The sequence below is a fragment of the Xylaria bambusicola genome, assembly GCF_022495145.1.
Source record: "Xylaria bambusicola strain CBS 139988 unplaced genomic scaffold F5B22scaffold_6, whole genome shotgun sequence".
NCBI lineage: Eukaryota > Fungi > Ascomycota > Sordariomycetes > Xylariales > Xylariaceae > Xylaria > Xylaria bambusicola.
The window spans coordinates 657,751-790,166 of record NW_025953559.1 but is presented as its reverse complement, the minus strand read 5'-3'; the positions used below and the strand labels follow the sequence as shown (position 1 = coordinate 790,166).

Sequence of the window (132,416 nt, the reverse complement as noted above, 5' to 3'; positions counted from 1 at the left end):
GAGTTCTTGCCTCCGAGATGGTAACCAGAGTCTGCCCGATCCAATGGTACGTTTCTCCATGTCTGCGCAGGTCTGCCGTAGCCTCGTTGCGCGAGCTAGTACATACTCACCCCGAAGCTAATATGGGTTGATCGACAAATAGAGCGGCGAGGAAAAATGGCGTTATTTCAGGATGTTGTGCGAACTTGGCTACAAGGAGATTGAGGTTTCTTTCCCCTCTGCGTCCCAGACCGACTACGACTTCACCCGCCGCTTGATCGAAACGCCGGGCGCCGTACCAGACGACGTATTCCTACAAGTTCTTTCACCCTGCCGCCCCGATCTCATTCGGAGGACTGTAGAGTCAGTACGAGGGGCCAAAAACGCCATTATTCACATTTATCTCGCTACGAGCGCGTGCTTCCGGCAAGTCGTCTTCGGCTACACGGAAGAGCAGACCCTCGAACTTGCTGTCGAATGTACCAAGCTAGTCAGATCCTTGACCAAGGACGATCCCTCTACTTCTGGAACCAGATGGCAGTTCGAGTTTTCGCCCGAGACTTTCTCCGACACAGACCCAGACTACGCCGTACGAGTATGCCAAGCGGTGAAAGCTGCCTGGGGCCCTAATGGTGAAGCCGGAGACCAGATCATCCTCAACCTCCCCGCTACAGTCGAACTGGCAACACCCAACGTATATGCGGACCTGGTAGAAAGCTTTTGCAACAACATTGGGGACAGGAATGATGTGTGCATATCTCTGGTAAGCGCTGCCCCTGGATTATTGTAGCCCACAATATCACGTGCTAACGATTGGCGGCAGCATCCTCATAATGATCGCGGGTGTGGTTAGTATTTTCCAACTTAGGGCTGTAGTGTGAAAATTAACATGGTACAGGTATTGCAGCTGCAGAATTGGCCCAAATGGCGGGTGCTGACCGTGTAGAGGGCTGTCTCTTTGGGTTCGTATCCGTCCTTATACTCAAATCCCACAGTAAATTACTAACTACAGATAGCAATGGAGAGAGAACGGGCAACGTCGATCTCGTCACTTTGGCTCTCAACCTATATACACAGGGTGTAAGCCCGAACATCGATTTCTCCAATTTGAACGCAGTTATCGACATGGTTGAGTCATGTACCAAAATTCCAGTTCACCAGCGTGCCCCCTACGGTGGTAGCCTCGTTTGTGCGGCCTTCTCTGGTAGTCATCAAGACGCAATCAAGAAAGGATTCCAGAATCGCAAGCGCCTTGGCTTAACCAGCGAAGACCCATGGAATGATCCATGGAATGGGATGCCCTACCTTCCCCTGGACCCCCAAGATATTGGTCGTAATTATGAAGCTATCATCCGTGTCAATTCTCAATCTGGAAAGGGAGGAATTGCCTTCATTTTGCAAACAAAGCTACATCTTGACCTCCCCCGCGGTCTACAGGTTGCGTTCTCCAAAGTCGTCCAACGTCGTACTGAAGAGGTCGGACGCGAGCTTCTCGCTCACGAAATCACTAATCTCTTCAAAACAACTTATTTCCTTCACGAGAACCCATATTTTAGCCTCATTGACTATAACATCACCCCTGACCGCTCAGCATCTCCTATGTTAGCCCCAGGCCAGACCCAAGACACAAAGAGTCTGATACGTATCTTTGATGGCGTCATTCTTGTCAACGGTGAAGAGGTCAAGCTGCGTGGCCGAGGCAATGGCCCCCTTTCTAGCATGGTAGCTGCGCTCAAGGAAGTTGGCGTTGATCTCGATATTAATGATTATAAGGAGCATGCCATCGGCGAGGGTGGCAATGTGAAGGCAGCCTCATATATTGAGTGCAAGCATACACACAGCAATCAGATAGTCTGGGGAGTTGGTATTCACGAAGACGTGGTACAGAGCTCTCTAGTCGCCCTTCTGAGTGCAGCGAGCAGTGTAAGTTTGAATCCACACGAGTCGCAAGCGTGACAAAAGGGGGAAGAAATTTGCTAGCTAACGATGGTCTGCTTTCGCATATAGTTCGTTACAAGTCGACCTACTAGTCCCATTCTCAAGCCCACCACGAACGCCACTGCACAAGAGAAGCCCAAATTCATCTCCATCTTGGAGGGAAAGGCAAACGGCATGTAGAAGAAGTTTGGAGATGAAAAACAAAAGCAAAATATCTTTTTTTTTTTTTTTTTGCCGGCAAAACATATTTTCCATTTGTTAATCATTGTGTTCCCGCATTTGGATGGGCATTGAAGCTGGACCTTTCTTTGTGTTGGGAAAAGTGTAAAATAAAAGTTATAACCAAACTCATGCATTTAGTGAGCTAAAAGTTACGGGTTTGAGGGAAGCCCTGTCTCAAAAAGCATTGGTCTTATAACAAAAAAGGGGCTGCTCCCTCGTCTTTTGAATTATGCAGCGACTATCCCGCATCTAGCATTTTCGTGTCTCCCAATGCATTTACTAGTCCCACGTGCTCTTTACAGACGAAAAAGACTTAACGAGCGAGCTGTTCCTTGCCCTTCGTGATTTCGTTCTCTTACGCTATGCTGGCATCTCCTCGATTATATTGTTAGTGACCCATTTGGCAGGAGTAAGTCAATGTCATTAAAGCCAGTGTTGCAAAGAGGGAGTATTTAGTCCTCATGTTCCAGGGACACCCTCTTATTGACAGCAGGTGGACTGAAGCGTACCGGTGATTCGTGCTGAGATGGACTTAATACGTAAACATCTTCAGCTAGAGAATGATGTTGACCTCGCTCAGTCAGGGTCAGATTCATATCCTCCTAGCTTCTTGGTATTGGTTGGGACATGGTATTATCTAGATTGCAAGCAAGGGGGCCCTGGTGCCGGCCGAAGACCGTCATGAGGATACTGTGCTCAGGCTCTGATTGAGAGAATGGTGAGAGGATGACGCGGATGAGGTCTGGTTGGATTTTGCTGGGCCTTTGATTAGCTTCACTAGGTAGGTACGTAGGTGATAAAAGTGTATTTACGACGAAGAGCATTTGCCTGTAGTACTCGAGATGTAATTTTATGTCTGTATCTAACTTACTCGACTGCAACTTTGTGACGGTTGAGTATGGGGTTGAGCCTGCCTGTCCACGTGATCTTGTTTGAGATGGTCAAAGATATTATGTTTGACAGGACTGGTAATTGGCGACTAATCAATCACGTCTCGTACGAAACACAAAGCCACGGTCCGCGAGTTACTCAGGGGTACCTTATTGCGCGCCCATCAATAGCAATATTCGGTTTTACCAATTTAATACAGCCCCTTTCCGTTACTGTCGATAGGACTCCGTCTCTGTCAAGTAAACAAAGCTTTTGTGGTAAAAGGAGAACGTGGACACGTCCTATTCGCGTAATCAATCCGAAAATCCGTTCAGTGTGGTAATATTATAAGCAACTTGCATCTCGAGAGGTATCAAATTAATAGCGAATCGCACTCCATTCAGCGATATTGTACTGGGGTATACGGTGTGTTCCCATGGGCACGCCAACGGAATAGTAAAATGGGTGTTTCGTGCGGTGCAAGTGACTCAGCTCAACAGAGAACGATATAGATCCTTGAGGCATGTCTGAGGTAACTTGGAGGTGGTTCCCTCAATGTTGTAGGAAAGATCAATATCCTGAGGGTGGTATCGTGTGTAAAGGGTTAACGAAGTAATGAGCCATTTTGAAGAACACTATTCCGGAGACAACTAGTTGCCTTCATGTTGATCTTAATTGTTCCGAGTTATTAATCGTTGTCGCTAATTAGCAACTTGTGTTATAGACATTATAGCAGCGTGGTTTGGCAGTATCAAGCCGACTAGAGCTGCTACAAAGAACCAATGACAATGCGTGATGATTTCATGTCCTACAGTCCACGTAAAATACGGAGGAGCAATCTCGATTCATTTTTGATCGATTAAGAACAGGGCAGATATAAGCGATACTCGACATAACAGTGTCCAGACAGCACATGACAGTAGATATAGTTAGTACAAAATACCATCAGTGGCACTCCGGCGCAGTGGAAGAGAGAGAAGCATTTAGACTATTCGAGTATGCTAACTACTCGAACCTTTCGAGCACATCCGAACTCCGGCATTTTTAATGTGACAGGGTGTGGAGAGCAACGTCCTGTGACGCGAGTTGACTGCAGAGCAGGAAAAGAGGGCGCTTCCCTCAATGAATCTTGCAATGCACTGCTGAAGGTGCAATGGGGCGGCGGAACGGATTGGGTGTAAAGGCACCTACACCATCCTACCTAGTGTGGTCGTCTTTCGCTTTTCAGCAGCTTGGCACTCACCAGGCAGGTTCTGGTGTGTGGGAGAGCCGCCTCCAAGATGGGAAAGCCTCGGTTGTTTGGGCTTACATGACATGGTGCAGTAGCAGTGCCCTCTCGCACCTATTGAAAAAGGCCGTTGGGTTGGATGCAGGCAGCGTACGTCATGTCATGGACATTCGGATATTGATCGAGATGCGTCGGGATGAGAGGGTGTTACCAATTGTTGGCCGAGGAGTTTCGGTCCGTTGAGTGCCTGCAAAGGCTTTGCATCTACTTCGATTCATAACCTACAACAGTACAGTTTACCACGTTCTCTATCATCTGAAGGGGAAATCGATTCAATCGACAACAAAAGATTGGGTGAGGTTTGGTCTAACTAAAACTGGTTCCCTTTTAGGAAAGCTGAAGGACGGTCGCAAGACGAGTCAGAAAATTCGAGAGATCATGTGGTGTGTGGTGCATCGTTACTATTCACGGAAGCCCTCTGGCCACATTCCCTGGTAACTGCGGTGGCATGAGCCGTATTACTGGCTCTCGAGGGTCGAGGTGCGTGTTTGGCCTGCATGCGGACGCTGGGACAGCTGCAGTCTGCATGCATACCGTTGCCTGCAGCTCTTAAATAGCCCGGCCCTGTGGCTCGGTTGATTCTAGCAGGCGGTTTCTCTCCTAGAATCTGCCCAGAGGTTGCACGGGGTGAGTTGGCAGGTTGACGCCAAGAGGGCAGATGACCTCGACATATCCTGCACGGGAGGGGATATCGCGGCTCTTATTAAGGGTTTTAGAACGCCGAAGAAGACTGAGTAAGTAAGCGAAGTCGATTTGTGTTCCCCTCTTCATCCCCTCGCCACCCCCAGCATCCTGTAAGCGCTATAAGATCTGATCATTCTAGGCCGTGAACCCTTGGCGAGTGAAGTCGTACCCAGCTGCTGGTGACTGGACCGTCCTGACAGGATAGATGAGTTTGTAAACGTCATCCATCCCCATGGGAATCGACCAGCAATGTTGCAACGTATCGGCTGTTGATGCGAGAGCTGGTGGTGGTGACGAAGATGGAACCAAGCAGAAAAGACTAAAGCAGTGTAGCCTTGATTACTTGGCGAATCTTGCAATGGAACAGAGCGTTTCGAAGTCTAGTGGAGTTATTCCTGATCTGATGAGTAGCCGACTATTGATGAGTATATCTCAGTTAGATATATCCAGGGAATTAATACTGCCATCTTCCGGTGTCTCTCAGACGGTCTAAGGCGGATAGGCCGGAATGGGCTATGAATCACATCCATACATACTACCATCTGGCCAGCATAGGCGGAATACAGAAACATTATGCTTGGCTTCAGTTTGTAGAACTTGATTCGAAGACGAGGGAGCCAGTAAAACGGGTTCTGGAGAATGTTTCGAACCTATGAAGAAGCGGTACATCTGGTGATTCGTGCTAGGACTACATGTTGCCCTGGGACTGTTGCGGTGCAGCCTAGCTTGGCATAGGATATATCGTGAGTGAGCACACAGGCCAGATGTTACTCTGCTGTGCTTAAGACAGGCCGTTGCCGCCAGCTGCAGCTAAAACAGGATCCCATCCGAACAGCACGCGCAAGACGCTCCTCGCTTTTCTCTTCGGTTAGATTGCTTCCCGTGGTGCACAAACAAAGCGTAATCTCTTAAAGGATTGGAAAGGGCAGCTTTCCTGTCTTAATGGAGTAGTAGCCGTCGTGTTAAGGCAGTTGAAACGAGAGCAATGGTTGGTCTAGCTATGGCAAACAGACCAGTAGGATGCTGTGGAGAGCAAGCACACTCGTTCACTACATACTTGAGAGCTACTGCAATGATGGTTTGGGCCACGCGAGTGCCCGTGCCCAGGTAAGTTGATATACCCAGGGCCTTGGGACCGGGCGAATAAAGAATGACTGGGCCGGACCATGCAGAACATTGGTGGGCGTGTCAGACTCTCACGGAGTCATCTACGGTACACCATGCGCATGAAAGATGCTCAAAACATTCGATAGGGCATCTCTCTACTCTACAGCGCTCTACCTACTTGCTTCGAGGCCCATGGGTTTCAGCGGATTCGAAATGTGCATCAGACATCAGACGTTTGTCCCGTGGGGAGCAAGGTACTATCACTCGCGGGGACTAGGGGTTGCGGCGGGAGCCCGGTTCCCGCAACGATCCATCGGAGTCTCAGGGTGACCTGGCGAGGATCCTGAAATGTACCAGCGGAGATTATGACGCATACTGGCGTGAGCTCTTTGGAAAGGACCAATGCTGCCATAGCCGAGAAGTGAATGATGTTATTTGGAAACAACGGTGACCACCATGTCGGCTCGAGAGGCTAAATAGTACGTGGCCCTACACAACCGCCAGTCAATGTGAAAATGCGACCTCGATACCAGGAACATAATATCATAGGGGGGAGGGGAAACTCGCAGAAGCTTGCTTCAGAGCACCTGACCCCCACGATGCTAGCACTGGGTTAGGTCCGATTAGAGATGCATGGAGTTGGAGAAGACGGCCCGGTGGCTCGCCTCCAACAGCAGGTCTAATGGCATCTACTCGGCATGCCATTATTGTCGGCAGCTCTTTAAGGCCGGCAAGACCCCAGGAAAGCTCGGATTTGCTTGGTAAGCCTTGTAACCTTGGGCGTTTTAGGGCTGAATGGATCACCAGACGTGTCAACTCGCCACAAGAGGTGAACACCCAAGCCTCAAACTGCTAAATTCGGATGAGGATGAATAAAACATACAAAGCAGAGCAAAGTAACCCATTCAGGCCACAGCCATAGCGAGTCGTGACGATTTCTTTCAGATGCCCTTGCCGTCTCGTGCACTTGTAGCCGTGGTAGTATTGATTTGTGTAACATAGTATGATTGGAGGTGAGTACGAAGCATACTTCGTACCCTAAGAACAGACGATGAGTGCATCCAAGCAGCAGCATGTTAGTGGGCACCGCGATGCTGATTCTCAAGCCTAAGGCACCACCTTCGCCCTACTGTATATACGCTTACATGTAAACTTGGTAAATGGCTTTTCCGGTGTGGCATGAGCTGCAACTCGTCGACCGATATCGGATCGTGTGAGACAAGCTTGGTGCGCATTGTCACCAGCATAGATAGACTAGTTTACACGGAAGTACGGATCAAGCAACATGAGTTACGAAATAGCTAATGAGGCGAGCTGTTTGGAATAGGGCACTCGTTTTTTTTTTCATAGCTTACGAGGCCTATAATGATGACCACGGAAGAAACACCACGTTTTTTGTTAGTTGACTGGGTTGCCGTTGGGGAAAAGAACCCTACCTACCTACATACTTAGTAAGTTCCACTATAACTCTTACAGTACTATACATACTATGTCAAGGTCATCCTCGCCTACCTACCTTGTGCGGGTAGGTATGTAGATACCTTCGTGATAACGAGTGCAAAGTATCATGATATTGGAATTTCGTGAGAACATTATCTTGAGCGGCACGCTCGTGCCGGTAAATTGCCCTGCTAGCACTCGATTTAACTATATAGGCGAGAGTACCTACCAAGTAAGGTATCTTCATCACGTCAATTGAAAGGCCATTCATCAACTTCCTAGAGGTATCCAGTGACCTATCATGGTTTCTCGAAGCGACTCACAATGTTAGACCTTGGTCTCGAGTCGCACAGCGTACTTACACAGTACTATTTGCCTCGTCGAAATGTTTGTTGGGTTGGGCTACCTCTAAATAGCAGACTCGGCAGACTCTACTTAGATTACTCTGTGAATATGATGCCAGGAACTCTTCCTTGTCGCTGGCTCAGATGCACAGTGACGAAAGCTCTTACCACCCAACCCGCTTTTAGGTCCTTGAACGGCTCAACGTCCGACGCCCTAGCATATTGGAATGCCTGATGCGGAAAGGGGTCAAATATATCACCGCATTCTCGGGTAGAGCAGGGTCAAAGCGAGGGAGAAAAGAGAGCGCGAAACAGAAACAGTTTGATGGAAAGTATCGAAGTAGCTAGTTCGTGCTAGGTGGTAGTGTAGAAATCGATATTGTACGTCGAAGGGGGTACTGAGATCGTGCAAATAACATCAAGAGAGTTGTATTACCCTGGAGCACATATCGGATTGTACTGCGACGATTGGAAAAGATGCTTATTCAATGCAAACAGGTAACACTTAACTAGGGTAGGGGGTTTACCCACCAAGCTTCTCTTGTATCTTGCATCTGTGAGAATACGTGCTCCGGTACACTTGTGTACCGTGTTATCACACACACACACACACACACATCTTTGGCGCCTCCATAAAACCATCTAACATAATAGGCCGGAATCAGCGGGACCAGCGCTGTCTTTATACCGTAGCGGGTACGATATTTAAGTGTCCAAGCGTGCGCGACAGGGACGGGTGCTCGTAACATTGTTACCCAGGATGAAATAAATGCCTTCGGGAGTCGGCGACACCGTCATATGGTGATGTTGACTCAATAGCTGTGCTTTGATAGGAGGAATCAAGATTAAGACGCTTGTTGGACAAACACATTTGGGAAAGGCCGCGGGCTAACATGCTTAGTTGGTAATGGATCTCTGAGCCCAGAGTCTGCCCTTACCATTGGAGAGGCAGAAGAGAGCTCGATTCAGGCCGTGATCTGACCGTCCACAGTGTTTGGGTACACAGGGACGTAGATTTAGAAATGAATTCTTTACGCTATTGGTTATTGGCTGCATACCTAGGTGCCCAAGGTGAGGTCTATTTACGATACACGAGAGAAGAGCATAAAACAGGTGGCGTAAACGGTATGGCTTCCGTCAATTCGAGATCCCTGCTCTGAGCCCTACTGCAGTAATACCTATACTTACAGTAGGCATTTAGTCAATCGTCAACGATTTCCACTTGTACGCAATGCCTACTGCAATGCATGTACGAGAGAACATGTGGTAAGAAATTGAATAATCACAACCATCTAACGTACCGGTACTGGTTGTAACATTTCTACAGCGAATGGAACAGCGGTAAGGGCCGTTGATCTACCTAGCGGCGCATTTCAGTCTGGATTTGAATATTAACCCAACAACAATGAAGATAATCAAACCGAGTGGGGACCAGGCCGGTGCAGAAACGCTGCACAGCCAATCCAGGTAGGCAGGTAAGCTTAAAAAGAAAGCTACCAGTCAACCGAGCAAACGACAGTAAATACCTACAACTTTGGAACTGGTCTATTTGAGATATTTCCTCCTCTGATGTTTCGATACTGTGCTTTTCTTTTACATCTTAACCATGTGGTGGTGAGGAGATAGAGGAACCACCAACTACTTCGACCTTACCTACTTTTTGTAAGTAAGCACTTACGTGAGCAGGTAAAGTATTTAACCTACCTACGTGTAACTGTACCTACACATCCCCATAAGAATGAGATTGCACCGGGACCACACCGACAGACACTGACTAAAGAAAAGGCACCACTTGCTGTCATATAATATTAACCAGAAATAGTTTATATTACTTACATACTACTTATATATTAGGTAGTACTATTTGTTCCTACTTATTCAAACTTACTAGTAGTAGGTAGATAGTCTTAATTACTTACTGATTCAAGCTCACGGTACCTTTAAGTAGGTACCTAGTTTCCATCTTTACCTATGTGTACTTACTTAATAGGGTATTTTACCGACGGTCTTCCTTTATATCCAGCACGTTTTCGTCTCTACCATTGCCATGTCCAGCCTAGTGTACCTATTCTTCATCACACTGATGTATTTTGATACGGTTACTTAAGTAGGTAGTATATAAGCAGATGTAGGTTTGTGCGTAGTGGCTATCTACCCTTACAGTCGGTTCAAGAAAAGAGATTAGAGAGCCCCTATTCAGTTACTAATGTAGGTACTTACCTAGGGTTCATGATACAGTGCTATGCACACAGCAAAGAGCGCCGGTGCCGTCCCAGAGCGCAATCTGGAGGTATACAATACCTTCATCGAGAGGATATTCTTGCACAGAAATAACAGGCTACAGACTACAGACTACATACCTACTTATATATATAGGAGTAGGTAGGTAGGTATCTCGCATGGCATGTACTTGGGAGATACTTGTCTATATAGGTACTCTAGCTCCCTACCTAAGGGACTCAGTAATCTGCATACCGCACTTAGCAAGTACCTAACGTAGCTTGCACTGCACTACCCAACCCTCTAACCCTAGCAGTTCAGGGCCCATTCCACGTCGGGCCTGGCCTTGGCTTGGGCGCCCCCGGTTTTCTCCCTTTTATCTCCTCCCATTTTCTTCATTAGGCCCTTGGGCCCGTCGCTAGCCTCAGGCAGGGCCCGCCAATCTTGCCATCAACACCTCCTCCTACTACATACCTAAGTAAGTATTAGTACTTAGTATGAACTTAGTTAGGTATGTACTACATATGTAAGTATGGGAGAGTGCGCGTTGTACCCATGTAGAAGTACCTACAGTAGCACTGAGTAAGGTACCCGCCGTCGCCCGCCGTAGGTACACCAGGCCAGGTCGGTACCTCGGCATCCCAGGCAGACGTCGTGTGCCGGCATGTACCTCCCCGGCTTGCAGTACCTCTCTGCTCCCCTTCGATGTTCTTTTCTGCCCTTCGTCCCGGTCCCCCATCCCATCTCCCCATCATCCCATCCCCATCCGCATCCATCCAACCCTCCACCCATCCTCAAGCGCGGCGGCTGCTGTCTCCGATAATTTCTCTTGATTTCCCAAAAACCACCTGCTATTACTACTGTGACCTCTCGTGTACCTACGGAAAAGTAATAATAACTGCACCTACCGTAGGATTTTCCCCATCTCCCGTGTCGCCTCCCCTTTTTCCTCCTCCTCCCTCCTGTCCCTCCTGTCCTCTCACCCGCACTCACACCCCGGGCCCTGTCTGCTAAGAAGTGCGAGTCTGCATGCGCGTGTGCGTGGTGCTGTCCCTTCTTTTTTTCCATTCATTTTTTTCTGCTCCCTCTCAACCTTCTCCGAGAGCATCTGGAACGCCCTGTGTCTCATCTCGAATCTGGATTAAAGGACGAAAGGACTTCGGTAAGTCGCTTTGCGAAAGACATGTCGCTTTTCTTCTCTCGTGTGTCCGGCCTCCCTTCCCCTATTTTATTTAGCGCAGGGCCGTGTTTGTCGACCCGGCGCGATTCAGAGTCATGGGAGCGGTCAGCGAGCGATAAGCCGAGGTGAAACCACAACGCCCGTTCCTGTCCCTTGGCTGGTCCATGACAGCAATCATCAGTACCTTTAGGCTGTCAACCAAGCTTAACCTAAAGGTCGATCGCCTGTTCTACCAGACAACCTTAGGCGACACCTCCAACAAAACATAAACGGCACGGCCGGAGTCGGCAGCGAGAATCGCTCATCCTAACGATACTGGCCTTCGCGCAAAAAAAAACTGCCGACGACTGGTTCCACAGCCATCATCATTGTTTACTCTCTTTTTCGCCGAACTGCATCGCTGCTTATCGATGAAGATATCCTTGATCATTCCACTGACTGAGAGCGCCGTCCAGACCGCTCTACCATTCAATTCCTAGAACTGCTACGTTCCCACCGTCGCGAGTACCCTGCCACCTTGTCGTACCCCAGGTGACATAAAAATTAAATATGGCCCAATACTATGGAGAGTCTCAATGGCCTGGCGCCGGTCAAGCTGTTCCTCCTCCGCAAAGCACGTGGGATCACCAGACGCCACCACCTCCACGATCATCAGGTACGCCATCACCGACCTAGAGTGCTATTCATGTGCACGGCTTCTGGTAGCTAACAAGCGATAGGGGCTAACTCTGTGGTTCCGCGCGAAGACTCGGCAGCATTCTCTCACCAAATAGAGGGTATGTCCCAACATATAATGCCATTGCAACTATTTCATAGATACTCGGTCCCAGCTGCACTGCACGATCACAATCCCCTACCACTAAAGAACACTGGGTACAGCACAGCGAATTGTTCCAGTTGCAAATACTTGGGTCATGAACAATTGGGCAGGACGAATAAGCAGCTAACTTGCGATTTCAGAGGTGGAGCGAGCCATAGACAATCTGGTTAAGAGCGGGAAGATGTTCCTTCCACCTGGCCGGCGTGAGTTCCCTAATATCGGAATAGCTAACGGAGCGCTCATAATCGGCGCACCTAAGTTCATCCACCATAATTAGAGACCATGGCTAATTAAAGATTTAGATGGTCGGGTTGCCTCAGGACATCACGGCCCACGTCACTCGATGGAGTTCGCTGAGCCCCGATCTGGCGGTCACTCTGGGCCAAACCTGCAGAATTTCTACGCCGCTCAGCGACACCAGTCTTCGCGAGGATCCAACGAGGCGGAGCAGATGATGCAGGTCAAGCGGAGGATGGCGGCTCAACGGGAGCGAGACCTTCGCAACTATCATCAGGAGCAGCAATACAACCGAAGTAGGCCACCCAGCTCTGTATAGCACAAATTTTGCATCAAAATCAAAACAAAGAAATTCTTTCTGCGGAGTTCAGGTGTTGCTTCGCTAGCAGCATCACTTCCGTCTTCTAAAATCGTGTAAAGCCCATTGTCGACTTGCCATATGTCCTCACAAACCGTCTACCCTATCGTGTTCTCATGGATATTGGCTAACATGATATCGGTTTAGATACCGTCGTTGACATGTCCTACAATGGCAAATCTGATCGTGCTCTTAGCCCCGGTAGCTTGTCAGAAGACGAACGTCGTGATTTGATCCAGCGTCAGCGTAACGCTCTGTATGGTGATGGTCAATATGACGACGCAACTGCTAGTCGAGGTGGTGCTCCTGGTTTATCCACCACTTCCTCTCAGCGTGGCCCATCGCCGCTTGCTTTCGATTACGGACGTCCAGCCCCTACCGGCGCCGAAGGTGTATCCCAACCTGGCGACTCTCAAGCTCTATCACGGGCCAATAGTAACGCCAGCCCTCAGTCCAACCCACCGAATAATATTGGGGCTATCCGTACAAGCAGTTCGTCACCAACTGGTGGGTCTCCGCCTCGAGCTGGTTCGACATCCAGGCCAGGCCAAACGGGCAGCGTGGTAGCCCCTATTGGAACTAGACCTTCCGTCAGTTCGCAGGCAACTAACCCTGCCCTGACCAAATCATCTACTACCCCTCTTCCCTCGCCTCTAAGCCATGGTGTATCTGCGTCGGGGAATGGCGATGAAAACAATCACACTCCGACATCAGGCGCCTCCGCAAATCCAGCTAGCGCTTCAGCAGATGGCTACAATGGATGGGGTAACCGCTCTGGGGTATGGGGAAATAAATCCAGTCTTGGTGTCCAAGCGAGCGTTTGGGGATAAGGATCAGAACTTCGCATTGAGTATGATGACGAGTAGGAAAGGGTCATTCTTTGAGATGGCGGAAGCCGTCGGAAATCTAAACGGTGTTCAGGTCGGAAAGTTTTATGGGAGAAAGGAATAAGATATCCTGCATCAGCATGGTGTTCAGGCCTTTGACGACATATACGGAACTCGCAGGTCTTTTGGGGAAGAATTAGGGTGGATTTTGTTTTCCGGAGTTTTGATTTCGGTTCCCTTCATTTTTCGGGTCCAACGCAAAGGAATGGCCCTCTTCACGATATTCAAGCGCGCCTCTTCGTCGAGCAAGTTGGCCACGTTATCTCGAGGCGATGGTGGATTGAGGAGATCGAATGATTTGGGACCAAACAAAAGTGCATCGAGAACCTCTCACGGCATCTGGACGGTTCAGGTAAAGGGCATCGCGGCGATCTGCTTTCTGCTATTTGGGTACCATCACCTGCGACAAGGACAGCGAAGCTTTTTTTCTTTCGGTTTTATTATTGTTAAACAACTGGAGTTCTCGTGCATATCTCATCTCATCGGGTAACTTTTTAAGTACAGAGGAAGGTCTAACGCGGAGTTGTGTTTTCGAGTTGTCACTCTTAACGAATACTTGGCCGTCGGTAATATGCAAGCACAAGGACTAGGAAGAGCGGGGATAATTTTTTTTGGAGAGATTGAGGCAAGAGAAAAGGGAATGGGAAGGACAGGTTTCGGTTGCGTTCACGGGGTTTAGCGAATTTCAAATACATGTAAAAGAGCATTAGGGAAGAGCACTAGGCTAGGTGTTTGTTTTGATTTTCCTACCTGGGGAGGTGATTGGGATGATTTATTGGTGGCAATTGGCGGAGTTCCTCCTTTTATTTCAAGCTTATTTTTTTTTGTCCGCTCCTATGTTTCACCTGCACCCGTCTTCTCTGCTCTCTATCCTTTACTCTTACCCTCACTTGCATAAGGAGTTGAGTCTTATCTTTCTGGGTAGGTAACCATTCAAGCTCGAATCGAAACTAGGTTCTTGATGCTCGTTGCCCTTGCCAGCTCGTATCTAACTACATAGATGATGAGTGAGGTAAAGAGAGACGTTGAGACGGGCTTACAAGGTCTAAAATAAAAATGAACAAAATAGAAACACGAAAGAAGATTCCTAGGGCGAGATTTGCTGGATTTACTTGCATGTGTCATGGCAGGTGATCTGTAGGAAATATGCAGTATAACTTGATTTGTAGTTATGATCAGCTGAGTAACAAAAAATTACTTGGATGTTTGCTGGTGAAGGAAACTCAACTGGCCTACCATTCTCGACCGTCTGATTATCTGAACTCGTTGATTTGGCTGAAGATTACATGTAAATGTCGCGCGCTTAATCTCCTCTCCTTGTTCTTCCATAATCGCAGTGACACGCCACGCACAACTCTGAGTCCTTGACTAGCTTTGTGGGCTATGAGCTATGGGGGGCCACGTATATCGGCGAGTGTTTGTTTATGCGCGTTCCCTCTTTTTATTATCGTGAGTCCTGCCTCTGTTATTCCTGTTAAAATGCCCCTCTGTCTCGATCTTCCAAGGAGGGTTGATTTGTTTTCTAGTTAGTACATCTCCTCGGGGGCGTTCAATGTTAGCTTAGGATAGTCCCCTTTGCTACTACTATTGGGAACTTAATGTAATTATTCCATTGCTGGAAGCAGTATTATCCCGAACTATAATTCGATTATGCCCTTATCATCGTCTGGCTATTGCTGATTACACTCGGGCTATGACACTGGTCACAACGGCATTCCTACTGAAATCGTTGCTTTTGGTATTTAAGCTAGCATTGAAGACCCCCTGACAACATCTTCTTGGTATTGCGCGGTCCTTAGAAGTTGTGAATATGAAGCTCTATCTTTTCCCAAATACTCAGTGTAAGGAAGTTACCGTCTGAAACCGGTTCTTCCGCAGTTCCAACCGGTTCTTTTCCATGTCCGAAGCGCAGATGAATTACGTTTATGTTTAGGTTTTATTTAACCTTCCTTAAACTCTACCCCATGCCTCCTGCAACCATCCTTGATGACAGGAAACTTGTGCGTTCCTCTTCTCCCTAATCTTCCTCGTCTCCCTCGGCATCTTCAGCCTCGTACATGGCCCAGTGAAGACTCACTCTGGAGATAATATAAATCACGGGCCAACGCTTGATTGCGCGAAGCACGGAATTTCGCGCGTCTATGCCCATAATTAAGTGCCAAACTACCTCCGCCAGGAAGCCGCAAAGAAAAAAGAGCAATAGTGCTTCTTGAGCTCTCGTGGAGTGGATGCGCTCGGTCACGCGGCTGGCGGGCTGGGGCTGCTGATGGACATTATGAATAAAATTGTTGTCTTCCTCGTTTGGTGGTGTTGGAGGAGCGTAAGGGGGAGGCGCTCGAGGTTCTGCTTGAAGTTCTGCTTGAAGTTTTGCTCGAAGTTTTGCTCGAAGTTCTGCTTGAAACTTTGCTCGAAGTTCTGCTTGAGGTTCTGCTTGAGGTTCTGCTTGAGGTTCTGCTTGAGGTTTCGCAGCGACGTGGCCCATGATATTGAATGGTAACATGGTGAAGATACTGTGAACAGAGCGAAATGAGATAGCTTATCGGATCTAATTCGGTGGTATTATGTGCTCTTTCACTGTATATTGAAAAGTAGTGTTGTGATCTACCGTCTAGCAAAATCGGTCTGGCATAGATTGGAGTGTTCAAATCAATCGACAGCCGGATGGGACAAACTTCTTGAACCTGGGAGCTACGAGAGGGTTTATATACCCATTTCTTCAGCTAGCAAGCTTTGCATTCTAGGTTTTTCGTGCTCTAGCCAAAGCCTATTACATGTCAAGCAGACAATGACTCCCAATTGCCTAACACAGAAGCGCTAGTCTAGAAATTAGGTGTATATACTCATGCGTCCTAGAACTAAGAAAACATGATTCTCGTTCAGAAGATGGTATTAGGTTGGGTGGTTAGGAGTTGGGGGATTTAACCTTTCATCTCACTCAGAGGAAGATTGAGGACACAGTTACCGAATAACTTAGCAACGCGAAGAGCTTCAAAGCTCTTGCGATATCAGCCGCCCCTGGATATGTATGTCAAGAATGATACTACATCTACATGTCGAAATACAATGTTGCGATGTCTACATACAGCCGTGATACGAAGCTTGTGTATAGTTCATGGGAGAGAAGGGCCTTAGATTTTGCCCATATACACAGCTTTAGTGCCCGGTTGTGTGACTTTGTCAACTCAACCTTCCCATGTAACGTGACTTGAGAATTTGGCAGTCAAGATCAGCATGTTGTCGCTCGAACATTTTAAGTGCGACTAGCATGTCATCACTACACGCACGTCTAGTAATAACAGTGACACCCAATGGGGGCCAGCCATTGCAAAGCCTCGTACGAACAGTGAAGATATACGTATGCCTTGGTATTACAGGCAACCCGACGTACCTCTCTTGCAAGGGGGGAGATGGCACAGTGATGGTAGCACCACGTAACCAAGTGACAGCTTCTTGTACTCCGTGCTACGACAGCGCCGGTCGTACAGAAACAGCCTGATAGATGATACGGCATAACCGCCACCCGGCTGCGGAGACACAACATGTACCGTGGTAATACGGATCGCCACCAGCCCAGAAGGATATAGGTATGCTGTGTGCTCTTGATCATAGCGCTAACGAATTTTGGCATTCTTGTCTCACATTTGGTATAGTAGTACAATGCTGGAAAAGGAGACGATAAAAGACTGATCTTGCCGAACAACACCAAACGCCAGGCCTTGTGATCATAAAGAGGGAACAGAAATCGAACTGTTAATCGTGAGAGCTGGCCATAACAACTCAGAACCCGAGACTTGCAGCTGCTGCATCGAGATCCATGACATCGTCTGCTCTCGACGCCTTCGCTGCCCAGATCACGGTACCTCGTCCATCAACAGCAAATAGACCTGCTTGTTGCCACTTATTGCCCATGACTGTCGACGGGCCCTCGATGTCAGCCTCACCTTTTGTCTCAACTTCTCCTGTGCCACTTTTACCCTGACTCCTGGTGCTCATACCAGTGCCCGTTCTCTTAACGGCTGTGCCACTCTTTCCTGTCGTCAAACGGTCTGCGGCCCCGGTTCGCTGGATCGCATCAGCAACCTTAATACCAAGCCATCCCTTCTCTTTCCAGCCCTGGACTTGAGTTGTGGGATTGAACATGTACCATATATTCCCCAATCCTAGCCCCCAGGCTGCATAGATGGCGCGGTCTTGGTCAATGACGACCTCGACGTTCCACGAACCCCCTAGTATATCAACCCACTTGCGTGTCGCCGCCGCCGAGGAATGCGACACTGCAATACATCTCAAGCTACCCTGTTTCTTGCTCGCGAGAGTACGCAGAGCGAGAAAAGACTTCTGCGCGACTGGGCAGATAATGAGTCAGACCGGCGAGAGAGGAGACCACGTGCATGCATAGTCACGTGGAGGCTAAGGAGACTTACATGCGCATCCAACACATCGCAAAAAGAGCACAATCACAGGTCGACCACCACCGAATTCGAGCTGACGGTCACGATCTAGCGGAGCCAGATCGCCGGGCTTAGGGCACTCCGTCGCAATGGGCACTGGAGGTGGGGTAGGTGAGAGCCACGCCTGCGCAGTAAGGGGCAGCTTTTTCGTGCTCATCCACGCAGGCCAATTCGAATTGCTCGAGTCATCCTCGTCATCGTACTTGGCATTAGAGTCGCTCTTTGAAGGGTTGCTGGGTGTGGAAGAGAAATCCAAGGCGTCGCTTGACAACCCCACCTTCTTCATCGCCAGCTTTGCTGTGAAGCTAGAGAGCATTTTGGATATGGGTCGTGTAACGAGTACTTGTAGAGCAGCAGAAGACAATTGATACCAGAGAACAAATAACGTTTCACGAGTTTATGATCGAAGATCAAATCAGGTCAAATAATCGACAAATTTCGAATATGCCGTTGAACTAAGGAGAGTGAAGGGGGGAAAAGGAAATTCATATTGGCTCCTAACCCTAGCAGACAATTAAAACGGGCAATATCTGAAACAAATCACACGAACACCCTATCATGACCTGGTAAAACGAAATGACGAGGCTGAGAGTGAAAAGTTTCTAAACTCCCTAAACTTGGCTGACACAGGGGTTGTCTCAAGAGGTTGCCCGTTCGAGCTTCGCTGGGTCGCCGTGTCTCACAGCGCGAGGCTTGTGGCTGTGATTGGGGGGCCAGAAACACTGGGGGTAGAAAGGGCCCATCGGAATCGAACCTCGGATGAAGGCCAGACACGAGGCTGACTGCCAAGCTATGGGGTGGGTGGTCTTGTCGCCATCGTTGCCGTCGTCGCCTACGTTGGGAGACTCGCGCCGTTATGTACCAAACTGCAGGAGACGGCAGCTAACCTGTGTCACCTCCTACATACATAGTAAGTGGTTTTACATAGTATGTACTATGTAAGGTCCTGTTCGGACCCTGTTGTCTGTTGTGGTTGTAGACAGAGATGTGGACAAAAGATGTGGACATTGTGAAGGGCGGGATTCAAGGTGCTGTAGGTAAGTACATAGCGTGCTGCAGCACTTACACTACCGGGACCTACCGGTAGTACATGTACAGTGCAGTAGTGTAGACAGGCGGATAGGTACCTAGCATATAGCCTACCTGGGTACTTACCTTATGTACCTACCCACCTACCCTGAGCCCCCCATCTTCCCATCTTCCCATCTTCTCATCTTCTCATCTTCTCATCTTACCGTACCGATTGAGCCCCATCCCATCCCGGACCCCGGCTAATCTGCGGGGTCTGCAGCTTGTAACTTCGCTGGCCACTCGCTTCTGTTCTTGGCCACGCCATCGGACGAACCGTCGTCTGCTTGGATATATAACGGCGTACATAGTATATCATCATGTAGATATCATGTAGGCGGCGTGGCCTGCAGTGGTCGACGAGAACCGACAATGCATCTCATGTTCACCAGTTTCAGGCCACTTGGCTGTGGATCGAGGTGGATGAGCCGTTCTGGGATCGATCTGTCTCTGTCGCTTGCTGCGCAGTCGTGTCTGCTGCTGGTTTGTTCTGACAGCCCACCTCGCTGCAGTTGGTCCTGACCATGTCCCTCGCTATCCCTCACCATCCCTCACCATGTCAAGGAGTTGCGTCTACATAGGTAGGTAGTATGTAGGATATCTGCATACCCGCCGCACGGGCTCCTGCTTAACGCATAGCATGGAGAACCTATGAGCTGAACACACCCAAAAGTAAATAAACAAATAAGTTTGCTGTCCTAAGAAACACCACGATGCCATAGGTACGCGTGCGTTGTGGCGCTCTACCCAAGGGGCCCAAGGGGTTGTTGACCCTCAGTCCTCGGAGCCAACATGTCCGTGCAAGCTCCCTTCCGCAACTCTTTCCCGCGACGCCAATGCTGCGTTATTAACAGCCGCCCGCCCGATGTCTACGCAATGTGTAATAAATGAAATCGGGGAAGATTGCTAGGGTTTTTGCTAGAACCGTCTGGGCAACGGCACGGCCAACTGTACGCATCCCTGATGCCGCCATGAACCAACAGCATTAGCAATGGTTGGACTTGGTTGCGCCTAGGGTTGAGACTGCATGAAGAACGGCTGATCTTGTGAATGACTATACCCTTTTTTTTTTCTGCGTGCGCTCTCGACGGGCTGATCTCCGATGAACATGTCGGGCATTAAATCACTCGACCGAATTCCGGGGTGCCGGCAGCACGGTGGATGGAAGAAGCTGTTCACGAGAAGAAATGAAGCACGGCTAGCATTACCACAACCAGACGTAAAGGCCTTGGGGCGAATTTTCTGGAAAACACTAGTCGCCATGATTCATACCTCTAAAGGAAGCTACACACCGAACCCATGGTACCGGCGTCCTCGGGGCGTAATTGTTGGCGGAGCCGATTCCCGGGGCGGAGCTGTACGTAGTAAGAGGTATTTGCGAATAAGCATCTTGCCCTATGTAAGAAAGACGAGGCCAGATGGGGCGGAGGGTTCAATGACCGACTCCCCAGATACGAACTTAGCTAATCCGAAACTGCTCGAAATAGGTATTTCGAAGTGGGCTCATGTGAGAGTTCCCCTATTCAAAAACAGTTAGCCCTAGAACAGGAAACCCCGGCTCACTATAGTTGGCATACAGTAATGCTCATGGTCTATCCATGCGTCAGCTGCAGTGCGTAGGTATTTGCTGGCGACTAAGTATGTGGTCGACGCTTAGATATCAAAAATTTAGTCGATGTTGGAGGCTCAATAGGTTAGTGGCGAAATTGTTGTAACAAAAGACTGTTAATCAGTGACGCTGTAAGCCTAGCTTTTGGTTGTACCAACAACCGCCAAAAGTGTCATTAGGCTGATAGGTAGTTGTAATGAAGTGTAATAAATGTGTAACCTTTCTTCTAGCGCCTTCGATTAGAGTTGGTAAGGTAACGATCTTTGAAGACAAAGTCGTCTTTGGCCTCATGGGTCACCGTTCAGAGGATGGGTATTGAAAACAAGTGGATTTGTGCAAAGGTCTAGAGACGGCCGCATTAGAGACAGGGACCGGGTCGAGGCTATTGTGCCACACACGTGTGCTTCTAGCCAGCGATGAAAGACTGGTGACAATGGCGAACATGGGAGGGATCTATCCGCTGCATACATAAGTGGGCTTATCCATCGAAGAACCTGAGGACTTTGACCTCGAATTGTGGAGGAAATCTTGATCGAGTATCCTGAAAGGGATGTTGTATCGGTATACACACGTACGCAGGAGCTGAACAAAGTCAGACAAACTGGGGACAAAAGCCAAGCACGTCGCGGCTACTACTAAGAAGGAGCGCTGTCTGACTACCAATACCTATTACCGGTCCATCAGATACGTAATATGTATGACTGAAAGACACATGACGAAATACATGACGAATCCTGGCATTGTGGTGCCAAAAAGCTTGGATATCTCCACGGGTAACCAAGCACAGGGCAGGCGAAGAAAAGAAAAGAGCAGAGAGGAAGAAGCAAAAAAAAGCGTGAGGTGGCTCGTGTTGTACCATCGGCCAGCTCTGCGTAGTATGGAAATACTGGTTTTACAAGTTACGTCTCGCAGGTAATGAAGCGGAGGTAAGTAGGTACAGAGTGATGTATACTTCTTCTTCGGGAGATTATCATGTATAATAAAAGTGGCGGTGCCCCGTGTTACTGCCAGTCCGTCGCATATGATATAAGGTAGGTAGTAGACTAATGGCAATGCAAACCTCGAGGGAAATGCATGCACCCCTTTGTGCCGTAGCCAGGTCTGCCAGGTGTAGACTTCCATTACTCTCTGTGTGTGGTCTCTGTGCGGTCTCTGTGTGGTGCTTGCTGTATACAACCAAGGAAGAGCAAAGGAACACTCGGTTACTACGTTATAATTCATCCAATCGATGTGCTGTCGGGGAACATGCCTTGGCTCCATTTCCATTTCCAGATAACCACGCACACATACTGGGCATACTGGGCATACTGAGTAAGTAATACCCGAAGGAGGGATGTGTTCTAGTGTCGTGAGGGTGTTCTGTGTGTAAATTGACAGCCCACCAAGTCAAGCCCGTGTGGCACGCTTATGTTGTTACCGCCTTGTGCATGTGGTCGTAGGCAAGAGGCATGAGGCATGTACGAAGGAAGAAACGAAATTGATTGACAATGCTTCCTCTTGTTCGTTAAATGCAATGAAAGAGGTAGTTGTACGCGCTGTCTTTGGCTTTGGAGTTCTAATGTTCGAGATTTTGGTACTTACCTTCTTACCCTGGCTAGTCTGTCTACTGCTGGTCCCTCCTCCTCCCTTCCTCTTTCTCTCTCTCTCTATCTAGTGTACGGAGTAGTACCAAGTAAGTACCAGGTAAGTATTGACTTAGGCATTATGTAGACTAAATTATCCAAGCACGCTACACTGGGCACGCTACACAATCGAATTCTCTATACGACAAGGCCAAAATTGCATATTACCATACTACAGTATGACTGAGGCAATGCTGGAAAGGGTAAAATTGGTAACTAGACAAGCTCTGGCTTACTGTTTTCCCCTGTCGATACGACCACAACACCCACAGAGACAATGTATCTAGGTAGGAGGTAGTACCTGTAGGTGGCATTTCAAGTGTAATGCATGGACCTACCTAGGTCCATACCTATGTATCTACAAGGTAGGTATGTACCTACATGCTTCATCTACTGAATCTGCTTAACCTACCAACTGTAAAAACTTATCCTGGACCTACCTTAGATAGGCTACCTACGCTGGCATTAGGCAAGACTGTCTATGTAAGTACAAATGCGCAAGTGTGCATCGTCGACATTGCTATGGGTTACGCTCTCCACTTACAATGCCTCGCAAAGGTCCTGTAAGTGGTAGGCATGGTAGGGGTAGGGGAGGTAGGCACTACTAATACTGATAGGTAGGTACCTACACATAGGTACTTCGTATGTACGAAGTTCTTACGCATACCTACTCTAAGTAGGCAGTGAATGGGATTTATCAAATGACCCTTTCTGGTGTCGATTCGACCTTATCCCTAGTACTGCTTCTACGCTTGCTTCCGTTGTCTACTTACGGGTAGTACTAGGAAATGGATAGTTTAGGGGCACAACCAACCGGGAGGTACCTACCTATGTAATGTGAAAACATAAGGTTAGGTACGAGGTAGGTACTTCGAAGTAGTAGGGTATGTCACGGCCCACGGGTATGTACACCACCACCCTTTGATTGATTGATGTCAAGCCCTCGGGCTCAGGTTTGTCCAGGCGCCACCCCCGGTCCTGGTCTTCTAACCCAGGGCCACCCTCGAGCGCAACGCACCGCACCGCACCGCAGCATTAGGTACCTAGCACAGCACAGCACAGCACAGCGCAGCACAGCGCAGCACAGCGCAGCACCTCCCTACCAGGTATTATGTAGGCAGGTAGGTACCTGTCCCTCAGTCTGTCAGTTACTCAGTCACTGGGCCGCCTACCTGAGCGGCTGGCTCAGTCACTGCCTACGGTGAGTAAGTATGCCCTACATATGTAGGTAGGAGGTAGGTACCAAAGCCTAGGTAGGTACCTACTTACAGTACATACCTGCCTAAGTACTGCGCGAGCGAACCCAGCCAATCGCCTTCACCTCCACTCCATCATCCATCGACACAGTCTAAACCAACTACACTACCTGCCTACCTACCCTATCCTCCTCCGTCCTGTCCACCACCTACCTCTCTTCACATCCATCACGACAATCACGGCTCATCGCGGCTTCTCGTCTCTCCTCCGGCCTCTTGTATTCCTTGGAAACGCCTTCAGCGACCGCTAGACTACAGCATTCGTCCTGGAACGTTGCCCTTTTCTTGCGATACCCGCCCCTTATATACCCATCCGTCGTTGTCGTCCGCCGGTCGACCCGCCGCTGTGCTTATTTCCCATCAGTCGTTTCTGCCGTCCCGTCTATTCGGTCCATTCGTTCCAGCCTGAGCCGGCCTTGTTAACCGATCCCTACGCGCGCGCCGTGATGCACTGATATTTGCTTGAGATCTCTCTCGCGTCCCCCGTTTCTTTCTGCTTCATTGGTTCTTGCGCTGCGTCGGGCGTCCTACTAGCATTTGCATACTTTGTACCTCGTATATCGATAGACTGCCTTTCTTCACAGGCGCTGAGAGGCTGGAACCAATACCTCGCCCTTCCCGACTGTTGCTCTACCGTGTTCTCAGCTTCCAATTGTTCCAGATTCCATCAGTTGTCCGCTCGTCCAACCCCGTCCAACCCCGTCCGTCACAACTGTTAGGTCCGGCTGGTCGGCTGAAAGAGCTTCCGTCCAAACATACAGAGATAGGCTGTGCCACTCCCTGCACCGACTCGCCTAGCGACAGACACTCTCCTGTCCTATCCGCAACGACCCTCGACCAGCCCTTTAGTTTTCTAGCGGTTACGTCACGAGACACACGTTGTTGCACCCACAAAATTAACGACCATCGCCCGGTTGTTCGTGTGGGGCCCGATCTTTTAATGGACGGCCAGCCTGTAGCGGCAGACTCTAAACATCTTTACCCAACGCATATCTGGACCCGATCTATATCTAGTCCAAGTGTTCCCCGACTCAGTACGTTATCGGTAGCCAATCCCCCCGAGCTCGCCGCTGCCCAGTGCGCTGCCACGCACCTAGATCTGGTTCCGATCTTATTCCCGCAGCAATCTTCTCTCTACCAAGCCAAACTCCTACAGTACAACAAGCTTATTGCGCCGGGTCGAGGGGGTGGTCTTCAGACGCCTCCCTTACCTCCCATCCTCTCCTCGCAACCTGTTCACGCCGGTGCCAGGTCTCGATCGTTGTCCAAAGTGTCGAATAAGGAGTCTCGCGCCAGGCAGAGCTCCCAGAATTGCCATGGGAATAGGAGCACCCAGAACACCCCCAAGCCCGACCGCGTGCTTATGACAGGCAAGGTCACTCATTCCAAGATGCACAACAAGAAACCTGACATAGTCCATGGTCTCCCTCCAAAGCCAAAAACGTCGGTATCTTCTGCACACTTGCCTCACTCAAACTCGGTTCCATCTACCCCCCAACAACACGCCCGAAAATTCTCTTTCGAATCACGAGAACAGTCGCCCAATGCGGCCCAGAGCCATTCACCTCGCTCTGCTTATTCAGAGACGAATAGCGTACTCCCATCACTGCGTCCCTTGCCACCACGGGGTGGTGGCTGTAAATATGAAACTGGACTCAAGTTTTCGAGGCGGAGAATACCATACAACATTGGTACTGACCCATTAGATAAGCTGGACTTGAATAGCGTGCAGAGCAAATTGTCTGAAGATGACGAACGCAAACTCACCACAGATATGCGCGAATTATATGATCGGTTACAGCCGACGGCGGCCGTGGAAACGAAGAGGCAGAAACTCGTTCAGAAGTTGGAGAAACTTCTGAACGATACATGGCCTGGGCATGATATTCGCGTACATCTCTTCGGCTCATCGGGAAACCTGTTGTGCTCAGATGATTCGGACGGTATGTTGTCTTGGGCTGCTCAGACCAACAGTCCCTGAGCACGCTGACAATTCTCTAGTGGATATATGCATTGTAACCCCTTGGAAAGAGCTTGAGGGTATCTGCATGCTTGCAGACTTACTGGCAAAGCGTAAGTTGCGTTTCGGTTGCTCCTCTTTCATTATCATCAAAATGCTCACCCGTGTGATAGATGGAATGGAAAAAGTTGTGTGTGTTGCGTCAGCTAAAGTTCCTATCGTCAAAATATGGGATCCGGAGTTGGAGCTCAGCTGCGACATGAATGTCAACAACACCTTGGCACTAGAGAATACCCGCATGATCAAGACCTATGTCCATATTGACGAGCGAGTACGGCCTCTTGCGATGATCATAAAGTATTGGACAAGGCGAAGGATACTCAATGATGCCGGTACGTCTGTAATCACACGCAACTAGATCACGACTAATAATCATCTTTCCAGCCTTTGGTGGGACTCTCAGTTCATACACTTGGATATGTATGATTATTGCATTCTTGCAACTCCGACAGCCGCCTGTGCTCCCTGCTCTGCACCAACGGCCTCATCAGAAGTTACCTCGGCAAGATGGCGAGATCGCAGCATTTGCTGACGACGTAGATAAACTACGAGGATTTGGTGAAAAGAACGAGTCTACATTAGGCGAATTGTTGTTCGAGTTTTTTCGATTCTTCGCCCACGAGTTTGACTACTCGACCAGCGCTCTCTCGGTGAGGTTAGGGAAATTGGTCACAAAGACTGAAAAGAAATGGCATTTTGCTTTGAATAACCAATTATGCGTTGAAGAGCCTTTCAACACGAACCGCAACCTGGGTAACACTGCTGATGATACCGCTTTTCGTGGTATACATCTTGAATTACGTCGTGCTTTCGATCTCATTGCACAGGGGAACTTGGAAGAATGCTGCGAGCAATATGTATACCCCAAAGAAGAGGAAAAGATATTTCAGAAACCACCTCCAGTCTCGCGACCAGTGCTCCTGAGAAGTGCATCTCAACAGCAATCATCCCGTCTTGGCCGTGGGGGCTATCGAAATGGATCTCGGCATCAAACTCGAAATAATGGGAACCATAACAATACGAACAATAGTCGGCGAGCATCATCTGGCTTGAACTACGAGAACAATGCGAATCCGATGTATGTTCCAGCGGCATACGCTATGGCCCTTGGTACCCAAGATGCCAGTTCTTTATACATGCAGTCGCCGGAGCTTGTTGCGCAAATCTCAGCATTACAGCTCCAGGAAAATAATTTGAGATTCCTACAGTATACGCAATCCCAAGCCTTTGCCCAGCAGCAAGCCTTACAACATGCCCAGAGGATGCAGGGGGCCACGCCACAAGCGCAATCTTCCACCGAGCGGTCCAGGACGAATTCCTTTGATACTCCACCACTAAGCGCCCCCATCCGACCCGAGATGCGCCCAGAATTGTACTACTATCAAATGCCTATACAACAAGCACAAGCATTTTACAGTTATGCACCCTACCCTTCTACACCTTCGAACATTACTAGTGCAGATTATAGACGATCTTCTCATCGATCTACAGCTGCAAATGAGGCTGGACATGGGTCATCAGGCAGTACGATAAGGTCTCACTCCCAGCCAGCGTCAAGACCCATAGCAGTCGTACCACCGGGGCAAAATTTCACACTTGCCGCTCAAATGTCGAACGGATTCGCTAGTGTTCCAGCACGGCATATCAATGGCATTCCCATTCCTAGCTTCATTCCTGATGAAGGCAACGACAACGAGCTGGACAGCTCAACTGTTGATTCTCCTGACGACGGCAAAAGTAGTAGTTATTACACGAATCCTTCTAGCCCACGAAGAGCAAGCGGTACAGCTAACGGAATGCCCGCTTTTGGAGATATAGGGACTCAGTCGAGTAGCCCAGGTCACTCGGCTGAAGAGTTTGCACAGCCTGTACCCGATAGCACATCTGCGACGTCGCGATCACCATCGCCCCTTAGCAAAGAAATAGCTTATCCGGAAGGTAGTAGTTCGGCATCCTTAACTGCAACTACTTCGCCGAAACAATTGCACCGCGAAACCGCACAAACTGCACCTCTAGTTGTTAATGGATCTCAGTCGAGGCATCTAACTAACAATTCACCGAAGCAAGCCTGGCACGGCGAATCCAATGTTACACCTGATTTGGGTGGATATGAAAATCCGCTGCACATTCACAATGATCCTACTGTCATCTCTTCACAGCCCGTTCCTGGTTCGGACGCAATTACCACGTCTCGGCAGGTTGCTTCACCAGTATCTGATCGACCGGTTGTTGTCAACGGGTCCAGGCCACCGTCCGGTATGGCAACTCCGCCCATTTCTGGCCCTTACTTCACAAATGAGGCGGTGACTCTAAGTCCAGAGGGTGCTCTTCAAGTTACCACTTGGCAAGCGGGAACGCTCCCCCCCGGCCATGCGGCTCCACCAGGAAGCTTACCGCCCAATCTACAACGGTTTCCACGGCCAGTGCCCAGTCCCCTTATTGCTCAGCTAGATTTAGCCACGGAGACTAGCATACATGCAAACGATTTGCATCACTTATCGCCAGTCTATGAGACAAAGAGTCCTTCACCTAGCTTTACTCGAAAGCTAGAGCTACCTTTAGGGGAGAATTCTAGCCGCACGGTGCTTCCAAATCATAGACAAGAAGCTATGTCCGAAACCCCTAAAATCCAATCCAAACCTTTCGCTGAGGGTCCAACGCCGGAGACTGACGGGTTTCTGCATTCGAACCCTAGAATCAATGGTTTGGTAAGAGAGAATGGGCTTGTACGAGGCATGAAGAGTGAAAGTGATAACGCTGGAACAAATGGTCCATGGCAGAAGTCTCGGGGAAGGAAGCGAGTTAATGACGTGAAAGGCCGGAGCGAGGCGCCGTCCCAGGGCGAACTACCACCAAAAAACGAGGCGGACAGGAAGGGTGGCTAGATAATTCCTGTGTCATTGAGTCTTCCATTTCTGGCGATCTACATCCATCTCTTGGATATAGCCACCAACGATGGGTTTGGGCATTCACATTATATACAGCCCAATTCATGTTCGGATGACGGTGCCATATTGACACCATCTGAGCCCAGGTAGCGTGTGCTCTTACACGTGGGTTACCTCACTGGACAGGAAGTCCGGTCGACTGAAGGTGCTGACGCGTAGCGGAGAAAATGTGCAGTTTTGTGTTAGCGGAACATCATGCCATGCTAATAAGACCCTACAGCACTCAATATTCACAACAAGGCACCAAATCGGGGTCTCACCAAGAAGAGGCTTTGGATATGGTCAATGCAATCCTGAAAAAAAAGAGAAGAGCAATCTGCCGAGAAGCAGCTCCTGGATTCATTGCCCTTATCTACTAGCCTAACCAAGCACCGCTTGAGTCTGCGCCGATGGGCATGGATTGTTTAGCTTCTAAGCCAGAGCTCTGTGTCTGGAGCTATCTTTAGTGTTGTACAGGCCCGGTCGAACGAACGTTAGGGAAGAGTAACTACGAGGTGCTTAGGGGTTATATATTATATACCATTGTATGTTTGCAGGCATGTTAATATTTCAAAAGGATCAAGGCATTTTCATGGATAGGGAAATCAGTCAAGTGATATCGGCGCTGTGGATTTACAGATCTTTAAGGATTGAGGGGGCCGATTCAGTCGGCTCAAGCTTCATGGCAACGAACATAGACGGTCAATAGACACAACAATGCATAGGAACGAAAGAAAAAAAAAATAAAGTAAACGCAAAATACATCAAACTCTTTATCTCAGTCTTGTGCAGAGCGAGTAGATGGCAGCAGCAAGCAACGACGACAAGAGGTTCGATACAGAAGTCTCCGCTCCAGCATCGGCCAGTGCAGCACTCGCTCACCACAGCTCGAAACGCCACATTGCCCTACCATCAGCATTGGAGCTTGGGGGGAAATGAGACATTACAAACTGTTAGCGAGGACGAACCCCGCCATCTTGGCTAGGAGTTGCCATTTGCCTGCGCAATTACCTAAAGGGGCCAGTGTCACGAGGTGTTCTAGAGGCGTCTTCAAGAGGCACATAGAGCTGAAATGAAGTCGCACACTGGATGGTAAGGCAGCCTTCTACCTCGAAAATAGCTTAGGTTAGGATGACATCAAGACGGACAGCCGCCCATGGGCTGAACTCCCCATCTTGGCGCAGACACGACTGTTTTCTACCACCAAGACTCGCACTCGGATCAGCCTCGCTAGCCAGTACGTACCCAATGCCAGGGTAGTAGAGAAGCATCCGGCTAGGCTTTGATCATTGATGGTGAGGCATGTATTGTTGTCGCACGAGTTCCCCCGCTTTGTCTGAAAGAAGGCATCGTACCTATCAATTTTGGTTCGGAACTTAGCTGGCCAGCACAGCATATCTGTCGATGATGCCATCTTCGCCTCACCAACCTGGCCATGACAGTGGGTTGGCCTCTGGTAGATGGAACCGCCACAGTGCGTCTGATATATCTTCCGTGGTCAAAGAAGGGAAGAGATGGTCTTTCACGACGCCTTTTGCCGTGAGTTCAAGCCGTTGGAGCCGCATACCATCTTACATAAACGAGACATTAACATATATGCTTAACCATAGAACAGCAAAAAGCCACCAACCTCGGATGCGAATGCCTTTCCTGGTAGCTTGCCGTCGTTTGTCGACCCCATCATTGCCAACAATCTCCGCCAATTGCACAAATACTCATCCAAAATTCAGAGCGCGGCGAGAAACGTCAATCATGTCGATTCAGCTTGGGACGAATATGTCAAGTATAGAGAAAGGTGCCTCGAATGTTGCAAGTCATTGACAACCCCGCCGTTTCCCAGGAGAGAGTCATCAGTGGTCAGCCCTACTACGGTGCCCCCAAAGCCAGAATACCAAAGGAATTCCTCCTATGACACTTTGAACTTGGTCACAATTGATACTGGCTCGTCGTCGCAGAGCTCTGGCAGTCGGGTCGATCCGTCTCTACATCTTGGCTCCCAGGATGACCGATGCCAGAAGGCAACTCATGAATGGCAGAGCACTATTGAGCTCTTGGCCAACACGCTACGGACGTCTTTGCAAGAAACATATAATGTGCATGATAAGGGTGCGACCCGGGAGGGCTTTGAGAGGATATGTGCTGACAAAGCCGCCCGTCTTAACACCATCTACCACATGCGCAACGCGAGTATATCCAGAATGATGTCTGCGGATCTCGACTTCTTTCCGAAATACGACGTCCGTTTCCGCAACTACGATGAGATCAAAAAAGATCTGATAAAGGTGCAGTCGATTCTTGGTACCTCGGGCATACCGCAGAATAGAACCATTATCGAGCGTCGTATATCCCCCACAGGGGATGTAATGTTGGAGTTTGCCAACGCCGAGAACGAGGAGCATGCTGTATTCCGATTTCGCGTAGCATCTCATTGTCTACGGGAGACATCATCGCCCATCTTTGGGCACATGTTCAACGCCCACTTCCGTGCCGAATTAGACGATGACATCCGACGTAGTCTGCCTCTGCCTCCGTCAAGACATGTCTGTGCTGACGGTAACGAGGTCATGCTATACCGCATGCCGCAGACCGAACTGAATAGTCAGCGCTCTCTCGAAATTTTGCTACACGCGGCTCATAATCATCACGACAGAGTGCCGAGAGAAGTCCCTTTTCGCCAGTTCGTTGCAATTGCGGAAGCTTGCTTGCGATACCGATGTACATCACCTCTGGAGTTAGCCGTGGAACACCTATGGTTGCCGTACTGGCGGGATAACGCGACAGATGATATGCTCGCAGACGTCTTGGTTGTATCTTACGTATTTGGACTTTCTGAGAACTTCACTCGTTTGTCAAGGATGGCTATTCTGGGTATGACAGGCTCGGGTTCATCATGGCCACTCAAAGTTGAAGAGAAGATCGCGGCAGTACGCCGTGCAAAGGTACAGCCGCCATTTCTGCATCGCAAAATATAAGATACACTCGCACGCTGACCTTCATGTTCTAGATCGAGCAAATCTATGAGCTGTGTAGGAGTACATTGAACGAATTTCTCTGCCCTACACCGTGCCTCAACTCAACACTCGACACCGGCAGCGGTCAAACAACAAATTCGGGCTGTCTGCGCTGTCCCAGAGGTGACCGCATATGTGACGCACAAAACTTAGGATGGTACATGAAGACCCTCGCCGATCTAGGGATTCTCCCCGCCGTCCTGCAGTCCCCGGCCTTCTTTCACGCGCAAGCGCCACCACAAACACGGAGTCTACAACAGATCATCGAATCTCTCAGCCTCATGACAAGTCCGCCGCAATCCCACGGCGGGGTCTGCGACTTTGCGCCGGGCTTCCGGGCCGCGCTGAAGGACATATACGAGAGCGTCGCAGGGCTGACGCTCTACGACGTAGCAGGGAAGCGCGGCTGGGCGTTATCGAAGAACAGAAGCCCGCGACAGAGCACGCAAAGTCAGAGCAACAGCTCCTTCGGCGAGCAGCTGTTCAAGATTGCTGCGCAGCAGAGGTATGCACCTGCAGATCACAAGAGTAATAGTAGTAATGATTGGCGTCAGGAGAACGACGGGGCTTGCTATTTGAGGATACTGAGCCTTCTAGATGACCCGCGAGACCTGTGCGCCGCGGCGATGGTCAATAAACGCTTCTATCAGTGTTACTCGCGCAATAAGACGTGGCTTTGGGAGAGGATCCGGATGCAGAATATTGCGGAGGTTGAGGGGAGTTCGGTTACGGTCAATCATGCCGCCACTTTCTCGCACGAGAAGTTCAGAAATGGACAGCTGCTGGTCATGGAGGGGAAGTCCTTGGCTGAGGGCGATACTAATAAATACCCTCGAGATATCCGCGACCGACTTGTTGGCTTCAGGTTCAAAGGGGGTGAAGGAATTGGACAGAGTTCTAGGTCAGTTAGATGATAAGGGGGAAAGGTCGGTGTGTTAGAAAAGGTTCCCAGGGCGCTTGAATATGGATGGGTGCGTATGGTATCAAAATATTCGGATCATTGATAATCTGGTGTTTGGTTTGATATCCCTAGCTGGCAACTTGGCGGCGGCGATTTTTGGGATTTCGGTACGTCAATTTAGCCTGGTGAGCATACCCGTGTAACGTTGTTATTTACAGTCCTTACTATTGTTATTATCACTTTAAGTCCTTGACACCACTTAGATCCTCTTCTTGGTTTCCTTTTTTAATATACGGGATTGAAGTATCTTAGCGAGGTTTTCTGCCGCTGTTGTACATATAGGTATCAAGAGACTATCTTGTGAAGTTGTTTTTCTTACTACCTTGGTTCACACATTGTAGCACAGCCTCTGACAGGTCCCGAACCTGTTCAACCTCAACATCAAGTGTCATTGAGTGCAGCGCTAATTCTCTGGAATTTAGTGATAATTTCGAGCATAGCCGGTAATCCGATATCAGGAACAGGAGTGCCAGTTCTTCATATCCTGTTATTTATCGTTTTCTAACGGCGCTATGACACCATATGTCAGAACTTGTATGCCAGCAGTTCCAATTCAGAGTCAAGAGGTCTAATGAATCAACTTGAAGTGAACCATTGCTACGGTATCGATATTTTCTCAGCTTATGCGATGATTATCCTGGATATAATGGTTGATATTGGTAGCGTACGGATAAGCTTGAATATCTTAGATCTTATTGATACAAGTCTAGTTTGACTTGCCGCCAGTATTGCGGTCGCATTACGCATGCAAATCCCCGACATCATTTCGGGCAGCACTCGTTTATCTCGGGATTGCATACTAGCTGTGTTATTCACACAGCTTAGCATTATGATCAACTATGCCGGCGGCAATAACCGGACCGACGATAGATCCCATCCTCAGGGGGATTTCAAGCTAGAGCTTCTCCGAGACCCGTAGATATTCAGCTTCATAAGCAAGCTAGAACAATCCTAAGCCTAGTCGTAACGCACGTATTAATAGCATATAAACACATCACCTGCTACTCTACGTGACGATAATTCCGCTCACTGGGCATTGTTAGCCCTAGGTTTACTTGTCAGAATAGGAAACTGTTACTGAAAAAGGGGGCCTCTCATTGGTCGAATTTTCAATGCTTATGGCTTGTTTGGCTTCATGCTTACATTACTCAAAGCAGTTCAAAGTTTTCATAGCAACGTGTTTCATAGAACCTTCTGGTTACGGCTAAACTTACTGAACTTGTGATCTTGGCCCATCGGTCTGACTATGAAGGACCATGCACACGGTACCTTCCGTTTAGAGACCGTGACGATGTCTTCGCGTTTCCCCCGTTCAGACCCGTTGTAGTGTAGTTGTGCCAAGCTAGAGAAGCAGCTAGAGTTCATCTTGGCTAGGCTGAAAACAACGCCATCTAACGCATGTTGCTTCCACACGAGGTCCAGACCACCAAAGTCTGACTTGGCGGCAACGGTCGATTCTACAACCACTGCCAAGGTTGGGGGAATTCAACATCTAGTGTTTAATGTGGATAAAACTACAGCTACAACTAGTCCTCGGTTTGAATGTAACCAGTATCTTTTGGTTGCCCTGTTATACTTGGCTATAGGATATCGCCTCAGAGATAGCTAGAGCTCCAGAGAGTTGATCAGCAATGTAGGGATTCTACTCACCGAACTGTTGTGATAAGTTGATAACTAGCATAGTAAGGCCGACGTTACTTGGCCATTTTGCATAGCACAGAAAGTGGAATGCTGGTCAGGCGTGCTTATACACCTTGCGCGCTCTCAGCTCCGTTAGGACATGTAGTTAGCTGAACCATGTTTGATGAGATCTTGAGAATGGTATCAAAGTGTTACACGACCGTGTCCGCTTACTTAGTAGATGACCATCGTCACACGTATTAGTAGTGAGATACTAACCCTACAAAATATTACTAATTTTAGCGCGTTATCATCCATAGCGGGCGGCGTGTTTCGCGGGGTACAAAACTAGTGGAGGTAAAATGTGAAATTATGCAAAGGATGGGTTAATAGTCCTGTCAAGCTACTGTAAACTAATAGATACGTACACTAGAACACATAGAGGAGCAGAGCGCCAAAGACTACTAAAAAGTGCCTGCCTACTGCAGACAGAGTTGTTGATCGGAACATGGGTTTTGTCTCGATGTTCAGATGACCACGTGCACTCGGCGTAAGATAATCGTCCTGGCCTGCGAAATGCAAAGATGGGTGAGGGGAGCCACGCCATCGGAACGAACAACACACGCTACTATTCTTAAATTAAGAGAACCGGAGAGAAACGGAACCGGAATATAAGAGGGAGAAGACTCTTATGAAACATGCTTTACATAGGTACTGAGTCTATACTCCGCCTGTGTAGTAGAGATGGATGGTGGCACATAGGTAGCTTCTTACAGGCGTACATGAAAACAACGTTTTTACACTAAAGCGCATTGGCCTCTATGTTTTGACTTTTGTTTTTCTTCCCTAGATCATGATTGCGGAGGGGGGGCTAGCTGAACCTCTCATACTGATCATGTAGCAAAATATCTTGTTGCGAAGAGATCCGACCCCAAGTACGCGGTACGGTAGAGCCAAGGACCCCTTCAGACGACTTTTTTTAACGGGTGGTTGCGGTAAGCGGCGTGGCCGTCTTTAAGGGGAGGCTTGGCTCGGGTGTATACTATGTAGTTGGAAGCTTGGCCGTTACAAATTCGCCAAGCCTCTCTTAATTCTTACCAGTTGTTACTGGAATAAGAAGAAATCGAACGATATATCACAACTGACCTATCATAATCCCCGTCACATTACATGGGCATGGGAAGATCATAACTGTACTTACACTACATAGTACACGCTGTAAGAAGAGCACCAGCTACATACCTACTTTCCGGTCAATAATAAGTGGTGATGGTCTCTGGAGAGCCACGCTGTTGCACAGAAGAAGATACTACTGGCGTGCAGACCCGACCAAGCTTAGTTAAACGCTTTTCAACATCATAAGCTTCCTTGGGAAGCTCCCGGCATTTAGCATGCACGCGACGCAGCCGTCAAGGGTGCATAATGGCAGCCAAGACAACTGCGCTCTTAAAGCAGCAGCTCGCGCCTTTCTTGGCTGTTGTGAATTCTCATCCCTTGTGGGAGCCAAGGAGCGTCAGATTCGTGTGAGAAACCGCCAAGCAGTGGCCCGGGTATGGTAATCACGAGGCTTGGTTGGGCGTCTATCATCATTTGTGTTTCCCAGGTAGAATGATATAATCCTACTGTAGTTCCAGCCTACAAACGCCAGTGTAATGTTTATGGTTTGTTCTATTTGTGTCTACTCCGCCCTTTTCTTTTCTTACACATCTGTATATACATCATCTTACTGCTGGGCAGTCATAGAACCACTTTCCTTGTAAACAACAGAAAAAGATAGATTTTCCATTCATTTTTACCTCTTTACTCTCTTAATCATTTCAGTTGCTTTCAGCCTCTTACCACCTTCACAATGACTACATCACCGAAAGCGCTTCTGCTCCTTGCGTCGGCGATACCGCAAGTCCTAGGATTCTGTGGTGCACGTACCCATCTAGACCGACGAGAGGAGGGAGAAACTGTGCCGACGGCCACTTTTGGTTATATCGGCACTGGAGGACCTTTGCTATGGCATCATCTTAGTCCTGCTAATGCTCTGTGTTCAACTGGTACGAACCAGTCGCCCATTAACATGGTTGAAGGGTCCTTCACGCTTGTGCCGGGCACAGACCTTACCGTAACTCTTCCCGAGGAAGTCGAAGAAGCGGAGTTCGAAAACCTCGGCAGCACAATAGAGGTAGTGATGGAGGGCAAGGGAGGAGCACTCACGCTTGAGGAAGTGGAATATGAGCTCCTACAGTTCCACTTCCACCATCCCAGCGAGCACGTCGACAATGGCGTCAGCATGCCCAGTACGTTCGCTTCGAGAACCTAACATTACTTAACTGTGTGACTGACAATCGGTTTAGTGGAAATGCACATGGTTTTCCAAAGCGCGGAACAACAGCTGGCCGTGATTGGGGTTTACGTCGACCTTGTCGACTCCACGTCAGCGAACGCAACTCGAACGCTCCGACGACGCGCCACCGCCTCCGCCATGCTCGAGACTATCTTTGCCTCCATCGACGCCATTGCCACACCGGGTACAGTTACTAAGACGGGGGCTTTCAGCATGACCGAGCTGAATGAGATGCTCGCAACCACGGAGTTCCAGCGCTACGCCGGTTCCCTAACCACGCCGCCTTGCTCTGAAGGCGTTCAGGTAAGCATTTTGAATCATATCTTACGTAACACGGCGTGCTTTGTTCAACCCCACTTGAAAACCTTTCCTTGTCAAAGCGCAGTATTCTCGAGATAGTAGCTAACTCGCAATGTTTGTAGTGGTCGGTCCCTACAAGCAAGCTCACTCTTTCTCGCGCTACATTTGCCAAGGTGAGAGATGTAGTCGGCTTCAACTCACGTTTCCCCCAGAATACCCCCGGCATGGCCAATTTGATTGCTATGTCAGCTCTGGCTTAAGAAATCTGAGTGCCGCCTTGGGCTTTGTGATCAGACAAGATGGACATACATATAGACGCATACTTATCACTATCACTGGGACAATGTTGGTAAAGAGTTAAATTTCGTATAGCTAATAATCTGAGCTAGTGCTCGCATCTTTTTCTGAACGTCAGGTTCTACTATAGTGTGATATAAGTGATAAAGTTCATATCTAGATAATAAATGACTAGCTCGTGAATTCCTACTGTCTCTTGAGCTTAAGTTATCAGGAGGATGGCAAATATTTTAATGAGTAAGAATAGGTGGTAAGCTGTCGTCGAAATTCTTGGACACGAATAACCCTTTCAGATCCCAGGAGCGTGCTCAATGCTGTACTCTGTCATTTAAGATAAGGCGTACGACTGGAAATTAGGTATGGGTGTTCAAAGTGCCCTAGATTATGTTTTTGAGTCTGCTAACTGAATATTGAATTTGGAAGCATATGGAAGCGTACTTAGTATCTTAAACCAAGCCTATCTAGTTGGAACACCAAGTATCAGACGCCTCACAACTATCAATAGAAGAGTTTCTAGGTACTCTGAAATTGCACGTATGTATACAACAAGGAAATGATCAGCAAACAAGTTCCAACATTTCTATTCCGCCCCTTTTACCTGCCGCCATAATCCCCCTAGGAGCGCAGCATTCACTGCTGGACACTCCTTATCAAGCCCTAGCGCTGACTCCCCAGGCAACGTGGCTCGCTTGTTCCTGTCCAGCGAAAACGTGACGTGGCCACGCGGAAAATACTCCTTCGAAACAATAAGATGGATAATACCTCCTTCATGTTCACCCTTCTCTATCTCAGCCAGCCAGTCGTCAAGGGACACTAACAAATTCTTCGACATCCGGCCAGATCTCTTTGATCAGATCAGGCATGTCTTTTAGAGACAGCAGCGCCACATTACCGATGTGGTACACCTCGTGTTCTTTGATGGGGGAGTCTTCTTGTTGTAGAGTGTTTAACGCCACGAGAGCCGAGGCCAGGTATGTAACAGGCACAAAGTCTATAGAGAATGGCGGTTGAGAGGAAAAGCCCAGCGGCGGCACGACAGCTTTCTCGATCATGCTTATCACCATTCCTAGCGTAAACTCATCAATATGGAGACCCTGCGAAGAGTTCTGGATTGAGGGAGAGGTGACGGTCTGGCGCGCGAGCTATAGTCACGGGGAATACACATGAGGTGCCTGCGTAAGGAGATTCTCAGCTACCTAGCGAGTCTTGGAATAACCGAGGTTATCTGTTGCTGGGGGCTGGGAGTGCGTCATTGTCTCTTCGGCAGAGAAAAGGTCCTCCTTAATTCGACTTAAGCCGATTTATGTTTGTAGATGCGGCAGTGGAAAAGAGATAGAAGAATACCCGACGACGTAGGAGTATACAAATCAAGAACAATATCAACGCATTAATAACAACAGGACGTTTTCAAAGTACGATGCTAGCATTTGATGATATAAATCACATTCCCTCTGTTGAAAAAAACTTTAAACTTCTTGATTCTCAATTCCTTTGAATCTTGAGACAAAAAATATATATCATAATCTCGTGGCTCTCGCCACTTCCGCTTGAATCTAGTCCCTAGCGACCTTGATCAGAAAGGATCCAGTACCAAGGCCACTACCCCATTCTCGATGAGCAGCCTGGATATCCTCCATGTCCCAGACATTCTTTATAGGGACAGTTATCTCTGCCGTCTTGACCATATTCAAAAGGCTTCTTATATTTTCGACGTAGTGAGCATTGCCTCGTGACAATCCGAAGAAGGTCGTTGACTTGCTAGATAGGGGGTTGAGGCCCCGCGCCAGCATCTTCACTACAGAGCCGACGGGATTTCCTTCCCCTCCATTGAGCGATGCCTTGTTGGTCCCGAAACCCACGAGAATGCCGTCTTTGGCGAGAATTGAATAACTCTCATCAAAACTATCATAGCCTAGCGGATCAAAAACAGCGTGGGCGCCACCGAGATCCTTCATAGCCTGGATCCAGTCCTTGTTCGTGTAGACGAATGGATGAGCGCTGCGGCTCCTTAGTTCCTCGTGGTTCCGCTCGCTCGCAGTGCCATAGATCTCGGCGCCTTGTAGCAAGCATATGGACATAAGGGAGTAGCCGACGGCGCCGCTGAGACCGTGAATAAAGACCCGCTGACCCTTGGAGACCTTGGCTGTATGCACCGCCATGCTGTAGCCTGTGTTCCAATCGCAGAGGAGCGCTGTAGCTTGTTTGTGGTCGACTCCATCGGGAACTTTGATGCAGTACTTCTCCGGCTGAATGACGAGCGTTGCCTCGGCGTCGTACTTAGTCAGCACAGCGACGACCTCTCCTAGTTGGAATTCATTTGCGCCTTCTCCAGTCGCCGTGATCTTACCGACAAGGCAGTACCCTGGAGTCAGTGGGGCCTTCTTCATGAAGGGGTAGACGCCTTTGCGCATACTATATAGCCGCTGAAGTCAGTAATTACTCTTCCAGGTAAAAGTTCTGTGAGTACTGCATACTCCCGAGGCACACTATTGCTCCTAATAGGAAACTAACGCCTCCAGTAGTATTTAGAACAGGAAGAAAATGAATCCCAGCGATTACATACTTGATGTCGGCGCCTGAGAAGCCAGAGTATTCCGTTGCGATTTGCACATGTCCAGGGGGAGGAAGCTCGCATACATCGTCAACCACTTTAAGGACATCAACACCGCCAAATTCAGTGATAACAACTTTACGAATCGCAGACATATTGTGAATTAGGGTGAGATGTTTTGTTCTTGTCTCGAGAGTATGAAAGCGAGATTTTGCTTGGGATGTATTCAGATCGTGGTTGTATGGATTTTAGACGAGACTCAGGCATCGTGAAGTTAAGAGGATGCGCCTTTAATAGAAAATATGTGAGTTCAGTGTTTGTAAAGCAGCTTTACGACGTAATCCGGCTACCTCGTCGGTTTGTGATTGTATCCGCGTTCTTTGACGACGATCACCTAACATCCGTTTAATGACTGACGTCAGGCACGTCATAGCTGCTGTCCCCGCCCAATGCGTGCATACCAACAGGTTAGGATCATTCCCTGTGAGGTTTGTGATCGTTCATATATCAGAGCCAACCTCACGCTTTGCGGGGAATATTCTAAAAATATTACCTATATGATCGGTCTCAAGGTACTCTACACCGACTACTCCCATGATGGAGAGGCCAATACGGAATAGTAGATGAAAGTATCTTGTCGAACTACTTTGAAGCCTCAGGCGTAATATTAGAAGCCTACAATTCTCTCGGTGTACTGCAGCATTCATGGCGGCCGCCTGATACATATTTGTCACGCTACCGAGCGTCCCGAAGCGCACGAATGTGGCACAAAGCAAGCTCTTCTATACACATTACATGTCACACAAGCCCTACGGACACACTCTTTCATCCAACCCTCCATCAACGGCGCCTGATAATTGAGTCACACCAACTGTCTTAGAGCCTGGACTGGTACGAAATGGCCGGCAAGAAAGAGCCCGGCTGTGTGTAACAGCAGCTTCGTCGCCAATGAAACTGTAGGCATCGACTAACATTACACGAAGCTCGTGGATAATTAGAGTCTTGGAGATGAGGAATGACAGAGGGTGGTTAGAGAACCAGACGTCGATGGTCTGGGCTAACTTGCTGCTACTATGATCAGCTAAGATATCTGTGTTGGACTGTTCGGCATCTAAGTTGTTGGGATCGAACATTGACGCTGCATCATTCTTTTTGAGACCGTTGGGTTACATTAAATCGCCTGCTATGTGCGAGCAGCTTACTTTTACTTGACTGCTTATTTAAGTACTGGTTCACTGCTTGATAGTACGTAAGGTACAAGTACAAGCATTTCTGACATTCTCAAAACCTCTCAGATAGTGGATTGAAGATTAGGTGATATAAATCCACCTCTATACGAACTACCCTAATGGCAAGACCGTACATTACGAGTTGTTGTCCGAGTTTCTGACCTTTGAAAGAGAGTAGGCTTTACAACCATGACGCGTTGATATATTCAATTATAGTATACGAAGCCCAACTAAATGCATTTCGCCCGTTGTTTACTTAGTTATCAGTTGTATTCTATAGCCCCTAACCATAAAGTTTCTTATAAACATGAAAGAAAACTGAGGAGGTCAATGGTCTCGTTTGTGCAGCTTGGTTCAAACATCTCCTTTCAACCACGAAGAACCAATCCGCGCAAAATTCAAGTTGGTAATATCCTCGGCAGGCATGCCTGCTGCAAGCTCAATATTCTCGAGAATTTCAAGCTCCTAATGCTACGCCTGAGGTTTCGAAGTAGTTCGACAGGATACTTTCATCTATCGTTTAGTATTGGCCTCTCCACCATGTCAGTAGTCAGTATTTTTTGTATCTCAGCAAAAGCCTTATCAATCTCGCTGATTCTTACAGACGCAGCGAAATCCCACACGCCTTGTTAATGCATCCCAGCCCCTTTACACAATGTCCAGCGGGTTGTAGCAGCTGGTAGAATGCACGTTCTGCCCAAGAATAATTATATCTAATAAAAGTATACATGCCAAGTTCTTCTGAGCCATGGTGCATAATTTGATAGATTATTGTGCGAGCATTCATCAAGAGCCGTTCGCTAGGACTCATTACGTATATGACAAAGTTCTGTTCTGTCCCTAATGCTCGGAAAGGAGTATTCTCGAAGCACATAAACCGTGACAAGGATATCTACACCTGAGCTGCATAAATTATAACTTAATCATAACCTTTAATCGGCATCTTTTCACAAGAACGGTAAAGATCTTAGTCTCCACCCCTTAGATACGGGCAATAGTTTGGCTATTAAGCCAATGTGTTACATTTGAGGCGATGTATCCCATTCCTCTTTACATGAGACTGCTCCAAGACTTTGCCCACGCTGGAGCTGAAAAGGAAGTCTCTCCCTACGTAGCCCCGTGCTTCTTAAGACAAGCTTCGTTTCAGTCATTTGGCTTCAGGTGATCGAGGAATTCTTTGCTGTTAGTTCACCACTCACATATGTTTTGTCTTTTCAATCTAATTGTACATTTCACCATGTCTCATACTGAAGTGGGCTTTTGCAAAAGCTAAAAACGAAGTTCTGCTGACAAATCTATCTGGCTATGTGCTCTGTTCGAATATGTCTCCAAGGTCCAAATTGTGGGATGGTATCTGGGCGGCGCTGCAACCCAGCTGCGAGACTTAGTGAAGAGTTCCGAGCTCCTTGATATCAGCAACCCTTAGGTTATCATAAGCGAGGGCTGTAACACTGAAAATGCGAGAGTCTTTGGCACCTCTGTCAACCAATGCTTACCCGACGACTAAGCGAAGCAGCATGCTTCCGCACTGAACCCTCTGCAATAAGCCTTCGCCTCATTTGGCAACGCCACGCAGTTCAAATATCAAGAGTCAACCCAAAACGCGGATACTTCCAAGGCCGACCCATGGCCGCGATTTCGTCACAAGATCAGGACTTTCTTCATACAAAGACAAGCCTCTAGACGACGGCACTATCCGTGAGGTTATCACACGAATCGAGCAGCTAGATGATGTGTCGCAGATCTGGGCCGAATGGTACTCATAGAACATCTCGTCGGAAACAACGAGCTCCTCGTTTCCCTGGGCAGCGGAAGCTCAAGCGCACCTTGGGTTTCAGATCGACGGTTCAGAAGATCCTATCGTCCAACAAGGCTACGGTAAGTGGTTTGTCGACCTCGAGCAATTGCTGTGCCCAGCTGTCAGGTGAGTACCTAGAGTCCAATGCAGGTGTAGATGTGCGACCCGAAATAGCCCAGCGTCCTATACCGGCTGTGCGGATGATACGCTCTCGACCAACCCCATGATATCGTACTACGGAGATAATATCTGCAGGCTAATCTCCATTACAAGGCAATGGGGCCCGAAGGACTTCTTTTCAAATCCACTTTCAGTCCCACCGACTGTGCCTGAGGGGATCGACTGTACATACGTACAGCAAGTAGGTATGTAGGTTGCTTGATTCCGTGGGCAGCCGTTTCGTGTATATTTACAGTTAATCTCATGAAGTTATATATCCCATACATAACTCTTTAGATTGCTCGCATAGTATTGTCATATCGCAGCTGAGCCAGCTTAAGGCGATACCTATGTACCTAGGTAAGTAGTTATTTTACCCCTGGTGCTATATTAAAATATAGATAATTGGTTGAGATTAATCTAGCGGTTCTTGTCACCAACATCTTGGAAATTCATAATCTCCTTTTTCAATCCCAATAGTTATATTAATATATGTATGACTCCTTTGTGTACCACGATTTCTTCAGAATTATAGAGTATGTACATGTATTTGACGCTTGTCTCGTAGTTTACAGTATGTAATCAAAAAGGCACTGTATATACACACTGTAAGTTACCCCTCGATCTGGTACCTAGGTACCTCTCGCTACCTACATGGGTACCTACCCGCTACTTTACTACCTAGCCCGCAGTTAAGTAGAGAGCCCTTGCACCGAGACGTGACGCAAAGGGTCCAATTGGGGACCCCCTAGACTAGTGCTCCGTAACCCGAATTTTATCAAGGCATAATGGACAAGCCCGCCAATCTTTACACCGCCAAATCCCCATACTGACCCGGTACTTTACCGCATCGTAACAAGTCATAAGCCCTTTTGCATTTTACCCTTGATCAAGTTCGCATGGGTACAGTTCAATACGGTTATCAGAGTTATCAGAGTTATCAAAGCTACCAGAGCTACCAGACCTGTCAGAGCTATCGGAGACGGTATCAACGCGGCACACGGGGCTCGTAGAGTCCGTCATAGCACAATATGGCCTCTCTCTTAGAGCGAGGAGCGAACCTCAACCCACGAGTCCAGCTTGCAGCCACAGCCATTGCCTCTGGCGCTGTCGTTGCCACCACGATTCTAGGCTTCCAAAAACTGCAGAAAGTACGGCGCATCAGTCAGCTGAAGCGCTCTATAAACTCGTTGGCCGAGGACGGCGAAGGAAACGTGGGTTCATCCTCCGAATCCAATACCTACCTACCTACCTGCCTTCCTACCTGCCTGCCCTACCTACATCTCGAGTGCCCATGCAACGTAGCCACTAACTCGTGCAAGGTAGCTTGACAGCTTTGGCGGTGCATCCAGTGCCGATAAAGAAGATATTCGAGACGCCATACTCGCCCGTCGCGCCCAGGCCGGTGACTACGACGAAGAGCTCATCCTTGAACAACTTGCCCGAAACGCCGTCTTCCTCACCAACGAAGGCCTCGACAAACTACGTGATGCATTCGTGATAGTAGTTGGCTGTGGAGGTGTCGGATCCCATTGCACGGCTGCCCTCGCACGATCGGGTGTTTCACGTATCCGATTGATAGACTTCGACCAAGTGAGCTTGAGCTCTCTCAACAGACACGCCGTCGCTACGCTCGCCGATGTCGGCATTCCTAAGGTTCAATGCTTGCGGCGGCGCTTGCTAGCTATCGCGCCATGGGTACACTTTGATCTACGGCAAGAGAAATTTTGGGATGAGGCTGCAGAACGGCTGCTCGCCCCATGGGAGGAGACAGGCCAAAGGCCTGATTTCATAGTCGATGCCATCGACAATATCGACACCAAGGTCTCACTACTGAAATTTTGCCATGACAATAAGCTACCGGTCATCTCTGCTATGGGTGCTGGGTGCAAGAGCGATCCGACGCGCATCGTTGTCGGCGACATTGGGACAAGTACCGAGGATGGACTGTCGAGATCCACACGTAGGAGGTTGAAACTTATGGGTGTCACTAAGGGCATACCCACGGTCTACTCAACGGAGAAGACTGCCGAAGGAAAGGCAGAGTTGCTGCCTCTACCCGAAGAGGAATTTAAAAAGGGACAGGTCGGTGACCTGGGTGTTTTGCCTGATTTTAGAGTTAGGATATTACCTGTTCTAGGTACAATGCCTGCTGTCTTTGGATATACCGTTGCAAATCACGTTATACTCGCTATCACAGGTACCCATTACCCACTTCTATTTGTTGTCAGTCATTGAATACTAATATGAACAGGATATCCACACGACTATTTACCGGCCAAGGGCCGTGAAAAAATGTACGACGGCTTGCTCGCCTCAGTGCAGGGAGGTGAAGAAAAAATGTTGCGGCATCAAACTGGAGGCGATGCTAGCATATCAGTAGGGTTAAAGACGCCCATCACAACAGGAGACATAGCCTTCCTAGCAGAGGAAATCTACAAGGGTCGTAGTGTGATCACTGGACTCACAACTCGACTCGTCTTGACTCGGTGGCGAAAGCCCACTGAACCCATTTTGATCAAGATCGGGAAGGGCCACAACAAGCAAAAATCGTCGAATTTGAAGCTATATGACCTCGTTCTGATGACAAAGGAAGAGGGCTCGCGACATGACAAATTGATCCTTCGCGGCGATAAGCAGCCAGAGGATGTGTATGATCCCGAGGTAGTGGCAAAGGTCGAGGCAACACTCAAAGAGATAGCTCTCTATGAAAAATATAGGTAGGTAGATATACATGGACTACCTTTTCAAGTCGTTACAGTATGCGCGCGGGCGGGCCTTGACTTAACCCATTATTTATAAGCTCGTGATGGCTAAGCTATGATAAATGATCTGATGCATGTAACTCATATCACAATTTACTCTGTAACTTTCCCTCGCGTCTCAGTCCTTCCCACAGCGCCAGCGCCGTAAGGGCCTTGGCGTCTCGCAGACCTTCACGCCACAGATCGTGCATGGGCACGAGCTTCAAGGTGATCTTTTCGCCGTGATCTCTGAGCCCCGTCAACTTACCCGTCCACTCCTTCAGCGTGTCCCGCGGCACCCGTCTCTCATGCATGTAAATGCGGATGTATTCATCGCAGCCGCCCGCCGAGGGGTACATGGCAGACGGAAGCCCCTCTTCTTCCCCGTCCGCTGTCGATTTTCTATCGTTGTCCGCCGCCGCCGCTAGATCGCTGAGACAAACCAATTCCGACGCCGGGATCTCGATCCCTAGCTCCTCGTAGATCTCGCGCGCCGCTGTTCCTGCGAATTTGCCCTCGTCGCTGTCGTCTACCATGCCTGCCGGTAGCTCTGCGAACGCTAGACTGCCTGCTGGGATGCGCGGTTGGATCGTGAGGATCACGTAGCGCTCTTCTTCTGCGTTTTGGGCATCCTCCGGGATTAAGATTACGAGCATCCCCACGCTGGGTCCTCGGAGGAACACTGCGCCGGGAAGCGATTCGCCGGCGGAGTTGGTCACGTGGGCTTGTATCTTGAGAAACCCCACGTGTTTCCCGCCGAACAGGTCGTAGCTTTGCACGGCTATGGACCGCAGTGCGTAGGGGTCCTTGTGAAAGGGGTGTTTGGGATTGCTGTGTTGCAGAGAGAGTGAGTTTGATAAGGTCTTGAGCCAGGACTGTGGTGCTGGTCAGCTTACTGGCGGGGTACGAGGGCAACGGAGAACTTGACTTACATTGAAGGGCGAGAATGAGAGGAGCTGCTCTTCTGTGAAGCCCTCTGGGAGTGAGACGCTTATTGCCGGTGATTTGAGTGTGACGCTCGTCATTGTTCTTGTGGCTGGTCTAACGTTGATGAGGTGAGGTATCCAGCGTGGGATGAAGGGGACTAGGAGGGTACCGGACCGAGTTTGGCTGCTGACAAGACTGCGACTACTCTGAGATACAGTTGATGTACACAGTTTATGTTTCGCAAATATGAGCGGGCGCATAGCTTCTCGTGCACTCAAACTTTTGCCAAATCGACATGCTCACTTACAAGTTGATGCTCGTTTGCTATGACGTATCGTTTAGAGTATACGTATGATTGAGGCGGCTAATCTCCGGTAAACCATATGCGACTTGATCGAGTTGTATTCTCACTATTCTCGTCTTGCTCTTGTTACGTCTCGCTCGTTCGCGGCCGAATGACGACCGCTGAGTGATGTTTCATAAGTTCAGTACGCGGTTTCCTCCGTCTCCGAACCGGTAAACAAAATTTATACAAGAAATATCGGTGCATCGTTCCACTGATTGGCGCCCCTCGCATCTCCTCTCATCATACCGTGGACATAAGCATCTCCCACAACACGGTGACAGTGTCGATGCGTGACGTAGCATTGGAATCTTTCCACACCTTCCGCCTTGGCCCCTTTCCCAGCTTTATATGAGGCCCGTTCACTGAACAGAACATCTATATCGTGACCGGAACACCGCCTCGGGCGGCCATCCTCGCGAAGAATGAAAGGCACCTGACTGCCCAGCAGCACTGCCACCGAATCCCCTACTTTCATATCAGGTGGGCCTGTCCCTATGTAGCCGCTTCGCGTTCTGAAGAACCGCCTCCCTCCGGAGGCGCATTCCAGCAAATACTGAAATGCGTTCTTGCTTTGTGTCTCCATCTCACTGTTCGTTGGCTCAACCCATATGCCCCCGATCAAAGATGTCCGCCTGCGGGAACTTTCGTCGACCGTAAGCCAATGTTCGAAAGCTTCGTTTCTGACCATCTGCCCCGGAAGCCTGCGGAATTCTCGCACGTACTCTGACCTGTCAGCATACTGTACGAATTCCAGATCCGAGCAAAGTGTACGCCAAAACGCAGCATATAAGGATCCGCCCGCGATATAACCGCCCGATACAATCCCCGTTAACGTCGGCAGAGCTTTCTGCCATTCAAGGACAGTAAGCCGGGTTCTGTTTCTCCCTTGGTTGTTCTGAAGTACCCGTCCAACGTGATCAACTTTATCTAGTAGATATCCCTGAACTTCTAGGATCGATTGTCCATGGAGCGCAACACTGCCGCAAAGGTAATCGGCTGCGCTGTACAGCTGAATGTTACCAAGTCTGATATGTTCGTTAATAGAGGGGGAGCAGTTCCAGTCTGTAACCCATGAAGGCATCTCGGATCGGCCATCACTCCCTAGAGTACCTGCTAGGGGTGCCAGCGATCGCGTGTTCTTTATTAGTAGCCACGTAGTCCTGAAAAATATCTGGTAGTCTCGAAGGGCGTAATCCGGAGTGATTCCCACCGTCGCTTGACCAGACTTCTCAAGACCCCATCGCCTGATCAGCCCCAAGACTGCGAAGACCTTATCTCTAGGGTCGGTAGCCAATCGAGAACGGAATTTTCTAAGCACCGTAAGTGGAACCAAAGGCTCAAACTTCTGCCAAGTGCGACGCGTCGATTCAATTTCCATGATGACGCGGGTAAATTGCATTAGGCTTTGTCCACTTTTAAGTAGCGAGAAGAGGCCATCTACGTTATCCTTGACCCGGCTTGTGTCGTATTCGACGGCCGCCAGGGCAAACATTCGCCATGGCGCACACATCTGCCACGTCAACATGTGTTAGTCCAATTCCTTACTAAGTCCTTTCTAGAGATACACAGATTATGGCAGTTACGTTTCTAGACCAAAGGCATACATACTGCGGCAACAGTTAGCTCCGGAAGACAATAGATCTTTCTATCAACACCAGGTTTCAGAATTGGCACAGAGGCTTTTGATGCTTACCATTGCCATAGTAAACCATCGGGCTCTTAGCCACGACCGTTTCCTGTACCACCCATATCCTCCGCCACTGGAGGTACGTATTCAGTTAACTAAAGACCACAATGGCTGCGGGGGTTAAACTTACCCATGCCTTCTTCATGATCGCATTGAGCCCATTTATGATGCTCGTCGAATAGCTCACGTGTCGCAAATGCCAGATTTTGTCGACTGGGACCCCGCTCGCGAGAAGCTGGAAGACACAGAATGTGCCAAAGATATCGCACCTATTGTCATCGAACCTCAATGCCCTATCTTCCGAAGTCGCAGAAAAGTATGCCTTCAATTTTGGAATATCATCTTTATTGCCGAACCACTGCACGACATTTGGATTGTCGTGCGTGCCGCGCACATCATCACCCACGGTGCCAACATTCTCCCAGATCCAGTCACCCATGTCATCGTCGGGCCCGCTTTCACCAAGCCAGATCAGAACCTCACTGCTAAATTGGTATATGTCCCGCATCATGCCCACTTGATAGGCGCGTTCAGCATCATCTTGCTGGTTGATGCATACAGCATCGACCCAGAGGCTGACCACCTCGTCGGGCTGCCTGAATCGCCGCAGAGCAGCATGAAGGTTTGCACTTATGTAGATAGGCTTCGAGTTGCAGTATATAGCCTCATCTGGAGCGACGTCTTCGTTCTTCCATGCGTAAGACAGTGCTTTGTAGGACAGGGAAGGAGAGAGCTTTCTCTCGACAAGCTGACAGTGTATGGGCAGCACGGAGAAGTCCGCTGGCAAGAGCTCGAGGAGACGGACCGTCTTGACTCCAGGGTCTAGCTGTGGGTAAAGATAACAACTCAATTGTGAACTTAATCGAGGCGGCATCGCGAGAAGAACGCGATGAGTAGAACTCGAAGTTCACGATCAATTGAACGTGGCGTCGACAGTGAGACGCTCTCAAGGGTATATATACATACAAGCATCAACTGTCCGAGAGTAGATATTGAAGCTCAACCTAATGTAGTTTAGCTTGAATCCTTGGCTGGCTACCTTACCACAATACAATGCTACATCATATCATCAGACTGTTTCATTAGTGTTAGCATTCGCAGGACCATAGCTATAACCCCAGAATAACGATTAGCTACCATACTACACCTAAATATAAGTGGTTTGAATGGGTCAAGCAGTCTCTATATTTGTACGGACGGTGAGGGACGACTTTGGGGGCCAAATTTCTGACAACCAAGGCTGGCCCAGAGCTTCGCGAAGGCCATCACCACCTTCGATTCAGCTATTAATGCCACCACCAAGTTATCCTCACTTTCAAAATCTTTGACTCTTCCATCTTCTTAGGCAGGATATATGACGTAAGTGTATTGTTTGGCAGGTGCGAGGACAGTACCCCTCACGGCGCTACAATGACAGTCGTCTCCGATAGTTCCTATTGTCTTGTTACACTATTACAATGTCTATCTTCCGACTTTTATCTCAACCGGAATCCTCATAGTGTATCATTCCTCACCATCATTTGAGTCATCCCCACTATATCAGCGGCGACTTACCCCATCATAACGACACTTCCGTTGTATATCAACGCCATATCAAGGCAGTTGAGATGGCGGAAAGAAAAGGAGCTTTCATGTTCGTCGGGCACTTCATAAGCGACCTCAACGTGATGGTTGGAATGTTGGTAATCGGGATGGTCCTAGGGGGTTTTGTTACCTGGAGCGTCCTCACTAGCTTCCCCGAATTCAAACGCCCTGTGCAATTCTTGTTTTGCAATACCGGAGCTCAAGGTGTTCAAAGAGGCTAGGCTTGTCAGTCTACACGCAAAATCTGGCTGGGTCCAAGCTGTTGAAACGATCTTCGAGATCTACATGAGAAAAAATATATATTTCTGCAGCAATACGACTTGTCGATCCACACTCTGCTTCCCTTAAAGTCAACCCTTTTCTATCTCGGATTTCGACTTGTCGGTCTAATAATCAACCAGGAGCACTTAGCCCTCAGCTATCAGCCATTCCGCCAGCATGGAGGCATCACTTAGCCTCTATAAAGTATTGCTATTGCCGCAACCGGTCTTGAAAGGGGGCCAGCTAGTGTTTGGCGAGGTTGTCATACGTTGTATTATAGCAGATGTCGAGTTAGCGCCGTCAATACCTATATTTTCACCCCCAGATTGAAAAATAACTTTATTTAAACGACAAGTATTAGGACTATATACAAAAGAAGTGAGAATCATGAGACGTAAATGCAAAAACGTTGTTGTACCCTCCGATTCCTCCACGGGGCTGCAATGAATTACATCCAATACCATCGCGGAGAATCAATATTATAGCTATTATGAATTAATCAATACTCACGAATTGATCCACTATCTTAATTAAATATTCCAAGAAAATACCCATAGAATCATGCCAATATCTCAGTTTCGTGTTTTTGGTGGCACGACAGTCTCGCCAAGCGGCAGCCCTATTTCATTGGTATGACAGGGAGAGTCACGTAATTCATTGTTGTAGGTCCAAAGCATATGTGGTTTACACCTTGGAATATTTCAGGAGCCCTAAGTATTATTGAACCGTCAGCTCATTGTTTTCAGGTGTTTGTTACCCTGGATACCGAAACGCACCTATCCACGGGATCGTCATGTCTGAAAATTCCTGATCCCTGCGTATCACCAGATGCAACTTCAAACACCAGTCTTCCTCCCTTTTCAATTATGACGTTCGTTGGCCAGATCTCGATGTCTATGGGATATATCTCCCCTTGTATCACAGACAGCACATCACGACTTGTGTAATTGCGGTGTGGAAGCCACTCGCGATGCTTAGGGCTCTCTTTGTCGACCTTGCGGAACGAGGCCCTGAGCCAGCCCTTAGTTAAAGGCACGGGGTCTCCAGCGGTGCCAGTGTAGAATATTTCTGTCCCGTCTGGTCCGATGTGCCGCAGGGTCACGAAAAGGTCGATATCAGTCGGGCACGGTCCATCGCGATCTAATGATAAGCCTCGAGTAAGTAGCTGTGATCCGGAAGAACCCGCGAGAACGCTCAGAGATGCCGAAGGAGGCATATTAAGGACTTCTTTTGGGCAACCTGAGCTCTCGTAACGCGTCAGATGAAGGATATGGGGCTCTAGTATACTCACCTGGGCTTACAGAGACATTAATATGGGCAGTGATGTAGCCCGTAATCTCTGTCTCTTCAGAAAAGGGCTCAGTGATAAATTGGACAAACTCGGGCTTCTCTAATGTACCCAGAGCGCGGTACGATATCTTGGTCTTTGCGTATGCCGTGGGCGGTTCCTCGAGGGTTAGGCCCAGGGATGGCGTAAGGAAGAATCTCTTATACACCGTCCGTGCGATTGGCCATTCATTTTCCTCCCGCCTCGGATAATTCTTTTCTTTTTCGGCATCATTGAATCCGACATTACCTTTTCGCAAGACTAGACTTACGGGCGCGACCTTGCCTTCTTGAGACCAACCAACTCTATCCTCTCCTTTTAGGAAAGCGTCTAGGAAACTCCGCTGAACCTCGACCTCTTCTTCATAATAAAACGGAAGATCATGTCTGCCGGTAATCATGCGGAGATATTTAAACTTGGAGCCCGCATGTACGTAGCCCTCTAAATTACCTCTCAGATGTAGCAAAATACCTCCCCAGTTTCCCACAGAGAGCAGGGGCACCTGGATATCACCCATATCATACTCCTTCGAGGCATAATACGGCTCATCGCGGTAGTGATTCTTCTGATTGTCAATGGTCTGGTCTCGCCGAGAAGCCTGGAGCTCATCGTCTGTTAGGTCACCCTCGATTGTATCAGGTCCCCAGTTACTCGCTTTTCTGTCAGGTTTTCCATATTGATTAGTGATGACCTGCCGATCCCACCAAAACTTTATGAACGCATTCGAGAGTATACCGCCATGGCGGCACCTATCTCGGAAGTAGTCGGACATGCCCTCCCAAGGGATAATGGCAGACAAGCCCTTAGGTCTCCGCGCGGCCACGCGCCATTGGCTCCCGGCATAGTAACTGATTCCTAGCAAGCCTACTTTTCCATTCGACCAGGGCTGGTTCGAAGCCCACTCGATGACATCGCAGAAGGCCTCGCTTGTTCCCCGCGACATCGTGTCGAGAACACCTGGGGATTGCCCTGATCCCCGCTCATCTGCGCGAACGACGGCATAGCCATGACTAGTCCAGAAAGCCGGGTCTGGCGTTTCCCAAGCTGAATGTGGAGATTTATGCTGGGGGTTAACCTCAGAAAACGACTTAGGATGAAAACTGTGATCGGTCAGATTGAATTAAGGAGAGGCACTCGCCCATACTTACTCTTGATAGTGGATGTCTTTACCGTAAGGTCCATATGTGACTAGGGCTGGGACAGATCCGGAGCTTTTCGGGCGATAAACGTTACAGCGGATCAAACCATTATCAAGTTTGAGCGTCACGGTCACGTTCTGTTCGAAGATATAAGGGTATGATGTATCATCGACAACAAGGAGGTCTCGAATAGCGTTAGGCATTTCTTATCGATATACGCCTAGAGCGAGATAGTCGACGACTAGTACTTGAAATATAAATGTATTTCTATGTCGTCGTTTATTAGTATTTAGTCTAATTTAGAGATGTACGAAGTAGATAGTATTGATGGGTTTGGGGGCGAAGACCGGACAACCCCAACTCACAGGGCCGAGAGGTCGCGGGGCCGGAATAGCTCATGCGCTTGTATGCAGCCTTTTATGCAACCCGAATTTCCAACATGCAGCTGACTGCATGGCGCATTGATCCTAGTCGTGAATTGATTCGGATCTGAACGGGTCACGATCCTAGGGCTAAGACTTGTTATGTACAGTCCTCGCCCTTCAGGCAAAGCCTAAAATAATATATAAGTCTCTTAGATATAATGCAATATCTCTCAAGGTGCTTCATCAACTACTTCAATAACCAATACTCAAATCCGATTAATAAATATTAGTTAATATATAAAGGTCTTAGGTACATAATTGCGTAATATATCTGCATATGCAGCAATACCTTTTCCTTTGATAATATTAGCTACTTCTATCACACGAATATGCTGTATAAATAGTCGATAGATAGTATATAAATGTAACAATTGAAACAATATAGTAAGCCAATTGAAATAAATCTATAACACAGAATCTCGGACCCCTTATTTCCACCCTCATATTCGAAACGCACTCACCAATTTCTTCTGAGAAGCCCCTTTCTAGTCGCCAGTTGCTTTGAATTCATAGACTCTACACCAGCCTGGATAGATCCCCTGGCGCCTCCCTTGTTGCATTGGCGCCAACTATCCGTAAACGGCTTTTTACAATATGCGTCTCGAGTGTTTCCTTCGAGTTGCCTCCCCAACGGAAGACCCGCATCGACCTTAGATAGTCAAGTACGCCGTTGTCTTTCCAGTAAATGCCCAACTGTACCGGCTGCCCGTTGACGTCGTTACGAATAGCAATATTGGTCGATGGGTCACCACGCTTGATCTTAGCGTCGTCTAGCCCGGTGCAGACGCCAATTGTAATCTGGTCTAGTTGGTATCCGTGGATGTCACCGTGCGACCCGAATTCATCGGCATCGTAGCACTGCCGCTCCTGTAATTCGAGCAGAGTGGTTTCGACAATACTGTAATCGAAAATGCTACACCCAACATCAAGGGAGCCATGGCTCTGCATGAGCTTGTCCTTGGCTGTTGGTTGATTTTAATTAGCTGAACTTCGATCCGCGCTCTGAGGTGTGATTGATACTTACCTTCAGCGGAAATCACAACCTTGGAGGCTGCACCCACCTGAGTGATTGGGCAACAACCTCTGTGCAAACTCCTCATCTGCATGCTTGAGTTGCCACGTAGTCGTGAGGACGGAAGCTATATACCCCAAGAAGAGCTGCATGAGTCCTTGGCCAACCAACTCCTTCTCGGCTGTTTGGTGGTCTGACAGCCCAGACCGCCTGGGTCTCTGGGGTCTGTTTCAAGAAGCGAAGTATGTACAACCTCACTTTCCAATATTGCCTGCATGTCTCTAAAATATCATGAACAGCCTGCAATGGCCTTTCGTATGGCCGAAGTGCAAGGCGAACTACATATTCAGCTAGTACAGCCTGTGCAGCTTGTACGCGTGTAACAGTGATAGAGCGAAAGGCATACTGAAGAAAACTAGCTATATATGAATGCATTGGAGTAGGAAACGATGAGAAAATGATGAAAGTATTCACAAATTATGGCCCTCCAGTTCGTGATTATCAAGTAGAACCGTATGCCTCACTGTGAAGAATGGTAGGGCTTAGGAGGATTATATACTAATCAACATTGTGTCCACCCACCGTAGAGAATCCGAATTTAACGAGCATTCGCGCTTTCATGCAGACAAATTTAGACTCTGAGAACTACATGTTTGACAGACTAACTAACAAGCAATGACCAGAAAAAAAGGTTAAGAATAATAGTCAAGAAAAGTGTTGGTTCGGTATTGGAAGAACAAAAATATCGAGGCTGAGTTGTGGCACGAAGTCAGTCATGTAAGAAAGTATAGTTGCGTTTGTAGTACAATGGCGAGACGACTTACCCGGCTTTTCTTGTTCCAGAGCCCCTGACAATTAACCATTCAAGTCTGTTGGCATATATAGCAATACTACTAGGTATTTGAGTACCCGGTGCATCGATTTTTACTCACAAAGTCCATTCTAGCAAGAGGTAGTGATGTTGGTTCTGACGTAGTGTGGCTGGGGCGGCGTGGACGTCTCGGCAGAACCTCGACGTTCATCTTCTTATGTATATACACATAAAACTTCCTCCCCGGCTACGAAAGGGACGTTCCAGTAACCAATATGCACCCGCAAAGAGAGAGCAGGCTGCTATCCGCGCCTGTGGAGATTCGACGCGCTATTTATGCCATGATCATACCCCGTGAAATACACGCTTTTCTCTCGCGGGGTAGACTTCGCTTATCAGTGTGCCTCGAACCCAATTTAGGAGATGACAGCCACGATGGCCGTGAGCGGCGATCAGGAACCGACCACGAAGGCATCAGTAAGTGGGCTAGGCGCTTGCGATCATCATGGGGACCGCATTGGGAATGCGAAGAAACCTCCCACGCGCGTTATCAATCTAATATCCACGGTTTTCTTTTTCTGTGCAAACAAGTGTAAGTCCTCCATCGCTCCCATACTCGTTCGTTGGCTATAATTTCTCACGCTCGAAGGTTCTTCGAGGTCTCCGACATAATGACGGAAATAGCGGCCATCAACGTCACTGATCTCGAGACCTTAAGCATCTTATTAGGGCGTGATCAGTCAAAGGATGTATTCAATTATTCATGGATATTATGGGAACATATATGTTTTACTAATATTCGCAAGCTCAATCTTACTTTTCGACTTCCAGTGGCTTCCTACAGAGAGTTGGAAGACGAGGATACGGTGCCAAGACAAATGAGCACTGAGTCGACAGTGAGAGCCCTATGGGCATCGTCTTGGCCAGATCTTTTAATATCTCGAGAACTTCGCAGTCTACACATCTGGTTGGATCATGATAATTCTTCGTCATGGTCGACTGTGAAAGAGCGCATGGTATTACGGACTCTCTCCGCTGCGCTCACAGCTCATAAACAGGCGCCATCTCAAACAGAAACCCCACAAGCGCCAGATGTTGTGGTCAGCCTCCCCAAGTTGCACCCGGGTATGGCTGCACCGGGTTCTCATTTTACCCAGGATAGTCTGTCCTTACCATTCACCATACAGCGACGATACCGTCAACGATGGCATTGTAAAGAGACAAGCAATGGTGATCTGGACATACAATATCGACCTGATTTTCCTATAATGGAAGAGCTCCGTCACCTTGAGCCAGACCGCGAGTGGACGTTGCAGGGCATCGAGGAGCTTGAAATAACGTTATTGGAGAGTGGCGAGGATGTTGAGGCAGTGTTTGGTGAGCTACTCAACAGTCCCAGTATTTGCTATTGAGATTCGCGTATGCTTGGTAAGATTCATATCGAAGACAGCACAGGACGAGCTGACCCAATGAAGCGCGTGTGAGGCCGCGAAATGACATCTGGCTTCGCCACCAATTGGCTCGGATGTACCGTAGTTTGGCACGCATGAAGACACACTACAACCCACTGGTAATATGAGATTATCAACCAAGATCCCCATCGCAAAGTTATGTCTCGTGGAAGCTCTCAGTGGTCGAAGTGGTAAATAATCTAACCTACGCAGCGAGTGACGAATACCAGTATCCCATCAGTACGGTTGATTATTTGGCAAGTCTGCGTGTCTCAGGTGACCGTGTGATGCACTAAGGTGGCGGGTGTGCTGGGATTTCATTGATGGCTGATGGTTCATACCTAGCATGTTCCTTGCACGGGATATTGATGAGATCATGCTGGTAAATACATCGTTTGGGCGACGTAAGGTAACGTTTCGATAGCAAGGACCGTCAGTCCCCAAATAGTCGCAGTGGATCATCGCCTGTCCAGAAAAGAATACAGGAAGTTCATTGCACAGGGCTTGAACTGGGTAGGGGAATATTCACAATATGACGGCATGCTCACACTTATATGATTTATATAATCGCGTGTAGGGAAGATTCTGCTCTTCCTAGATTTATACATCTGCCAAGCACTCGGTAAACTTGCATGCAGAATTTTGTGGATAAGCTGCCCTGGTGGGCGGAGAGTTCGCGTAGGAAAACTTGTCATGGAATACATTCCTACCTGCACCTGGCTCCCAACAGAGGCAGGAAAGTTCCTTTGCGATTTTGCGGAATCAGGTCCCTCTAACTCATTCACTCTTGGAAATGAGTCGCCACTCCACCATCCCGGTCAAGCATGCGACTCCCCTGTGAAAAACTCACGTGATGAGTGAAATGGGTGTGAGATAACTTTCACACCAGATATTCGTGTTCCGCTACCATGTTGATAGGATCTGAAGTCAATGTGGGATCTCAACGAGAGCCCTGTGTAAAAGCCAAGCGATCATAACTCGTGCATGATCTCGGAAATACAGTACCATATGACCCAAAATCGGGACTATTTTGTGATACAGTGCGCAACGGGAAGTAAAAGGAAAGAAACGGCTGTGAAGACTACCTAGATATCGTCCGTCGCCAATAAGTTCAGTGTGTATGCAAGGCCTTACTTGTGACGAACTCGTGAGATAGATAATAGTATTTAGCGCTCCCAACTATTCTACTATGCATGTAACCTGCACGCTTTGACGCTCGATTCTCATCCTTGTCAAACCCCCGGATCCTACATGAACAGAGTGGAAAAACAGCAGAACGACCTACCTACTTACACTACAAATGTGTTGCCGTTGGTGGTAATATAGGCCAGGAAACGTGGTATAGTTCTCAACAAACACCGTAAAAGTTTCTTGCGAAATGTCATATCGAAGAAATACTACAGAGAGGAGAGAGGTCAACAAGTTTTGATACACTAGGTCTCGTCCTTGAATAAAAGTGCAAGGAACAGTATCAGTATTATTTATGATTTAGTATAGTAACACAGACTACATGTTTATGTTGAGCGTTTTCAGCTCGTTAATATTATGTGGCATGTTTACCCGAGGGCGAGTCCTTTAATATGACGAATAGAGTCGGAATGAAGAGAAGCCCGCGTTCTTGATTGGTGAGCTCTTCAGGTATATAATTAGGTTGTACCATCTATATATTCGGACGACTGCATGAAGGGGCTTGAGGTAATTTAGATGAAGCTTCGAATTCTTTCTTCTTGGCAACGGTACCTCACAACCAGTGCTCAATATGATGTTACAGAAATAGTAATAGTGTTTTGACGTTCACATAGCTGGTAAATTAGATGACAACAGCCTCCTCCCAACGACACGACGGGCGTGGGATACACGTGTAGCTAACACGCGAAGGGGCTAGGCCGTGGATGGTGTCTTACCTAGTGTCGCAGTAGTAGCGTACAGCACCAGCGAGGCGAGAAGGCGGGGGGCCACGCTAAGATTACATGAACGCACCTAGACGTCGGAGGCAAGATGGCGCTTTGGCGGTCTAACATTACTTGCGCAAGTCTGTCCGCCTCGGAGGTTCTGGAGCGCACTAGCTGGGAACGAGCACGGCGGTCTCGAATCGATGATGGGATTTTGCGGCGTGGTGTCGCAAGACCGCGTCGCGCGGAAGCGAAAAGAGAGCGAGGCACAGAGAGGCACAGCAAAACGGAGATGGGAAGAAAAAGAGGCCGAGCATGCGACAGTGTAGGTCATGATGCCTATACTTGGGTAAGAAAGTTACTTCGAGTCGTGCTTTACTTACAGTAGTTATGGCCCAATATCTGTGTACATGTAATGTGATTGTCTTACAATGCCTACTTACCTACCTACTACTATACCTATGTATACGGAGTATACCTATTTACATAGTAAGTACTGCTTGTCTTGCCAGAGCTACGTATTCTGAGATATTCTGAGAACTTGTCTTGCGGGCCAATAGAGAAACGTTCAGTTATCCGTCCACATGGCACGCTAGATGGACGGCAGCTGAAAATTTTAGCCTTCTTTCTATGGTGAGTAGTTAGGTAAGTAGCTACCTAGTGCGCGCAGGTTTTACATGTAGGTACATAGTAAGTATGTGGACTAGATTTAGTCTACACTTGTCCGGCGAGACGGGCGAAGAGAGGATCAAGAGAGTCTTTCAAAGGGAGAGACAGCAGAGATGTCGGAGAGAAGGGCCGCACAGTAGAGGAGCTCTGCTGTGCTCTGGTTGAGGTGAGAAGAAGAGAGAAGAAGAAAAGAGATGAAGAGAAGGAGAGAGCAAGGGTCTTTTCGGGGTCGAAGGCGCTAGTGTTTGAGATGACAGGCACGGGCCGTTGATTGGATTAAAATTCCCATCACACTCGAGTCACAACCCCTGCTGAGATCATCTGGATAAGCCCCTGGCCGTTTACCAGGATACAACAGACTACCTACACCATCTACTATGTACAGACTATGTACAGGCTATGTACAGACTATGTACAGACTATGTACACTACAACTGGTGGACTTTTGTGGCTTGGCCCGCCTCTGCCCGTTGGTACCTAACCTATCTGCGGTCTGCTGTGGGTATCTTCCACTTAAGTACAGGGCAGATACACCTGCAGTACTCTGGGTAGGTAGTAAATGTACAGCAGTGTAGGCGCCTGTACGTGATGAGTAGCGTACCTGCCATAGCAGAGATATGGTACCCTACTGTAGGGGCCTAACGGTATTACGGGCAGAAAAGGTGTAGGTAAGTCAGCACCAATTTTGCCCAGCAACAGCTTCTTTACGTCTTTTTTTTGGTCTTCTCTGCAGGTGAATTCATCATACCACGTGAACACCTACCTACCTACCACCACCACCATACCACCTACCGGTACTACACGTACTGGACGATACCTACCTACATATGTACCTATACCAACCTCTCTACAAGTGTATAGCGAATAGGTACTATGAGTTTGTAGGTACCTATCTACTTACGAAGTACATAGGTACTGTAGGTATGGAGGCATTCTAGCCACGTTTTGATGGTATGGAGGCAGTAGCAAGTGGTATCCGTGCTACATGTCCAACTTTGATTCGGGTCGTACATCTCAATCTTAAAAGAGCTTCGTCTACCTATGTGCAAATGCAAACGCTGAATTGTACTCCATTAGGTAGCTATTCTCAACCCGGTAGGTCATGGCCGGTCATGTCTACCTGTTGTATATTGACGGGTGCATCCTGTTTCCAGGTTCATGCCCCCCAGGCTAGTGTACAGTAATTCATTAACCGTGACCGACCTTGAGCGAATAATTGGACGGCTGGATATGTCAGGGGTGGACGACTTGGGTCCCTCCCGACCCTCACAATCAAACTGACCAACGAACGCCAAGCATGGGTATACAATGTACGACAAATCATGGACACTTCAGCAAACATCGTCTCATCTATTACCTACCTAGGTATTCTTCTCCCTCTCTGTCTCTCTGTCTCTCGCTCTCTCTTTAAGTACGTGTAAGTAGGTATATGCTGGTGCGTATAGCCAGTAGTGCTAAGTAGTTAGATGGGAGAGATCTATTCCTGCTCTTGGCCTGCGGTTAGCTGCGAATAAGTGCTCCTTCCAACGAGACTCGGCTTCGATAGACCCCGCCTCGCCGGGTTTACTGCTGGATCCTACGATCGAATCTCGCCCCCTGTCTCGAGCTGGTCCACTGTCTGGTGTTGGCCTGACTGATTTACCCAACTCTGGTTCTCAGTCAGAGATCTTGTTGCTGTTCTTCTTCGACTTGGTCATCCGCTGCTGCGTTTGTTGCACTTGCGACCATACCTACCTACCTACCGACCCTTCACTACTCGTTCTATTTCACTTCCATTTAACCCTTGTTGTTTCCCATTTGCTAGTCCGACTTGTCTCGACGACATTTATCCGCGATTGCCTGCTTTCGCCCTGGCTCTCTCTTTCTCCATCTTCGTCGCCTTTGTTTTCTGAGAAAGCAGTAAGCCCTCGCTCCGGAGACCTCTCACTTGACAACGACGACAAAAAAAGCAGCAGTATCTTTGGCAGCATTGAGCCCTACGATAGGGTGGCTCGCTCGGCTGTCAACGTGATCATCGGCTCGAATTCGATTCCATTTGACAGTCACATATTGCCTGAAGTACTCTGTGACGTCCCCGTTCAGTGGTCCGGCTTTTATCCTAGCCCCGTCCACACTTGAAACGTGAGAGGTGCCCAAGTAACACTGCCGCCCCTCTCCGTCTCTTCCATTTGGATATTGGTGAATTGTACGACCATTGAAAGTCTGACGTTGCCTGTTGACTACGGACGCTCAGTTCGTCCATTTGTTTCTCAGCCTTTTTATTCATCAAGGTGCTAGGGACACCTCAACAAATCGTTGATTTTCTTATGCGACAACAGGCACATCATAACAACTACTAGCTGACGCTGTCTTTCAACATTATCCACTGCCGGATTGGGTTTGCGCGAAACAACCGACTGCCGCTGACTCCTAGGAGAGGATACTGTGTCGGACGTGTCAGAGCATTTCCAGCTAGTGTAAGTACCTCGTTGTCTTTTTCTCCTCACATCCTAGTCCCCTTTCGCGATTATCCTGTTTCGGCCCGCTTCGTCATCACCATGGTGTGGTCAAGAAACCTACCTTACACTACCCGAGAATAAGGGGTATCTTGTACATGAGCCGGGGTGCTCGTCTGTAGTTGGGTGTCAGAGTCGTATTCTGTCTGTATCTGCATCTGTATCCTGCAGTTCAAGGTGCACCTTGTATCGTACCATCATTCATGTCTTGGGATCGCCCATTAGACTGAGTTCCCTCTTCGACTTCAATTCTACCCGCACGTGTGTGTTCGTTCATGCCATCGCACCTTCAACCGAAATTCTATTCCTTTCTTGCACTGTTTGAAATCAACTAATAGTCCCTAGTCTGCTGTGCTGCTCGGGACAAAATTATTTTGTTCATATACTATACACCAATTTCTATGTTTTCCATTCAAACTCAGTCGTCACACTTTTGATAATCAGACTCGCCGATGAAATTGTTCGTGGGATTGCAACATTGTGTTTAGGATATAGGTTCAAGGCGACACATTCCACGGCTGAAGTCCGACTGTACAACATTTTCCCGACGATTTTTCTGTTTCGTTTGTTTCGTCGTCAGCGCGAACCCTGCCTTGTGTCCCTGCCCTCGGATCTTGCTTTGGACGACCTTGAGCGACCTACCCGTATGGTCGTCTATTTGGCCGCCGGTATCTCCAGAGCTTAGATTTGGATGTGAGTTAGAATAGACGTATGCACCTGACAAGTGCACTCGACATTTGAGGAGAGCGGGATAAGTCTGGTATTACGGGGGATGTTAAAAATTCGACCTGGACAACAGAGGTTCCTGAGACGCGGCTTCAATGAGTGGACCTGAAAATGCGAGAGGCATGGATGAATATCCGAGAGTGGGAGGCTCGGTCAAGCGAGCGAGAGAACAACTACAAGATGGCTTGCCTAGGACGGAACCTTCGACGATGCAAGACTCCTCGAGCGGGACCAGAAGGTTGCAGGCTCCCGCCGGGCGACAGGTGAAGGATGGGACGATCGGTATGGCAATTTCGAGACCGATACCTGTTCCTCAGTGGCCACTGGCAGGCCCTGTAGCTCCTCCTGCCTCTAAGGACTCTAAACCTTATAGGCCTCCTCCCGGACGATCACAGCCGCCCCAACGACCTCCTCGACCGAGTAGAGTACCTTCGATTCTGGACGCTTCCCGCGTCCAAGATCCAACGCCTACTTTCCAATATATGCCTCAGAGTTCAGGGAACGTAGAACCCTTAAGTCCGGTAACACCAGTTACTCAGTCATCGAGACCCTCAACCTTTTCATCTGTTGGATCGATACCCGACTTTCCTTTGCCTGTGGCAGTGCCTAATGCCGTTCCAAGGCGCAGCGTAAACCTTGGTCCTCCACCATCTTCACGAAGGGGCGCTTCATCGTTCTATTCGACTGCATCATTTGTTTCTCCTATTCCGGAAGAGAGTCCCCGGATAAAGTCGCATACCTCGTACGCGTCTAGTACCGCCATTCCAGAGAGTTTCGGGAGCCTATCACCAAATAGTCAAAATGATGCATACTTTGACGAGGCAATAGCAGAAGAGTCAATCACAAGTGAGGAAGCGGATGTGGATGCGGATGACAGCCGCCTAGTTAGAAGTGCAAGCATCGGCAAAAGGGGAAAGCCATCCCTCGTGAATACGAAGACTAATAATGGGTTGCCCCCGCGATCGCTACGACCCGCGCCGCGACCTATACAAGGCAGTCCATTCGCTGGGGGTACAGGCTATGTTGATGGCTCATCCAGCTCTTCAGCCCTAAATACATCAAAAAACTCCGGTGATTCAGAATTGACGACTAACAACATGTTGAATGCCTTTGAAAGCGCAAGCGCAACAGACCCATCTACGGTACTTCGATCGGATCCATCACAAAAGCCTTCAAGGCTACCGGGTCTGCGACGACCACCACGTCTCGATATTGATGCGGTCCGAGCGGCCGAGGCGCGAGGCAGCCTTACTAGTTTGCCAGATTTAATCCGACGAGCAACTAGACTAGCTTCGATGATGGATAGGGGCAAGAGACCTGCTAGTCGCGTTGATGATCTAGATTTTCCACCAGAGATATATGGCACAGATACGGAGAAGAACGACTATTGTTCGTACAAGAAAACGATGCCTAATAAGATATGCTTGCTAACACATTTTTACAGATGAGTTAGACAAACACCAGTCAGGGTTGTCAGACATGCTTGCTGCATTCCCCCCTCCTGCGAGCCGGCGTAGCTTACGCCAGAGTATGTCTTCATGGCCATTGCCACTACCACTACCTAGACCTGCTTCACGTGTGCCAGCAAGGCTTGGGGAAGCTGCAAGCGTGGACGAATCTGAAAAATCAAAACCCCGACGGCGGTGCTGCGGTCTTCCCCTTTGGAGGTTTCTGCTCATACTCTTCGTTATCATTGCCATTATCGTTGCTGCTGTCGTGGTTCCCGTTGAGCTCCTTGTGATCAACAAGAGTGACGCACAGCCAGTTCAAAACTGCATGGAGGAGCTCCGGTGTGCTAATGGCGGGACAAGCGTGGTTACTCAAGGCGTGTGCTCCTGCATCTGCTCTAATGGATTCATTGGTAGAGATTGCACAACTCCCGCGGCGCAAGGCTGCACGACGACAACACTCGAGACCGAAGACGCTACCAGAATTAACAATGTGACAATTGGGCAGGCAATCCCAAGACTTGTGCTTGAAGCGCAAACAAATTTTTCCATTCCTCTCAGCGCGACCTCCATCATCTCGAAATTTAGTTCAGCCGAGCTCTCCTGCAACGCCGAGAATGCATTGGTTACATTCGATGGGGTATCGCTTCGCATGCTCGATAGCCAAGGGGAAAGCGTGGATCTTAGTGGCGATGGTTCTCTTGTGCTGGCTGCAGCAGCCGGTAACCCGGCCGATACTGAGATCACCCTTACACTTCTCCCTGGGATTGATGCTACCATCACCCTGGATGCGCCAATAGGAACTGGTCACATATTCGTGACCACGCTCACCATCGGTGGATCGGTGACCACTTCACAAGTTGGATACCCAACCGCCGACCCTCCAACATACACTACCTCACCAGTGACTTCTTCCACGACAACTCGGCCAAGCAGTACATCGAGCAAAACGCCGAGTACGATGACAAGCAATACCCCTACGAAGTCGAGCTCAACAACCCCTATCGCGCAGCCTACGGGTGCCTTCACGGTTACTGACACAGTGGTCGACTTCGCGCGCGTAGCTGTCCTCTATGTTTTGCAAGAGAAATCCGTTGAACAAGCATCAGATGCGCAGAACCTCATTCAAGAATTCTTCAACGATGTTGATTCCGATACAACAGTGGACCAGGCGCGTAACATCACTATAGGCGGCAACAACTCGGTCGACCTAGTTAGTCTATTCGTCGATGTGGGCGCTGGCAGGTTGGGTGGAAGCAAGAAATGAAAAAAAAAAGTGTTTGGATGCGATAAAACAGGACGGCAGCGCAATAACGACAATATCAACTGCTCACTCGATATAGAGGTATTAGACTACGTGTACGCATACCGAGCGCGGCCGGGTTACATTTGGCGTAAGTGGGATGGAGTATTAGCGCTTGAATTTTTTTGGGGCATTTGAAAAGCGAAGAAGCGTAAATTTTATATCACCATTGGGATGTGGCTAATTGCGCGAGATGGGGTCTCGTTTATTCACATTTCCAGGACCTCAATGTACAAAACACCATCCACTCCGAGAGCCCAGATACATTATGTTATCTAGCAACCATAGGAGTTCTTACCTGTATATATCATATCATATTTAGCCAGACAAGAGCGATAATACCCAGAATCAAAAAGGCCTGTTCGATTCTATATAAGAGGAGTCCAAACCGAACTGTGTCAAGGAACATTAACAATACAGTATATGCCCAAGCTCAAGTGCTTGGCAGGTAGTCGAGTCGCAACATCCAGCATGCCAAGGGATTTCTGAAGCACGCGTCAGGAGAGGGACAGGAGGAACCGTAAAAATGTGGTCAGTCATTGTACTCTGACCACTCCAGCACCGTTTCACGTGGGTTTTGTCAGAGTCGCATCACGTACTCATTGTGTGTATCTCTGCAGGAAACACGATAAGATAAGCTATAGCGATATAAATCGGACTTTATTGTAGGTATTGCGACCCTGGCCGGAAACATTGGGGATCCGGGAGTTAAGCCTCATTGGTAGAGAGAGAAGTCGTTCATCGGAGTTGCGGGAAAGATAAGTCGGGAGGAGGATAATGATAAGGCAGTTAGTTCTGTTATATGATGGAAAGAGATAAGGACCTATTACTTAGGATAAGATGCGGTATAGGATTTCAAAAGTCTTTATTATATCTGTATTATTGAGGATGCGAAGGGGGCTTGAAGAGGGATCCAGATCATAAGATTGGTTAAATTACATATACGGCGTAGCGACTACTACGCACAGCATTTAGGTCTAGGTATACCTATCGGGTCCAAGGCTTGTAAATAGGACAATATAAATCCCTAAACTACCTAGGTAGGTATCCCAGCCAAAGCTTATTGCAAGTAAGAACTTAGGTAGGTAAGTAATTAAGAGCAAACGATCTGCACCGCCACGGAGTCAGCACCTTGGCGTCCATCGGGAAAAGTATAGTAAGGATTTGGGTTGATGCTGGTAGGCAGCCACGATCTTCAGCCGTATCGATATGCCGATACGGCAGTTCAACGCTATTCTGTGTTTATTGTTGTACCGAATGTAAGTAAGAAGTCTAGGATGCGATTCCTTGGACGCCCGCGGCACTTTCTTACATGTAGGTAGGTAGGTATTGACTCGCTCCTCTTTCTCGGTCGCGAAAAGCTGAGACATGTCTTGGGCTTTTTTTATACGGGGCGTGAGTATTGCTAAGTATAGATTCTCTACATTGTATCTGCGTATGTAGGTCCCGGCTGACGTTACTTGCCCTACCTAGTTGTTACTAGGAAAAAGAATACATATATTACACTTTGATCGTGGATTCTTTAATCGTCGGCTTAAGCTCTCATTTCTGTTGGCCAACTTTGGGGGGTTTAGATGTAGCATTGGGTTCGCATGAGGGAGTATAGTAGGTATAGTAATAAGCATATGAAAGCACGAGTGCATGTGTACCTCATTGGCTATGATGAGTAAGGTAGGGAGCAATATATGTGGTGTATGTGGTGTAACAGGCGTACGATATTGGAGCTGAAAGTAAAGAGTGGTGTGTCAGCATGGCGCAGGCCACCCAGAGATTGGAATGATCTTCTTGCTCTTCCCCATCTTCTTCTTCTTTTTTCTACTGTTAACCAACTCCAACTTTTGCTTGGTACCCAACTAATCACAAATTCACCAGAGCTAGATTCTTATCAGTATAGCTGCGCGTAATTGCCGAGCTTCGAATGTACGAGTTGTGTATTTTTACGTGCAAGTCAACTGTTAGACGGGCTGAGCCACGGGCTGGGGAGCAGTGAGCAGTGGTGATGACCTCGGACTTGCCCGCTGGAGTTTAGTGCTGGACTTGAATGCTTGGGCAGGCTTGGGGGTCCCTTGGAGCTTGCAGGTGCGGCATTCGGGCTTACTGGCGAGACTGGCAGTCAGTCTATTTAAGATTTAAGCAGTATATCGGTCTGATCGGTCTCGCTAACCTGATCAGAATACCTGATGACATACGGAAATGCTGTGCCAAGGGGCCGCCAGCTTGGGCAGGCCTGGGCGGGCCTGCGAGCGGTGGTCCCCCATCCCCACAGTTGGTCTAAATATAACCGCTATAGGATTTTAATAGACGATCGCGATGTCACCATAATCCGTAATCCCAATCCAACCATGTGCTCTTCCTTGCGCTCTTCCTTGTGCACACGGCAGGTGGGAAGGCCGATCAGTCAGCTCCGATGGCTTGCCCACAGTAGAAAAGAATGACGGTTCCCCAGCCTGGGGCTGCCTGGAGGAACGACGGAGATGGCTGTGTACAACACCATGTTTTCCATCGAAGCCGGGAATGCGACGGGAGTCTTCTTGCTAAGCTGATGAGAAGAGAGAAAGAACTAAACGCAAGCTGAAGGATTAATAAATCAGGACGACGCCCAAGTATAGGACAATGGCTACCAATAATGCGATGAATAACGCATATATTAATATTAATCGGGTACGTGACTTTCAGCTCGAGCGGTGCTATCCTTGTAGAGACCCTACATACATACTTCGTCCTCCTCCCCTCGTGCACGGATTGGTTTCGTCGCCATGTTAACATCAACTCACCGTAGGACACGAGCGAGATGACGGAGTCGCCTGTCATACCCTTACCCCTGACGCAGAACTTCCCGCGTTCTCAATCCATGATCGTGTCAAAGGGACCAGAACTAGAGAAATGGAAATCAAGAGTGCCTGTAGCCGGGGACTCTCCCATGGTTCCTAAGCCACTTTTCTCGTCTTCCAAATGTGTTGTCGAGGCAGAGACAGCGCCGCCATCAGTAGACCCGGCGACCTTTCCAGTGTCGCCAGTGAGCACTTTCGTAGCCACCGCGGGTCCAACGCCAATATCGCCGTCGCCGTCGCTGTTTCCTTTGCCCCCGGGCGCAGATGGCATTGTTGCAAGTCCTGTAGGAATAACGGCGCCGGGTTCCTTGCATCCATCAAATTCGATAAACTCGGTAATTACAAGCAGTTCGATTTATTCTCAAAGCACTACTGGCAATGCGAGGCCATCAATAAGGCCGCGCCCAGCAAGCTCGGTTTACTCGCAGAATACTCTTCCGACAGTGGGAGTAACGGCAATGGCAACATCGTCACCACGGACGCCTACCATGACGAATTGGTCGTCAGCCCTGCCTGGTTTACCTCTCGCAGAGGTGCAAGCACACCAGCAACCCCAAATTATGGCGCCTATGGAGCGTGTCGTCGAGGAGCCGCAACCATCGCCTCAACAATTCCAGCCTCAAATACAAGTCCCCAGACTGCGAAGTCCGAGCCTACCGCAAGATCGGGGTAATAGGAGAAGGACATACTCCGGTCCACTGGGAGGAAGTGCAAATATGCATGGGTTAGAAACGACTAGCATTGGTAGCCGGCCGTTTGTGGAAAGCCCTGAGCCAGTATCATATCCCGAACCGAGGGCAGCGGTCGTTGAATATGAAGGAAGAGAGTGGCAGCTACAGAAGCCATCCGACATACATAATATCCCACCTAAAAACACCGTATACCGGTCGCACGAGCCGGACATCTCGAGGTCTGTATCGTACGCTTATCACAAGGCCAACAAAGAGTCGACGTCTTCATCATATTCACAAACAATGCGCATACATCGCGATCCTGATCCCACCTCGCCGCGTGCGAGCATGGCGGATTCGCACACACCGATCCGCGGACCTGGGCAGCGGTCTGGGTGGTGGAGCGACGAAGACGAGGACATCGAGCAGGGACGGAGGAATAGCTTCAGTTATGCCGCGATAGGCATGAAAGAGAAGCCCGTCACTGAGGCAGGCCGCCAGCGAGCGAGGAAGATCAAGATCATTGTGGGCGTTTCTATACTTCTTGTTCTTGTTATTGTGGGAGTCGTCGTGGGGGTTACTGTGAGCATGCGGTAGCACGGGAGGAAAAGACACGCACAAACGTACGAATTTACAGAAAGAACACAGAGATTATACACCTTGGTATCTATTTAGCGAGAGGTGCTGGAGTCAGCTTCAAAAGATGTTGGCGTTAATGGGTTTGGGATAGATGGGGCTGAGCGATTGTGTTCCATCGGAGTTGGGGAACTGGCCAAATGTATGGCTCACTTTGGAACCTAATACAGAGCTGCACGATACCTGACAATTCAAAATGATACAAGTCCCGATACCATATAAAACTCTTCTTCAATTACTTCATTTACAATGTTGGTAACTGTAATATGATATTGATTAATATACCTACTCACCTATGTAACAAGAGGTGGATAAGGTACATACCTCCGGGCTTCCACGGCGATGTGGAGCCCACTAAGTCCAATCCTATCCCCTCAATCCAAATGCCGATCATGCCCGGAGCTTTGAGGTGCGACTAGGTACGCTGACTCCGGCAGGTTGCATGTGAGGTGCGATCTCAGTCAGAAATTTCATCACATCTTCACAACATCAAACTCAAATATCTCGGCTATAGCGCTTCTTATCTCAAGAGGGAACAGCTGATAGATCGTCGTGAAGCCAACATCATCACGCCTTCATCGTCTCAAGTAACTGCCTGCCGTTCATTCTAAGACGATGGCAACCGTGGAGCAGAAATCACCATCCAACCCACGGCAGAAAATGAATTATGCCTGCGAAGCATGTCGCGCAGCCAAGACAAGATGTCAGTCGGGTCCTCAGCCCGATATCTGCAAGAGGTATAGCGTTCGGATATATAAGTCTCATTGCGTTCCCCCGAATGAGCCTGGAGAATTGCACAGTTTCTGATTTACTGGGGGCTGGCTAATAGAAGCGTGTGATTGCAGATGCTCCGAGTTCAAGCGGGAGTGCATTTTTCGCACAGGCCCGCGTACTCGCCGGCCTAGGACTTCTTCGCGTATGTAGGTATACTCATTCTGGTTCTATCTCCTTACATCCTGTGTGTTGTTCAATCTCCCAAGTTATTCTTTCTCGCCTCACACCTTCAAATAACTCGTTCCCACGCATGTTCATTCCTTCCCCTTTCCCTCCTTTCCTTTCTCACTGCTTCTAAACTTGGCGAGTAGCTCACCACAGCAGAGACTCCGAGGCAGCCAGTCTCCCCCCACCGCCTGGCCCAAGCAAGACGTTCAGTATAGACTTTGAAATGCCAGCAGAAGCTGAAACCAACGACGACTTTGAGAAGCTGCGGCAACATCACGAGCGCGTCCTAGAAGACCTGGTGCTCCAAGACGACGACCAAAACGAGAGCAAGCCTGAGGCCAGCGAGAGTGTCATGAACATACTGACTGGCCGTGTTCCCGAGCCCAAAACATTCAGCTTTAACGACATGTCTTCAGCACCTTCCGTCTCACTTTCAGGGACAAGCTCTTCTTGGACAGAGTCCTCTGCAAGAAACCTGGCAGCGCAGAAATCTAAGCCTTTAATGAATCTTGGCATCAAGCCGCAATTCAACCTTGATAGCGCCGCAAAGCTGCTGGCCTCGTTCCGCGAAATGCTGCCTCACATGCCGTGTCTTGTACTTCCCGAGAATTTGGACGTACGGTCTCTTGCGAGGCACTCGCCCTTCGTCTTACTAGCTATTCTCGCCGTTACGAGTTGCTCAACGAGCCTCCAGGGCCATAGTTTATACGACGAGGAGTTCCGCAAAGTTCTGGGCCTCAAATTTGTTGCCGGCGGTGAGCGATCACTGGAATTATTACAAGGGATATTGATATACTGCGCTTGGTGAGTTCAAGTAATGCCGAACATCTGCTCTATTGAAAGTTATATATATCAAGTGTGTATTCACGAGGCGCAAGTTGCCAGAAGAAGCGAGAGAGGGGGCTTATAGAAAGTAACTCATGTTGCTCAACATGAGATTTTTCGTTGACAGATGTGTATTCGCAGGTACCCATTCCACCTACGGCCCAGAAACAAGCAATCATTCCAGTATCTCCGGATGGCGGTAGACATAGTTCACGACCTCGAAATGGACCAAGAGCCTGACGTCGATCTCCCCTCACTAGTGCCAAACCAACGTGCCCGCAAACTAGACGACATTCGCGCTCTATTGTGCTGTTTCTACAGCATGTCTGCGTAAGTCGGCATGCACATCTTTTCTCTAACCTATCCTTCATAGTAAGTCTCTTCTCTAGACTAACAGGCGCAACAGGTTCTCGGCGACTTGGAACAGGCCGTCTACACTCCGATATAGTCCGCAGCTCTCACGGTGTGCCGAGGTCCTTGACCGTAACAGCGAGCTGGAGCAAGATCACCATCTCGCCTGGCTTGTGCGCTTCCAGTATATCTTCGAGGAGCTCATCGACGTGCAGCGCAACTTTGAGCGCGGGCCCCGAGACCACCAGAGCGAGATGCAGCGGAATCTTATCCGTGCTGGTCTCGAGGCGCAGTTCCGGGACTTCAAGCAGAAGATGCCAGAGCAGTACGCTTCCACGAGTAAGTCCAAATTAGCTCTACATTTCCTCTATCTTCCACCCCTTTCGTAATCGGGTGTACATGGTGCTGTATCACTTGCTGCGCCTCTAGGTGCGTATTTTGAAAAGATAGGTACCCATACGACTAACTCGTCGTGGCAGCAAGCATCTTCCTCGCATCCCAGGTAACAGAAGCCATCATGCTCGCTCCGGCGCTCATGCGCATACCTCGGAAATTCGGCGCCCAGGATGCCGAGCAAGCAAGCTCCAGGAGCCTACTCCACGCAGCGCAGGTCATCCGCTCAGTATTCGACCATATATTATCGCTCATGCCCCGCCCGTTCGCGGGCTTCTGCGGCGCCGACTACGGGCGCTTCATCGTCACCATGGTCTTCTCGTATCGGCTCTCGTTCCCATTGCTAGCGTCGTGCCGCGACTACGACGTCGCGCAGGGGCGACGGATTCTCGACCTCGGGGCCGTTCTACAGCAACTCGTGGACTCGGCCGAGGATGATATCCAGGAAAACGGAGAAGCTGCAAAGGGCAAGAAAGCAGGGGCTCCTGCTGGTGTTGGTAAGAAGTCGAAGAAAACGGACGCTGCTTCTGCGCTTAAGGTCGTCCTCCGCTCGGTCAAGGTCAAGTTCGACGAGAAGAGCGCCGCGTTCGAGGCCATGTCTGCTGCGGCCACGGGCGAGGAATGGGCTGTCAGGGACTCGGGGTCGAGCTGTCCCATGATTAACGGGAGTCTGGATTCGTATATCTCGCTGTGGGCGGGACAGCAGCAGCCGCAGACGCAGGGTACCGGATCGTACGCGACGAGCCTCACGAGTAGCTCCGGTCTCGCGACGACGGAGGCTGCGTCGAGTATTCCGGGGTTGGATTCTGGGGCGTCATTCGTCGGACCCATGGCGCAGATGGAATTAAGCGGGGAGGATAAACCGTTGATGTATCACGATCTCTGGACGAGTATGACTTTGGGGTGGGCGGGAGATATGGGAGATGTGAACATGGAAGACATTGTGAACATGGGCTACGGGGAATTTCTTGAGCAAAGTTGATCATTTATTTGGCATGTTCGATGCGATGTTTCTCACATCTGGGATACCACCTTGTGATTTAGCTATTGTCACACGTAAAGGATTCTGTTTTCATTTTCATATACACCAAAAAGTTGTATTGTATCGCTTACTATACTTAATAAGGCTTTTGGGCATATATATGAACGCTGTGACGCGCATTAGAACCATCGACATGTCATAAAATCTCATACGAAATAACGGGGAAAGGAATGGGGACATATCTCAACTCACCCTTCTGAATACGCGTGAATCTTAGTATTCTGCACATCCTTCTTCACCAGCTCCAGGCAGTCCAAAACCCTCTTGGCATCCCACCCCAGTACGCGGGTAAAAAGCGCCATACTCATGGGCTCAAGCATGTTCAAGATGTCGTGCTGTAGCAATAGGCTTAGCTGCTTGTTGTGACTGCCCTTGACCCAGGGGCTCAGGGCGATAGTCTCACGGCGCTCTGTGACGTTTACGAAGCCGATATCGCTCAACATCTGCGAGTACCGCGTCGCGATGCCCCAGTCACGCCCCGACAGCCGAGCTGCCTCCATCAGTTTCTCGCCCCATTCCTGCAGCGCGCAACCCTCCGGTGGCGGTGTTAGGAAGGCGAAGGGTAGAATCGGGTCGCGCAGCTCGATGAAGCCCCCTGGGGTGAGGGAGCGGTACGCTTCTTCGAATATGGCGCGAAAATTTTTGAAGCAAGTTATCATTGCACGCACTTTACAATATGGAGCATTAGTACTTTTTCTGAATTCGCTTTACTGAGAAGACTCAATGGATATCTTCTACTGTTTTGAAATGGCAGTGGCCCGGAATGGGATATGAGATTTACTGCCGATAGCTAATTGAGATAGGGGCAAGAACAACGCTCGATTTCACTCACTATGGATGAGATCGAAGGGCTGCCGGAAGCTCCATTCGTCCTCGGCATCGCAAATCTCAAAGGAAACATTAGGCGGTGCGCTGTGGGCAACTCTGTTAGACGTGAAAGCCGGGAAATGCAGAGAATCGTCTGCTTCATTACGTGTGAAAACCTACTAGCTGGGTTGAATGGGGCTTAAATCCGTGCCGGTAATATGAGCGCCAGGATGCTCAAGACCTTTGTATGAGACTTATATTAGCTCTGTCTTACAGCAGCTTCACTGCGTCGCTGAAGAATAGCAATAGGACCTCAGTTACCATCACCTACCGACTTCAATGGCCCATATCCCCGTTCCCGTGCCGACGTCAAGGACATTTCTGAGACGGTCCCCTACCGGGGCTATGAATAGTTTCCCATTCAGTACCGCAGTGTATAACTGGTGTTGGTAATCTTGATAACACCATCAGCTTGATGAGTGGTTACGTGCCAGTGAGGCGTGGTACGTTTAGGAGAACTTTACCTAATCTCCTTTGCTCTCCCTAAGGACAGTTAGCATGGCGACTCAAACCTTCCCAATCCAAAATCCATGGAATCGCGATACCTCATCATTTGGTAAAAGGTATTTACCCGCCTTGAACCGGTGATACGTGCGTCCGTTCTCTATTACGTGGTCATATATACTGCTGTTAACACTCTGCGTGGACGAACTATATCCACTACACGTTAACACGTTGTCCGTATCTAATCTTGGAAAGCTGGACACTGTATTCAATATGTTGGGGTAAGTCCTATCACTTACAAAACGCTCATGCCGCCGAGGGCCGAATCACCATCCCAATTATCCTGCGTATAATGAAAGACAAATAGTTAACTTTAAGCCCCGCACTTAGATCACGTCCTAGAGAATCACGCAAGAAACTCTATTCTTGCTGCAGAGGGGAAAAGAGGGGAAGAACCCCGGATTCGGGATGTCACGATGACGATGCCGTCAATCCTGATACGGAAGCGCCCTTATCAAGGTAGCGAGGAACCAAGCAAAGATTAGGTAATACGAGGGCCTTGAAAGGAAAGGGGAAAAACGCATTGCATCGAACACCAAGAGAGTTCAAACAAACTAACATCGAAGTCATCGATCTCCAAATGATCCAGCTGCTGGCCTATTTCCGCCGGCTCCTCGTGACCCTGTAGATTCCCCGAGGTTATACCAACGGTATCATTATCCGAGTTTGTCTCCGCGGCCATTGTACCAGGTCTTGTAGTGTAGCAGGAAAGCTAAACATACAAAACTTGGCATAGAGAGAAAAGAAACAAGGAGTTCAGTCTTATTCTCGCAAATCGCAATACCGAGTCTGGATATAAATTATTTTGGCAAAGAGCGAGCGAATAGGTGCAATGCAGATAATTAAAAGTAAGGCAAGCACGCGAGATCTCAGCTAGAAAAAACCCACGTGGCGTGGGGGGTGAGAAGTAGGCAACTCCATCCGAGCGAGCGACAAGCCGGCCGCGATGAAGGGCAGGCGCAAGCGAAAATAATAAATAATACACATTGGTGAAAAAAAAACGAGGCGGGGTTGGGGTGTAAGCAGTGGAGCTGAGCTGAGCAGACTGATGGGATTCTTCGTTCGTGATTGATGGGCTAACTGGCCTACACCAACAGCTAGTATCAATCGAATCTACGGATCGACATCGCACTATCTCATGCTAATGAATAGCGTATCTGATATCGTGTCGTAGTGCGTGGGTGTAGCATAGTGCTATATCTATTATCTATTAACTACTATGTAAGTAGAATACGCACCGCCCACACTAGCAAGGCAATCTAGAGTAACGGAGATCGTCCAGCTAATCGCTATCCGGGGCTCCTCGTGAAATTGGCCCCGAGCGACTGGGACTGGGTCACCGAAAGTAAGTAATGTACTATGTAAGTAAGCGGTGCGCCAACAACTTAGGCGAAGGAGCCCCGGACACCGGCCGACTTGCGCGACAGGGAAGAAGGGGAAGGGAGGGGTAAGAAGCCCACGTGTGTAGACTACATTGTACACAGTAAGTATTGGGTCGCATGGTAAACACACCTACATAAATATTGTACCGCATACACTCAAAAAACTCGAACAACACTAATAGCGCTACCATGTATACAAGTAGAGCAACTGCCATATTGGGCCTATCTGAATCTAACCGAACCAAAGTTATCTTAACCCCCTTTTAAGTGCAATAATTACTTTTTTTAACTTAATATAAATAGAACTTCGATTTAACCTAATTTTTTCTATATTAACTTTACTCCTACTACTATAATACCTATATTATCTACTTTTATTTACCCTTACTACTATTTAAATGCTTTAAATTTATTGTTAAAAATGCCTACCTTTAAAGTATTAATAAAAATAACCTATAAGTTATTTCTAATCTTACTTTATTATTAAAGTTAATTAGGTAACTTTAGTTAATTTATCCTTTAACCCCTTAAGGTTAATTTTTATATTTAATAAAACTTATATCCTTAAATTCCGTTAGCCCTATTATAGCCCTTACTAATTATACTATAATTAATATTATAATAGTTATTTTTAATATATAATAGTAAACTATTATAATAATTATAAAGGTATTATTAATATAAAGTATAACTTTAATTAATAATAAATTATATAATTAAAGCTTAAAATTATATTAATAATATTTATTTTAATTAATTTTTAATTTTATATAGGTAAATTACGCTTTATAGCTTAAAGCTTACCTTATTAGTCTTTTTATAAGTTATAAAACCCCTTAAATATTATAATTAATAATAATATAAATAGTTTTAAAGTTATCTTAATAGTAAACTTTATAAAAAGCTTAAATATATAATTAAAATAAAAGATTAAAGCTAAGGTTAATAAAAAAATAAAAGAATAAAAAATAAAGGTTTATAATAATTATAAAAAGGGTTATTTTTAACATTTTAAAATAAAATAGGTTAATTAATATATATTTTTTATATTTAAATTAAATAATTAAAGTAAAAATAATAATACCTTTATTTTAATAATAATCCTTATATAAAATATAATATATATATTTAAATAAGTTAAAAAAATCTAAAAGGTAAAAATTTATATAATAATTAATCTTTTTAAAAGCTTAATATTAATAACCTTTATATTATAATATTAAAATATAAATAGCTACTATATAAAAAAATATAATCTAATATATTTTTTAATATATTTATTATAAAATAAATATTATATAAATATTAAATAGCTTTTACTATTATTTTATATTATATAACTATTAAAAATAACGCTTTTATATTTATCTTTATAAAATTAGTTTTAATTTTTTTTATATTTATATAATAAAATAAAAATAAAGTTTATTTTTAAAAATATTATTTTAATATATTTTATATACGATTTATATCTTTTAACTATTTAATTAGCTTTACTTTTATTTTACTATTAAATAAGCTTTAAAAATAGCATTTTTCCTTTAATTCTACTACTTTAAATTACTTATAGCTATTTTTTAACCAAATTATCTTTTCTTTTTTAATACTTATATATTTATAATTTAAACTATTAACCGCTTTATTAATCTTTTTAAGCTTTATTTTAACCTTTTAATTTAAATATTAATAATAATTATTAAAAGTTAATTAATTAAAATTAATACCTTTAATATTAATTTTAAAGTTATTATAGCTATTTAAATAAATTAAAATATTAATATTTATAAAGAATCCTACTACTATTTTATAATTAAGCAAAATAAAGGCTTATTTCTATATATTTATAATAATATAAATAATTATTATCCATCTTTTATTAATTATCCATTTTTTAAATAACTTTCCTTTTTTTTCTAATTTATTTATATATAAATCTATTTCCTTTTAAAGCTAGATCTTAAAGGGACCATTAAAACTAACATCTAAAAGTTATAAATAGGTTATAAAACTTAATAGGATTATTACAACAATAACGTTAGCCCTATAAAGGGCTACCTTAACCTTATCCATTTTATAAAAGGCAATTATATTAATAATTAATAAATTAAGCTTCCCTTTAATATAAGTAGTTAAATTATTACTAATTTAATTTTTAAATAAATTGCTATTATTATATACCTTTTTATTAAATAATATATTAATGCTTTTATAATATAATAGCTTTTCCTTATTTATTTTAAAGCCCTTATTATAAAAGATAATAATTAGTTTTAACTCTTTAACATATTTTCCATTTATAATAATTATTAATATTAGCATTACCTGCTATTTTCCCTAACTATTTCTATCTAACTTTCTATTAATGGATATATTACCCTTATAATTATATATATAACCTATTAAAAATTCAAATAGCATTGGAGTTTTATTTAGGTTAATAATCTAATAGTAGGGAAATTTATTAAAAGAAAGCCCTTTAATAGGATTACTTATTAACGTTACACTTTTTTAAGTTTAATTATTTTATAAAACCCTTTTAATAAACTATAAAAAGTTATTTATATATTTAACTATTTTTATAGGTATTTAAATTAAAATATAAATTACTTATTAATAGCTAATTTAATAGTATTAAAGGAAGCTATAAAACTATTTATTTAAAAAGGTAAAAACTATTAAATAAGTTAGGTAATAATTATTAAAAATTATAATAGCCTTCCATTTAAACCAATAAATATTAATTAACTTCTTTATTTTTTTAACTATATAAAATACTTTTTATAATTTTAACTTTAATATTAATTAATAAGGTTAAAAGTGCTATTTTTTCCCATTTAAAATTAACTTTTATTACTTCTACCATTTTAAAATAAATAATTTACTACTTAACTTAAAATAATAGATTATTTCTTTAAGTATAAATTTCCGGAAGCCTTCTTTAACCTTATTATTACTTAAAAGGCTACAATAACGCCATTTTTGCTTATTAACTTTATTAATTTTTAATAAAATTTAATAGTTTTTTAAAAATAGCAATACATTAACCTTCCTTTACCGGAAGTAATGCCTTTAAAACTATATTAATAGCTTTAGTAGGTAATAGTTAGCCCGTACCAAACCCTTCCGCCTAAGGCTAAACCATTTAGGTAAAGGGACTAATAGGGTTATACTAACTAGATTAAAGACTAAATAAGCTGATTAAAGATTAATTATTATAAAAGCAATTAAAAATAGCATTTTTAGCATTTTTTTAACATTGTTGAAGAATTGGCTATAATACAGCAAAAATAGCGTTTTCTTAACGCTGTTGAAGAATTAGCTATAATACAGAGAAAACAAAAAAAACAAAGAAAACAGCGGAAACAGCGAAAACAGCGTTATTTCTACAATTCTACCACTTATCAGCTTTTCTATAACTTGTAAGAGGGTGTAAAGCCTAACTAACATCTAATAGGAGCAACTTTTAGTGGCGTTCACTAACAAAGTTGCTTGCCTAATATGGATAACCTAGCGAGAGCATCCCTGCAGTGGCGTTACTAGTGTTGTTCGAGTTTTTCGAGTGTATGCGGTATGTATTTGTGCTGTTGACCAGCCTGACGGGGATACTGGAAGCGACCGCCCCTGCGGCCGGCCGGGAATACACATACCTACCTCTCTGTCTAGCGGAAAGCGGAAGAGGATCAGCTCGAATCCTTCAAATAGGTACGGTAGGGGAGGTCATCTGGCCCGGTTCAACATATCATGCAGTAATGTACCTACTCCACGTCGTATCCATCTGCAAACTGCGCGTGGTTTGCAAGGTTGGTTTGGCCATGTTTACCTAATTATAGCCTAGGCCACAGACCAACATACTTACCGACATGTACTGATATTCATGCGAGGCGAGGCGAGGAGACAGGGCATTGTGTGCAATTGCGAGGAGATCTCCCTGCTTATCCTATGTACTAAGTATTTAAGAGCTCGTTTACATTATCGTCTCAGTAGATTCATATGCTCTCACTCGAATGTAAGTAATGGAGTCTAAGGCTTCGTGGTGGCAAAACGTTGAGCCTAAGCTAGTCTGGTCCTATTCTACCTATGTAAACAAAAAAAACAGGCGGGCGTCTTGTTAAAAGGAACACACCCTTACGCTAGACATTTAATATGATGATTTGTATTTGCCGATGGGAAGGGCGAAAGCATTCGACAACTGTTGGGAATTATTGGTGTAGTTCAGGCGCTGCGATATGAATACTTGCTTAGTTACCTCGGCTTAATCAAGTCGGAGCAATATGTTGGTTTGAACAATCCTAAGACTTGGTGTCAAGTTCAATCAGCCGTTACTCTGTTATGATTGGTTCTCGGCGGATCTTTGCCACGTCCTCCTCTTTCGCCAGTAAGTGTAGCCAATTCACCACCATCATGGCCTTGAGTAGGTTGCCTTTCATATCCATATGTACACCATCGTACAAATTCGCTTGGATCGACATATTCCAAGTCCCGAGGTGGTCGATCTTTTGCTTTGCGGCTTCCTGTGCCATTGCGTGCTCGAAGCGGACCAGGGCCTTATTGCCCTGAGTAACGATATACTCGTCTGGCTTCTTCTCACCCGCCGCATTCGGTGTCATCAGGAGGATCGGCATGTTTCGGTAATATCTCCTGCGGAGCTGCAGTCTCGAGTCGATGATTTTCACTACTGTGTCCAACCAAGCTTTCGATTTGTCCAATTCGAGATTGTTCCATAGCCCGTGGCCGAGGATAAACGCCTTCCTTGAGTTCGACTTCGACTTGGTGTCTATGGCCTTTTCCAAGCGCTCGAGCTCCACGTCTTCAATGGGATGGCGCACCATTTGCTCCACTAGGCATTCATTAGTATTGCCAATGACCAGCTAATAAAGGAATGCTATGTGATTGACCGTACTCCTCAGATCCGTTGACCAACCCGGCACTAGGCGAGGGCAAGCCAAACTCCCAGGATCATGCTTGATAACATCTTCAGTCTTGTAGATACCCTGGACAGAACAATCGGTAACGTCAAATTGGTCGTTACAAAAACACCGCTCCCTGTTGATATGTGTTAGTGCAGGGCCGCTAGAGTCCATACAGGTATATATGGTTCGGTCTAGTGCTGTACATCTCTCGAGAATCAAAGTTCCAATCCGTGACACCACCATAGCCCAGGTCTTCTCGCACGATGATGTTCAGTGCCCCAATAACGTGTCGCAGCATGGAGTCGCCCACAAGAATGACCTGTGAAAACCGACCCAAAATTTTACAGACCTCTTCCGTCGTGTACCACCGCATATCACAGCCACGTGGGATGTAGATCGCATCTCGACCAATTCGGCCACCCGATGACATAGCTGCTAGCATGGAGGGTCTGTCAGGACAGACGGGTTCGTACGGGCCGTGGAGTTCCAGGGATGAGATAGGGCATTTCGGGCCAAATTGCTTGTATGTAGCGAATGTATTCTGGTACTCGTGTGGTCGCACGTTTGGGTCTGCTGCCTTCAGGGGAAAGCTACATTGTGGTGAACCCTTGTGCCACTGCAAAGCGGCGCCCACTAGGATAAGACCAAAGACAGATGCCAACAGCCACAACATAAACCGGGACCATCTTCGAGGGAGGCCCGGTCGTCGATTATGCCGTCGATTGGGCCTCGTATTGATGAATCTGTACATGCCGTCTTCACGGTGAGCCGGGAAGCAAAGCATACGCACGATACGGAAGAAACTAGCGAAACAGTCCTACAATCCGCAAAAGAAGCCAGCGAAACAGTTCTACGAGTCGCGGAAGAAGGCCATGGCACTCGGGTAGCTGGTCCGTGTCACGGTAGAAAATAGTACAAATTAATTGATGGGATTAGTCCGAACTGGGGTCAGGAGCGAAATTTTGAGACTGGGATGCCGGTATGTTGTCCTAGAGTGTGTGGTACCCGTGAATGTGAGGTGTCTGGATTGATAGTTCCTTGGGCCGGATCCGAAGGCTTGGATGGATTGATCTCACATCCTTCCTCTGCAGAGTTCGAGGTTGCTGATGGAATGTACGTGAGGAAATCTTTCCCTGAGGGGCCACGCCTGCCTACAAATCATGCGTGCTTGAAAGGAGAGATAGGCATCTTTCACCAAGGAAAGGGCCGGTGGCACATCATGGCTCTAGCGCAACCGCCAGCTTTGCATCTCTATCGAGATCTAGTACCAGGAGTGTGGTATATGAGCTGCTTGCAAGCAAAGAGGCAAAATGTTTGGCAGATGGTATCACTTGTAAGGTATAGCCAGAGAAGTTGGCGTGTATCAGCCACCTTCTTTGCCAAATTGCCCATACCACTGTTGCAACACACCTTCTCAGGCGGCCATGTGGTGGCGAACATGGGTTGCTGGTTCTTCATCGAGATCACGCAAATTCGCTCGTCACAATGCAAGATCCAAGCCACCGACAGATTGACACGATTAGCCGCATCGTCGAATGAGACATGCATGATTCCAACCAGCAATTCATCCCAGCGAGGCGGCGCCTAGAAAGCTGTGGCATATGATAAGTTACAATCGAGAAAACAAGCTTAACTCATGAGTCGGGCGCCAACCTCGCACATTTCGAGACACGGCGATCACACCGAATTTCTCGACAGATATTTTGGTTGCGCGTAGTCGCAGCTTCCGCGTGCTTGCAGTCAAGTAGCGTACATAATTGCGTAACCCCCAACCGCTGATCAGACTGAGAATTGTTCCGAAACATGTGCACAGGCGCGTACTGGCGGTAGTCAATGTCAGCACGCGGAAACAAATGCGATTTCACACTGCCGCTTAACTATACCTGTTTAGCAAAGCTGTATTTCTCGAGTGAAGTGTTTAAGATGCGTATCATCAAAGATCACGTCATGCCATTTACATCATATCTACACAGTTCGCCGCAAGGCCAGCACAGTCTTATGTTACCTGTCTAGTGCTCGTCTCTTCATGGGATGCGCCACATGGAACGGGCTGATCCTATTGCCGCCTGCTTTTGTCCAATGAGATAATAGCTGGCAAGTTGTTGTCAGTCATTTGGCTAATGGCAGTTGATGAGAACGATAAGCACCAAGCAAAACGTGGCGTTTCATCTTCTCGTTAACGCCGTCTGATTGGCTAGTCGTGTGTCGCTATCCAAGTAAGAAGGATTCTAGACACCCTGGGCCTCGGTACAATTCAGCAAAAATGCAAATTGCATATTGGTGTTATGCCGTGGGGGTTCCATCACCCGTCAAGCTGTGTTGAATCTCAAGTATTGATGGGGCACGTCCAAGGATGACGAGAAGCCGTCACATCACCCCGGACGCAATTTGGCACTCGCTTAGTAGACACCGAACGCTTGGGTAGGCATGTCGGTAAACTAACCTAGTGAGATTCCCAATGGTCAGACGAGAATGATTGACGACTAACAAGGATGCCACCTTGAGCACGAGTCCTACATGGGTGAACTTATCTAGGTAATATAAGACCCTTGCTACAGAAAGTGCTCGTCACCCCGCTTCTAGTCAACGGATATCGTGAATGTAGCATACTTTTACATGAGAAGCATACATAGATGGGGAAACCATTCCCTCTGGCACTTATTGTGTGTAGGGAACCAGACGATAAAAGTTTACACAGTGTTCATGGCCGTCCCGGAGGCATAGTTGATTATGTTAGCATAATAATGAGGATTTCAGAGATTACCTGCCTGCTTGCCTTCTACCAACGAGCGCAAAGTACCTTCTGGAAGAACTTGCCCGACAACCGCGCGACGGCATCAGCAGCCCGGACGAGCTAGTCCGGGCTTGCTATTCACCTTGATACCTATGAGGAGGATCGATCATATCGAAGCCCTACCTAGTTGCCTGTGCCGTCCTGTCAGGTGCACTCATGGGGTTGAGACAAGGATTACTTCACCAATGGCGAGCGAGAGTGTCCCAGGTGGGAGAGCGAGGCGTGGGCCAACTATGACCTTGTGCCAATAGTAAATTTCCCCGGGCCACCCTTTGGTGATTATTATGTGGGTGAGGCATGGAAGCTGGCGAGAGTCACCAACGCAGCTGGGCAAAGACCGACAGATAAATCCTGCACGCTCGAGAGGGCTCGTTTGGCTTGCAGTTGCGTACAAGCGGACGACGTGACACTCATATGCTGATGTGCATGATTTCTTGCAGCCTTGTCCATCCAGAACGACACCATGGCCGGGTAGGGCTTGGGGGTGTTGGCTTCGTTGGTAAATTAATATATCTTCCGCTACACTGCATTTCAGGCGTCCAAGAGTAAAGAGCCACCAATGGTTCCGATCCAGAACTAGGGTCGTACTGTGAGGAAGAGTTGTACACCCTTTTCGGTCAGACTCACTACCTCGAAGTCGGAAATTCCCCCAGCCCTAGGATCAAGCTTTGGCTGGGATATGGTAGTGCTTATGAATGCTTAACAACCGCGAGTCGGGTATTCCTCCCCGTCCCATGTCTCACCGCAAACGGTCATCAAACGAAGAGCATTGACTTCCGGGTATTACAGCCAGGTTAAGGTCAGGCCGAAACATTCAGATAGTTCTTTAGTAGGCAATACCACGCCGTGCCACCAACCAGCTCAGGAAGTGAACGAGCAGCCAGCTGTTGTTGCTCATTGGTGGAGAAAGATGGTTTCTCTTTTCGAGTTCTGACACTGGAATGTCCATTGGCTATCCATTAACAGCGACTGAAGTACACTATCACACATGATCACCTTGATACCTTGAGTTGATCATCGAGGCCCACGAGGGCCGATAGAATATAACCTTGAAATGTCTGGCTTCCACGACTTAGCGCACTCGTACTTCAAGCTAGTAGTCCACAACTGTACTCAACGTAAATGTCTAGAGGTGATTCAACAAATCGCAGCGTGCATGAGGGACTTTAGAAGGGGGTATGGTCAAGATGACACTGTGACGATCAGTGAGGGCCACAAGAATCGCATTAGTAAAGTAGATACCAAGTTGGCAAGATGTGTTCTTTGATATAACAAGAGCATACATGACTGTCAGTAACGTTGTTGATAAGGCCGGCCAACTGAACGAGACTTTACGTAGTAGTAGCCCTTTGAATATCGTAGCAATGCCTGCGAAGACTCGTCGATGCTGATAGAGGTCGACAGCAGTAACACTATGACCACTCAAGGTTTCGGGGCTGCGAAAAGTTAGTTGTGATGGTGAGAAACGTCACAACACCGGTCAGAATATGTGCGTACCACTCCTGCTATACACAAACTCGAAGGAACAGCGCGGACAGGAGTTATAGGCCATGTTGAGATTTGGTTCCCATGGAGTGCTATTGGAGTAGATGCCTATATATATGTATGTACATCTTAACCAGCACATATCTAGTACCGGTACATCATACCAAGGCCCACAGAGTTGAGAGGGGCCTCCGGTAGGGATTAGCGTAGCGCAGTGTGTACACTACTTACATGTAAGTATCTAGTGTAGGTAGCAGTAAGCAGGGGAGCAGGGGAGCAGCATGGGTGATTTTGGAGATCAGGAGTCTTTCGAATGAATAGCATGGACATTGGCATCGCACAACGTACCACATCTACCCACCTAACCCGACGAGAGGTAGCATACACTACCCACACGACAGGTACTCGCCTGAGGAGATTCAATACGGAGATGCAGGTATTGAAAGGTACCGGCTGCACCGTCTGAACCGCATCTGCCATAATACATCCATGTGCTGTACCTACGCGGTACAATTTGAGCTTTAGCGGTATGTATCTGTCCAGGTAGTTTCAGTGTCCACATGTGCCGTGCGTGCTAACTGGTCTGATGCTTTGGTCTGGACCAAAATGGGTCTTGCCGACCGCTGAGGTACTGCCTATCAGAGTGTAGATGCAGTTACGGGCAGTACGAATCAGGCTTCCAGTGCCCCCAGCCTTACGTAGTACATACATGTAGGTATTCAGCACATCAGCAAGTAACACTAATCAGCACGGGCACCTTGGGCATCTCTCTTACAGTACACCAGGCCCTGCAATCGTGGAGATTCTTGAAAACACCTGGGGCGGCTCCAACGGCCATACAACAGCTTTGCTATGATCTTCCTTCAAGATATACCGGTACTTAGGTAGAATGGGTAGAACGAAGCGCGTAGGATCTTGACATCATATCAGTGGGAAGGGGTAGATATTACTTACTATACTTCGTAGGTTATCGAACAAACACCTGGATGTCAAAATGTTCTCAAGCGTCTTCTGGTCGAATGAGAGACTTGACATGGTCCGACTGCAGGGCTTGGCCTCCTACTTACAATTGGGTTTCCCTCTTGATGTTGCCCGTACCCCTGACATCGCTTGACCGGTCGGTCAACGTGCGTTGCATCCATAAGGGCGAATTTTGAAATGGCTGTAGCGTAGCACCTCCTGTTGGATTGGCCGAGGTTGTATGGACTGAGGATGATGAGATTTGCAATACGGCCGGGGCTGAGTGAGGTAAGTACGCTCTCACTCCGTCGCACAGCAGTCTCCGGTACTCTCTCTTCCTCAGCATCGGTCCACGCAGTGGAAATCTGTATGTACAGGAATCGTGTACCGAAACGCATGCCCATGGGTAGCACATGGCTTTTGTAGCTGCCGAGCGACCCAGACAATCACAAGATCATCAAGCATGCTTGCAGTAGCTCAACGAGACGTTTCGAAAGAGCCAAAACCTGTGGTACCGTATAATTCGTACGCAATGTGTGAGAGCAGGAACAGCTTTCGGGATAGCTTGTCGTTTGTGCGCGTTCGGCCTGAATCGAGCACGAGTATTGTCCCATGCTCTAGGCATCCATCGGCGCCGCTCATAAGCTCATGCACACGGCAAGCTTGTGCCATCCACGAGACGTGAATTAGAGCTTCGACAGAAACCCCACTTCATGTACCCCATGGGCTTGCCCAAGGCCAACACACTGCCCGCCCGCCGTTCCTCGACATGCATTCGTTAGAGTCGGAGGGGTGGGTCGTCACAGATGGCCAGAGTAACGAATGGGAGCAGGACCCGGACACCACCCTAAACACCTTCTCGCTCCCTTGCCCAGGCACGTTTCCTTCTCTCCCACCCACCGAGTCAACGGACCGCCTTCGCAGCCGTTACGCGAATCGAGGTACCGTGAGAGCTTACTTACATACTTCGTAGTAGATTAGCTACAACGCTGCTGCGAGCTCGTGAGGTAGGCAGTGTGTATGTGTAGTGCAGTCTAGCATTTGTAGGAACCTTGGCAACATCACCTCGTACAGACTTACTTACATACTATGTAGGTCTTATATTACTTATGTTGAATGGTTGTCTATCGACGCAGATACTTAGTCGGCCCCGATCGACCATGAACGTGTGTATGGCGGAATAGGAAAAGGGCGTAGCTCTCAGTCGGTCAAGTTACTAGCTAGGAACTTGAATGATATATTCCAGGCACTGAGGGGCACTGATGCTGGTATAGAAACACTTCATCACAGCGATAATCAATATGATCACAGCCCGTCGCTCGAGTATAGCAAGGAACTCATCCAGTCAAGAGGATCTCGATGTGACTGATGGAGAGCGAGGTTGCTAGCCCCCACACCAAGCTGCAGCCCTCCTTCGTGCAATCTGTATAGCATGGTGTATAGTAGGTAGGTAGGTAGATGCTTGAAGCAGGGAGGGCTTACTTACATGCGCATTATCCCCAGTCGAGGTACACGAGAATGGAGGCGAGAGGCTCTGCCTCCACTACGAGCTCTCCCATACCTGCCACAGAAGCTGAGTAGGTACTTACCATCTGACAGCTAATACTCCTATATAACAGACACATAATCCGCATACTACATACATACAGTAGTATGTAGGTAGTGACTCTGGGTCGCTGCCCATTATCTGAGGATGTGCGCGGCGCAAGTGTGTAGAGTGAATAGATGAGTTAATAGATTAGTGAATAGATTGGAATGATACAGCAAGAGCGTTTTGCTATCTGCTGAGTATCTAATCTTTCATTTATCATTTATCTAGTGTGAACCTGGTAGGTATGTCGAGCTCCATACCGCCTGATAAATCCCGACGAATAAGGACAGCCGGGCATCTACGGTACACTGCCCTACATAGTACTGTTGTATAGACCTGCCACCCACCTCTACGCCTTGCTGAGGGAATCTATGTACGTAGTAAGGTGAATGAATGAATGAAAGAGGCGAGCGAGGATCGTGTTTAACAGCCCACCAATCGAGACGAGACTTAGAGGCAGCGCACCTAAAGCAGAGCACCTGACCTCCCTATGCTGCCCGACCACGCAGCGCATCTCGCATTTCGCCATTTTATAAGCTTTCGAAGGGAAGAGTCGGGTTGGAGCGCTGGGGCTCTCCCGTACGTACCTAAGTAGGTTAAACGATTGAGAAGCCATGGTCAGTGGTCAGTGGTCAGTGGTCACGCATCACACAGCCTCATGATGGTTGAGAATTTTCAAGGCACTGGAAACTCAAAACACCCCGGCAGTTGCAGTTGGGCCCCGCAGCGATAAATTGCTCCAGAGAGCGAGTGGGGCTGCCCATCCACCATTCTGCACTACCCACTGCTTCTTCCTGCCACTTACAGCACTTAATTAAGCACTAGTAGGTACCTGAGACCACACGCCTAGATAGGTACCGAGCTACTGCATGTGTGCCTCAGGATGTACCTACATGTATGTAAGCACCTTGAAGGTTACCAGTACCTAGGTAGGTGTTTCTTGCACCATTTCCGTACAAGAGAACACGTAATTCATCGTAAGTATGTAGCGTCCTAAGATTCCTTGGTTAATGTAAGCAAGCACGTAGACAATGGCTTGTCTTCTCTCTACCTATAAGCAAGTACCTAGATAGAGATAGCCTTGGAACGCTTGGGAGACCTACATCGAGACTGGTGGTGCGTACCAATACACACGTGCAGTAAGTAAGTACATACTTAGGTAGGTACGAGGCAGTGTACCTTGACAGGATTGACCCCACGGCGAGAGCTACACTACCATCCTCGCCATCCTAGCGTGTGCCTGTCCCGAGCTGCAAGCTTAGTGGACTTGGCGGCTTGGCTCTTTCCTGTGCTGCCACCACTTCCAGCTCTCAGAGCTCTCTCTCTTGGATGAGCGGTTCTCGCTCTTTTGATACAGGAACCCTACGCATGGTGGCAGATAGGTAACTAGAGTAGCTGCTCCTAGTATCCCCGCGAAAACGCAATCGGCCAGTTTGGGTAGGTATATTGCCAGTGCTTTTGCGTAAGAGAGTAGTTAAATAGATACTTAAAAGCTCTTGCTTGGGTGTGTCCGAGGTAGAGACTCACTTGCCTACTATGTATGGGGCGATACATGGAGTTCACCTTTCCGAAGATATCAGCCATGAGTGGTCGCAATATCTTACGCAGTGTATAGCATCTCGCTGTTAGTTACAAACTCAAGTCTTAACTACTCACACAGCTTCCCCAATTTACTTCTTCGCCCCACGACAACCTCAAGCTGTAAACCTTGCCTAGGTAATTACTTACATAGGTACCTACCTACCTTATACTAGGTACTGTCACGACGCCCATACTTTTTCCTGCGATACATATCAGGTGTTTAGCTATGCTTGCCCAGGGCCTATTGTCTTCTTAATTAGGTATGTATGCCGGCAAGTGTTCATGTCGGAAACCTGGTAGTGTTTGCTCGTTGCTATGTATATCATCTACACCTAATTACGCATAGAGAGGGTAGGGAGAGAACTCTAAGATCACGTCAGCCGCTCACCTTGAATGCCCAGATAGAGGCTATCAACAACAAGCATCGAAGGCACAATATCGACCAAGTGGTGGGCGGATTCGGCAACTTTATCAGAGGCGTATATAGCAAGGAAACAGGCACATACTTACCTGTGTATGTAGGTATTGACCTACACTCTGAACTTACCTACACACCCACTGCAGTCCGTAGTGAAGTCTATCCAGGCTGGTTGGTACCTGCACCGGGCCTACCCCATCCTCACCCACATATATAGGTAGGTACTCGAACTGATCACCATCCATCAGACATGGATCGACTCTTCGACATCTCCAAGCCCGCAACCATCCATTCGCATCTCGAGCCGATTCATTCGATTACATATCCATACTAACTAAACCATACTACACACACCATCATACTAAACCATCATCTCAGGTACGCATCCTCACTCTCGCTAGCCCTCTATCTCTCTCTTCCTTCCTCTTTTCTATCTCTCTCGATCTCTTTATCTCTCCCCCCTCCCTCTCTCTATCTCTGCCTCTGTCTGTCTGTCTGTGTGATTGTGTGATTGTGTATGACTACATCTGTCTCTGCGCCTCGTGTTTTTCTCTATTTCTATGTCTTTCTATCACTCTGTCCTCCGTCCTCCCGCCTCTCTTAATCTCCATCCAACCCATGGCATCGCATCTGGGCTTGGCCCAGCCCGACTACATTGGCCCGGAACGGGAATCGAAATTTCATCCGTCATCGCCCACCGTTATCCATTTTCGTAGTAGCATCCCCTGTCCTCAACCCTCCGTCACACCAAAAGAATCCTACTATAGTAGGAGCTGCTTTTTGGTTTGGTGACCTGGCTGCCACCCACCACCCCGACTCCTCTATATCCGACCGGCCCCGCGCTGGGAAACGGAAACTGATCGGGACTCGATAACTGCCAGAAGAAGACTGGTTATTATCTCAACGGGAGCAAGAATCACGAACCAGGAACCTAAAAGAAGCCGACGAACAGGAAAAAGCAACAGGCTTGCGGACAGCCTACCAATCGTGCAGAAGAGGTTGCAGGAGGAGTGGGGGGAGCATGCGCTGCCGCACAGAGTCCACACCTCGAGCGAAACATCCACCACCCACCCCATCCATCACCCATCTCGCCCATCTCGCCCTTGTGCTGCTTGGCTTGGCTTGGTGCGGTGCGGTGCTGCTGATACTGCGCCGGTACATCGACGCTGGTACCTAAACCTACTCGCTACTAGTGTAGTGTTGTATGTACGGTATTATTATAGTCTCCCCTCTGACAACCCTGCCACCCAACCCTTTGACCCCGTACCAAAGTAGTGTACAAACACTGGCCCGTCCTCCAATCAACCATCCTTTCCACTCATCCTCTTCTGTCCCACGCCCTCCAGACAGACGGACGAGCAAGTGCAGACAGACAGACAGACAGACAGACAGACAGACAGACAGACAGAGAGACAGAGAGAGAGACGCAGACACAGCCAGACGAGCTCAGGCTTTCTCTTGCCTATCCCCCCTCTTCCCCAAACTCGTTCCCCCAAATTACCTCCTTATTAATTCTAATTCCTCCAAAGCGCTCTAATTTCCCGTTTTCTCGTAGGTCTAAAGCCTTCGACCACCGTCGTCATTGTCGTTGTCGTCCTCGGCATTCAAGTCCGCAGCAGTGATCTACCCCATTAGGCGTCCTGGACTCGCATTCCTCCACTCGCCGCCCGCTGTTGTCTTGTCTTATCTCACCCGCGCACCAACGAGCATCACGCGCGCCCACACCTACCTACCGCTTCCGAATCGTCGCTGCGATATCTCCATTTTTCCCCCGGTCGCGCGCGTTGTCGTCAGGAACCAAGCAGCCGATCTCGTTTGTCAACTTATTAGCTGCCCGCTGCGCTGCACCATCTACTGCGCTTCCTACCAGCGCGCGGCGCATTACTACCAGTCAAAGCCCTACGTGATTGCGCATTCATAATTCATTTAAGAAGCGCCTGCATCATCTCAACCCGAATCATCGGCTACCTAGCGTTTTCGACACCATCGACCCAATCGAGCGATCAATCAATCGCGTCGTCGCAAACCCGCCATTCCACCGCCCGGCTTCGTACAAATCGGCAGGAACCCCTACCAATCCGTAACGCTCACATTCGAGCTGTTTTGATCAGCGCGATCATCATCGCGCCCTACACCTGACTACACTCGACTACTGCTGCGTACAGCAGTCCTCTGTATCTCGCCTCCGCAAGATAATCGAGTATATGCATCTCGAAGTATGAGTGCAGACCTCGTTACCCAAAGCTCAATTCCAAGACCGACCAAGTCTTTGTTTCCTTTGTTAGATACTCGGGCAACCGCCTTCTCTTCTTCAGCTTCTATCATCCCTGATCCTCTATCAAGTATGTCATTGCATGGTTATGTTGGCCAGCAGCCGTTTAGGGCCACACCAAAAAACACGGCGCTTCCATTTGACCATGAGGTATCTACCAAGCCAACCGGGGCATCTTTTGGCACCTCGGGTCAAGTCTTAATTCACTGTCTGCCTGCTGATACCACCGAAGAGAAACTACGGTTGATGCTTCTATTCTCGCAGGAACTCCTCAGTATTGAAATCCTGCCTCTAGATGTGTCTCCAGACGTCGGTCTTCGTTCAGCTATCGTCAAGTTCCATACCCCTGCAGGCGCGCAACAAGCGAAGGATATGTTACATGGCAAATCCACTCGACCAAATGAACACGAGTTGGTCGTCGAAATCTTATCTGGAAGCCCGACTGATTCTAGAAGATATCCACTTGAAGACAGCGTCCCAACTCAGACGAATGGCTCTACTTCCATCGCTGCTCCAGGCGCTCCTTCGCGCCAGCCTCCTCGATTCAGCGACTCGTTCTCTTCACATGAAAAGATCGTACCAGCCTCGAATAGTCTGTATTCAATTAACGACGTGACTAGCCCCGAATTCTATCATAATATTTTCAGTCCGCAGTCACCTATTGGCAACCACCTCACCAATCAAACACACAGCTTAGGAAAGACTCTTATCCACGATACGGCCGAGGACGATGAAACTCGAGAACTGCTAAAAGATCCTGTCGCCTACGCCGAGAATGGGGCTACACAGCAAAGACGCGCTACGGCGCCACAGATCCCCATTGCGCGTTTGTCTAATCTATCGCTCAATACCACTACCAATGGAAACGGTTCCATGCCACCATATGGGCACTCGAGCATGACACCTATGTCCGCTCACGGGAATAATATGTCGCCTACTATTATGAACGGGGTAAACCACCCGGGAAGCTATGGGATGGCCAATTATAATAATAATCGACAGCATTTTCCGCCTGTTAACCCTGCGGATCAGAATCCCCCATGCAACACTCTCTACGTTGGCAATTTGCCAGTCGATACCTCTGAGGAAGAACTCAAAGCTATGTTTCAAAAACAACGTGGATATAAACGACTATGTTTCCGTACCAAGCAAAACGGCCCCATGTGCTTCGTGGAATTTGAGGATGTTACTCTAGCAACCAGAGCCCTTCACGAGTGTTACGGTAAACTTCTACACAACAGTGTTAAGGGGGGTATTCGACTTAGCTTCTCGAAAAACCCACTCGGTGTTCGCTCCAATCCAACCGGTGGCCCCTCCGCGAACGGCTCGATAAGCAATATGAACCATTTAATGGCAGCAGCACCCAATGGCTACGCCATTACCAATGGGCCACCTCCCGGTCTGGGGACTCCTCCAGGCCTAGGCCGTGTCGATTACAATAATACAAACGGCAGCAACAGTAATCATCAACCAACAAGCGGTACCACTACACCTTCCGCTTACTCGATGGGAAATCGCTGGAATTCACTAAGCTACTCCCATCATCCAACTGCTCGCTCCTCACCGCCTCCTAATGGGGCCAACGGGATCAATGGAACCAATGGGACTAATGGGACTAATGGGACTCACGAAACCGACGAGTCCAATCGGCCCATGCCGACATACATGAACTACTTGGGGAGGCGTTAAACTTGAGTGATGAAGGAACATTATTACCCACAAATCCTAATTAAGGGCTCTATTTTCGAAAACGTTCAAAACCTGTCATATGATTATACCCAGATTCTCGACAATGTCAGCTTAACCTGGAAACATTAATCCAAACTGGTACTGTTTCCGGGATCGTGAGTGGGTAGCCGTTTTGGCTAGTGCTGCATATTTCTGGCGTTTGCAGTTGGTGCTCTTCTAAATGCGTCGTTCTTAGCGTTGGCGCTGTGATCTCCGTGGTTCTCAGATATGCCGAGCGTTATTGCGATAGCCTGGGAACTCAGTGTTGTTTTGTTTCTTTCTTTTTGCTTTTATTCAAGACCGGTTACGTGGGCATTGTTCGGGATTCGTTTTCTTTGCAGCATGTGGGCATCAGCGTCAGGGATCTTCATTCTACACCATTACGATTTTACAGCAGTCATTCATTAGTACTCGACATTAGTACTCAAACGCACAAATTGGAATTTGATTCGCGGGTAAAAGGATTACAACGCATGTATTGCGACCAATCACTCTCGGTCGAAATATGCAATTGGGATTATCTACAACCTTGCATGGCGCCACAAGGCGAATTTTGTCACTGGGCGTCGGGCAGCTCTCATACAACGGACATTGATCGAGAAAGAAACTCGTTCGAGACCACCTGCCATCCATTCAATTGGCAGGAAGGAAGGTGACACCACTTTTTATACGGCGAAAAGGGGATAGGTATAGGTTGGCATCCAGCAATCGGCGCTATATATCACAACTGGGATCTTGCCTTCATTGGTAGCTCACCTACAGCTGCATAACAGCACAGGGGGTGGTCATTTCATCGCATCGCATTGCATTGGAGAGGAAAGCGGCTGCATGGGCTTGGTGACTCCGCATCGTTGGCCGGTGTTTGCAATTCTGTTATTCTCACAGGGAAAACATGCATTGGGCACACTGGAGCAGGATTAACGACATTTCATCGCGAAATTGGGATCAGAGCAAGAAGCACGACTCGGAGATGACTGGAGCAGACAAAGTGGAATTCCGATACTTGTTGGGGCTGGGCGTGCTTTTGAACACACTATTCCAATCGTTCCAGTGGAGGCTCATTTTCTTCGGGGTCTGCAACCTATATTGTCTCAGATTTGTCTTGAATGTCTAAACATTAGACTCATTGTTGGCGTACCCGGGAACATGGAAAGAAATGGGCATTTCCTGACGTGACTTTTTTTTCCCCCTCTTTTATGTCTCACTTTTCACACCTCCATTTCAAACATAATTCTTTAGTCGACTAGCGTGGGTTTAGATGGTCACCTTGATTCGCATCCAGGAAAGAACAGCATATTTCAATTCCAAAAGCTATATTCATGTGCAAAGTCATGCTATGACCTTAGGTGTCAACTGTCTCTCCAGAATTCTACTATTCATTCTTATGCAGTCCAGTAATTCAAATTTGGTTCTTTGAACAGTCACTCTGTTTCTTAGTATGATGATGATTTGGCCCTTTCCCATCATTTATCTCCTCAAACTCCTTGATATTCAAGAGTGCGGTAAGGAGCTTCAGGAAAATATGCTCATCTACTTCCAGGATATTGTAGGAAGTGCACGTCGAATTGCTTATCGTTTCTGTTGCCCTAATGCGTGTAGTTGGCGTAATCCAAGAAACCAAACCCCTTTGGATACCGGATTTCTAGTCATAAAGAGATATCGGGTTTGAATATGTGTCATTAAAAAGGTGAATTCTATTAGCAGGCTGTTGTTCGAATGTTTAATGTTTCTAATATAATAAGAAGTAACTAAGGAAGGCTACGAGTATCCAGGATGAGATGAATTGATTCCGTAGTCCCCTTTACGCTATAGAGTTGGGCGGGGACTGAAGCTATGTTTAAACTGCAGGAACTCGGGGCCAGTACTGAGAAGAAATATACTCGAGGATTGTAGAGAGTTATTTTCTCAATTCAGGATTTAGCAAAGGTTAAGTATTCTGTACTTATGGAAGTCAGAATACCAACTTTAGCTTTTCTGATGCTATGGGCCTGTATTTCCCCCAATGAAACAAGCAAGGCTTTTAACTACATCCAAGATTTTGGCATGGCAGTCCACGTGAACCATCGTAACGCTGTAAATCTTGTTGTAGGGTTGTTCACTTGCTTACAAGGACCGCTACTCCGGCGTACGCGCGAAGTATTGCTTAGCTTGAAGTTTAGGGCATGTGGTTTCCGTCACCGCAGGAGGTGAATTGCACGACAGGAAAAACTGCTGTGCTTAGAAGCTTACTTTTGTATTGTGATTCAGACTTTTTCTACTGAAACCATACTTCTTGATCTAGCTTGTTAGTACAGGAAACGTAATGTTACTGAATACGGTAAGTGTAAGATATGATCGTGCGAGGTTCTGTATCAACTAGCTTTTATCTCGAAGTATCTCTCAACTGCGTAGTGTGTTGAAATTACATGCAGTGTAAAGTAATGCACGAGGAGATAATGTTTCGCCTGCACAGCCTTGTTCTAACAAGGTTGACTTAATTTACTGATACTAGAAAGAAGATAAATTACTTGATTAATTGCAAGCTATATTCCGGCGGTTTTTTTTTTTTTTGTTTCCTTCCCCTTTACATCAATGATGAGTTAGCTCCCGAGTGCGATGCAAGAGGTCTGTAGTGAAAACTATCTGCTCCCTTAAGCATGCATACAGGAAAGAGCATGTCAGGATAAATTCATCCTAGTCAGTAAATCATGTCCGCTTAATAGTCATTTTCTCTTGTGTCACTGTGAGGGTTGAGATGGTTGTTGGTGGCTAGTAGACACATCTACAGAATGGGGAAATGAGACCAACGCGTGGCAGTATTATTTCCTCACATGTGTATTTTAAGAAAATAAAAATAAAATAGAGCTTTAGCTTACTTTGTTTCACAACAAGGAGATGTAGCTCGTCTTCATTTGGTGATATGAGGCAGGACTCATAGCCTTTACCGGATTAGAAACATACTGTAAATTCGGTATACACGTGTTACTTGTTCCGCTTCAGTTCTCCAACTTAACAGTAGCTCCAAGAGAGTATGCATACTAAATACCTAACAGTTAGTATATCGTTGGGGGACAAGCAAACAGCGTTCTCTATGTCTAAATGCACATACTCGATGAGTCACATACTACAAGCGACGTTCTAGTCTATTACATCAATATCAAATACCTCAAGCTAGCGTGAATTGTATGGATGGTAGGTAGATTAGCTATACATATACAGGTAAGAACGTGGCTCCCATAGATGAGTGCTTGCTAGGCAAGGTTCAAAGTGGATATTCAGCTTAATGGTTCGATGATTAATGGGTCTTTCCTAATTTGACGTTGACAATTAACTCGCCTCGCGAATGGCAATAAAAGAAAGAAAGAAAGAGGCCGAAGACCTTTAAACATAACCATCATAACCTTTCAATATATTCCGCATCTTATGGAGGGCGTGGAAAAGATAGAGGACGTGTAAGCATGGAAGTAATACACCAATCACTTGAGACCATCTCATCCTAGGCGTAGACTAGAAACCTTCCAATATGGGGCAACGGTTGCATGAAATCGCTTCTTGTTGCTCAATCCAGCCAGTAGCGGCTTAGCTAGGTTATCTCTGGAGATGATCTACTTTCGCGCCTACGCGAATGAACTAAACACCTGCCTAGTTGCGAATTAGAGCCCAGTTTAGACAATTCTAGATGCTCGGAACTAGCCCCGCGAAGCCGGGACGCACTAGATCAACCTAGTCGGCGGGCGTCATCCCACGTGTTTGAATCTCGAATTCGCAAGTGATCGTCGCTGAGACCAGAAACTCGGACTCAGAAGACCGGGGGCTTCGGAAGGGCTTCCTGTTCTAGGCAATCCCGTAAAATGTGATATGAGAGCCTCTTGCCTAGCTCTTACAGCATTGACCAATTGTGAATTCACATCCTACCGGGGCTGGAAGAGCTGGGGATGGTGTGTGTCTGCTAGTCGGTAATAGGAGGATCCTTGCAGACTGGCCCAATGACGCTCTTGAATCTGTTGCCATACGCTAGATAGTTCATGTAATCCATGCAGGTAGATGACAGTTTCTCATTCTTTTGTCACGCGTTATTGGTTAGAAAAGCCATTTTAGGTTCGCTAGTTATGTTGTACACTAATCTACAATACCCCGGGCATGCATTTTACTCGATCTGAATCGACGATTCACATACACGGAATATTGTAGAGAGCCGTTCTTGCCGACGACAACCGTATTACGGCATGAGAGATGAAAAGCTGATGGGCAGGCAAGTTTACCACTACTGTAGCCGATGACCACTCATGTTTAGTTGGTTTGCCGCTTTCTGTGAGGCTAGGGGCTCTGGAGTGCGAACTGTTGTGATGAAAAGAGGAAACGATTAGGAGAAATCTAACCGATTTGTTCCAAATAAGGTCAACTGAAAGGGATCGTTTGAGTAGAGGTTAGTTATAACTACAATACTCACTGTGCGTGTTAGGGTATGTATATAACACTCCTAGTTGAACAAAAAGCTCATTACTACATTTTTCTGCGTGTTATTTTTGCTCATGGCTTGCTTCAGATATCTCCTAAGTAAGCCCAACGCTCAGTTCCAAAACGAGAACCTGAGAGCGACGGCTCTATGCTGAACGAGCTCAAATCGGAATCAGATCCTGGTCTCCGTGGTTAAACGCATTTCGTCTGCCATTTAGTGCTGTTGGCAATATTTCGATTTCATCAACAGTTAGGCAGTTTCCGTTGCCGTGGACATGCTTTGAGGAATACTTGTCCTTAAAGCAGAGCCTAACATTGGATCATATCGTCCTCGGCAGGAAGTACGAATTTGGCCAGCATAAAAAGACCAAGTGTGAAAATACCAGTCCTGATCAACAACGCCTATATGACATAGTCCAGGAGGTCTCGGATTTTTCACTGGAGCGAAGATGAACGAGTCTATTATTAATGCCAAGGGGGGCCCTTGATAACTGACAAATCGCTATGTGGGCTGTAGTGATTTCTAAGAGATATGAGGCTATATTCTCGCCGCGGAATATACATCCCATGAGCGATACGATAAATTAACGGCAAGATCTAAGTCCCGTTGTACGCAAAAGCCATGGTGATGATTCTTTGCTGAAGTGGACATGCGCGTGATACGACGTCGATACACGAAAAACACTCGGCTAAGCAACCCGCGCAAGGTGATGGTGTAAGAATTTCTAATGCTTGGGCCGGAAGCGTCAACTTTATACAGCCTGTTCACTGATTTTCTAGTTCATCTGAGCACAAAAGCAGGCCAGCCAACTTTATCGCCGACGGGCGTGTTTTGGGACGTATCCTGGGGATCGCGACATGGAACCACCGCTAGGTTACAGGATATCATGCTATACCCGTGACGACGCTGAAACATACAAGCTCGACAAATGTGACTGCCATACATACAAGTATCATACTCTACTCTAAACTAGTTGCGCATTCGGTCTTCCGTATAAGTAGACCGATTATTCAAAGAGACTCCCTAATATGGCATTGCTCTTCTAGGGGAAGCAACACAAAATCTGAGAAGGGAATCCAAGACAACACACGATGTTGCATGAGCATGAGCATAGCAGTAGGCGGATGAATGAGACGAATCAACTAGTTAACCCCGACCAACGTGCATTGGAGCGGTTTGCTATGCGTCGAGCTCGCCTTGACTTGGGTCGTGGTCGCCACTCGGTTCCAGACTGTCGGGACGCGCATTGAGTGCAGTGTACATAATGTGAGACCTCAAAACCAGGAACCCCTGACATCAGCTTCCTATTCCAGGGACTTCCTAGTTAGATACCTTGCGGAGGCACTTATCTGCGTTCCGAGTGCAGCATTGATTGGACGGGCAGTCTGCCAAGATCAGAGGCCCCCCCTGCAACCAGTTGTGCTCGTTATTTAAGCATAAGAGACAGAAGAGGGCTGGTAAAACTGACGATGTTTGTCTGGACTATGAAGGATGTGGTCATCGGCTGATAGTGGCGTAGGTAGATGGATAGATCATAGCTCGTTAGGAGTCGAATCCAAGGTTCACAATGAATCTTTGATCCCATCGCGTCACTCGACATTACGAAATGTGTTGATTGATTACTTATAAGTGCCAACATTGCAGCAGTCATTATTTCGACTTCAGCCGTTACCTAGGCAGCGTCTACAACAGCCAACGATGAGTCAAGATCGGCAAATGTATCATGAAAAAGATTAAGAGAGTGCAGCTTTACGAGTAGTTACTCGAAGTAAGATAATAAATCTAGAGCCGTGATCTAGGCTAAGCGACAGTATGGCCTTCATGCTAAGCAAGAATGTAAGGAACAAGCATGTATATATAGATAGACAATTAGCTAATTGACCTAGATGAGGATCTAATTGTCGAATGACTAGTTTGGTGAGAGGTGATAGTAGCAAATTCCAGGATACTAACTACCAAGGGCTCTCGGCAGGCATATTCCTTGTTACCTTTTGTACGGCGTAATGCATGGCACGCGTGAGCTCTTTATCTACAGTAGCAACCCGATGTCTCGATGGTCAGCGCGTCTCTCATGGGAGTGTCACAAGGATATATTGCTTGGGAAGCACGGAGTATTATATTCTCCCGTAGAGCAGGTTGGGCGAGACCGCGTCTTTGTTCTTTTTGAGGTATCGTTACTATGGCACTAATACGTAAAAAGAAAGGTTAGGAAGGGCTCAGCTTGTCTTCTGCACAATGTGGATTTGCATCGCTACTTTTTTTAGCCCGTGCAAGGGTAAGCTTTCATCGGTCGGGTTATTCTTTTACGTTCTAGGTATCCCGAGTTTCCGGGAAGCACTCCAGGGTCCAGGTATACTACTTATGTATGTACAGTAGCTCGAAATGGCTTCCGGGATGAACTGATCGGAAGATATTCGAAGCTCTCCCCAGGATGTGGGATGATAGATACCTGTTAGTCAACTCTATTTATAGAATCTGCGCCCAAGGGGCGAGCAACTCTATAAAATCAACTGTTAGTGCTTAACTTCTCATCCAGCTCAGCCTCAATGCTGTGCAAATTTACTACGCAATATCGTCTGATCCGCGAAGTAGGGAATGAAATTACGATAGATCCCGGATATTGTTCCAGGGAGTGCAATCCTTTATCTTCGGGATTACCATTGTTTAGTTAGCATTCGATTATTGCCATATAACGTTAACATTTGTTTTTACTATAGTACTTAGGTCCCCTTTAGACGTTTATGGGCTTATGATAATTAGATCCGTTCCTAGCTGTTGAGTTCGACATATCGTAACTCATAACATGGGAGACAAAAGTACCTTGAACCGTTATCTGATCTGACTTATTTGATGAGTGGCATGGGAGCATTTCCTCGGATTAGATAATCAGAAGCACAATAGATGTTACATGGTCCGCAGATGGTTTGGGGATAAAACGGTTATCTGCTGAATAGTCGTTACGGTAGATTTGCGGGCTAATTAGGATGTCTTGTGTGCATATGCAGGCTTTCCTTCAGACCAACAATTGTTGAAGATACGGACGATAAAGTGATTACGGCACAAGGTATTGCATGCCAAGAATGAAAAATTGAAAGCGTACTGAGCACTGAACATGTACTTACGTACATTGGTTCCCAGATGAAGCTCATTTCATTTCCAGCATGCCGCTACATGTATACATTAGGACCTGATCTACCTAGAATCTGATCTAGATCGGCGTCCTGGGATGGATCGGAATGTGTTACCGGAATAGTGAGAGAGAGGTCAGGTTCCCCTGTGTAACAAGGGCCATGGCGCGGCTAATCTAGCCGCGATTATCAATCAGCGTCGTCGGCGGTCGAGGCTCAATCATTTTCCCGGCCGGGATGGCGTGTATGATGCACGTAAGTTCTGGACGGATTTCTTATATTTACACGCCCGGCAAAGACACGCTCGCAGATGACGACCATCGACGCCAGGCTCGCGCTGTCTGCCCTTGTCGGTGGGTAGGTACATAGGTAGGCAGGCAGGCTGTACACTACCTACTTACTCATAACTCATACCTACGAAGTATGTTTACACGACATTTTGTGTGTGGGGGTTACTGCCGAGCCTGCTTTCGCTTGGCTTCTCGCTTGAATTGCATCCGACCATGGTCGCGAGTGAAGGACCGAGGCGAACACACAATCCAAGGTCTGCATGCTGGACCAATGCAAGTATACTCGGTAGATCACCTGCAATTAATTTAATATCATGTATTATACCATTCATTGTATACATGTCGTAAAAGACAGAAGCAGTACCTACGAAGTAAGTAGCAAAAGAGCCAGGAACTCCAAGACCCTTACATACCTGCCCACATTCCATTTCGGTAAATTTGACCAAGAATGACAATACCTACCTTGAGTAGAGGCTCGCTCATCAGGCCGCCTTGCCCGACCTTGTACATACTATCGAGACTATGTATGACCGTTTGGTCGTGTAGTAAGATTTCCAGCTACCTCGCAGCTCTCAATGTACAGTAAGAAACATGAGGTATACTTAGTAGATAGACCTAGGTAATACTAAATCGGAATGATCTAGCGGAGCGATAGGTACAGGCACAGCACTGTAGGTACCTACCTAGTAGGTGTGTGGTCCCTTGTAAACGGCGCTGCAAGGACCTATCTGTGGCCCACAGCTCCTACGACGCTACTGGCGAGGGAGTCGCTGCAATGCACCCTCAGCCGATGCACGCTGCAGAGAACTCTGAGTTTTACATGGCTTGGCGAGGGTGAACAAGAGAGCAGAGTGGCCAAAATGCATTTTTCCACCTGGAGTGAGGAGAATGAGGAAACAAGGACAACGATGACGGCCAGGGTAGATCGGTGTTCTCTATCCTCTGTTCGGCGTTTGGTCGTCGGTCTGCATGCAACGAGTCACAGACACCGGTCAGGTCCATCGTCAAACGGAGAAGCCTGCCTGGGAAAACGCGGAATACTGGCCGTCAGGATAGAGCCAGACAGCAAGGAACCCCGGCGAGGAGGCTCTCTTCATCTGATATCTCTATCTACCTACCTACCTATGTACCTAGGTAGTAAGGTCCTTGTATGCAGTGCTTGTTTCCGTTTTATCCTATTGATCAAACCGAACCGAACCGAGCCGAACCGTATTGTACTGGGTTGTCCATCAGGCATCGGGCCAAGTCTGTGCCTCCAGGCTACCTACATACATCCCAAGATGACCCAGGTGACAGGGCCTAGTATGCAAGTAATACACAGCCCGTAGTCTGTGTAGAGAGTAGGGGAATGGGGAATAGGGAGTAGAGAGAAGGGAGGGTGGTAGGTAGTAGTAGTGTCTTACCAATAGGCAAGTATTGTTGGATGACTTGTGCAGACTAAGATAGAATAAGTAGAATAGGTAGAGGTAAAGAGGTAAAGAGGCAGAGAGGCGACAGGTAGGGAGATAGGGAGGTACCAAGGACAAGGACCAAGGACCCAGGATAACAAGCTCGCGGCGTCCGCGATGATTGATTGACCTAACCGCGCGCGCATTCGTTACCTCTACTCGGGTACTGCGCGCACTCTGCCTATCCCGTCATCTGCCCGTCCGTCCTTCACTCGCGCCGCGCACACATACACACACACACACGCTCACTCGCTCACACACGCACGCACGCATATCTTCTTTAATGCCTGATACCTCCCCAGATTCCCCTACACGCCAAGTTCCAAATCTCCTCCCACACACTCTCTCTGGCTGCTTTCACTCCCTGCTGTCACTCCCTGCTGCTTTGGCTTGGAGATTTGCCTCTGTGCTATATACTACATACCTAGGTTACCTGGTAGGGAGTCGGGGTTTGTTTGTGGCTCGCTTCGTTGCGTTGCTGCTCTTCTTATTATCCCTTGTCCCTTGGCCGTCTTCGCCCTTTACCACCTACCTTACCGCTACTACGGTACTGCATGCTCCGTGTTGCGAATTGCAGCCATTGCCCCTGTCCTACAACGACAACAACATCCATCGACTTGCTGTTCTGACCATCCGTGTGCACGGACGACGGGGTTACCTGCTCTGAGCCGACGTCCGACGTCATTCCCGGTCTCGCATGAGTACTTAGAGTAAGAGAGCCTCGCCTGGCTTAACGGGAACACTTCGCGCCCAAACATTTCCCGACGTCATACTTCGACAACCTCTCTCTGGATTTTTTTTAAAAGTCAAATATCCAGTCCGTGTCACAAGCTTGCATCAATTGATCCTCTCGCGGCTCATTCATCATCCGGCCAGTTCCATTAAATACACCAATTCGTAATAGTCAACAAGCCCAATCCAGTGTAGGTATACTGCGCTTTTGGACTCTTGGAGCCTTTGATTTGCTCCTAGTGACAACGGACCCCGCTGCTAATGTCAATTTGCTATCCAAACCAGCATAGCATTTTCTCGACCGACCGTAACAATAACGACCATTATCCTTCTTAAATTTTGCAATTGCCTCATACCTTGATCGTGTACTACGCAAGCAGCCGAGACCCAAGTGAGAAAGAAGCAGACGTGCGCTGGCGACGCGCTGGCGTCCCGCCTTCCTTGTGCCGGGCACCACTGACATCAACCAAAGAGGTTCATGAGAATTTGGGTTGTCGTGTTCAGCCCCGATTAAGCCACAGCTCTGAACAAAAGGCTCAAGTCCAAGTCATGGCGCCTAGACACGCCCGTCATCACCAACCCACGTTCGTGTCCCCATCACTCCTTAGACGCGCATTTCCCTCGGGAGCTGTGTTTCGTGACTGGCAGCTATGGATCTTGCATGACTAACGCCTGGTTTTCTACGGATAGCCGCGAGTACCATATCGTGGTGATGGGCGCAGGTGAGCCCTCTTCTTCGGCCTGCGAAGTTTACCTACTTTCGAAGCCCATCCACTAATTTTAACGGAAGGTGGTGTTGGGAAAAGCTGTCTCACAGGTACGACATGCAACTTGACCTAAAGCATGGTGGCATCCATGCCAAGTCCCAGCACCCATCGGCTAATTTCAGTCCTTGTGATAGCTCAGTTCGTCCATAACGAGTGGATTGAGAGTTACGATCCGACCATCGAGGATTCCTACAGGACACAAGTAACGGTTGATGTGAGTGCCCCGCAGTCTGATCCGATTGGCTTGGTCTTAATATGCTGATTCGTCTCGTGCAGCAACGCCAGGTGGTTTTAGAGATGTAAGACATCACTAGCCATGTCTTTCAGCTCCTCGTTATACTGACCGGAGATAGTATGGATACTGCGGGAACAGACCAATTTGGTTGGTTTTGCCCTACATTTGTCTCTTGGTTCACGACGTATTAATGCAGTCCTAGTTGCTATGCGAGATCTGTACATGAAAACGGGGCAAGGGTTTCTGCTGGTTTTCAGCATCACCTCCGAGTCTTCCCTAAGCGAGATTGCTGGGCTTCGTGATGAAATAATCCGCATCAAGGACGATGACAATGTCCCCATGGTCATATGTGGCAACAAGGCCGACCTCGAGGAACACCGAAGCGTTTCTAAGCCTCGAGTGTTCGAGATTTCTCGGAGATGGGGCGCGCCCTACTATGAGACAAGCGCACGGACTAAAAGTATGTCTTCCACCCACTTATTGTATCAACGTGATTGTCAGGCTAAAGTAGAGTAATCAGGCAATGTTGAAGAGGTTTTCCTCGATCTATGTCGACAAATGTTGCGGAAATATGAATCTGGTGGCGATATGGGCGGCTACCGGAATGATGATTACGAACCAAGTTCACACCATAGAAGGCGTAGAAGACGCCGAGAACACCACCATCGGCCAAAGTGCGTGATATTGTAGTTGGCAACTTGGTAACATTTACCACGACTTGCCGAGATACACAAGATCAAACTAGGCGTGGAGAGTACGAACTCAAAGCGCGTTTCTACAGTGGACGCCCTGATTTAAAGAGACGCTAGTAGTTGAATCGCTTAGATTCGAACCTAGAAAACCCGAAACTGCATTGGGTTGCACGGAACCAAGTTCATAACTTGGTACACTTTGCCGTCAAAGAAGAGGACGCAGACATACATGTGGCCGCACAAAGTTACGATTAGAGAACTACGACACGCCATAATTCCACCATGTCCTCATTTTATATTCGCACAGATAGGAGCGAAGGAAAACAAAAAGTCAAGCATTTAGTAGCGATGAATTAGCAATATATATACCCCTCCGAATACGAAATCAAATCAAATAATTCTATATAGCGCCATGTTTTTAGGTGGCTTATATGTCAAGGCGTTTATATCTTCGAGGCTGGGAGCTCTATTACACGAACGCATGTAGAAGACAAGGTATTAATCACGGGGTAGCAGAAGATAACATACCCGTCCCATCCGTAAGGCTACCACAGCGCTTCTGCCTACCTACTTACCCTGTTGTAGCACCACGCACATCAAAACTCGTGAGTTACCGAGACCTGCATCACGACACACAGCCTTGTTGGAACGTAACGATCACCGATGGCAGGTATTTCCTGAATCGCCCGGCGTCCAATGCGACTTGAACCTGGACTCGAGGAAACATACATGTACATGTACAAGTACAAGTAATGACATGCATGCATGCATGTATGCACATGGATAGACAGACAGATAGATGTAGGACAGACGAAGCGGGCTCCGTCGGCTGATTGATACCCGACGAGGAGATTCGCAAGGCTTTGTTCCGCATCAGTTCGTTACACGTATATCTACCTATTCACGAGAGATTCCATCGCCCTAGTTTATCATGTCCTTTAGTAGGTAGGTACATTACATAGCCGTTTTGCAGCTCTCTTTTACGATGGACAAGATCACAGTGGTTATGAAGTCAAGGGGATCGCATATATAGTTGAGTAAATTGCCTACATAGCTGACGGACTCATATGGGAATAAAAAATAAAAATAAAGCTTTTGGCAATGCGAACGAACGAACGAACTACTAGCACGAGAATAGGGCTGAAAGAGCGAGGGGATAAGAAATCCAGACCGGCCGACAGAACGCCCTGCAGGTAGGTAGGTTACTGATCGGACGTAACTTACTTAAAGTACAATCTACGAAAGCCGAGTACCAATAAGCGCTGTGAGCCGGTGGTAGTGAGATACAGACAAGTGGGTGTGCGTCAAGGACGCGCATATTCCCCGAGCGGCAATGTCATGTTCCGGAGTGGTAGTGCCCGCAAGGCTCTGACTTCACCCTCTCGTATTTAGATAATTTTTTAGTAACACCAGACACAATCACATTAAGAAATAACTGATGGAAAGAAGCAAGTAGGTGAGTAGGGCGAATTGGACAAGTGGAATAGATAGGTCTATGTCCCCAATATTGAAATTTCTATGTGCCACCGTCGCACACCATAACGCACAAATAATGGGGTGCGGGTTAAAGCCCAAATTTTTCCCTCCTAATTTTTTTTTTCTTTTTCTTTCGTTCTTTCTGTCGCTAGTGAGCTGTGGTTGGTTGGATGATGGTTGGATGCTTGCTTGCTTCCTGCATGTCGGTTGAGGTCCGGCTCCCGAGGACGACGGCGATTGGCCGAGTCTCACCGTCTAAACGTCCATATATTCCGCGCCGGCACCAGCCCAAAGAGGCGGGAAAGGGAAACAAACGCCCAGAATTACACGCCCTTCGCCCCTTCTTCTTCGTCCTCGATTTTTTTTTTGTTCTCCAGTGAGATGAGGTCCCAATGGGATATCTGCCGAACGCGGCGCAAAGCAAGCCAAAGCAAGCACGATCACAATCACAATCACATCACACACTTATTGGTGATGGCGCTTATGTTTCGGGATGCGCTTGTCTTCTTTCCAACGGCCCTTTCTCCTCAATCCCGCTATTTTACGCGTGATTCCCCGAAAAAGCTCGAGCACCGTCACCCGTGGCCTGCTGAAGCCCTTCATCCGAACAAGTGCACTTTCTGGTAGCCCGGTCCAATGCACCACGTACAGTCATATATCAGGTTAGTTGGTTTGGTGGTCGAAGTAGAGAGACGGAGCCTATGAACTAGAAGAGGATTGGAGGTTCGGCCCAAACTAGGAATCGAGCGATGCAACCCAACGCCAGCGAAAGTGGAGTAACGTTGCTAGTATACGGTTGCTGCTGCGTAACAGCCCATTGTCTCCTACTATGCCGTTTGCGACGTAGGCGAACGTTTTTCCAAATCGTGGGAATTCGATATCGAAATCTCTGTAATTGGCAAGTGTCCGTTTTAGGCGCAACCCTACAGTCGCCCCAAACGTCAGACTTACATAGCAGTTGACTTCAACGGTTGACAGTCTGCGCATTGGGATTCGATAAGAGTGTAATCTCATGCTTTCGTAGTTGTAGCAGCAACGTATCGCTCTAGTGTCTTTTTCTGTAATGCGCGTTGCTCATTAATGATCTCCCACAGCTCTTCGTTCTCCTTCTGAAGTTCGGCATCCCCGGCAGCATTAGCAGCAGGTTCCTGAAATGCGATAATAGCCTGCTCTAGCATATCCTGAGGCAGGCCGCTTGAAGTCATCATATTAGAGAACCGCGTCTCATTCACTATGTCGGAGGCAATTTGAGAGGTGAAGTTGTAGCTCCGACTTCCAAGGAAGGGCTTGACTATGGCGGTAGGTCGAGTTGGTTTGGGAGAAGACAGGGGTGAGACGAAGTTAATATTGCTGATGTTGGTGTTCAAGCTTGCGAGCTCTGTAGAGTCTGTCCGGCTGCTAAGATCCCATCGTCGAACCTGGCCTTGAGGGTGTCCCGATAGTAGAATTGTCCCGTCGTAGCTCAATCCCAGACATGTAGCTGGGCCGGCTTCCTGAGGCGCCGCACCGAAGGCGGCTGGGGCTTGCATAGCAGCGGAACCTTCTCCACCACTTTGAGGACCAAATAGCGCATTATCGCCAAACATTTCGATAGCATAGAGCGATCGATCCTCAGTAGAAGCGTAGAAAGCACGAGCACATGGGTCTAGAGCTAGTGAAATAGGGGCACTTGGAAACAGCACGGTACGGAGCGGCGTGCCTAGTTGGTAGTTCCATATAACACAAGACCTGTCTTTGCTCGCAGAGATGCAGATGTTGGTATCACGATTTACGCTCTGAGACACAACAATTGCAGTGATGGCTGCTCGGTGATTTGATAGCGTCTCCTGAGGCTCGTGCTCGATGGTCGGGTCAAGCTCTAGCAAGCGAGCGAGAGACCAGACATGAACATTGGAGTCATCGGAGCCTGTGAGTAAGTGATAAGGTGTAACGGCTATGCAGTTCACGGCCTGGACATGACACGGGGGTGTGGTGACCTGCCGTCCGGTGCAAACCTATCATTTGTTCTATTAGTGCCGTCACTCAACAACAAGAGAGCAGGCACGAGGAGTACTCACCTCCCAGACGATGACTCGTCCCTCTTGTGTTCCTAAGAAGAGCACATCGCCGCTAAGTGCGATGCTACGGATGCGCTCAGGGAAGTTGACAACTGCTTCTTGATTCCCCTTTGGTCTTGCATAGACGTGAACAGTGGACTTGTCCTGCTGAGCAGCGAAAACATGAGTGTCGCTCAGAGCCAGCCCGGCGGTCGGGACCGAGCTCTTCTTCAGGATTGCTGAAGTAGCATGGGTCGGGTGGAGAGTATGTTCATATACGCCTGCGTCTTTTGGGATGGACGTGTTGTTGGCCAGAGGTGGCCCCGACACCGACACGAAGTAAGATTCGGTCAGCATGATATGGCAAAAGGTCCTCGACGAGACAGGACAGCCCTCACGCGGATAATTTGGCTCGCAGTACGGACTACGACGGGTCCGCGTAGCGGTTGTGTCAGCTTCACCGGTGCGCAGCCGTCGTCAGCCTGTCTCAACAGGACTAGGGGGTATTCTGACTCTTTTTTTTTTTTTTGCTTTGCTGCTCTCTTGCCGTTGTCCGATCACCAGAACGAACCACCGAAAAGAATTCAACAGCTGCCCCACCCACTCAGGACCCTTGAACACGGTGTGGAACGCACTGTACCTCACCACAACGGTCGTCATCCCGCATACTACCTACGCTATGTAGGTAGTTGGTGATGGCTCTCAAGCTTTGATCATATTTGACAGCCATGTCTAGAAGTGATTGAGAGACTACGCAATGGGCTAGTGTTCGTGAGCGATGAACAAGAGCTGGGCATAGCTATCATGATGCCTAGGTACACATGTACTTAGTTGAGCAGGAGGTATACCTACAACTTGAAATCACATGTGTTGGTAATGTGTGTGATGTACAGTGCTAGAAGCGATGTTAGATCCAGTCCCATACCTCCAGCACTCTTGGTAGTAGGTATACGATATTCGGTATATTAGTAGGCATTTTCATACTTAGCAAAATATACTCACGCGTATATAAAACTAATGATCGATTTGTTCTGTGGGTACCTGTCCAAGTATGTAACTACCTGCTATGTACTATGTATGTAAGGTACCACAAATGGGCGTTGTGTGCCTGCCTAGGTACTTACTTAAGTGTAACCCCCAGATTATCGTCTTCGTTACCTATAAATCTTGGTCCGTTTTTTGAGATTCCTAACGGCCGAGGAAGCTCCCTTCTGCCTACCTACTTACACTACACACACTAGACAGATTGCTAGTACTTACTACATAGGTAGTTTACTGTAAGTACTATGTAGATAGCTTCTGTACATAGCTCCTCCCTTACAGTAGGTATGTAAAACCGGCTTGTCTGCTCAGTGGGCCCGCGGGGTCCCGGGTGGTCTTAACTTAAGTAGGTACAGTAGGTAACTTGGAAGGTAGTAAGCACACTATTCATAGTCGTGCAGAGTCGTGCTAGGTACAGATACGTACTTCCGGATGAGAATGGCGGTGATTCCTAGCCAGGGCAGGAGCAGGGAGGGGTGCCCACCCCTTTCGCTCCTTCGCTATCCTTACTTCCAGAAGTACCCAGTACTACAATAGTAGGTGAGTAGGTACAAGCAAAGAGCCTGCTAATGTAAGTGGCTAACGTAAGTAGCAACCCCGAATCGGGTCCAACGTCTGTTGGCTCACATCTCATGATGGCCTCGTTCCCTCTGGCTACAAAGTAAGCAATTGCCAATTGGTGCCTGAGGACTGCACTGCGCAATGATGCATCATCGTATGTTTTATGGTCCGTCTGTTCCTTGCTTACAGTACCTCGCCGAGACTGCATACACTACACTGCATGGCTCAGATGTTATGCTATGTAAGTTGCTCCTCTGCGTGACACCTAAGAGCTGCATTGCAACATCAGTCCCGTCAGCCAACGGCGTCGCGTGCAACGCGCTTGCACTAGTATGCGGCTCCCACAGCGGTGGATACAGCACCTTCTGACCATTTAGTTTCATGCCTTTTGAGAGAGAGAAAAACAACTAAAACTTGGAGAGGGCAGCACAGGGACGGCCAGCCGCAACGCAGTGAGACATATCATAATCTCTCGATCCCATGAGGACACGAAATCTTGGTCACTGATACACATTCCCGCTCAACGGGACGAGATATGTCGTTGGCCGACATTTTATGCAGAACAAAGCCGTCGTCCGAGCCTGATATCTCGTATTAGGTCCTGGCTCGTACAGTATAGGCGAACCACGGCTTTGGTGCCAACAGAGCTGCTACTTACCCTACTTACTTAGTAAGGAAGGCGATGATTACTTATACACACTCACGCACACACGGTTCACCCGTCAATTCAAGCCAGCCAGCACAGCTTATCAGCCACCAACGACTAGCACAATGACGAGTTTTGAAGTTTCTTGCATCGCGTGCCCACCTCTGCCCACCTCATGCTGCCTCCTCCACTGTGGCTTCCTTGCTCTACGGCACCGGCGCCGCCAAATTCCAGCTGACAAAGCGGCAATAGACGCACACAACAACTGTGAAATCCCGCGCGGATCTAAAAGTAGAAGGCGAATAATTTCCAGAAAATGGTAGCGTAGCAATACAATTAAACTGACCCGGTGCAATGTCGATCCTGGAACAGGCACCTTGGCATCCAAGGGTGGGGAATGGCAGGCAGCTTGCTTACTTACACTACACTAGGTACGGTAGTGCAGACGCCATCGAGAATGTTGCTATCGCTATGCCATACCCCAGTGGCTTGCAAGTCGAATGAAAGACACATTATCGGCATTTTGTCTGAGACAACAATCCTGTCATCCCCTCCTGGGGCAGTACTGCGGATCGCCTTAGCGAGCGATCTGTTCAGGTACCAGCAAGTACACTACACTTGTAATTGAAAGGAAGACTTGGTAATTTGGATAAGGTTCCACACTTTTGACATCTTTATCCTCCCCACCACCCCTGAGTTCAAGATGATCGTCGAGCATGGATTAGGTAGCTACATGTAGCAAGACAAGGCACAGCTTGGACCCTTGCTCCCCCATACTTGGTCCGCTGACCGTCTCTTAACCAACAGCTTTTGCTCTTGAGTCTTGATATGATAGGTCGTTCTTATACCGCCATTCCGTCTCGATTAGGCCGCCGCCCCTAGGTTTTATACACAATCCCATTATATTTCTCGAGGGACTATTGTCATGTATATGTGCTGGCAGTCTGTGGGTTCGAGTTAGAATTACCTACTTAGACTTGCTGCCGAAGAACGGTTCTGACGCACTTCAAAAGAGATAGTAAACATCTCTGCGTGGTTCATGGGCGCCGAGCTGCTCAGAGCTCTTTATCCGAATCTCACGATTATTGACGGTCCGACGGCATCACGAATCTAAGCGAATAGCATAGGCGAAGATGGAACAGAACACTCAAGGCGCCGAACTCCTGATCGATTTCTCCTCAAATCTACCCGAGATGCTTGCTGTGGATTTGGAACAGTCAAGCGAGATATTTCAGTCCAGACAGCTCACTGCTGGTGCTCCCGCGCCCTGGCTAGCCGATGATGGGGCGAGGAGGCAGTATTCGCCCGAGAATGACGCGAGCTATGTCAGCTCTGAGTCTCCATCTCAATCCGGAGATACCTTGCCAAACTCCAAACAACAGCAACCAGCCCACCAGAAGTACTTTGATATCTTTGCGCCGTTAGATTTCAATGCTCCTAAGCATGATAGCATTTCCAGTAGTCACTCCTCACAAAAGTCAGAACCTCCTCCACTCAGTACGCGAGAAGAATCAGTGCTTACTGTCGACACCTTATTCGAACCCGAGAAGAACCCGTCACCTACCTTTCTCCATCTTTCGCCAACATCAGATTGCAATGCCCAAATGAGCTGGATAGATCTTGATATCGAAGATACTTCCCCAATTACACAACGAAGAAGAAGCAGCATGTCAGATTTCCCGAAATATTTGCACCAGCTGAGGGGTTCAATGGAGGCCAGCGTAAAGACGATAAGGCCCCGAAGAAGCATTGATGCTACTGAGATATCGGTACATCCAGTTAATGGTAATCCGCTCAACTACCCAATACAGATCCCAAGACGACGCTCGTCCCTACAATATCAGGAGACACAAGCAGTCGCACCGCAGTCCAGCCAGCATCTTGGTCGGGGGAGATATAATCGTGATGCGTCTTACTTTGCCTCACATGGGCTCTTCAATAACGAATCGCCCTTCGCCCATGGAAAGGAAGCGAACACCACATCCCGCCAGTACGAAGATGATTGCGATCCGGTATCCCCAACATTCAAAAAAGACATGCCTGATATACCAAGTACGGATGAAAATGATAGAGACAGAATCATTGCATCTGCCGCAGTTGGTTTCAATGAATGGCTCGACTCTGATATAGCTCACTTCGCCAGCGAAGATCAATTTCTACCACGCCCACTACCACATAATGTGCAAGAGACAATCAAATTCTTTGTAACAAAATTTCCAGAACCAGTGCTTCTTTGCGATAGTTTGCTGATTGAAAACATCCGCACTCTTACTCAACAAGTACGATATAACACCAATGAACCAAAAATTGAGCATACTATGAACTCAGGACAGCAATCCAACAATCAGCAACCATCCAAGAGGTGGAAATGGTTGCACTCTTCGGCGAACGCGACGGAACAACAAGATCGGCCAAGTACATTTGTCGATGTAAACAAACGTGGATGGGACGTGATGAAGAAGATTTTCCCCAGTGGAAGCGATGGTTTATGCGAGGCTCTATATGCTTACGTGCTGGTGTATAATTATATCACATTACTTTGCTCGCGCTCCCCGTTGCATGCAGTGGATTCATCCCGACCAACAACACCCTGGACAGGAGCAAGGCCCGAAACAGCAAAATCTAGTACTTCTTGCGAATTTAAGATGTACATGTCGACTCCACCCCAGCCCTCGGTGACCGAGAACGGAATTCCACGGAAAGCGGCTTGTATACTAGGCATGAAGGGAGAAGACGTCTTTGGACCCTCAATAAGTCCTACGCAACGGCCGCCATCCGGGGGTAGCGAAAGTCGTACATCTACTTTTACTAGCCTAAGGGGCATACCATCCCTATTGTTCAACGGAACAGGTCCGGCGCACCAACGACAGAGTGAAAGCAGAGGCGCCACTCCCACAGGTCAACGAAGTAACTTCAGTAGACCTGCGACACCTTCAGTAGGGCTAATGGGTATGCGATCCACAACATCAATGGGGTCACATACGACAGACCAAGGCAAGCAGCTGGCCGAGCTTCGGCACGGGGTTGCCATGTGCTGTGCTAGGCTCACTATTACACTCCATCGTGCAGATCTAACTATCACAAATCGTAAGACCGACAAGGACTGTAAAGTAGACCCATCATTTATGCGATCGTTGTGTGAAAACGTGCGAATTACCGAGGAAGCGATGGCACGCTCACGCTCAGGATGATTGGGTCTTTCTTGTCTTAGCTGCGATACACGCTGACGAGCAAGGATTATTATGAAGACACCAACGCACGAGACATGGAATTGTATTGCACCCAGTAAAGACCAAGATGGACAAGTATCAACAGCTCAAAGACCGCCGCGACGTTCAGATAGTGACAGTTCTCGACGGCGTCATGACAGTCAACGATCTGTTTATTACTTGCCACTTCACTTCGATGAGCCAGAGTTCTTTCATATCTATTTAATGATGTCTACATACTGGTCTTCGGTATCCTCACATTCCCTCCTGGCTTTTCGGAGTTCTACTTCTCATTCATCGCATTCATTCCAACGGCTCGGGAAAGGAGATCAAGAACCACGCAGCGCGATGGTTTATCAAGTTTCCCTATCTCACCTCGCCTTTTTCTCTCATCGTATTACTTACCGACCTTTTAATACAGGGTTCACGATGAGAAAGGGGGGCGTTACAAAAATAGAGGATAGTAACACGCTTGCTTTCGCATTGGAGTCAAGGGAAAAGGGGGAAGGGGATAAGAGCATCAGCGAGGAAGCAAGGCGTCCACTCTCTTTCATACGCATACTCTTCTCATTAATACCTTCTCGATCGCTCGTTCAATTACAAAGGGTCTGGAAGAGAAAAAAGCAAGCATAAATGTCTTTCGAGTGGGTCGAATAGACATCTGGTGTTTCGGGGGTTATGATATTATATATATACTTAAATAGATTGCACAGGATGTAGCGAGCGTATAATACCCCCTCCTTTCGTATAAGGCTTCTCATTTATTTATTTATTCATTTATTTATCTGTTTATTTTATTAATACCTGGTCCGTCTTCCTTCGCTGCAAACGTGATTAATCTATTTCCTTATACGTTGCATTATTTCATTTTCTCGGAGAAGAGAAACAAGGCAAACCTGATGCTGCTCATATTAGATTATAGATGAATGTGTGAGTTGAGAACGAAATGATATCGCTGCATGGCCTGATCTATCCTTTGCCTCGGTGGTTTGATAGCATAGGTATGTTCCTGGGCAACTAATAACCTCGAGTTACCGCACATATACATGACGAACGAAGAGTACTCACAAGTCCGGAGATGAAATGCACAATAACGAGCTTCAACATGGCGTATTGATGTTTGGACGAAAGTTGGAAGGGAAGTGTAAGTAAGTATTGAACAATTGGCGTGCTTCTACGCCGTTTGCTTTCAAATTCTCTTGCTACCTAATGTAACACATATAGATAACATGATCTTAGGTAACAATGTGGAGTAAACAGCTATTTGTTATGCTTGTATGGGTATCCTATATAGTAACCTGCTCAATAAACTTGAAATTTTGCTACCACAACCAGTTCAGTGTCTTTCTGTGAAATCGTCTATGGTGGATAGCCCGCCTGACGCCATGCCGTCACTTGGCATGCGCCACGTCGAGCTGCCCAGGCGGCTATCTGGGTACGGGGGGGAGTCCGGGCGCGGTAGATTCTCTATGGTGGGGGCCGCGAGCCGTCCGTGCATGCTCAAGGCCTTCGCGTGAGCGTTGCTCAGACCTAGAAGGCCCGCCGTGACGAGGAGAAGTCCGAGGAAGATGATGGAGCCGATCTGCGACAGGTTGCCGCTGAATGCGGCGACGAGGTATACAGTTAGCTTCGCCGCGGCCTCGAGATAGCCCTCGACGTGTGTTTGGTCTCTTAACCATGACGTCGTTGTAATGGCTTGCAGGTCTGAAGTCAGACCGCGCAGCGCAACGACCCGGCCGCGACCGAGGTCGACAACGTACTCTGTTAGCGCATCCTGGTTGTCTGGATCCGATCCGGGTGCACCTGGGATGGGCTGGGGCTTTTTGGGCCAGTTCGTCCGTTGTTTAATGATCCAAATATTCAGAACGCGGGATAGCATAAGCCCAAGTAAAGCAGCAACACCCCACCCTAGATTCCCTTTATTAGTGAAAAGACAGGTAGTAGTATCAAGATGCGGGATAGACTTGGGAAATCGCCGAAGAAGAATAGAGAAAAGGAAAGAAAATGAAGGAGGATAAAAGAGATTGGCTAAAACACACATTCACGCAGCAGAACCATGAACACGAAGGCAATGATTGTAAGTACTGGGCTTGCTAGGTATAGCACCTGCGAGATCCAGCCGATACTAGCTTCCTGGTCACGCCAAATGGCACTGCGCTGTCCGAAACTGCGCCTCTTGGCTCGATCGTTGCCGTAGGGGAAATACCTGCGTTGCGGTATCCTGCCAACGTCGACGATGATGCGTTGGCCAGCCCTACCGACGCGCTCCAGATACTGTAGCGTGGCGGTGTTGGCGATGGCGTACCTAGACGTCTTCCCATCCACCGACTCCACGGCGCTGAAGGGGGACGGGATCTCGTTGAGCACGGCATCGGCTGCTTGCTGGTAGTGCAGGCCCGGGGCTAGCAGGAGAACGTCAACCCAAGAGGCGCCCGAGATCCTTGTCCGTTGTGCAATGGTGCTGAGGTCGGCCAGCGCAAGAAGGCCGGCCGCCGAGATGTCTACATTGGGGATCGGTGTCTGCGACCAGTTTGGAAAACCTTGAGCCCGCTTGAACAGGTGCTGGTTGGGTGTGTGAGTTTATATTATTCTCAAGGTGATTTGGCTCGGATATAACGCCATTTTTACTTGCCTCCATGGTTTGTCCGGAGGAGTAGTTGATTTGTAGACTGCTCGCCTATGTCGTGATTGGATGGAGGCAAGGGATCTTGGTTGGAGAGTTCAACAGAGACAGGTCACGGTGCACAGAGGCGTCTACCTAGTTGGGGTGAATCTGCAATACAGAACCCCTAGTTCGTACGCATGTTGGAGTAGGGGTAGGGAGTGATGGTGTGACTAAGGGATAGTCATATCATAGCAGAGAATCCAGGATATTTTCAAGTCCAGCAACGAAAAGATGAGTCGAAACGGGGAAAGATGCGGGTGATGTGAAGGTATTTTACCTACCACTCACAGGCCTGGCAGCTTGAGTTGGGGAAATACCTTGTGATAAAGTCCATTTGGTTGCCTAGAGCAAGGTAAAGACTCTCCCCGCAGGGATAGACATACTTACATACAGTATTTACTCATAGTACATCCCTAGGTAATCTGTCTACTACCAAGGCTTAACCTTGCTCGTATCATCCGGGGAAGATCCTCCCTTACCGATGGCGTTCTCGTCTTGATATCTCGTCTTGACAGTAACAGACAAGCCGAGAGGATGGGCAAGACAAGACAGCCACGGGCCAATGACAGACAGCGCTGCTAAAGTTGAACATGACATTGGCGGGGAGGTAGGGTAGGACGACATTCCCTGGTGAGTATTACTAGTCGACCCCGTAATATAGTACTGTGTAGTTGGTTGTTCTCGGTACGACGCTGGCTTGAGCTGACACAAAGGGTTTCGGAGGGACAGAGGGGATCGGGAGACTTGATGGCATATCCCATGAACAAGTCCAGTGACTTATGAAGTATTTTACCAATTTGCTCCATCAACTTCCGCCGACTTGCAACACACATACACATCATACACATTGTACATACTTACATGTAAGGTGTGCACGTGCACCGACGTGGGGCCGCTTTTGGGGAGTGTGGGTGGGAGGTGGGCTGCATGATGCTTTGTATCTACCTAGGTACCGTTACATACCGGTAGTAGGTACCTACCTACCCATAACTGGAGGCCGGGGTCCACTAGAAGCCGCTACAGCGCCGGTAGGTATTGGTACCTAGATTACCTATCGCCTACCTAGGTACCTTCTTTAGACTTGTAGGTACTGTTGAGCGAAGGGATTGGCAATGGATTGTACGATGTTGTAGAGTAGATAGAAGTTCTAGGTTAGGTACTGAAGGAATCCACTATGAGGGGTAATATAACCACGCCCACCATACCTGCCAACAGTACCGGATGAGTCTGGATGGATAGAGGCGTCATTCAGTCATGTTGTTCTTCAGCCTACCTACTACGTATCTGTACGTACATAGGTACCATGCGAGTATGTAGCTAGGGAGCGCAAGCGGGGGGTAGGAAAGTTGACTAGAGCTTGCATAATCGATAAGAGCTTCTGTATATCCTTGGTACAGCACCAGCAGCACCAGCACCGTAGGCAGATCGACGTAGACGCTACCTACCTACCCTACCGGTACGGACGGTACCTACAACTACGCTTCTTTCGTCTGAACTTCACTGTTGGCGAAGTCTGGATGATACCAGCAACGTCGCACATCAGATACGCCATGAACCCCATGTTGTTGATGTTGATATGGCTTCACTAGTACCCGAACCAACGTATACCGTCTTCATCCGTCTCCCCTTTCCTCGGGGTGACTTCGTGGACCCTCCTCCTGTACGTAGCGTAACCTCCCTCCCATTGTGTCGTCCCATCACAACACTCATCATATTGTAGGTGAATTGGGAACCCTCGAAAGATGAAGCGCTATGGAGTATTGTGTCAAAGCTCTCTAAGACAGAGATAGACTGTAGGTCTAGGCCCCTCGTTCGAATCGTCGTGTTCACACCGAGTCATCACACGCTAATCTAATGACGCCCAAGGGAACGAAATGCAAGCCCCTCTTTTGCTTACCATTTAACGGCATACTAACCTCCCGCAGTGCCGCCAAGTTCGAAGTCACCGTTGACTTTCTCCTCCAACAAGTTGCCTGGCTCACCGAGCGTCATGCCTCCCAGGTGCGAGCCCAGATGCGCAAGGCTGCCGCCGCTGCCAAAGTCTCGCCGGCACCATCCCCCCAGCCACAATCCCTCGAGGGCGGCTTTTCGGCCGATCCTCCACGATATGTCGGTTCTACCGGGCAACCTCGCGCGCCTTCTTCCACCTCCATCCGCAGGGACTCGCCCCTACCGCGGAACGAACAGAACACCCCGAGCTCATCCATGAGAAGCACTCCGCGGCCTGTCCCGACAAGAAATTCATCAACAAATACCGCCTCATACACAACAAGAAACCTCGGCGGCGGTACGAAGGGGTCTAGCAAGTCTGGCACTGATCTCCAACGGCGGCTGACGTCTCTACCCATTACCACCAACGTAGACGACCAGGATGACAAAGAGTACCAAGAGACTGATCCGAATTCGCCCGGTCCGGCCGAGTCGAGCTCTGCAACTTCATCTTCATCGTCAAGCCCCGCACAGTCAAGGATCATCCGTCGTCCGCCACGATGCCAAGGTAATGAGGGCCCGTCGTTCGCCGGCGACGATGATGACGAAGACGAAGACCCGGCCTTTCTTCCTTATCGGCCTCAAAATAGTGGCGCAACGAGTGGTCAATCCGACTTAGGCGCGACATTGCGCGGCGATACCAGGGACTCGGGTAAAAGAACCGTTAAAGGGTCAGGCCGAGATCACATTCATCACTCACAGACTTCGGATTCTTCCGCTAGTTCTGCTCCAGTGTCGAGGAGCACCCATGGGAGGCGAATTAACGGTCCCCTGTCACCGCGCCGGACACTAGAATTGGCAGGTCGTAGCCCAGGTGGTAAAGCGAAAACATATTCTCGAGATAGCGACGGAACTCCCAGCATGGGAAGCAGCTTTAGCGACCTAGACGGTATGTTTGAGTTTGACCTTACTCCTATGCTTAGGCTAAACATATAATGCTAGATGCGTCCGTGACCCAGTCAGCTTTGGAAGAAGCGCTTGCAAGTAGGATGCAAGACGGTGGCACAATCAGCAGCCTTCGGGGAACACTTAGCAATGCATTCCGGAGCAGGTACCAGGGTAAACCAAGTAACAATCCTTGATTGTCAAGTGAGCCATGGTTGTGTCGCTCTAGTACTGGGTAAATGTTTGGCGTTTAGCGATTATCAAGACGTTATTCAGGGTATGGGTTTGGGTTTGGTAATCTGGCGTTTAGGATGGATGGTATTATGAAATTATCAATGCAACGAGTCTGGAGAATTCTACTGCAGTTATCATAAGCCATTAGTGGCTAACAATCAATGTATTCTCTTTGATCAATCCTTATCTCTGCCGGGAAGTTTATGTCGGCTCGAGCAATCTATTATGTGATACGCAAACAAGATTCTGGGGCACACTTAATTACAGCTTAGAAAATGGATATCATATCATATGTGTATGCATTTATTGGCTATTCTAAACATTCGGGTGGAAAAAAAAAAAAAAAAAAAATCATAAACAAAAACAAAACAAATACTCGCGGATAACTCCGGCTACCAGCCTTATGCACTGATCACTAGCTCTATATTCTCTCTTACTTGCATTTGGTATCTCGGCTTATAACTGCGGCTTCGAGGGGCCCGTCGGACATTGATGATGGAGGCACCCGTTGGCCGGATCAGGGTGAAGGGGCCGGGGAAAGCATTCAGCATTGTGGTGAACTGGGCATTTTGCGCCAATTCTGGACTTACGCTGTTCATGGGGGAAGTCCGCACCGCTTGAATCATTGTGCTCACCGTAGTCTCTAGTTTGTTAAAGGTCTCTCTGAGAAACGCGTTCTGCGTGCGTGCTTCTTCGAGGAGCGACTTTATTGTCGGGATCAAGTCGTTGGCGTACGGGCCGTCGACCGACGCGAGACCCCGGTGATTCGGCTGGTGTCGCGCGTCGAGGATCGCTTGTTTGGCTGTGAACCCCCGTGCTTGGTGGTAGGCCTGGCTAGCCAGGGTCTGCTTGCGCGAGGCCTCGAGGACTCGGACGCGCCAATTGACGATCCCATTGATGAACCCTGCGATATATGCGAAGACGGGCGGGAGCCCGATTCGAAGCCCCGTGTTCTGCCCGCTGTTACTGACGATCTCCCGACCCTCCTCGGGCGTGAGGAGGTATGTCTGTTCGAAAATGGCACGATCTTGGGCGGTATACCCGATGCCTTTATCCATGCGGAATTCTACGAGCTTCGAGTCAGCAACAACATTTGACTCGTGAATCATCTCGTTGGCGGCGTCGCCTTTGATGCGACGATGGCCCATGCTGTAAGTTGGTCCCATATTCGGGTCGTCCCTTAACAAATGATTCATAAATCGATACCGCACTTCTCCCCATGACCGCGCCATATGCATGATTTCTTCAAGCGTGTAATTCTTATCGCCAAAATCCCGCCCTAGATTCCGCCGGTACAAATCGCCCAAGACATCGGTGAGCTCACCTGAAAAAAGCGTGCGGGCCAGGCGAATCAATTCATTGTACTCTGCGAGTATTTCACCTGCGGCCGAATTGCCCAGTATATCGATACGCCTCTTCTTTGTGTCGGGGGCGTCGGGACTGATGTAATCTTGATCAACCTTTGAGACCCCTTTCATGGCCTCTAATAGTTGGGCCGCAATACTGCTTTCGTCGATTATGCCTGGTGAGTTCTCTAACATGTTGACGAATTGGCTCCATTTTTTCTGGTTTGCTTCAAGATCACGCAAGAAAAGAAGAAGGGAGCACTTCGAGCTATCACTTTCGAATTCCGAGCCGTTCTCCTCGCCATAGGGGGGGAGGTTTTGCCAACGCGAAGACTTTCTCTTCAAATTATTGGTTTGCGGAACTGTAACCATCTTCACTTATTAGGGCTTGTTTGCTTTGAGTTTCTGTCTCGCACTAGGGTTGGCTATCGGCTGCTGGCGGATCTGCACTATTGGTTTGTTTGCGGGGTGTCCAACTCATGGATATCGCGTCGTCAACATTCGTATGGGGACAATTCACTTGCAGAGTCTTATATATGATAGATGCGGCTCCTATCACACCGCCAAAGACTGGTCTACAATGCTAAACACTCGTAGCATCCATGCTTCAAAGGAAGCGTTCGAAATTCTCCTAAAGAGCTGGTAAACTTGGCTCTTTGATCGAGTCGACATGAGACAGAACATGGGCCTTGTTCATTGAGTTGACTAAGAATGTGTTGACAATCCATTGTTTGTTCACTATTGTGAAATATGCATAACAAACCGAGTGCCTTCTCAGGTTCTTTATAGTGGATGAAAGTCACAAAGAGGGGCGGAGAGAGAGAGCAGATTAAGGCTTCATGTAGCGTCTCTCATAGCAGAATAACACTCAAGTGTGGTGATGACTGTTGTATTTATAGAGGCCTGACTGACTGACTGGGTTGTAACTATCTAGGATCTGCTAGGACTCAGGACTCAGGAGTACTGTTGCCCATCATTCGATGCTCACGTTTTTCAAAGAGAGAAAGAGAGACGAGAGAGAGAGATATCCAGCTATCAGCATGCTAAGTCGGATATTTATTACGGGCTAGGAGCGTTTGTATGCCGATCACTCACATTGCCGAAGGAGTCATTCGGCTGGCATGCGACGCGAGACTCGGGACTTCGGGACCAGCCCAATGATATCATTAGTCCTATAAAGGGGTCAAAGACCATACTTACATAAGAAGAGTGGAGGGTGAAATTTCATGCGATCTCATCAAACGTACCCCATCCCAATCCTTCGATAGAAGCTACCGTTAATACACTACCGATATTCCTAGTAGCTACCCAGCTCCTGTTACAAGCCGTTGCTATGCCTGGCCCTGTATGCTAAGCTAAGCATGAAAAGCTCAGCCGCACAACATCATGATGAGGGGGGAAAAAAATAACGAAGGGACATCCATCCCACGATCTGTAGGATGATAAATCCCTGTCACTTGTAGCCAGCATGATCCGTGCCAAATTAAGTAGCCACTGAAACAGCTGGCGGTGATCAGTTCTAGCCAGCGAACTCAGCTTAAAACCACTCGCCTCTCATCTCTTGCCTCTCGTCGCGCCCACGTGTTAGCTGGCCACCCTCGCCACCGTGTTTGAGCTAGCTCAGCTACGGCTGGATTAGCCCAGGCAGTTCAATCGGGTCTGCTAGAACAACAGCCTGCGGCGTCTGGCCAACCATTTTACACGGAATTCTTTGATCGCCCACAGCCACAGCGCGTGACATTGTGCTATGCAGGTTAGGTCTGGGCCCAGCAGTATAGCCACTCCACTTGGTTCGAGGCTCTAACATCAGTGGTGTACTTATTCTGGGGTTGTGGATTTTTACCTCCCTTAGCTCTTTTAGCTACAGAGGGAGCGTTGCTGAGCTGGGGCAGTGCTTGGATCAAGGGGCAGAACGGAGTGAGTTCCTGTATGGGGACTTCTCGTCAAAGACCCTTAACCATAAGATTCTACCTGCCGGGATAGGTTTAGGTTGCTGCCCTTTCTTTCTGGATCCGGCGCGACTTCTGCCCTCCGTTGTCTGTGAAGGGGATAGCTACAATGTGAAGGACCTCTGGGGTAATCTAATATTATTGTCTGCAGAGTTGAGAGTTTATTCATACATACACCTTAGCTACAACCTAACCACGCTCTTCTAATTGTCTAGGTAATTATTCAGTAGTTATATGGTCATTATACTTCGTTTATACTGCCGGGACTACAACAATACTACTGAATTCTTGCTTTTGCATTCTATTAACACTGAAGATCCCGGAATAGGTACCTAGGTGTCTATTTGCAGTATTCTATAATAGGGTAGGCCTCGGTTTAATCACGTTTCGACGCTTATGCCAAGTCGACGGTCCCTGTGTATCTTGCCGAACACTCTCCCGGCAGCCCATCTCATTTGCTCGAGTTCCATTAGCGGTCTGCAACACGAAAGTCCCATATCCTAATATTAGCCTAGCCTAGTCCTAGCCCTATTACCGCAGTAGACTAAGGCTGATCGAACCCTTGGCAGGTGGACTGAGGTTTAATGAATTCTGCCCAGTCAAAGGAATTCTACATAGTAGAATCGAGAGCTGAGAAGGAAAAGTCTTGGGGTATAAAGTAGGATGACTTGCCGCGTTCGTTGCGAGCTGTAGTCCATAGTTCTAAATATCCAAGTCGACAAGATTATCGCTACCTTCTTATTTATTCAGCTGCTTCTACCTCCTGACCTAAACCAGCCGCCAACCAAACATACATAACTAGCAAAGATGGCTTTGGATCTAGTTGCCGCTCATGCTGCCAGCAACCTGGATATGGGCACAAACATTTTTGTCGCCCGTGACCTCTTCAGCAGTGCCAACGTCAACACCCTTGAGGCGAGACAAGACTCGGGCAACGACACAGTGACCATCTTCATTGACTCGCCAGAACCTGAAAAATACGAGTACGCTGCGTCTGTTGTTTACGCCTGCCCTGTCGAGACTGTCTACGCGCTTAGATGTACCGCTGGCGGCCCTGACAGCGTCTGTGGTCCCGGCTTACCGGTATGTATACCCCCGTGCTTTCTTTGCGGAGTTGTTTCTCCGTTTTGAGTGATGAGAACTAGATTAATTAACACGTGAACAGCCTGTCACCGTTACAGAGAACGCGAGCGAGTACAAGGTCTCAAGTGCCGTCACGACCAAGACACAGGGTGTCGAGGTTAAGGCGACTGTCATCGAGAGCTGCAATCTAGACGGCACAACAGCTGCCACCTGCACTGCGACGGTTGGAGGCTCGGCTCAGGGCCAGTCGACCACGACCTCGGCCACCGTCACCTACACTGATGCCTCCTCATACTATCTGCAAGTACAAATCACGGGCGGTAACGAGAAGTTAGCCAACCCTACCGGCAAATGCCAGAGCGGCGCAGCTAGTCTCAACACCCGGGCCGTCGCCTTCTGGGGCATCCTCGGTGCTGTCGGCGCCGTCGGTGCTCTTGCTCTCTAAGGGGCGTAATGATGCGGATGTCCGCCTCCTCAACTTTTGTCATACATGGGTTGTTGGGAGGCAAACTGTGATCATATGATACAGGGGGTTGCATTCTGGGACTGGCGTTTGTAGTTTGATAATGATAGGCCGGAGAGGCATGCATGAACTTTTACCTATACCCTGATAATTGAAATATTACTTCATATTCCCTAGCAACAATTCGTTCACATTCACGCATCGTATGAGCCTAAGTGGTGCCAATACTTCGTATCTCATCCGCGTGATACTGTAAAATTTACGAGATGTGTAAGACTGTCGTTCGCCGTCTGACATTTTAAGTGCTTATTGAACTACTAGTAACCGTACATAGTATGAGCACCATCCAATCACACACGAAGCCAAGCTACAGTGCCCCTTTCATGCATTTACTTCTGTCTACGAAGTAGAGCGTTCCCATATCGCCCCCAAAGGTCCAAGTCAGTTGGGAGACTAGCGCTTATTTCCTAACAACAACATGCGACAGTGGCGTTGCCACGACCTTCATCAGCTCCTGCAGGCACTTATCAAGTGGCTTTGCGGTCCCACTCCTTGGTAAACAGTCAAACAGCCGCGCCGTACTTCATTCAATCTCACCAACTCGGGATCGCAACAACTAGCCTACGGTACTTCGTAAACTATATACTTATTCTTGCTTATTTCTCGCCGTGACTTACATATGACTAAGCTATGAGCTCGTCTAGTCATATAAGCCGAGAATCTCGCCGATTATAGACTTGAAAGTCCCTTTGGGATCGAACTTCTCACGTACGGCCTAGGGTTTGGTTGTTAGTATTTCTAGATATTGATACGTGCGCTTCGTACGCTTATTCCTAGGGTATTTTTATATATAGCCGATATCTATCCAAGCGAAGGTAGGTACTTGAGAATCAGCTTACTGCGAGAATGGTTAGCTCACAACGAATGTTCATTGGTCTAGATTCCGAGACGCATGTGGAAGCGGCTGAGACCAACCTTTGAATCTAGCGAGATGATCTGGATCGAGATTTTGTGTGGCATTGCCGAAGACCTCGCGCGTGTTCTTTGTCCAGTGTGGCCGCGCGGGGAACTCATCGAGGAGTGTCGTTGCTAGGTTGATGTCTGCAGTGATTTACTAATCAGCACCAATTCTGCCGACCTAACGACAGAGACTAGATGGGGGGTTGAATGACGGAATTACGCACAAAACTGCTCATTATATCGCTTGCCGTCGCCGATCGTGGGGTGGAAACTAGGGAAATCGAACATAATGGCGCCCTTTGTCCAGTCTGCCCCATCGAAGGTATCGTAGGTTACTTGACCGAGAAAATCAAAGTATGCCTTGCCAAATTTGATGTTGATGCCACTACGGTATGTCGACGCCACTACGACCTCGGATCAGCACTCATCGTTAAGCGAATATTGGCGATCGCCCAGACATGACCACAGCATGCTTGATTGCCAGAATAGGCGGGGTTGAAGTTCAGGAGAAAGGAGAAAAGTATTACTCACTAATCCTCCCTTTGCTCGCCTCAGCATCGAAGGCCTCGCGCACCCGCTTCAACACCTGGTTTGCCATGACGACTGGGAAAGCAAGCTCGAGCGTGTAGCCGTGCAATCCCAGTTCCCACTCCGGCTTCTGATCCGGGTACAGGCCCCCGATCAAAACGTCGTAGTTCCATCCATACACGGGCCATTTCGTGATACTCTTCCATGTCGTCTTTTCTCTAAAATTCGGCGCGGACCACAGCGTGAATGCAGTCGTCTCAAAAAACCAGTTCGACGAAGGTAGGAACTTGCCGCTCTCGAGGGTCGTCTTGGCTATGCCCGCCTCGAGATCCGTGAGGGAGAACGTGTTCTGAAAGCCTTCTTGGTTGCTGAGTGTCAAGGGGATCTGGTCATAGTACCGCCAGTGAAATTTCTTCAGATACGGCCACCACTATATTGAGGAAGAGGAGATGTGAGTAAGGCATGTCCAAATCACCATTGCGGTATAACTTACCCAGAGATTAGCTGTGGCATATGGCGCAATCAAGCCGTATATATCTCCTTCCAAGACTTCATCCTCACTCAAGCTTCAGTGGCTACATGTCAGCTACGCCCTCTATAAAACAGAGTGACAGGGTACTCACATCTCTTGCTGTGCAAAGACTTTGAAGTCCGGGTAAACCTTAAACTTCATCCGAGCAATGACTCCCAGGAGTCCTAGAGAAGTCGAAGCGGCGAGCCAATCGTCGTTATCATTGTCCCGCTCGACCGTAACGAGTTCGCCGTTGCCGTTAACAATGTCCAGCGACAAGACACCAGCGGCAACCATCGAATCTTCTCTAATTGAAGACCGGTGACCGCCCATGGCCACCGCACCGGCCATGGTGATATTCCAATTAACTGGGTGCGTAGAAACACATCAGTCGAGGCTTCTAAGCTGCAGACCATAGAACTTGCTACATCTCACAAAACACGGAGATTAAGCTATCAGGCGAAGGGACGCTTTGATATATACCTAATGTGTAACCCATCGAGGCATTGCGTTCATGCAGCCACTCCGCGAGTTGCAGGAACGTTACGCCTGCTTCGATCTCGACGGTGCCCGACTCAGCCCCTTCTTCAAGAACTAGACTTGAGATCTTGTTGACGCCCTCGGTCTGGATTATGATGGTGTCTGGATTGTCTGAGCACATGGTGTCATACCTTTGGGGTTGGGCCGTTAGTCAACATCATAAGAGTTGTGCACGTATTTTATCGGTCCCTTTGGTACTAACCACATGTGCCCCTTTCCAGATGCTCTCACCGGCGTGCCATTTGCGGCGGCTTGCTTCACGACGGACACTATATCGTCTACGCTGGTGGCTGCGTGGACTGAGGCTACATCGTGGCAAGCTGGGAACCCGTCACCGTCGAAGGTGTTGTAGGGCTCTGCTATAATAGGAGTTGCCACCGCTACAAGAGCAGCAAGGTACCCTAGAGACGGCATAGTGTACGTAGGTTTCGAAGGACCGATTTAGCGCGCCCACGACTACACAGCGCGAGTCTAAGGAACAATCATGGAGTTCACACGAGACACTGTGGGAATTTATACTTATCGACACGCATGTGCGTATGCGGCTAGGTTTATGTACCTTCATAACGCTTGTCATGTTCACCAACTGGACCTACCGACGTCATCCAATGGTTTAATGGTGGTACTGCCACTGCCCTGCGTACATGCGGTACGATGTGAATCGCGAAGACCAAGCGTTTCCTGGTATCCATTCGTTCGCTCGTGCCCACAGCGAAGAGCCCAGGGGGGTGAAAGAAGGCAGGTAAAACCCGTGAACCTAACATCCGAGTAACGCGAGGCACGGCCATGAATTTCGGCATTTCCTTTCATCTCGGGGCTTGTTTTTGCATGTGATGGATACTACAACACTCAAGCTGGGACTCTTCACGAGATCGACATAACTACTAGCAACGTGATATTGTTAGGTAAGTGATATTGACGTTCGATATGTTGTTGGTCACCTTACGACTGCAGGTGCCTTACCTCGGATTGTAAAGGTTACCTAGCATCGTAGTTTGGATCCCAGTGACAGTAACGGTAACTGGCGAGCGATGTTACTCCCCACGGCAGCGAGCAAGGGACGGTCTGGAGTAGATGCCGTATTTGGATGGGTTTGCTTGCGGGGAACCCTGGTTTCATACCCCAATCTCGCCCAGGGTTCGTTAGCATCTAGCATATTCATCTCTTAAGTTGCCTGGTTTGGGAGATGAATGCGAGCTCCTGTTGAAGCAAACGAATGCGAACATAACGATCTCTATATGCCATCAGGATTGACGCATTTGAAATATATAGGCTTTGATTGGAACACTGGCTATTAGAATGGGGTTGTTCAGGATCGGTAGAAGACCGTCGCTTAGTTTTAATAAGACAACAGCAGCATATTGCATGACAACATTGTCAGCCATACAAAAGCGCAGCCGCCGTCCCCAACTAGCTTTCGTGCCAAACAATTGCTCCAACATTAGGATCATCTCATCAAGGTTTATTGACTATGATAATGCTAAAGGGTGTTGAGGGTTTGTATCCCCCTAACGCCAGATCGCGCAGCACTTCATGGAGTGGTCGTAGACGATCGAATCCCAAGGGACGGGCTACATCAAGGAACGGTATAATTCCCATCCCTTTGAAGGTGGCGTCCGATAGTAGCTGAGAAGTCTAGCTCGTGTAACTGAATGCGAACATCAAGTCTTCAAGGAATCAGACAAGATGTTGTTAGACTTTTGGCCTAAACACTATCACGGCCACACCTTTACGGATCTTTAGCAATAAGTTGGCGGGCGGCAGGTCATGGGGTAACTATGGTGAACACATAGTAGCAGACGCTGTGTTTCCTACGGGCACCTACACATCTACTTTAGCTTCACTTCGTGTAGACTTTATACAGTTACAACCCAAACACCTTACCTAAATTCTAACTACCCTCTTCATCGTCCTTGTCATCACAACCATCACCGCCGCCAACCACCATTACCGCCACAAAGCCTCGTGCGGTATTTCCTGACCAGTTCCCCGAGCCAATTAGATAAGCTGTGGCGAGACCATACAATGCTTCCCGACATACAGCACATTCTTTTGGGCGGCTCAGGCGTCGACTAGTGGTGTGCGTCTGGTCACACAGTGTGCGCCCGAGACACCTCGCATCAAGATCGTTCGATGGGATATAACTCTGTTTAGGAGATACTCCAATTAACGTGTAGGACGCCTGGTATAAAAGAGTATCTCCCCAACCCCCGCAATACGTTCTAGATCTAGAGAGACTGGCATCTTAACGTTTCGCACTGTCTAGACTATCGAGACACCGGTCTCTCTCGCTCCTTTGGTCATCCCATCCCATCCAAGCACACACCCAGCCAGATGGCGAGCATTCCTGAGTGGTAGGGAGGGGGATGCTGAGTGGCGGCTTGTTAGCTTCACTGTGATACTTCAAGATGCTTCTCCAAAGTTACCTACCAACCATTACCGCTAATGACACCTTAAACCCCCCTCACATTCAATCCAACCCGAGGGTTTAAAATAAGGTCTCAGCTAACCCTCCCTCCATCCAGTCATCTATATTTCCTCTGTCTGTCTGTCTGTTCCGGTGATTTGTCGTCGAACTCTGCTGCACTCTTCCTTCTACCTGAAGTGACCCTACCTAAATACCACCCCCAACCCAAACCATTCAAATCCCCCTCCAAAAATGAAGCTATTTCTAACAATCGCGGGTGCCGCGGCCCTCGTCCACGCACAGGCCGATAGCACCGGGTATTTCCCTGGCGAGCCCTCTTGCGCCGTGAGTAAAACCCAACATCCCACATCCGTTCTCCACCAAGGAAACGAGTGAATAATCGAGAAACGAGCCATACTAACCAGCATATCTTCTCTCTTTACAGCTTCCTTGCCTGTCCTCGGCCATCACAGCAGCCGGCTGCGCCCTAAGCGACATAGGCTGCCAGTGCGGCCCCACGCAGAGCGTCATCGCGAACAAGGTGGGCGGCTGCATCCTCTCGAGCTGCACGGACCCGACCGAGCTCGGCGCCGCCATCAACGCCGGCCAGGCCGTCTGCTCGAGTTTCCTGGCCGGCGAGCTATCGTTCACCACGCCCTCGGGTCCCGCGCCGACGCCGACGCCCACGGGTAGTGGCAGTAGCTCCGGCTCGGAGTCGGGCAGCACCTCGGGCACGAGCGGCCCTGTGACGAGCCCGCCGACTTCGACGGCTAGTAGTACTGCTGTATCTGAATCTGGCTCCGAGTCAGGGTCCGGAGACAGTACGTCTGAGAGCGACCATGCCACACACACGGACACCCTCATCGGTTCAGAGTCCCCGATTCTTACGGGTTCCCTCACCAGTCTGCCAGCAAATCCGACGGGCGCCGCGGCGGCCCCAGCCAGCATTGGTGCCGGCGTATTAGCTGGTATCTTGGGTATACTTGCGTTCTTGTAAGACGCTGTTTGTTTCTTGGGATAGTCAAGGTACCTTTGTAAAGCAGAGAAAAAAAAAGGGGGAGAACCATCAATCTCAGATGCCAGGCGAATTTGTCCTTCGTAGTTACTTACGCCTTGAAGTTGATGTAGTATAGTCGGATACTTGGCATTTATGACTGAAATGTCGCTTAATGTGATCTAGCCAGCGTGGGATCCGTATTAGGTCAACCCGAAGAGGAGATAAAGAGGCTATAGCTGCTAATGACATATGGTGAGATAATCAGAGATTTCGGAGCTGTATTCCACGCTGGTGGACGAGGATGACTAATTGTATGTAAATTTGGTTCTATGGGTTGCTAAAACATGCGCTTATGTCCCTCTTCGGAGCCAGTCCTTGATAAACATCCAAGTTGATAAATGTCTCATCCTCTATCTAGGCGATGCTTCGACCGAATCTATCAACCCTTCTTCGCATTGCGCCTGCGTTCCCACTCGGCTCGCTCCTCGTCGTCACTTCCAGAGAACTCCGCGTCGTCATCGCTTTCTTCCGCGGCTGGAATGTCAAGCTGTGCGCTAGCATTCGCTTTTGGTTTCTGGACCTCATCGGCACCTACAAAATCCCCGGCGTTTAGAGCTGCATACTCGTGCTTCTGTATGAGCTCCCTTAGGCCCGTATTCCGGGGATCGACCAGTTGGTATGGAGTGAGCTTGGCCTTATTCTTGATGCGCGTACTCGATCCCGCCTCCAGCATCATCTCCACCAACGCGTTGCCGAATTCGCGCTGTGCCGGGGGTTCACTGTTGATCCATCGGATGGCGCTGTGTAGAGGTGTGTCGCCTTCCGCGCGGTTCATGGGATCGCACTCGAACTCTGGTTGGTCGAGGAGCATGTCGATTATTTCGTCTACATCATTGACAGGGGCATTAGTTTAGAGTTCTAAAATTGCTGGTGTCTGAAATTGATGCTAGAAATCAATAGCGGGCAGGAGTAATTCGTGACCATGATTGTTAGAGCAACGTGATACGTACAGTTTCCTCGCGAAGCAGCCTCATGGTAAAGATGGTTCCCCATAACCGTTTTTGTATTGTTCATCAGGTGGGATATTTCCTCGTCGTTCTTGCAATTTTGGATTATCTCGGTCAACAAGTCGACGTTATTCCTCCGACAAGCCTCAATGAGCTGCTCTCCCACAGACGCTCCCTGTAGACACGGATATCAGCACGGACCGAGTTGGATTGAGGTCTTCACGCAGTTTACCTCATGTTCGTCCGTCATATTGGTATAGTGTGATAAATCTGCTAAATGCTGTCGATGCTAATTTAATAAACAAGGAACCAACTGCAAGTCTTCACCCACGCAAGAAACAAAGGTGGTCAAGAATAGCTTGGAACCCAAGAGTTGGCCAAGAGGTGCAAACGTTAGAAGTAGTTATGGAAAAGCAGTTGGCGGATTTCGTATAATATCAATAGAGGTCGTGTCGTGGCTATGTTTATTTGTCTGTTCCTCGGTCGACTTTGGGCGGAGGGAGGTGGGCAGTGACACTCCCTTGTTTCGACCCCTCCAAGCACCCAAACCCATGTCTACTGTTTGGCAGGCACCTAAGCATTTCAATTGCCCGCCCCGCGACGCCCAAACAGCCCCAGCCTCCACAGAGGGCTGCTAGGACCGATTACTTAAGTATGTACTTATTAGGGACGGTGCTGGGCGATACTTATATGTACTTACCCAGGCACCAACTGATGCGCCTGTACCTGTATATAGGTACAATAGGTACAATAGATACATGTATTGGGTATTGCTGGTCGGACCCCACCAAAACTTTTAGCGCACTTTGCGAAGTCAGAAACCTCATGCTTCGACGCGGGTTGACTCAGGCCAGGAAAAGCACTTTCGTCCAGCGGCAGACAGATTTCCATCATGATATAGCCACTTATACACACGCTGAGACCAGAGTTTAGAC

At 48.0% G+C, this 132,416-nt stretch overlaps 34 protein-coding genes across 34 annotated transcripts in view; 18 read left to right on the top strand and 16 right to left on the bottom strand.

Annotated features, from left to right (window-relative positions):
* F5B22DRAFT_466761 (uncharacterized protein) overlaps window positions 1-2,381 on the top strand; it is a 2,872-nt gene extending 491 nt beyond the window's left edge. Inside the window, exons 4-9 of the mRNA XM_047972114.1 lie at window positions 4-46; window positions 143-742; window positions 803-827; window positions 878-941; window positions 996-1,902; window positions 1,987-2,381. Coding sequence (XP_047834262.1) covers window positions 4-46; window positions 143-742; window positions 803-827; window positions 878-941; window positions 996-1,902; window positions 1,987-2,097 — 1,750 coding nt within the window. The 3' untranslated portion in view covers window positions 2,098-2,381. The remainder of the gene's footprint in view (window positions 1-3; window positions 47-142; window positions 743-802; window positions 828-877; window positions 942-995; window positions 1,903-1,986) is intronic.
* A 9,440-nt stretch (window positions 2,382-11,821) lies between these two features.
* F5B22DRAFT_643263 (uncharacterized protein) lies at window positions 11,822-13,517 on the top strand (the record flags this gene model as incomplete). The annotated part of the gene is made up of 5 exons (XM_047978241.1): window positions 11,822-11,927; window positions 11,992-12,048; window positions 12,233-12,295; window positions 12,395-12,625; window positions 12,835-13,517. The coding sequence occupies 5 exons, from the start codon at window positions 11,822-11,824 to the stop codon at window positions 13,515-13,517; spliced, it is 1,140 nt and encodes a 379-aa protein (XP_047834261.1).
* A 131-nt stretch (window positions 13,518-13,648) lies between these two features.
* Window positions 13,649-14,585, top strand: F5B22DRAFT_466556 (uncharacterized protein). The gene is made up of 3 exons (XM_047972112.1): window positions 13,649-14,019; window positions 14,098-14,302; window positions 14,500-14,585. Exons 1-2 carry the CDS (start codon window positions 13,780-13,782, stop codon window positions 14,251-14,253), a joined length of 396 nt encoding a protein of 131 aa, XP_047834260.1. The 5' UTR covers window positions 13,649-13,779; the 3' UTR covers window positions 14,254-14,302; window positions 14,500-14,585.
* Window positions 14,586-15,591: 1,006 nt separating this feature from the next.
* Window positions 15,592-16,074, bottom strand: F5B22DRAFT_643262 (uncharacterized protein; the record flags this gene model as incomplete). The annotated part of the gene is made up of 1 exon (XM_047978240.1): window positions 15,592-16,074. The coding sequence occupies one exon, from the start codon at window positions 16,072-16,074 to the stop codon at window positions 15,592-15,594; it is 483 nt and encodes a 160-aa protein (XP_047834259.1).
* Window positions 16,075-17,028: 954 nt separating this feature from the next.
* F5B22DRAFT_466456 (uncharacterized protein) lies at window positions 17,029-18,881 on the bottom strand. The gene is made up of 2 exons (XM_047972111.1): window positions 17,999-18,881; window positions 17,029-17,920 (listed from the first exon to the last, which is right to left on the bottom strand). The coding sequence occupies exons 1-2, from the start codon at window positions 18,339-18,341 to the stop codon at window positions 17,352-17,354; spliced, it is 912 nt and encodes a 303-aa protein (XP_047834258.1). The 5' UTR covers window positions 18,342-18,881; the 3' UTR covers window positions 17,029-17,351.
* Window positions 18,882-21,140: 2,259 nt separating this feature from the next.
* Window positions 21,141-22,228, bottom strand: F5B22DRAFT_466452 (uncharacterized protein). The gene is made up of 2 exons (XM_047972110.1): window positions 21,369-22,228; window positions 21,141-21,284 (listed from the first exon to the last, which is right to left on the bottom strand). Exon 1 carries the CDS (start codon window positions 21,966-21,968, stop codon window positions 21,372-21,374), a length of 597 nt encoding a protein of 198 aa, XP_047834257.1. The 5' UTR covers window positions 21,969-22,228; the 3' UTR covers window positions 21,141-21,284; window positions 21,369-21,371.
* Window positions 22,229-24,176: 1,948 nt separating this feature from the next.
* Window positions 24,177-28,600, top strand: F5B22DRAFT_466322 (uncharacterized protein). The gene is made up of 4 exons (XM_047972107.1): window positions 24,177-25,523; window positions 25,582-25,653; window positions 25,714-25,932; window positions 25,985-28,600. The coding sequence occupies exons 1-4, from the start codon at window positions 24,521-24,523 to the stop codon at window positions 28,483-28,485; spliced, it is 3,795 nt and encodes a 1,264-aa protein (XP_047834256.1). The 5' UTR covers window positions 24,177-24,520; the 3' UTR covers window positions 28,486-28,600.
* A 722-nt stretch (window positions 28,601-29,322) lies between these two features.
* Window positions 29,323-32,838, top strand: F5B22DRAFT_466333 (uncharacterized protein). Its single transcript, XM_047972108.1, has 3 exons — window positions 29,323-30,066; window positions 30,138-31,466; window positions 31,532-32,838. The coding sequence occupies exons 1-3, from the start codon at window positions 29,932-29,934 to the stop codon at window positions 32,450-32,452; spliced, it is 2,385 nt and encodes a 794-aa protein (XP_047834255.1). The 5' UTR covers window positions 29,323-29,931; the 3' UTR covers window positions 32,453-32,838.
* A 2,431-nt stretch (window positions 32,839-35,269) lies between these two features.
* Window positions 35,270-37,301, top strand: F5B22DRAFT_593439 (alpha carbonic anhydrase). The gene is made up of 3 exons (XM_047973997.1): window positions 35,270-36,407; window positions 36,465-36,757; window positions 36,877-37,301. Exons 1-3 carry the CDS (start codon window positions 35,969-35,971, stop codon window positions 37,012-37,014), a joined length of 870 nt encoding a protein of 289 aa, XP_047834254.1. The 5' UTR covers window positions 35,270-35,968; the 3' UTR covers window positions 37,015-37,301.
* A 465-nt stretch (window positions 37,302-37,766) lies between these two features.
* F5B22DRAFT_593436 (uncharacterized protein) lies at window positions 37,767-38,436 on the bottom strand. Its single transcript, XM_047973996.1, has one exon. It carries the CDS (start codon window positions 38,113-38,115, stop codon window positions 37,855-37,857), a length of 261 nt encoding a protein of 86 aa, XP_047834253.1. The 5' UTR covers window positions 38,116-38,436; the 3' UTR covers window positions 37,767-37,854.
* Window positions 38,437-38,500: 64 nt separating this feature from the next.
* Window positions 38,501-39,966, bottom strand: F5B22DRAFT_660586 (zinc-binding dehydrogenase). The gene is made up of 2 exons (XM_047980301.1): window positions 39,615-39,966; window positions 38,501-39,463 (listed from the first exon to the last, which is right to left on the bottom strand). The coding sequence occupies exons 1-2, from the start codon at window positions 39,755-39,757 to the stop codon at window positions 38,605-38,607; spliced, it is 1,002 nt and encodes a 333-aa protein (XP_047834252.1). The 5' UTR covers window positions 39,758-39,966; the 3' UTR covers window positions 38,501-38,604.
* A 3,568-nt stretch (window positions 39,967-43,534) lies between these two features.
* Window positions 43,535-45,576, top strand: F5B22DRAFT_466191 (ubiquitin-protein ligase molybdopterin-converting factor). The gene is made up of 3 exons (XM_047972106.1): window positions 43,535-44,002; window positions 44,115-44,988; window positions 45,043-45,576. Exons 1-3 carry the CDS (start codon window positions 43,820-43,822, stop codon window positions 45,510-45,512), a joined length of 1,527 nt encoding a protein of 508 aa, XP_047834251.1. The 5' UTR covers window positions 43,535-43,819; the 3' UTR covers window positions 45,513-45,576.
* Window positions 45,577-45,639: 63 nt separating this feature from the next.
* F5B22DRAFT_643254 (uncharacterized protein) lies at window positions 45,640-46,557 on the bottom strand (the record flags this gene model as incomplete). The annotated part of the gene is made up of 2 exons (XM_047978239.1): window positions 45,640-46,407; window positions 46,465-46,557. 2 exons carry the CDS (start codon window positions 46,555-46,557, stop codon window positions 45,640-45,642), a joined length of 861 nt encoding a protein of 286 aa, XP_047834250.1.
* A 429-nt stretch (window positions 46,558-46,986) lies between these two features.
* Window positions 46,987-49,366, bottom strand: F5B22DRAFT_643253 (heterokaryon incompatibility protein-domain-containing protein; the record flags this gene model as incomplete). The annotated part of the gene is made up of 4 exons (XM_047978238.1): window positions 46,987-48,315; window positions 48,399-48,412; window positions 48,499-48,565; window positions 48,623-49,366. 4 exons carry the CDS (start codon window positions 49,364-49,366, stop codon window positions 46,987-46,989), a joined length of 2,154 nt encoding a protein of 717 aa, XP_047834249.1.
* A 1,296-nt stretch (window positions 49,367-50,662) lies between these two features.
* Window positions 50,663-53,164, bottom strand: F5B22DRAFT_593428 (Alpha/Beta hydrolase protein). Its single transcript, XM_047973995.1, has 4 exons — window positions 52,813-53,164; window positions 51,629-52,764; window positions 51,114-51,477; window positions 50,663-51,047 (listed from the first exon to the last, which is right to left on the bottom strand). Exons 1-4 carry the CDS (start codon window positions 53,004-53,006, stop codon window positions 50,957-50,959), a joined length of 1,785 nt encoding a protein of 594 aa, XP_047834248.1. The 5' UTR covers window positions 53,007-53,164; the 3' UTR covers window positions 50,663-50,956.
* A 452-nt stretch (window positions 53,165-53,616) lies between these two features.
* On the bottom strand, window positions 53,617-54,489 carry F5B22DRAFT_593427 (uncharacterized protein). The gene is made up of 2 exons (XM_047973994.1): window positions 54,253-54,489; window positions 53,617-54,190 (listed from the first exon to the last, which is right to left on the bottom strand). Exons 1-2 carry the CDS (start codon window positions 54,332-54,334, stop codon window positions 53,745-53,747), a joined length of 528 nt encoding a protein of 175 aa, XP_047834247.1. The 5' UTR covers window positions 54,335-54,489; the 3' UTR covers window positions 53,617-53,744.
* Window positions 54,490-55,284: 795 nt separating this feature from the next.
* F5B22DRAFT_466099 (uncharacterized protein) lies at window positions 55,285-56,712 on the top strand. Its single transcript, XM_047972105.1, has 2 exons — window positions 55,285-55,643; window positions 55,701-56,712. Exons 1-2 carry the CDS (start codon window positions 55,327-55,329, stop codon window positions 56,461-56,463), a joined length of 1,080 nt encoding a protein of 359 aa, XP_047834246.1. The 5' UTR covers window positions 55,285-55,326; the 3' UTR covers window positions 56,464-56,712.
* Window positions 56,713-62,406: 5,694 nt separating this feature from the next.
* F5B22DRAFT_634130 (uncharacterized protein) lies at window positions 62,407-64,999 on the top strand (the record flags this gene model as incomplete). The annotated part of the gene is made up of 2 exons (XM_047976938.1): window positions 62,407-63,673; window positions 63,729-64,999. 2 exons carry the CDS (start codon window positions 62,407-62,409, stop codon window positions 64,997-64,999), a joined length of 2,538 nt encoding a protein of 845 aa, XP_047834245.1.
* Window positions 65,000-67,674: 2,675 nt separating this feature from the next.
* On the top strand, window positions 67,675-69,439 carry F5B22DRAFT_593418 (uncharacterized protein). Its single transcript, XM_047973993.1, has one exon. The coding sequence runs from the start codon at window positions 67,827-67,829 to the stop codon at window positions 69,132-69,134; it is 1,308 nt and encodes a 435-aa protein (XP_047834244.1). The 5' UTR covers window positions 67,675-67,826; the 3' UTR covers window positions 69,135-69,439.
* A 30-nt stretch (window positions 69,440-69,469) lies between these two features.
* F5B22DRAFT_465887 (uncharacterized protein) lies at window positions 69,470-72,790 on the top strand. Its single transcript, XM_047972104.1, has 6 exons — window positions 69,470-69,910; window positions 70,019-70,093; window positions 70,272-70,919; window positions 71,082-71,270; window positions 71,347-71,630; window positions 71,771-72,790. Exons 1-6 carry the CDS (start codon window positions 69,789-69,791, stop codon window positions 72,664-72,666), a joined length of 2,214 nt encoding a protein of 737 aa, XP_047834243.1. The 5' UTR covers window positions 69,470-69,788; the 3' UTR covers window positions 72,667-72,790.
* F5B22DRAFT_465664 (S-adenosyl-L-methionine-dependent methyltransferase) lies at window positions 72,735-75,039 on the bottom strand. Its single transcript, XM_047972103.1, has 9 exons — window positions 74,657-75,039; window positions 74,337-74,380; window positions 74,169-74,244; window positions 74,058-74,076; window positions 73,865-73,987; window positions 73,714-73,774; window positions 73,559-73,638; window positions 72,919-73,393; window positions 72,735-72,833 (listed from the first exon to the last, which is right to left on the bottom strand). Exons 1-9 carry the CDS (start codon window positions 74,777-74,779, stop codon window positions 72,803-72,805), a joined length of 1,032 nt encoding a protein of 343 aa, XP_047834242.1. The 5' UTR covers window positions 74,780-75,039; the 3' UTR covers window positions 72,735-72,802.
* A 4,759-nt stretch (window positions 75,040-79,798) lies between these two features.
* F5B22DRAFT_634126 (uncharacterized protein) lies at window positions 79,799-81,140 on the bottom strand (the record flags this gene model as incomplete). Its single annotated transcript, XM_047976937.1, has 3 exons — window positions 79,799-80,316; window positions 80,380-80,522; window positions 80,593-81,140. 3 exons carry the CDS (start codon window positions 81,138-81,140, stop codon window positions 79,799-79,801), a joined length of 1,209 nt encoding a protein of 402 aa, XP_047834241.1.
* A 127-nt stretch (window positions 81,141-81,267) lies between these two features.
* F5B22DRAFT_465494 (uncharacterized protein) lies at window positions 81,268-82,099 on the top strand. Its single transcript, XM_047972102.1, has one exon. It carries the CDS (start codon window positions 81,363-81,365, stop codon window positions 81,975-81,977), a length of 615 nt encoding a protein of 204 aa, XP_047834240.1. The 5' UTR covers window positions 81,268-81,362; the 3' UTR covers window positions 81,978-82,099.
* A 9,463-nt stretch (window positions 82,100-91,562) lies between these two features.
* On the top strand, window positions 91,563-93,179 carry F5B22DRAFT_643243 (uncharacterized protein; the record flags this gene model as incomplete). Its single annotated transcript, XM_047978237.1, has 1 exon — window positions 91,563-93,179. One exon carries the CDS (start codon window positions 91,563-91,565, stop codon window positions 93,177-93,179), a length of 1,617 nt encoding a protein of 538 aa, XP_047834239.1.
* A 10,317-nt stretch (window positions 93,180-103,496) lies between these two features.
* Window positions 103,497-105,163, top strand: F5B22DRAFT_464918 (ras-domain-containing protein). The gene is made up of 8 exons (XM_047972098.1): window positions 103,497-103,838; window positions 103,945-103,976; window positions 104,045-104,071; window positions 104,156-104,235; window positions 104,298-104,320; window positions 104,375-104,403; window positions 104,459-104,716; window positions 104,777-105,163. The coding sequence occupies exons 1-8, from the start codon at window positions 103,804-103,806 to the stop codon at window positions 104,944-104,946; spliced, it is 654 nt and encodes a 217-aa protein (XP_047834238.1). The 5' UTR covers window positions 103,497-103,803; the 3' UTR covers window positions 104,947-105,163.
* Window positions 105,164-107,242: 2,079 nt separating this feature from the next.
* Window positions 107,243-109,332, bottom strand: F5B22DRAFT_465314 (WD40-repeat-containing domain protein). Its single transcript, XM_047972101.1, has 2 exons — window positions 108,482-109,332; window positions 107,243-108,418 (listed from the first exon to the last, which is right to left on the bottom strand). The coding sequence occupies exons 1-2, from the start codon at window positions 108,815-108,817 to the stop codon at window positions 107,435-107,437; spliced, it is 1,320 nt and encodes a 439-aa protein (XP_047834237.1). The 5' UTR covers window positions 108,818-109,332; the 3' UTR covers window positions 107,243-107,434.
* A 2,225-nt stretch (window positions 109,333-111,557) lies between these two features.
* Window positions 111,558-114,172, top strand: F5B22DRAFT_464871 (uncharacterized protein). The gene is made up of 2 exons (XM_047972097.1): window positions 111,558-111,664; window positions 111,728-114,172. The coding sequence occupies exon 2, from the start codon at window positions 111,842-111,844 to the stop codon at window positions 113,897-113,899; it is 2,058 nt and encodes a 685-aa protein (XP_047834236.1). The 5' UTR covers window positions 111,558-111,664; window positions 111,728-111,841; the 3' UTR covers window positions 113,900-114,172.
* A 793-nt stretch (window positions 114,173-114,965) lies between these two features.
* F5B22DRAFT_464804 (uncharacterized protein) lies at window positions 114,966-116,857 on the bottom strand. Its single transcript, XM_047972096.1, has 3 exons — window positions 116,550-116,857; window positions 115,957-116,479; window positions 114,966-115,825 (listed from the first exon to the last, which is right to left on the bottom strand). The coding sequence occupies exons 1-3, from the start codon at window positions 116,553-116,555 to the stop codon at window positions 115,254-115,256; spliced, it is 1,101 nt and encodes a 366-aa protein (XP_047834235.1). The 5' UTR covers window positions 116,556-116,857; the 3' UTR covers window positions 114,966-115,253.
* A 1,012-nt stretch (window positions 116,858-117,869) lies between these two features.
* On the top strand, window positions 117,870-119,988 carry F5B22DRAFT_593336 (uncharacterized protein). Its single transcript, XM_047973992.1, has 5 exons — window positions 117,870-118,242; window positions 118,303-118,375; window positions 118,449-118,458; window positions 118,508-119,460; window positions 119,514-119,988. Exons 1-5 carry the CDS (start codon window positions 118,159-118,161, stop codon window positions 119,651-119,653), a joined length of 1,260 nt encoding a protein of 419 aa, XP_047834234.1. The 5' UTR covers window positions 117,870-118,158; the 3' UTR covers window positions 119,654-119,988.
* A 33-nt stretch (window positions 119,989-120,021) lies between these two features.
* Window positions 120,022-121,808, bottom strand: F5B22DRAFT_593332 (uncharacterized protein). The gene has a single exon (XM_047973991.1). It carries the CDS (start codon window positions 121,406-121,408, stop codon window positions 120,092-120,094), a length of 1,317 nt encoding a protein of 438 aa, XP_047834233.1. The 5' UTR covers window positions 121,409-121,808; the 3' UTR covers window positions 120,022-120,091.
* Window positions 121,809-123,792: 1,984 nt separating this feature from the next.
* Window positions 123,793-124,513, top strand: F5B22DRAFT_634118 (uncharacterized protein; the record flags this gene model as incomplete). The annotated part of the gene is made up of 2 exons (XM_047976936.1): window positions 123,793-124,068; window positions 124,151-124,513. The coding sequence occupies 2 exons, from the start codon at window positions 123,793-123,795 to the stop codon at window positions 124,511-124,513; spliced, it is 639 nt and encodes a 212-aa protein (XP_047834232.1).
* A 299-nt stretch (window positions 124,514-124,812) lies between these two features.
* On the bottom strand, window positions 124,813-127,216 carry F5B22DRAFT_593328 (FAD/FMN-containing dehydrogenase). Its single transcript, XM_047973990.1, has 7 exons — window positions 127,014-127,216; window positions 126,643-126,898; window positions 126,513-126,585; window positions 126,023-126,449; window positions 125,716-125,895; window positions 125,508-125,632; window positions 124,813-125,306 (listed from the first exon to the last, which is right to left on the bottom strand). Exons 1-7 carry the CDS (start codon window positions 127,189-127,191, stop codon window positions 125,232-125,234), a joined length of 1,314 nt encoding a protein of 437 aa, XP_047834231.1. The 5' UTR covers window positions 127,192-127,216; the 3' UTR covers window positions 124,813-125,231.
* Window positions 127,217-129,125: 1,909 nt separating this feature from the next.
* Window positions 129,126-130,673, top strand: F5B22DRAFT_464608 (uncharacterized protein). The gene is made up of 2 exons (XM_047972093.1): window positions 129,126-129,822; window positions 129,923-130,673. The coding sequence occupies exons 1-2, from the start codon at window positions 129,730-129,732 to the stop codon at window positions 130,472-130,474; spliced, it is 645 nt and encodes a 214-aa protein (XP_047834230.1). The 5' UTR covers window positions 129,126-129,729; the 3' UTR covers window positions 130,475-130,673.
* Window positions 130,670-131,933, bottom strand: F5B22DRAFT_464473 (ankyrin repeat protein). Its single transcript, XM_047972092.1, has 3 exons — window positions 131,714-131,933; window positions 131,485-131,656; window positions 130,670-131,359 (listed from the first exon to the last, which is right to left on the bottom strand). Exons 1-3 carry the CDS (start codon window positions 131,729-131,731, stop codon window positions 130,914-130,916), a joined length of 636 nt encoding a protein of 211 aa, XP_047834229.1. The 5' UTR covers window positions 131,732-131,933; the 3' UTR covers window positions 130,670-130,913.
* Between the last annotated feature and the right edge of the window lie 483 nt (window positions 131,934-132,416).

Bases quoted from the DNA above. Each gene is read 5' to 3' on its own strand.
- F5B22DRAFT_466556 (XM_047972112.1), top strand. From the start codon at position 13,780: ATGGCCCTCTTCACGATATTCAAGCGCGCCTCTTCGTCGAGCAAGTTG. The intron at 14,020-14,097 runs GTTAAACAACTG...TCTAACGCGGAG, and splicing joins TTTCTTTCGGTTTTATTATT to TTGTGTTTTCGAGTTGTCAC.
- F5B22DRAFT_466456 (XM_047972111.1), bottom strand. From the start codon at position 18,341: ATGCTCTCTAGCTTCACAGCAAAGCTGGCGATGAAGAAGGTGGGGTTG. The intron at 17,921-17,998 runs GTAAGTCTCCTT...TTATCTGCCCAG, and splicing joins GCGATGTGTTGGATGCGCAT to TCGCGCAGAAGTCTTTTCTC.
- F5B22DRAFT_466452 (XM_047972110.1), bottom strand. From the start codon at position 21,968: ATGGAAATGGAGCCAAGGCATGTTCCCCGACAGCACATCGATTGGATG.
- F5B22DRAFT_466322 (XM_047972107.1), top strand. From the start codon at position 24,521: ATGGACGGCCAGCCTGTAGCGGCAGACTCTAAACATCTTTACCCAACG. The intron at 25,524-25,581 runs GTATGTTGTCTT...ACAATTCTCTAG, and splicing joins GTGCTCAGATGATTCGGACG to TGGATATATGCATTGTAACC. The intron at 25,933-25,984 runs GTACGTCTGTAA...TCATCTTTCCAG, and splicing joins AAGGATACTCAATGATGCCG to CCTTTGGTGGGACTCTCAGT.
- F5B22DRAFT_466333 (XM_047972108.1), top strand. From the start codon at position 29,932: ATGATGCCATCTTCGCCTCACCAACCTGGCCATGACAGTGGGTTGGCC. The intron at 30,067-30,137 runs GTGAGTTCAAGC...GCTTAACCATAG, and splicing joins CTTTCACGACGCCTTTTGCC to AACAGCAAAAAGCCACCAAC. The intron at 31,467-31,531 runs GTACAGCCGCCA...TTCATGTTCTAG, and splicing joins CGGCAGTACGCCGTGCAAAG to ATCGAGCAAATCTATGAGCT.
- F5B22DRAFT_593439 (XM_047973997.1), top strand. From the start codon at position 35,969: ATGACTACATCACCGAAAGCGCTTCTGCTCCTTGCGTCGGCGATACCG. The intron at 36,408-36,464 runs GTACGTTCGCTT...CAATCGGTTTAG, and splicing joins CAATGGCGTCAGCATGCCCA to TGGAAATGCACATGGTTTTC. The intron at 36,758-36,876 runs GTAAGCATTTTG...CAATGTTTGTAG, and splicing joins CTTGCTCTGAAGGCGTTCAG to TGGTCGGTCCCTACAAGCAA.
- F5B22DRAFT_593436 (XM_047973996.1), bottom strand. From the start codon at position 38,115: ATGGTGATAAGCATGATCGAGAAAGCTGTCGTGCCGCCGCTGGGCTTT.
- F5B22DRAFT_660586 (XM_047980301.1), bottom strand. From the start codon at position 39,757: ATGTCTGCGATTCGTAAAGTTGTTATCACTGAATTTGGCGGTGTTGAT. The intron at 39,464-39,614 runs GTATGTAATCGC...GCGGCTATATAG, and splicing joins TTCTCAGGCGCCGACATCAA to TATGCGCAAAGGCGTCTACC.
- F5B22DRAFT_466191 (XM_047972106.1), top strand. From the start codon at position 43,820: ATGGCCTCTCTCTTAGAGCGAGGAGCGAACCTCAACCCACGAGTCCAG. The intron at 44,003-44,114 runs GTGGGTTCATCC...CGTGCAAGGTAG, and splicing joins CCGAGGACGGCGAAGGAAAC to CTTGACAGCTTTGGCGGTGC. The intron at 44,989-45,042 runs GTACCCATTACC...TAATATGAACAG, and splicing joins CGTTATACTCGCTATCACAG to GATATCCACACGACTATTTA.
- F5B22DRAFT_593428 (XM_047973995.1), bottom strand. From the start codon at position 53,006: ATGCCTAACGCTATTCGAGACCTCCTTGTTGTCGATGATACATCATAC. The intron at 51,478-51,628 runs GTGAGTATACTA...GCTTATCATTAG, and splicing joins TAATGTCTCTGTAAGCCCAG to ATCGCGATGGACCGTGCCCG. The intron at 51,048-51,113 runs GTGCGTTTCGGT...AATAATACTTAG, and splicing joins CATGACGATCCCGTGGATAG to GGCTCCTGAAATATTCCAAG.
- F5B22DRAFT_593427 (XM_047973994.1), bottom strand. From the start codon at position 54,334: ATGCAGATGAGGAGTTTGCACAGAGGTTGTTGCCCAATCACTCAGGTG. The intron at 54,191-54,252 runs GTAAGTATCAAT...ATCAACCAACAG, and splicing joins GGTTGTGATTTCCGCTGAAG to CCAAGGACAAGCTCATGCAG.
- F5B22DRAFT_466099 (XM_047972105.1), top strand. From the start codon at position 55,327: ATGCACCCGCAAAGAGAGAGCAGGCTGCTATCCGCGCCTGTGGAGATT. The intron at 55,644-55,700 runs GTAAGTCCTCCA...TCACGCTCGAAG, and splicing joins CTTTTTCTGTGCAAACAAGT to GTTCTTCGAGGTCTCCGACA.
- F5B22DRAFT_593418 (XM_047973993.1), top strand. From the start codon at position 67,827: ATGACGGAGTCGCCTGTCATACCCTTACCCCTGACGCAGAACTTCCCG.
- F5B22DRAFT_465887 (XM_047972104.1), top strand. From the start codon at position 69,789: ATGGCAACCGTGGAGCAGAAATCACCATCCAACCCACGGCAGAAAATG. The intron at 69,911-70,018 runs GTATAGCGTTCG...GTGTGATTGCAG, and splicing joins CAGCCCGATATCTGCAAGAG to ATGCTCCGAGTTCAAGCGGG. The intron at 71,271-71,346 runs GTAAGTCGGCAT...CAGGCGCAACAG, and splicing joins TGTTTCTACAGCATGTCTGC to GTTCTCGGCGACTTGGAACA.
- F5B22DRAFT_465664 (XM_047972103.1), bottom strand. From the start codon at position 74,779: ATGGCCGCGGAGACAAACTCGGATAATGATACCGTTGGTATAACCTCG. The intron at 73,775-73,864 runs GTAGGTGATGGT...TCTCATACAAAG, and splicing joins GATATGGGCCATTGAAGTCG to GTCTTGAGCATCCTGGCGCT. The intron at 73,394-73,558 runs GTGAGTGAAATC...CATATTGTAAAG, and splicing joins GCCCTTCGATCTCATCCATA to TGCGTGCAATGATAACTTGC.
- F5B22DRAFT_465494 (XM_047972102.1), top strand. From the start codon at position 81,363: ATGCCGGTATGTTGTCCTAGAGTGTGTGGTACCCGTGAATGTGAGGTG.
- F5B22DRAFT_464918 (XM_047972098.1), top strand. From the start codon at position 103,804: ATGGCGCCTAGACACGCCCGTCATCACCAACCCAC. The intron at 104,236-104,297 runs GTGAGTGCCCCG...CGTCTCGTGCAG, and splicing joins GGACACAAGTAACGGTTGAT to CAACGCCAGGTGGTTTTAGA. The intron at 104,404-104,458 runs GTTGGTTTTGCC...ATGCAGTCCTAG, and splicing joins TGCGGGAACAGACCAATTTG to TTGCTATGCGAGATCTGTAC.
- F5B22DRAFT_465314 (XM_047972101.1), bottom strand. From the start codon at position 108,817: ATGCTGACCGAATCTTACTTCGTGTCGGTGTCGGGGCCACCTCTGGCC. The intron at 108,419-108,481 runs GTGAGTACTCCT...AACAAATGATAG, and splicing joins GACGAGTCATCGTCTGGGAG to GTTTGCACCGGACGGCAGGT.
- F5B22DRAFT_464871 (XM_047972097.1), top strand. From the start codon at position 111,842: ATGGAACAGAACACTCAAGGCGCCGAACTCCTGATCGATTTCTCCTCA.
- F5B22DRAFT_464804 (XM_047972096.1), bottom strand. The intron at 115,826-115,956 runs GTGTGTTTTAGC...AAGGGAATCTAG, and splicing joins CATGGTTCTGCTGCGTGAAT to GGTGGGGTGTTGCTGCTTTA.
- F5B22DRAFT_593336 (XM_047973992.1), top strand. From the start codon at position 118,159: ATGGCTTCACTAGTACCCGAACCAACGTATACCGTCTTCATCCGTCTC. The intron at 118,243-118,302 runs GTACGTAGCGTA...ATCATATTGTAG, and splicing joins ACTTCGTGGACCCTCCTCCT to GTGAATTGGGAACCCTCGAA. The intron at 119,461-119,513 runs GTATGTTTGAGT...ATATAATGCTAG, and splicing joins CAGCTTTAGCGACCTAGACG to ATGCGTCCGTGACCCAGTCA.
- F5B22DRAFT_593332 (XM_047973991.1), bottom strand. From the start codon at position 121,408: ATGGTTACAGTTCCGCAAACCAATAATTTGAAGAGAAAGTCTTCGCGT.
- F5B22DRAFT_593328 (XM_047973990.1), bottom strand. From the start codon at position 127,191: ATGTGCTCAGACAATCCAGACACCATCATAATCCAGACCGAGGGCGTC. The intron at 126,586-126,642 runs GTGAGTACCCTG...TAGCCACTGAAG, and splicing joins GTCTTTGCACAGCAAGAGAT to CTTGAGTGAGGATGAAGTCT. The intron at 125,896-126,022 runs GTGAGTAATACT...CCGAGGTCGTAG, and splicing joins GGCGAGCAAAGGGAGGATTA to TGGCGTCGACATACCGTAGT.
- F5B22DRAFT_464608 (XM_047972093.1), top strand. From the start codon at position 129,730: ATGAAGCTATTTCTAACAATCGCGGGTGCCGCGGCCCTCGTCCACGCA. The intron at 129,823-129,922 runs GTGAGTAAAACC...CTCTCTTTACAG, and splicing joins CTGGCGAGCCCTCTTGCGCC to CTTCCTTGCCTGTCCTCGGC.
- F5B22DRAFT_464473 (XM_047972092.1), bottom strand. The intron at 131,360-131,484 runs GTACGTATCACG...TCAATGATGTAG, and splicing joins GGCTGCTTCGCGAGGAAACT to ACGAAATAATCGACATGCTC.